This window comes from Taurulus bubalis (genome assembly GCF_910589615.1).
Source record: "Taurulus bubalis genome assembly, chromosome: 16".
Lineage (NCBI taxonomy): Eukaryota > Metazoa > Chordata > Actinopteri > Perciformes > Cottidae > Taurulus > Taurulus bubalis.
Genome location: NC_136604.1, coordinates 18422964 through 18567142, shown reverse-complemented (window position 1 = coordinate 18567142; position 144179 = coordinate 18422964). Strand labels below are relative to the sequence as shown.

The window sequence follows — 144179 nt, the reverse complement described above, 5'->3', positions numbered from 1 at the left end:
TAGATGGCAGTCCAACCATTTTCAGTTCAAAACAAGCCCTACATTTAAAGGCATCATTTCATTATCCATGTGCTATAGATATAGAACACATACAGTAGACACACTTGAATCGAGAGACTTTAAGCAGATAATTCACATCCTCTCTGATGTCACTTCACTGTCATGGCTGTTCTGTGCTCCTCCGGCTTCACATATAGGTAATTCTTCTTCTCACCTTCACCTCTGGCTGAAACCTCCCAACAAAGACAGGACGCACGTGGTTGGCAGGAATAATTTCCCGTCTTTCAAAGGAAAGATAGGAATCAAAGTTCAGCAGGAAGAGCAAATAATTCCCAATCATCTGTCATCAGGTATTAACTAAACCCATTCAGTTCAATGGAAATACACCCTTTGCCTTCAAATGGAGTAATTTACCCCCCAAAACATGCAAACAAAGTAAAATACCATTGCAGGTTTATACAGAGCATTTTGACTAACTGTGGTCCAGGAGGAAACTCAATCAGGACTTCAACACCCACCACTTCTTCTTTTCAACGTCGTCAAACTCAATTTATCACTGCGTAGGCCGGTCTGTATACTTGTGTGTTGATTTATGCCATTTATAAGACGTCTTGACGTCGCAGACACTTTGTCTGGCTTTTCCTGTGTCCCTCTCTCCCATAACATGTTTGTTTCCAGTTCTATATTTGTGCAGCCCGACTGCTCCCGGTGGGGGAAATCCTGTCTGACCTGATGAAAACTCTGGCCCGCGGTGACGTCCAGGAGACGGAGTGCTCATTTTCCTTCAAACCTTGTGTAAATCACAGCTCTTATCTGTGTTTGAACAGGTGAAACTTGATGCCTTGCAGAAGTGTAAGGGCCTGGCTTTGGAGCGGATGCCTTGGTGGCACTCTCAGACTCTCTTTACTGTAAGAGCACATGCACTCTGCATGCACGCAGAAGACGGATGCTGCATCACACTCGCGTGCACACACACAAAAACACACACAGATGGTTGCAGTTAGACTGTAATATTTTCACTGAAGCTGCTTGCACGTCTGGAAAATCTGAGTCATGCTTGTTTGACAGATCATCTCTGATCTAATGTAGGCTTTGTTTAATCACCCTTTGACGCATTAAAGCACGCTTGTAAGTGAAACAGATGCTCCAATGATTAACGCACACCGTCATCTGTGAGTGCACTTGCAGTATGATTAACTGTCCAGCAGCTATACCCACTCATTCTCTAACTATCTTTTACTTGAGTTTGTACAATCATTTACTCAGCGAAACATCTGTGGTTGATACTTTAACATGCTAATGTTTGTAGCTGGAGAATGCCTTTTCTCTATCCTACACATAGCATGTGCAATCACAACACGCACACACATGATCTGTGGAAGCTCGGGTGTGTGACTGGAAAGGTTCACTTGAAGCAATACACATGCTAACATAATGGCAAAGAGCTCTTTAAAGGTAACTTCATTCGCGGCTATATATATACTATATACCTATTAAAAAGGCTTATAGTCTTGCAAACTTATATAGGTACTATTCATATATACTACCAGTATTGCTGACACAGAGAAAATGAAGTATAAATGCATTTTTATGCTAATTTACAATTCAGACTGAAGCTCTACAGCAGCTGTCTCTTCTCATCAAATTGAAGGCTGTTGGGATTATTTGCCCCCCCTCTTCCTGCCCATCTTTGGTTAGGGAATTTCATTGGCTGTCCGAAACGCCTGTCATCTGACCTGGACGTGACAGACGTGAGCCACGTAAGAAAATAGAGGCTGAGCCTAAACTTCAACGTAGCTTCTGGTTGGGTAATGTAGCTTGTCAGTCAGGACATGAAGCTCCTATTGGTTCAAGTGGGGTCTCATTGGAACCGTTAGATTTCGGCGGACATTTTGATAGCGAGTTTGTAGCTGTGCTCCAATGCAAACATAACGTTCTGCTAAAAACAATACTACTTTCGTTCATAACTTTCAGCTGCAATGGAATGATGCAACGGCAGTTGGTGGATATTTATGAATGTAATCACGTGTTTTGGACTAAATCTTTTATGGGATATATTTTTATTGGACCTTTACGACGTAACAACGCCGTTTTTGTTGGAATATTATGGATTTATGGATCAATATGAGGCGTCATCGGTGAGTTGTCTTGATTTTCAAATCGCTTGTTTGTTTGTTGTTGTCTGACAAAAGTATTGATTGTAGCTGCTGTGGTGGTCTGATCTTGAAACGGAGTGGACAGCTGGAGTCACAAGAATCGTAGGTTTCCAGGAATGTACAATGGAATGTACAGTGTATAGTTGAAATGGACGCCCGCGGGACAGCAGAACGTTAAGAGGTTCCACAACCCTTGTGAGAAGATACATATGGTGTAAAACATAATTAAAGTAACTGTTAAGTTTAGGTATTTACGTATACTCCGCCGACTATACTGCTGCTCCGTCAGCTTGCCGCGGTGGCCGTAAGGTTTCACTAAATCCATGATAAATACCCTTTACAAAGTCGGATTTCCCTAACAAACACATCTCAGTAATCATACAGGCTTGTGGGAGTCTAACAAAGTAATCAAAATCCTTACAAACTCAATATTAGTACCTGTAAAATCACAAATCGGCCGGAGGTTTCTTTTTCTTCTTCTCTGTCTCACAAATCCGCTACCTGTGACTTACGTGTACCCTCCACATTTCTAGAAACACCTCACACAGCAAGGGGGAAGGCTTATGCAAATTTTAATACCCAGCAGCCTCTGGTGAGACAATGTATTGTCATAAAACAAGTAACCTTTCTATTTTTGAACCGAACGACACGTTTTTTTTTTACTAAAACACCTTCCCAATATATCAAAGCTTGGTTTTACAGTGGTTTTTGTTGCATATTCTGATTATTTAGGTCCTAAGCTTTCCAAAAAGGTGTCCTATTAGTATTGGATACAAGTATTTGGATGTTGGTAAGGGCCTGAACCATGGAGTTTGTAAAAGTTTGGCTACTTTTTTGGGGGGAAATCTAGCATAGATCATGCTGGACATTAATAGTTATGATCAAAATATGTTAAAAAAGTGTTTTTTTTTAAAATATACATTTTATTCACAAATAAATTCTGAAAAAAATGATATAAAATAATACAAGTAATATAACTCATTTGGGGTTCATACGACTACTTGAATAAAATAAAGACGTAAAAAAAGAACCATATACGAGCCTCAGGTTTCAAGAGGTTAAATAGATATATTTTGTATATGTTTGAATAGGATTAAGAGAGGAGAGAATAGAGAAGTGTTTTTGTCTTTACTTTACTGGGACTCCAGTGGGTATTTAATAGTGTTCCAGGGAGTCTTTAAGCTCAACGATCATCTACTTTTCGAGATTTCGTGCTGCAGGAAGCGAAGTTAAACAGCATTTTAACAAGCTTTGTAAAGATCCCCTGAACAATAACAATCAAAGGCAATTAAAAGTCTGATTAGTTCAGCATTTTGTCAACTTCCAGAGACTATATTGTGTATCTCTCAAATAAGGCATTTTTGTCAAGGGATCGAATGCAAAACAGGCTTCAGTGCGTGGGGCGGTTTAAATTACTATGTTTGATTGAGGAAAACATTTCTCTTGGTACTTAGTTAATCCCACAGTGTTGGTCTTTATGAGGAATCGGGACTTTTCGTTGTAGCTCTCTCTCCGTTTCGCACCATCCCACCTTGATTGCTACTTATCTAGGTCATCTCGGTGGGTTTTAATCACCGTTGGGTTGAGTGAGACCCAGTTAGGTGATGAAGCCCTCTTTTCTCTCATCAAAGGGGAAAATCAGATCAATTTTTTGAGCACATCGTCAGTCCTGCTGTAGTCATCATTGTTTAATTATTCAATATACAGAAGTAAACTGTTCCGTTACGCGTTGCGGAGGAGAAAAATACTTGTTTTTATATTTGGGTTGAGTAAACTAACCCTGACATTAACAATAACATCAACATTAACACTAACCCTAAACTGAATCGCTCTTAGTCTGGGCTCTCCCCCGAGATCTGTTTCCCTACCAGGGGCTCACATAGCTCCCAGGATCACTGAGCCACTCAAACTCCTCCACCACGTTAAGGTGGCGATTCGCAGAGGAGAAAAATACATGTTTTTATATTTGGGTTGAGTCCACCGGATTCAACCCTGGCTGACACGTGGAGAACATGTAAACTCCAAACCAGAGTCCCTCTCTGACTTGCACTAAACTGAACCGGCCCTTAGTCTGGGCTCTCCCCCGAGACCTGCTGATGCCCCGGAGAACATAGCTCCCAGGATCACTGAACCACTCAAACTCCAGGAAACCATTCATTTATTTAGTCATTTATTCACTCATTCAGTTATTAAAGTAAGCTTGGTCCACCAAGCTAACAACTTGATTAAAATGGGCAGTCCTCACATGGAAAGCCCCCCCACCTCTTTCGACAATCCGACGTCACTCACAAAACCGAAAATGTTGGCACTACCTCTGATCTTCTGGTCCATGTACTTTACGCACAGTAGAGAACCGCTCATGCAAAAGGTTACTAGCACCTTGTGGTTTATGCATGAGCCATGTGGGGAGGGATCTGCCATGGAAAAAACAAAAATGTTGCCACTCCCTCCGATCTTCTGGTCCATGTACTTTACGCACAGTAGAGAACCACTCATGCAAAAGGTTGCTAGCACCTTGTGGTTTATGCATGAGCCATGTGGGGATGGATCTCCCATGGGAAGCACCCCCACCTCTTTCTACAATCCAACGTCATTCACAAAACCGAAGATGTTGGTGCTCCCTCTGATCTTCTGGTCCATGTACTTTACGCACAGTAGAGAACCACTCATGCATAAGGTTGCTAGCACCTTGTGGTTGATGCATGAGCCATGTGGGGATGGATCTCCCATGGAAAAAAACAAAAATGTTGCCACTCCCTCCGATCTTCTGGTCCATGTACTTTACGCACAGTAGAGAACCACTCATGCAAAAGGTTGCTAGCACCTTGTGGTTGATGCATGAGCCATGTGGGGATGGATCTCCCATGGAAAAAACAAAAATGTTGCCACTCCCTCCCATCTTCTGGTCCATGTACTTTACGCACAGTAGAGAACCACTCATGCAAAAGGTTGCTAGCACCTTGTGGTTGATGCATGAGCCATGTGGGATGGATCTCCCATGGGAAGCACCCCCACCTCGTTCTACAATCCAACGTCACTCACAAAAATGAAAATGTTGGCGCTCCCTCTGATCTTCTGGTCCATGTACTTTACGCACAGTAGAGAACCACTCATGCAAAAGGTTGCTAGCACCTTGTGGTTGATGCATGAGCCATGTGGGGAGGGATCTGCCATGGAAAAAAAAAATGTTGCCACTCCCTCCGATCTTCTGGTCCATGTACTTTACGCACAGTAGAGAACCACTCATGCAAAAGGTTGCTAGCACCTTGTGGTTGATGCATGAGCCATGTGGGGATGGATCTCCCATGGGAAGCACCCCCACCTCTTTCTACAATCCAACGTCACTCACAAAACCGAAGATGTTGGTGCTCCCTCTGATCTTCTGGTCCATGTACTTTACGCACAGTAGAGAACCACTCATGCATAAGGTTGCTAGCACCTTGTGGTTGATGCATGAGCCATGTGGGGAGGGATCTCCCATGGAAAAAAACAAAAATGTTGCCACTCCCTCCGATCTTCTGGTCCATGTACTTTACGCACAGTAGAGAACCACTCATGCAAAAGGTTGCTAGCACCTTGTGGTTGATGCATGAGCCATGTGGGGATGGATCTCCCATGGAAAAAAAAATGTTGCCACTCCTCCGATCTTCTGGTCCATGTACTTTACGCACAGTAGAGAACCACTCATGCAAAAGGTTGCTAGCACCTTGTGGTTGATGCATGAGCCATGTGGGGATGGATCTCCCATGGAAAAAAAAATGTTGCCACTCCTGCGATCTTCTGGTCCATGTACTTTACGCACAGTAGAGAACCACTCATGCAAAAGGTTGCTAGCACCTTGTGGTTGATGCATGAGCCATGTGAGGATGGATCTCCCATGGAAAAAAAAAATGTTGCCACTCCTCCGATCTTCTGGTCCATGTACTTTACGCACAGTAGAGAACCACTCATGCATAAGGTTGCTAGCACCTTGTGGTTGATGCATGAGCCATGTGGGGAGGGATCTCCCATGGAAAAAAACAAAAATGTTGCCACTCCCTCCGATCTTCTGGTCCATGTACTTTACGCACAGTAGAGAACCACTCATGCAAAAGGTTGCTAGCACCTTGTGGTTGATGCATGAGCCATGTGGAGATGGATCTCCCATGGAAAAAAAAATGTTGCCACTCCTCCGATCTTCTGGTCCATGTACTTTACGCACAGTAGAGAACCACTCATGCAAAAGGTTGCTAGCACCTTGTGGTTGATGCATGAGCCATGTGGGGATGGATCTCCCATGGAAAAAAAAATGTTGCCACTCCTGCGATCTTCTGGTCCATGTACTTTACGCACAGTAGAGAACCACTCATGCAAAAGGTTGCTAGCACCTTGTGGTTGATGCATGAGCCATGTGGGGATGGATCTCCCATGGAAAAAAAAATGTTGCCACTCCTGCGATCTTCTGGTCCATGTACTTTACGCACAGTAGAGAACCACTCATGCATAAGGTTGCTAGCACCTTGTGGTTGATGCATGAGCCATGTGGGGAGGGATCTCCCATGGAAAAAAACAAAAATGTTGCCACTCCCTCCGATCTTCTGGTCCATGTACTTTACGCACAGTAGAGAACCACTCATGCAAAAGGTTGCTAGCACCTTGTGGTTGATGCATGAGCCATGTGGGGATGGATCTTCCATGGAAAAAAAAATGTTGCCACTCCTGCGATCTTCTGGTCCATGTACTTTACGCACAGTAGAGAACCACTCATGCAAAAGGTTGCTAGCACCTTGTGGTTGATGCATGAGCCATGTGGGGATGGATCTCCCATGGAAAAAAAAAATGTTGCCACTCCTCCGATCTTCTGGTCCATGTACTTTACGCACAGTAGAGAACCACTCATGCAAAAGGTTGCTAGCACCTTGTGGTTGATGCATGAGCCATGTGGGGATGGATCTCCCATGGAAAAAAAAAATGTTGCCACTCCCTCCGATCTTCTGGTCCATGTACTTTACGCACAGTAGAGAACCGCTCATGCAAAAGGTTGCTAGCACCTTGTAGTTGATACATGAGCCATGTGGGGATGGATCTCTCATGGGAAGCACCCCCACCTCTTTCTACAATCCAACGTCACTCACAAACCGAAAATGTTGGCGCTCCCTCTGATCTTCTGGTCCATGTACTTTACGCACAGTAGAGAACCACTCATGCATAAGGTTGCTAGCACCTTGTGGTTGATGCATGAGCCATGCGGGGAGGGATCTCCCATGGAAAAAAACAAAAATGTTGCCACTCCCTCCGATCTTCTGGTCCATGTACTTTACGCACAGTAGAGAACCACTCATGCATAAGGTTACTAGCACCTTGCAGTTGATGCATGAGCCATGTGGGGAGGGATCTCCCATGGACAAAACCAAACATATTGCCACTCCTCTGATCTTCTGGTCCATGTACTTTACGCACAGTAGAGAACCACTCATGCATAAGGTTACTAGCACCTTGTGGTTGATGCATGAGCTGTGTGGGTCACCCCAGGAGCAATGAGCAGGCCTGGGATTCCTCTTCTTATATAGGATCTGTGATGTCATCAGTGAGATCAAAGGCAATACGGTGTGGGGGAGGAGCTACATGTTTAGCGAAACTAAGCTATGCTACGCTGAGCATGCTAAGCTAAACTAACCCTAACAATAACACTAATCCTAAACTAACATTAACATTAACAAAACCAGTAACCCTTTTTTTACTGAACTGCTATTAGTCTGGGCTCTCCCTCACAAAACAAAAAATATTTCCACTCCCTCTGATCTTCTGGTCCATGTACTTTACGCACAGTAGAGAACCACTCATGCATAAGGTTGCTAGCACATTGTGTTTGATGCATGAGCCATGTGGGGAGGGATCTCCCATGGACAAAACCAAAAATATTGCCACTCCCTCTGATCTTCTGGTCCATGTACTTTACGCACAGTAGAGAACCACTCATGCATAAGGTTACTAGCACCTTGTGGTTGATGCATGAGCCGTGTGGGTCATCCCAGGAGCAATGAGCAGGCCTGGGCCTCCTCTTCTCATATAGGATCTGTGATGTCATCAGTGAGATCAAAGGCAATATGGTGTGGGGGAGGAGCTACATGTTTAGCTAAACTAACCTAAGCTAAGCTATGCTACGCTGAGCATGCTAAGCTAAACTAACCCTAACAATGACACTAATCCTAATTTAACATTAACATTAACAAAACCAGTAACCCTTTATTTACTGAACTGCTCTTAGTCTGGGCTCTCCCTCAAAAAACAAAAAATATTTCCACGCCCTCTGATCTTCTGGTCCATGTACTTTACGCACAGTAGAGAACCACTCATGCATAAGGTTGCTAGCACCTTGTGGTTGATGCATGAGCCATGTGGGGAGGGATCTCCTAAGGACAAAACCAAAAATATTGTTACTCCCTCTGATCTTCTGGTCCATGTACTTTACGCACAGTAGAGAACCACTCATGCATAAGGTTACTAGCACCTTGTAGTTGATGCATGAGCCGTGTGGGTCATCCCAGCAGCAATGAGCAGGCCTGGGCCTCCTCTTCTTATATAGGATCTGTGATGTCATCAGTGAGATCAAAGGCAATGCCGTGTGGGGGAGGAGCTACATGTTTAGCGAAACAAAGCTATGCTACGCTGAGCATGCTAAGCTAAACTAACCCTAACAATAACACTAATCCTAAACTAACATTAACATTAACAAAACCAGTAACCCTTTATTTACTGAACTGCTCTTAGCAATAGCCAATCAGAAAAACGTGTTGTATCTGGGTGAAATGTAATCCAGCAACCAATGAAAATAAAGCTAATAATAATATGGGGGGAAGGTGGGGCTGGTCTGTGGGCATACGGCATGGGCGGATGCGCGGCCGGGTGGGGGGGAGAGGATATGTCACTCTTCACTGTCTTAAAAACTTGAGAGCCCTGTATTAGCAACTTTTGCTGTCGAATGAAAAGATGATTTTATTACATTGTAGCCATTTAAAAATACAAATAAAAAAATCAGGGTGAAGTTAGGTTTCTTTTGGTGCAAAGATTTTATTTTGTTTTTCAAATAATGCTTATCTTATCCTACTTTGTTTTGCCTATAAGGGCAAGTTCTTTGGAAGGAAAAAATATTTGGATTTGTCCGATTGTCACATCCCTCAAAAGGGAACAATATTCAGATTTAATTACATTTTATATTTTATTACCAAGATGTAGTAAGTGTCTCCGCTGTTTGCCTGCAATGACAACTGGACCACAAGACTTTTCCATTCCGGGAAGTAGGCCGGCACAACCCCCCGTCAAACCCAAATGTGTCATTTTAACACTTCATTTTTTTGTTCGGATTAAACATGGAACATAAACATGTTATGCTTTAGAGCTGCTGGTAGGCGGATTTTGTTCGTAAATTAGTCTAGCTGCCGTTTCCAGTCGTGCGAAGCTAACATGCTACTAGCGATAGCTTCATAGGATGGTTTCTGAGTTTCTGAGATGTTGTGAGCCATGACGTCACATTCTGTCCTCTCAGAAATGTGGCATTCAAGGGTTGGCACTCTGCTACTCTGTGTGCGCGTCCCTTTTATAGCTCTAATGCTAACCCGAATAAACAGTGTGTTTGTTTGGGTGTAAACACTGTGCACAACATGATTTGTCGTGTTTTGTCTGTGTGTGACAAAAATAGAAGCAAAGTAAGTTATTTGTTGTTGGGACAAGCTGAAACAGGCCAGTGCTTAGTACACACATCCAGTGTTTTAAATAATAGCTTTTGTGAATGAATATTTGTGTGTGTGTGTGTGTGTGTGTGTGTGTGTGTGTGTGTGTGTGTGTCACGTTGCTGTGTCTGTCTGCGACCACTAATCCAGACTGCCAGGCAGTCCAAGGCCAGGCAGCAGGGGGCTTTGATGAGGCCGCTGCCTCCCGACTAACCACTTCCCATCATGCCGAGCAGTATGGCCACGTCTGTGTATGTGACTCAGCAAGCCCTTGATGGACGTTTTCATGTCGCTGCTTTGTAACAAAGAAAAGAAAGTAACACAATGCTCCTGTGTGTGTGTGTGTGTGTGTGTGTGTGTGTGTGTGTGCATGGAAGACGCCTGTCCTTCCCCACCAATCAGAGACCAGCTGTCTCTAATGGTTTCTAATGAAGACGATTATCGTCTTTCGTCTTCCTGCACTGGTGTATTTTTATGTGTAGCACCACCTGCATGCCATTCTCACGCTCACTCACAGAGATGCTGATGGAGTTGTTGTTTTTTAATTTCATGCATCATTCAGCCCCCCACCTTTAGGGCTAACTCCGTCCTTGATTAAAAAAAACCCCACAAAGAACAATGTGAGACATGAATGTAATTGTAGCGCAAAGTGGGAGGATACATCCCTCTCTGCCTCGTAAAACCTGACATAAAATAATTTATAAAGTGTTGCTGCTGGAAAATACAGTGAACTAAGCAGCGTCAGTGCAGGTCTTATATAACAGGCCGTATACAGAGCAAGTGGGCCCCAGCCCTTGTGAAGCTGTCATCTGCTTGAGTAGTAAAACAATGGGAGTGAAGGGTGAGAGATAACAGTGCACTGCCCCTGCTGTGATAATAACACTGTGCAATGGCTATATTTAGGGGCTCACTCTGAAAATTGCTTGGTGTATGCGTATGTGTGTGTAATTGGCAGTGTACACTGGGCTGCCCAGAGCTCAGAGCTATACAGCGCCACGAAAGCGCACAATTTCACTTTGGCACTAAAATCACTTTCAAATGCGGTCGGTTCCTTCTTCCCCTGCACAGAGATGTGCGACGTCAAATAAAAGGAAAGGTGGGTGATTTTATTTTACAGCAAGGAATTCATTTATTTTGTTCTCTTTTAAAACCATCCACACACTGTGATGTTTATGAAGAGTTGGCCTCACAACAACTCATTTGAAACTGGTGATGGTGACTGATTCCACACAGACACACATTTACTCACAGTTTCAAATTTGACCTTTTCCTAAAGGGATATTGTGGCCTTTCCCCCTAGATTCTCAGGCCAAAGCAGACCACTCATTAAACTGCCACCAGGGCTTTCGACGACGACCTTACCTCCAATAAAAACAGCTCAGGCCTGAACAGCAGAATCATGACTTTTCACTGGTGTTGGAGGCCAGCTGATGCATTTACAGGAGGGGCAAGAAGACTTCCCTGCTTTCCTCTCTTCGCTTGTGCTGCTCTGAAGTAACCCCCACTACTGTTGGCTGCGTTCACACCTTTAATCTCACAGTAGATGTTTCTTTAATCCCATTAGATCTATGATGGGAACATACCGAAATAGAGACTTAAAGGAGCAATATACGATATTCATTATTTTAGCAAGGATTGTCTATAGATAATATAGAAGAGTAATATCTGAGCAGAGAGAGAAGTTGCTCAGAGAGATATTACTGCTGTGAGCGCCCCACTGGTTAGCCTACTGGTTAGCTTAATGGTTAGCTCACTGGTTAGCCCACTGGTTAGCTCACTGGTTAGATCACTGGTTAGATCACTGGTTAGCCTACTGGTTAGCTCAATGGTTAGCTCACTGGTTAGCCCACTGGTTAGCTCACTGGTTAGCGTACTCGTTAGCCCACTGGTTAGCCTACTGGTTAGCCCACTGGTTAGCCCACTGGTTAGCTCAATGGGTAGCTCACTGGTTAGCCTACTGGTTAGTTCACTGGTTAGCTCACTGGTTAGCTCAATGGTTAGCTCAATGGTTAGCTCACTGGTTAGCCCACTGGTTAGCTCACTGGTTAGCCCACTGGTTAGCTCACTGGTTCGCTCACGGCCGCTGCTCTGCACCGCTCTCATACGGCGGTTACAGATGATAACACCTGTTAGCACTACGAGCTGGGTGCCGACGGCTCAGCCATCGCCATGTTGAGAGCCAATTGGAGGCGATTAGAAATTCTCCTGATCCAGTGTATAGCAGCTTTAAACATGCAACACATTTTAGTTTTTGGCCACTTGAGGGCAACATAAGCAAAGTGTGGCAGACCTTGACAGAGCATCACCTTTTGATTTGGCAACCTTCTTAGCAAACAGTTGCTTATTTACATCAATCGTTTAAGGAGCCACATTATCATGCATGTCTTTCTTTTGCTTTCACCAACCGAAGGGAAATATCTGACTCTAGCTGCTAAATGTTCCACAAGCTTCACCAGCTATAGTCGCTAACTTAATTATTGCTGAGCAGGTAGTGCACAGTGGGTTTTTGGAGCTTTCTTACAGCTGTCTGCTGCTGCCAAAAAGGCGCTATGAGACCGGCAACTAAATGAGCTCTGTAAATGATAATTCTTTGTAAGTTCATCATCGCTACGAGTGACCCCTTTAACACTGTCACATTGTTTTCACATTGTCATTTGGTACATTGTTTTGTTAAAACATCAAGCTGCTCAAAAAAAGGCTGAAGAATCCCGATTTATATTATATAAAACTTGACACTTAATTGATCTCCAGCGGGAAATAAACCTCTGTCATTTTAATATGCCACAGCAGGAAGAGCAACGGTGTAATTAATAGCATTAATGATGGGTGAAATCCATTCAGATGTGTACTTTTGTGTTGTCCGTGAAGGCTCACTGTCATGGCTTAGTGGGAAATTTAAAAGTTAATTAATGTTATTAGTTACACCTTTGCTTTTCCTGCTGTAACAAGTCAAAATGTCAGCTTTCTAGAGAATGTACTTGGATGCAAATCCTCTTCCTGTTGGTTTTTGTTCCATTCTGAGAAGAACATTGCGTGACTTTTTAAAGGGAATGTTCTGGACATTGTCAGCGGGCTTTGGTACCGGTCACAAAGTCACAGTCGGCTGGAACAAACTCAGTCTTTCGTGTTACGTCATGCTCTCCGGGTTTGCCCATGTTTGACCTTTTTTTTCTGCCACTTTGAACGGAAAGTCCCGCTGTGCTCTGACAAAGTTTTAATCTCTGAAATGACTCGTTCAGCTGCAGAGCGAAAACTTCCAACTGGAGTTGTGTTCACAACTAATTGCAACATGACTGAGTTTATCAATGCAGCTGAAATGATAAGATGTGCTAATTTTTCATGTCTGCTGAGGCCTGTGCACTAGATGTCACTATTTTACACAGAAATGCCCCTGATGAGCATTGACCCTCCAACTAACTATATTTATTTTAAAGTTATGAAACTCACCATAAACACAGTCTGCTCACACATTGCATGAAGAGTATTTTGATAATTAATTTGAAAGAGTCAATCAAACTTGAGTGAATAGTCATTTTACTGTTAACAAACAATGAAATTATAGAAAAATAGTACATATTTGATAAGCTATGGCCTCATTTGCACATTTAAACAGAACAATTTCAGAAAATATACAACAACTGTCTTATTTTAAGTAATCAACTGAGGGAGATACATGGAACCATCTAGTAAAAAGTAATAGTAAACATAATTTGTTAGCGTGAACTATTGATTTGCCGTTTACTAACAATGGTTATACTGTTACCTAAGTGTTGCACAAAATGATAAGTGTCTCATCTGAAGTGGTCGTGAGGGGATTAACTGGCTTTTGCCTCCTCGGTTTTACAGTTAATCTTCATGCTGCAAGGCGACGCTTGTCTGGCGCTCAGCAGCGAGACTCCAAGTTCCTGGCTGACGCCTGTCGGCTGCAGTGCATTCACCGCCACCAAGTTTAAATGATTAACCTCTTCAATCGACTTTTCCATCAGACGCAGTTAGAACATCGGATATCTGTTTAGTTTATCTCTCATTCCTTTTTCTTTTGCGCTGCCAGAGTCGTTTGAGTTTCTCTGTATTGTTTAATGGACGCTGAGCTCAGCCTTGACCTAAACAAATGTGGTTTAGATTCTGGGAGTGTTGCTATTAATATCCAGTCAGTCTTTTGGCAGCAGACAGCTGATACTTAAAGAGGGAGACAGGGCAGGATGGGAGGGAACTGCCTGCCTGCCTGCCTGGTGCACGGGGGAAAATCTGTTAATCTACTGAGTGTTTCACAGTCAGCAGCTTAATATATCAGGAATCTGCAATTACGCAGCAGCATTTCCAGCGGTACGGCATGCTTTTAGCCACAGTTGGAGTTGATAAGCACTGACAAGAGTGCAGTTCCTTCATATTGCTCTGGATACGCATTTTAAAGCGTTAAATGATTCAGCAGAGTCTTGCGTAAAATCTGAAAGTGTCATGATTATTTTGCAGATATGATTGCAATCTCGTTTGTAATCCAGCTAGATGTCCGTTGTCTGGGAATGTGAGCTCAAGATGAAGGATGCATATTTATGGTTTATCGCTCCTAAAATGTTGTTTACAATCCCCGCAGACTGTTTGTTGTATTTCGCTCAACAAGATGTTTCATGCCAGCCTCACACTCCGGGTTCGTCTTGAAAATCCCTGGTGACCGACTCCGTTTCTAAGGTGCAACGCAAACATTCCAAGTGATTTAGCCGAGGCAAAATTAATGAATTCATTTTTTTTCTTCTTCTGGTGCGCTCATAAAAGAAAAGACTTGCATGTGCAGGAAGAACATTCCTCGATCACGCTATCGTTATTGAGAGGGGAGTTGTGTTCCCTGCTTTCTCAGTACTCTATTCCTGTAGTCCGCGGAGCCCGAGCCAGATGGAAGGGTGGCGTTCCACCACACGCCGTTCCAACCCAAACATCTGCCTGGCAACGGCCGAGGCCTTCTCGCCGAGACAAAACACAGGCCCGCTCTGTGCAATACCATTACAAATGATTTCTCTGTTTGATTGGGAAGAGCTGCTGCGCACGGCTTCCGGGAGGAATGTTGTCCGGCAGGGAGATGTGAGGTTGGAAATATGTGGATCTCGGAGTGGTTGAAGAAGGTGGGTCCTCATCCGCAGGTTTGCTAAGGGACGTCTTGAACCTTCTCAAGTCGTGGGACTCGGACTTGAGTCAGACTCAAGTGATGATTCTGTTTACTTTGGACTGGACCAAATAAAGAAAGACTTGCTGCTTGGCTTTGACTTTTGATTTCACATGCACCGACCTGAAATACTTGATATCCTCGTATCAGATGATATCCGTCATGTTAAACACATCACTCGTAGTCATAAACCCACAGAGACTTATCACCCATCGCTGCCATTCCCCTCAGCTCGAGTGAGCTTTTTAGCCTCTTTTAGCTCATGGTTCAGTTTTTTTACGACCATCAGATTCTGCTTTCATCAACCTCTTCTCCAGCTGGCAGCTGTTTCCAGCAAACATGCTCTATAAACTTCACTGTACAACACCTGCTCAGCACCAAGCAGCAGACAGACAAAGTAACTGGGGAATACAGTGGAGCATTTAGCGACTAAAGAGCGAGACGTTGGTCTCAGGAATTGGAGGAAAGCAAAACAGAGCTAATCGGAGAGTGAATTTTGGACTAACATCTGCCAGGTGGCCAGAAACGTGATTTCAAGGGAATGCTAATGTTGCTTCGTAGCTGCTGGATGTGTAGATAAGCAACTGTTTGCTGATAAGTTTGACAACTTTAAAGGTGATAGTATGACAATGTTGTGTTTAAAGCTTGTTTAAGTGATCAACTTTAGTTGAAATGTTTTGAAGTTAATTTGAAAGCACACGCTTTTAAAAGGGCTGATTATTCCTGTACATTCCCTGTAATCACTGTAACTCTGCCTTTACAATTTTGAATGGCATCAAATGAATGACTTGTGTAGGAGTCGAAATACAAAATGTGGGACGTGGACTTGACTTGAGACTTGTTGGTTTTGGCTTTGAACCTAAATCAGGACGTCACACCCAAGACTTGAGACTCATTTGTGACTTGCAAAACAATTAATTCAACCATCATCTACCAACACCAGCCGCCATCTTTGTCACTTTGTGTATCCAGAAAGTAAAAATGTTCCCATGTGACGAGTGTGAGTGTGAAGGCCAGACCCGATAGTCAATCAATGGCCAGACCCGACAGTCAATCAAGCACAACACACTCCCAAACCTCAAACGAAATCTTCAAAACCTAATACGTCTAGCATTAGCTGCCAGGATGTTGGCTCCTAAGGATCTAACATCTTGTGGAAAACATTGATTGACTTCAAAGAACGTGTGGGTTTTCTTAGGGCTAGCGCAGTGCCCGTTCGGGAACCACTAAATCCTGGAAAATGAAGAAGAGTTTGGCTGTAACGCCACTCTATCCAGCATCCAGCCGAGAAAGTGAACTTCAGCCAATGAGCAGTGGCTCGTAAAAAGGCTCAGTCTGCAGGGCCCTGAAGCCCTCTTAGCCTGTTTTCATTTATTTCCATTTAAAGACAATGTCTAAAACTCAGGAGGTTCAATATTATAACGAGAAACTTAATATAGTTCTTTAAATCTGTTATGATCACAACATGGAGCTCCTCTTCTATCTGTGATAACATTTGATTTGAGCAACAGAGTATCTTTTAGCTTCATCATAATCATAGTAAACTTGGCACAGGTTGCACAAGCCTTTAGAGTTTAATATAACACTTAATTACCACTCTGTAAGTATAACAGAAGCGTCTCCACCATGTAGATGTTAAGTGATTTGTGGCTCTGAGGTCCATGTGTTGGTGTGACTGAGGTCTCGGTGGCGCTGACGTACCAGGCAGCCAGAATGAAAAGAATGTTCTGTTATTAGTGGAAAAGCTCCTGTTATGTGGATTAATCTACAGCTTCGACTTTGATCTCCTCATTCACTCTAAGCGACTTTGGAGGGCCAGCGTTGGGGCCATTTCCCACACACACACACACACACACACACACACACGCTGAGTGTATGCTTCAAATAACGTCCATCATGAGTCAGATAATCGAGGTTGAAAGCATAGTTAAGTCTTTCCAAGAAGTCAAAATAACTATACGGATTTTGTTCTTGCAGTGTGCAAATTGAATGTAGATTTACTGTCATTAAAGCAATTAAAATGTACTTGTCTGCATGTGTGTGTGTGTGTGTGTGTGTGTGTGTGTGTGTGTGTGTGTGTGTGTGTGTGTGTGTGTGTGTGCGTGTAGTTCAGGGCTTATTGCGACCAAAAGAAAAAAATCTCTGAATTCCAACAAAGTTTTCCAAGCTCTTGATAAGATTTAGGTTTGTAATGTAGATGCCTGATTATATCCCAATCCCATGTGGAGGCCAAAGACAGAACATATTATTTTGTTTCTAATTTAGATTTAATGATTAGCAGCAGATTAATGACGCTTTAAAAATATAACGACAACGACCATAGTTTTGAACCAGCAGTAAAGTCAGAGGACCTTGTCACACTGAACTGTAAATCATACAATTGTTGGCTAATTTGGGGAAAATATATCTTTTCAGAACAACATAAACAGTGAATGTCAGTGGCACAGAGAACGGATCAAATATAAACCGATTTTAAACATATTGCATTGGTGCTTTGACATAACCCCAACCCTCACAATGGTAGTGGAAGGTTAAGCAGAAGAATAGCCAAAATACAATTAAATACATATGAATCACCTTTATGATGACGCATAAGGAATGCATTATTAACAAGACTAAAGGTGCGTTCAGACAGAACATGAGGTAATTTGTAGCTGCGACGCAACTGCATGTCAGGTCAATGGAAAGACGCAAATACATGCAAACTAGCCCGGGGCGCCGTGAACGGAGGAGAAGAGGCATCCACAGGAGTTGAAAATGTTTTACCTGGTTATGAAACGGTCTCAATTTAACACTGATGCCTCTGTATGACCTACATAAGAACACATGACAGCAAGAAGATTGGTTATTTCTGTATAGTTATTCTCAAACTTTGGTGTTTTGAAACACAGCGGCTTTTGTTCATCGAGACTTCTAAAATAAACACAAAATAAAAGCTCCTCATAGCAGCTTTAGCTTGAGGAAATTCGTGGAAAAGGGAGAGAAACAAGGGGAGGGATAACAGAAACAGAAAGAACTGGAGTTAATGCTGAGTTTGCGGTTTTCCATCTCAACACACCTTGGAGTCTTCAGCCATACTGATGGCTCTGTGAGGGAGACATTTCATTCAAAACCCCAAATGACCTCATGTCAGTGCCAAAGTGACTATTCATCCTACTGGGGACCATGACAATCCATCTGTGAACATCAATACAAAACAGCAGGTTGTCAACAACAGCTCTGCAGACCACCCCAAACACGGACAAGTTGTCCACAAAGACACACCCAAAAACACAGATGATTCACCCACAAAACATATTGTGAGCACACTCGTTGTACCGTGAAGGAGATGACTCACACAACCAACACACTCACGGTGACCCGGAGTCTGCAAAGCTATCTGAGGTTTTTTTAAAAACCGTCACAACACACAGAGTTTGGGACCCGGCTGTTCGAGGCATTTTAATTGTCTCACATAAAAAACACAAACTCAGACAGTGCAGTGCTTTGATGTCACTCTCTAACCTGTTATGCATCCCACGTCTGCATACCCTACAGTGTATTTACAACTGCAGACAATTTAGCCCATGGTGGTGGTGGCGAGATTGGTGGTGTGTTGTTTATGTGTGTGTGTGTGTCTGAGTTGACCTCCCGTGACCTTGAGAGACCCAGATTCCACCACATCTGCGATGCCTAACTGTTTCCCGATTTAAAAAAAGGGGTTTGTGGAATTTGAACGCAACAGCCACGCTTCTCCTGTGTTTTCACAACGGCGTGCGTGTCCATGTGTTTGTGAGTCTGACCCATTTCTGTGGGAAGCATCAAGCTGTTTCTGTTGTCCATTGCGTAACTCTATTACACTAAACCTATGAATGCAAACAAACAGAGCAGTGGGACTCACCGGTCATCAGACCAAGTTAGGCCTCAGCCTTTAAAGTTTGTTGGCTTTCCGAGAAGGCACTGTGCTTTGAAGTGGTGGAGGTGCTTATCTCCTAAAAGCTCGTGCTCTGGTTTCTACCAGCACACAGGGTCTTATGTTGGAATCCATGAGCGTTCAAACAGACCTCAGATACTCCGAAAATATGCTCTAACTGAGCCTTGTTGTCAATGATTTATCCTTTGGTGCAAGTTGAAAAAGATGCCAGTTGGAGCCAGATAATGTAAATTGCTTCCAAACCAGCGTCGCTTGTTAAAAAAGTGGAATGATGGGACAATATTTTAGTTACGTACCGCATTCTGTCTCTTTTTTTTTAACATTTATTGAAACTGGTGATGCTGCAAATAGAGAGAGAGATAAACAATCCTTTAAGATAACCAGTTAGCCCAAAGTAAATATTTTAAGATGAAACTTCTGCAATTAGTTACCCAAACATATTCAAGATGGTCCAGTTGACTGCTTCTCCTCTACCAAAGAAGGTACAATATGTGTGTGTCTGTATATGTGGTCAGCATTTAATGTAATGCAGACTTTTGTCTATGATCGGAAGGGAAGTCCACGAGACGTGCTGTAAACGTTTTTCTCTGTTGTTGCTCTTCTTATGTCCTCTTTATTCATCTAAAAGAAAGAAGAATGACATTCCCTTCTTGCTGCCATTACATGTCACAGCTTCATACATGACATTTAAAGAAAATCCTCCACAAAATATATATTTCGACTATCAAACACTCCCCATTTAGACTTGAAAGGTAGTTGTAGCCGGCAATAAAGTCCCGTTGTAGCCGCAGCTATGAATTTAGCATTGTCCATAGAAAAACTCTCAAAACATTCCTGTGGCATAATTTACTTCACTGCTCTCCATCTGTATACTCAGTTTATTCCAAACTTGGGCTGATTACACAACTTTTGTGTCATCCTTTTGCCTTCCTTGGCGCTCTGCTGGATGCAGCGTATTCAGCGATGTAGAAACACAAAGACATTGGTTTTGAAAAGTATAAAATATCGGTATTATCTGAGGTGGCAACCATGGCCCTGAAAATGAAAGCCAAAATTGGCCTGATCGACCTATATGATTCTACTTGAATGTATGTAAAGAAATGGAGGATCCTCGATTTTCATGGACAGGATCTCAAAGCCAAGTCGCAGGGAGGAGAGCATTCGGTTTGGGGAATGGCGGTCATGCTCTTTGCTGATGATGTGGTTCTATTGGCTCCATCAGACCTGGACCTTCAGCGCATTGGGGAGGTTTGCGCTCCACGATGAGAGTGCCCCAAGCGAAGGATTTGCCCATACAAATCCCTGGTAGGTTTTTAGGAGGTGTGCTAAGGTGCTGGATAACTGGAACTGTACTAATAACAGTAAAGAATATTAGAACCCAAAAACTAATAATGCATGCATATTATACATGTATGCTATGTATATTGTCCTAGAAACTTCCAATCATTCAACAATCATCGTAACCTTAAGGGACTTCTCTTCACCGGTTCCTTTCAGACTTCCCTGGACTGGCTGGAGGTTGCTGATAGTCTTCCATTCGCTCCTGTGAGTGCAGATCTGTGCTGCAGCTGCTGTAAACATTGGGCTTCAGCAAGTGCAATCTGAGGCACGGACAGTTTATTTATGTAGCACATTGCCGCAACAAAGTAATTCATAAATGTCATTCACATAAAACATTTAAAGCATCGGGACAGAGTGCAAACGAACACCAGCCCAGAATCCTGGCAGGTCGTGAAAAAGTCACGAAATGCAATCTATTGGTTTTGAGTGGGGTTTTTTGTGTGTCGCTCAGGACAAAAACAATTAGGAACAACAAGTCAATTAGGATCCTTTTCAGTGTTGGATCCACAAATTGAACGCATCAATGTGACTAAGCAACGGTCACAGCTGGTGATCTAGTGTTAAATATGGAAAAAGACCGTTTATGGTGGTCAGGAGGGGAGGTCGACGGGTCCAATAAACACAGGACTTTTGACCACAATAGTGGTCGTTTGACACCATGTCTCCCAAGGTGTTGTTGTGTTTCCTAAATCTAACTGTGTTCCGTTTTTTTAAGCTCAACCACAATGTTTTTCCCAAACCTAACAAGAGGTTTTGTTGTCTAAATCTAGCTTTCATTTTGTAGCGTAATGTCAGCCCCAAAAAAAAGAAGCCCCGACACAAAAAATACAGACAATTCGTGTCCTTGTACACAAAACAATAGACTGCATTTTGAGCATATTTAATTAACTGGTGTGACACTGTGTTACACACATATAACACTTAAAATGGGACATTCAAATACAATTAAAAACTATTATTAAAGATCGAAAATAATTGAACATTTAAATACGGTAAAATGTATAAAGAATACAGAGTACAGTGCAGTGCAATAAATGAATATTTGATTTAATAAAAGGCAACAAAAAAGTCTTCTGCCTTGATTTAAAAGAAGTGAGAGTTGGAGGACCTGCACTATTCTGGAAGTTTATTCCAGATAAATGGTGCATAAAACCTGAAATCTGCTTCTCCATGTTTAGTTTTGACAGAAAGGAGACCTGTCCTAGACAACCTTAATTTAACCTAAAAAAAAACACTGATTTAAATGTTCAATCTGATATGTAATCGCAGTCAGTACTTTAATGGGCACAAAAGCTACAAAAGTGCCACAATCAGAGAAGCTCTGTAAGTGAGTGTAAACACTCCCATGTGATGGTCAGGGGGTTTGATACTCCCTCTATTTTCCTACTGTACCTCCTGGTGTTGGTTTTGTAAACAAAGGCCTACGTGGAGCACTGACTCTGGAAATAGCCTGTACCTTTGACCTATTTACAGAGCAGACTTTTTTTCCAGGGAGAAACTGGCGAAGCCTCCCATACATGCGGCCTTGGGCTCCTGTTGGGTGTTGGCAGGCTCACACATGTGTATACTCCGGCTGTCAAAGGCAGGGGTCTGCCGTTATATGAAAAGCTAGATTCAAGTAAAGTGTTGTCCTGACTGGAGCTTATCTGCTGTAACCCCCCAATATGTGTCCGCATACTGCAGGTCTGAAAGCAGATAAGGTGAAGGGTTGAGGTAACCTGTGAGAGTGGGAGAAACCGGAGTTTGTGAATGGCCGCTGGATGATGGATAGGTGAAAGAGGAGGAAGTGTTAAGATTAGCTAACACAGTACAAGCAATGTATGGCCTGTAAAAGTGTGTTAAGGCAGCGTGTGTACATAGCATTGCTGGGAGCTTTGACATGGTAGCTACAACTGATAAAGCTTTTCACGTTGGGATAATTCAAACTTGATAGTTCGTTAAATAATGACAGTGCAAAAAATGTATATCCAGTATGTGGCTGTAAGTGAGAACTATTTAATTATTTTATAGGGGGTCAAAAGCAGGGTTGTATAGCTGCCATTGACATTAATAACACTACCAATGCCTCATTGGTCGGTTGAACTTGTCTCAACCACACTCACTTTTTATGTTTTTGTTTTGTGGGCGGCCATTTTTGGTTCTGAAAAAAGTGAAGCCAATGCTCAAGTTCCTTAAACTAGCATTATTTCTACCGGCCATCAGGGGTCGACTCCTCCGGTTGCAAATATGTCAGATTTGAGAGAAGTCTATTAGAAAATGGCCGTACTTCTTCTTGATTTAATACCTCAGTAAACATTGTGAACATTAGTTTATGGTCTCAGTCACTAGTTTCAAGTCTTCTCCCATACGTCATGATGATGTGGCTGTAATATGCCTTGAGGGACTTCAGAGTTTGGCTGTTTTTTAGTCCGCTGGTGTAAATTAATGATGGTATTTGACAAATAGAACATATGCTGCAGCAACAGTGCGGTGCATACTGTAGATCTGCAGTGGTGACACCAGATGGATGGATGACTCCAAACGACTGAGTCACAGAGAGTAGCCCCCCCCCCTCCTCTTCTTCAAGCTAGTCAGGTGTTGAATACACTACAAAAAATGTCAACCTTCACAGTTATTTTTGAATCTAAGAAAAAGTTAAAGAAAGTAGTGAAAAATATGACAACTTCAGAAGATAGGTAGTGCAGTAAAGAAGAAGAAAAACTGTCTGAATCATTCTCTTCATTTTGAAATACAAAGTCATTATTTTGAGGTACAATTAGAAGTCAAAATGTTGAGAAAGTTTTTCATTATTGTGAGATACTATATCAATATTTTAAGATAGTAAGTCATTATTTTGAGATTCTTAGTCGTACTTATGTGATACTAAGTCATTTGTTGAGATACTTAGTATTAATTGTTTGATGCCAAGTCATTATTATGAGATACCAAGTCATTATTATGAGATACTAAGTCATTATTGTGAGATGCTAACCCATTATTTAAGTATTTTTTCATCACAGTGGCTGAAATAGACTTCCACAGTTTAGTGGACACTAAATTCCTATTCTCTTACTAGTTTTGCTGAACATGGTATTTGCAAAGTCACCAACAAACAGCTTTTCAGTAAAAAAAAGAAGAAAAAAAGGTTATTTTTTGCAGCGTGCTGCTGTGAACAGGGCGGGGCGGAGTTTCCTTCAGAGCGCGCGCGCGCGCGTGTGTGCATGTATACGTGTGCCGAGTGCGCGCGAGGAAGAGTCAGCTGCTCGAAAAAGTGCAGTTTGATAACAGTGCACGTGTGCGTGTGTTTTGGGCGTGTGCGTGTATGTGCGTGAACGTGTGCAAGGAAGGCACCTCGGGGTGGTGGGAGTGGGAGGGTGCAGACAACACAACAGCGGACGGAGTTTGTATTGGAGGACACAGTTTGTGTGGAGCTCCAGACGAGGACAGTGCTGCGTCCTGGACCCGGTTCCCGAGCTGCGGGCTGCCCCTTGATGACCGTAAGCACTCCGCGTATTTGTTTGGGAACTCGGTAGAGGTTTAACTCGGTGTCGGACGCTCTGGTCGTCATGCACAGGAATGCAGAGGAGGGGAGACGCGTACCGACTTACTTTACTGGCGTTTTGAAGCCGAGGCACGAGACACAAAGTCTCTGTAGATATGTTGAAGTCTGTCGGAGTCGGACCGCCTCGAGGCAATATAGCGCGTGAAGAGACATTTAAAGGATACGCAGCGTCCACCTCTGCAACAGAAGATTATGATTATGGCCAAGAGCACCAGCTGGAGTTATTTTCTAACGCTTCTTTCTATGACTGCATACATACCGAGACTATTGGTGTTGCTGGTGATGGTTAGTCGAGATGCACCACCAGTGTTAAAAAAGAAAAGAGAAGCCACTGCAGTGACTGTTTCATCTCCTCTCTGTAGCTGCACTTTGGTTTCTTCCACTAATAACTACTTTATAAAGGAGTTATGTGAAGCCACAGCACAATAACGGCTGCAACAAGGAGGATAAGCTGTGTGTGTGTGTGTGCGTGTGTGTTGATGGTCTGTCATAAAGCTCCATTAGCTGTGACCTAATGTAGGCTAATCTCTGCATGCTGCTAAACTTCCTGCTTCCTTCCTTCCTGGTGCATAAAGAAGACTTCGGATCTGTTTCGGATCAGGCTACATTAAGGCCCTTAAGTGGCCCTGAGTGGTAGAATTATTCTACTGTGTGTGTGTGTGTGTGTGTGTGTGTAAAGTACAGGTGCACAGGGATAGTATGTCATTAAAGGCTACTTGTATTCTTTGTTGTTGTTGTGGAGAAGATGCAATCGATCGGTACAACCTGCTACTAAAACGCACTCAATGTCAGCACCTGAGGCCATTTGTACTTAGAAAGATGTAAGGAGTGGTGTTTTATATCCAGACACACACACGCCTACACATACACACTCACAGGTGTGGCATTATTAAGTTGCTCCCTACTCCATTTAATACCCTCGATCTCCCCGTATGACCAGTAAAGCTGAATTACTCCTTTTCTCTGCAGGAGGAACCACAAATGTCAGCAAATGTCAAGCACTCTAAACGTTAGCTTTGCTTTCAGGCTTATTAGCCACACATACGATCAGCCCAGCTTGCCCTTTTGGCCAGCTGTTTGATTGGTGTGAACACCCACACATAAGCCCATGCAAGAACGTGTGAGATATACAAACCAGTCGCAGTAAAAAAAAAAAAAAAAAAAGTGTGCAATTATCAGCAGTGGAGAGGCTCTCTTTTGTGTGTGTGTGCGCAACTGTGCACACACACATTTAGACACAGATTCTCAGTCAGCGGAGCGACCTAAAGATAGCAGAGCCCCAGTGGAAATGGTAATTAGTGGGGTGCAAAGAGAGGGAGGGAGAAGAGCGGAGGATGAGGAGGAGGTAGAGATATTGTTCGACCCATCTGATATCTGTTTTATAATGACTTGTACAATGGAGACATGCTGGGAGAGAAAGTGAAGAGAAACCAGCAGAGTCAAAGAGTGAGAGGAGCTATTTAGTGATTGAGTTGAGCGACTGAGCTGGACATCTCTCAAATGTTATTGCAGCTTTTCAAGGAAATTGGGTGCCGATAGTAGTTTTTTTAAGGGAGCAGTCAATTGGAGTTTTATGGTGATCTGGGATTTCCAGCAACAGGCGAGGATAGAGGGTTTTCCTGCCAAAGCATTAGAACAAATGTGGACGGAAATCGGATTAAAAAACAACACCATGAAACGCCGAGGAACCCTCACATTTAAGTGGATGGTATACATTTTAGGGTGCAGCTGCGATTGGGAAAATTGCTGACAATTTGCATAAAAAAGGACCGCCTGTGCAACAATGCAGCAAACATACATTGATTTACATCGTCCAGGCAACACAAGACTCGATGCTAAACAGCTTGACTTATTGCAGTGTGTATCCTCTTTCCAAACACACACGTACGCACAACTTCCCCCTGCCTACTCGCGGCAGATGATGCCGGGCGATGCAGTGGAAATAGCCGACTCCTATTTCAAGTTACTTCAGAAAGACTCTTGCCTTCCCCTTTGCTCTGCAGGTGGTGAGTGGTCATGTGTTGCCAGCTTGGAGAGGGTTTCTTATTTAGTCTTAAGCCCCAGGCTTTGTTTGGACACGGACTTGTGTGTGTGTGTGTCGTACACAACGGCTGTGTTTACATTGGATTCGGTGTGCACACGTTCATCCATGCATGCACATTCATTTGCACACGCAGGCTGTGTTTTCTCTTTGGCAGAGAGAGGGATGTAAGGTTGCTTTTTTGTCTTTATGCGCACCTGATTGTTACAGAGTTGTTGCATTGACAGTCCCCTGGTGATGATTTATTATTCCTTTCTCATGTGATTCCTGTTTAGTGGTAGCTTCTTGAGCCTCTGTCTGACTCGGTCTGTTTTCTGTGCTGTGTCCATTCCTTCATGAGCAGGGTGCTGGCGAGACCAGAGGGTTTCATTCTCTCCAGAGGGAACACCATGGCCTTAGCGGGATGCCCTGACTACTTCCTACATCACTCAAACTACCAGGTGAATATTTCGTGGGTTGTTATGTATGTGCGCTTGTCAGTGGCGGCTGCCGGCATGTTAACCGAGAGCATGTTGTCAGTAAGTGACGCAGAAGCAGCACAGGTGTAACTTCTAACTTTAACGAGGGCTCCGTTTCATTTAGCTTTGCTACTCGTGAACCACACAAAACCGAAGATGGCATTTTAATTCAATATAATTAGTTGCACCTGCAGTTGACAAGTCAAAGGCTACGTTCCGATTTGTTTCTCAAATCAGATCTTTAAGATGGATCTTTAAGTCTCCACTTTTATTTGCATGTGATCAGATCTCATTTGCGTGTGCAGACCTCACCAATCTGCATAGGTTGCTGTAACTACGTAGCTACGCGGCTTTCCAACGCTCGAATTAATCGTGTTGTCACGTCCAGACATGTAGGTCCATCTGTGGGTCCTCAGTACTACAGGACACGCCCGTCGAGACGGTGGCAGTTCTGTTGGTTTTAGGCACCAAAACCACTTGGTTAGGTTTAGGAAAACCTCCTGGTTTGGGTTAAAGCAATGAATCCAATTGGAATCGCATTTCAAACGATCTCCAAATGTGGTTTGGAACCGATTTGCATTCTTTCTCTCCAGACTTTCTAAAAAACAATCTGGATGTGCCAAAATGGTGTCTTTTGGTCTTGTAAGGCAAGGCAAGTTTATTTGTATAGCACATTTCAACAACAAGGCGATTCAAAGTGCTTCACATAAAACCATTAAAAGCATCAAAACACAATGCAGAAGAAAACGGGATTTAAAAACAGTTAAGAACATACATTAAAACAGTCAAAAAGCTAAATTAAAAATTTAAAAAATTGAATAAAAGTTGCAGTGCAGTTTAAGAAATAAAATGCAGTAGTGAGATGCAGAAATTGATTAATATCCTTGAATCTGGTTCAATTAAAGGCAACAGCAAACAGAAAAGTCTTCAATCTGGACTAAAAGGAGCTGAGGGTCTCAGCAGACCTGCAGCTTTCAGGAACCTTGTTCCAGATATATGGAGCAGAAAAGCTGAACGCTGCTTCTCCAAGTTTAGTTCTGACTCTTGGAACAGAAAGTAGACTCGTCCCAGACGACCTGAGGGGCCGGGATGGGTTACAAGGTCGCAGCAGATAAAACGTATTTAGTCTGAGCAATTTATGGACGGTGCCTTTAGCCCACTAGCATTAGCTAGCTAAGATAGCATGTTGAAGTTTTCTCCTATTGGAGCAGCTGAGAACTGCACAGGTTCTGTCAAAAGTAACTTTACACACAAAGTAAAGGTAAAAGTAGAAACTTCTACACTTCTTAGGACATCTTGCATATCAGCAGTAATGCTGAGTTGGTGACTTTCTTCTCTGTCGGATCAATTGATCTATCAATTCTATCAATGGCTTAATTGCATGCATCGCTAATACAAGTCTCTGAATGACTCAGAATTTGTTGTAGTTAAATCAAGACTACATTTTGACACTTCTGTCCTTCAAGGAATACTGCCAAAGTTGGAGCGTTTCTCTGCCAGGCAGATACAGAAAAGGTAATGCATGCAATTGGTCAGATTCAGCTCATCCCGAACACAGCAGCACGTTGTCTGACGAAAACCTTATCTTATCCTGTTTTATTATTATAATTATTGCTATTATTATTTTAATTATTAACTTGTGTATCGTGGCTCTGGGAGTCTCCTCGCTTCACAGCGAATGACTCCTGGCCTAGTTAGGTAAAATATGGCATCTGTGCAGCACTTTCTCTGTTGAACTCCTGCAAAATGAGCCCTTTGTTCTCCCACTCTGATTTTCTCCAGTACAACCCGCCAGTAACCTAAAGAATTCGGGTAAAGAGCACCGTGGAGGTCTATAAATAGAGCGCTAAACAAACAACAATAACAAGCTGTGGGCTTTGTTGTGTGGCTATCCCGGGAGCCTGGGATTGATGGCATGACGTCCTACTGGGGCCGATGGGACGATGGAGGTGACGTAGCCTCAGCTGCCTTACTTCTCTTAGTGGAGGTGCAAAAATGCAGCTCCCTGCTAGCCCAAACCGTGGGACCGCTGAGCCCCTGTTGAGCTGACATGAAGTTGGATTGGTTCACGTTAGCTTCCAGGAAAGGGTTTTGCACCAGTAAGACTGCAGTGAATAGTGAATCGAATCCCCATAGAAAACAACATTCCTCCACCCTGCATCTAACGGAGAAAAAAACCCCCAGAGTTTTATAGTCAGAGGGAGCGAAGTGGGTTACAACATTGCTGTGTGTGTGTGTGTGTGTGTGTGTGTGTGTGCGTGTGTGTGTGTGTGTGTGTGTGTGTTATGTAAAGCCTGCCAGTTGACGTGACACAGCATGACACACACACACACACACACACACACACACACACACACACACACACACACACACACACCCCATGGAGTCCCTGTGTAGGCAGTCACTGTAGGTTTAGTGTGTGTGTAGATAAGGAGCGAATGTGCCCTCGTTTCTGCATACTTGCATAACGCTATACATAACACTGGGCATGTTTGGGAATCTGGGCAGCATTCCAGGCCTGTCTACAGAGTGTGTTTGTTTGTGTGTGTGTGTGTGTGTGTGTGTGTGCATCTTAGTGGGAACTTTGGATCGCTGCCAGAAATGTCTCAGAGGAAGCAGCCAGCAGATCTCTCTCCCTCCCACCTCCTCACATATTAGTGTGTATTTGTTCATGGGCATACACATGAAGTGCAGAGCATTAAGACGCCACCGTCCACAGACTTGAAGCTCCGCTGAGTTACGACTCTAACCGGTCAGAAGAGCAGAAAAAACTGATCCTGCACCCCCGATGGACAGTATATATGTGCCAACAGTCCCTGGACGTCCATGTTCTGCCTGAGAACATGGATTAGTTCTTTGTCTATTTACTTTCTGAGAGGTCAGAGGTCAGCGGCTGTATGCGGTGTTCGCCGTCTCAGTCTCGCACGTGTGCTTTCAAGGAAGCGTAGCCTTTGATTCTCTGAGAGAAGTTCTGTTGAAATGTCTCGATGTTAATGCTGTGGGCCATAGAGGGAAAGGGGAGACGTTTGCTCACAGCAAACATGTCAAGAGCTGTCAAGACTCTCCAGAGCAACTCGAATCTGTCAAGCTGATCGAAGCTGCAGGCCAAATATTTTCTCTGCAAGTTTTGCTGACTGCAAGAATCAAGACACTTGCCCATACAGAATTCTTTAAGACGAGAACTACCTCATTCTAATCCAAGGAGATGTAGCCATAGAAAATATTCTATTAGCTTTTCGCTCAAACTGGCACTATATCCTGACAGTTCTGTCTGAGACAGAGAATCTGTGAAAAAAACATCAATATTATGTCACTGCGTTGCCTGAACTTCTCTCCTCACATGTTTAGCTGTAAAAAGAGAAAGTTTATGACTCAACCGCAACATTAACATTCAAGCCAAAACCAAGCACCGCTCTCCTGCCGGAACAAACATTCTTTTTATTTTACGGCTAAACAAACAGTCCACAAAAATATTTTTCTGACAACATTTGAGACATTTAAGTCTTCATTCATATAAAGCGCTGCCTAGTTTGCCCTTTGATTGGAGTTCACGAGCTTCACGCGCATTAGCGGCTGCTTTATGGTGTTCACACCAAAACGTGCAGCAACGTACAGTCAAGTCAACGCAAATATTGTAGCGGCCTCCGGGCATCTACGATCGTACCTCATATTTGTATAAATGTGAAACAGAACGAAAATCAACGTGTATAAACCATAGACTGTCTATAGTACAAACAACTGAGTGTTGCTGGTGCAGCTACAATGTTAACCTAGTTTAGCACTGATCGACCCGAACTCCATTCAGAAAGCAAGCGTTTAAAAGTTATTTGCTTGTCGTCTTGCGGACAAAGTACAAATATAGACTTATTACAAAATGGAATTCTTATGGAGTAATTTCTGTCTCCTTTTTATCTGGTTATTGCAATTAAATCATCAGTTTATTTTGGTTCATGCCACAGTTACACACCAGCTGACGTTTAATTTTGGCAGGAAAGAATCGAAGCAAGCAGTCGTCTCAAGCCGTGGTCGGTGAACATCGTTCACATCAGTAACCTTAAACAAGATTCCTTCGCACTCTCTCCAACAATCGTTTTTAAGAGAAGGAACGGCTCAAAGGTGATTTTAGCACAGACTGTAGTCAATCCACCAGAATAATCCTAAAAAGTATGTTTAATGAGGCTATGTCTTTGCCAAGATCAGTTCCCGTCACTTCGGGACCTATTTGGCCATTAAGGTAGCATCGGTACACCATCTTTTCAGACTATGGAGTCAGTGAAAGTGGATTACTGGGAGTTCACAATGAGGTTTTTATGGGGAATGTAGCCGTTAAAGCTGAATCTTTCACTACACGAGTGCTGCAGAGGGTTGGGACTTGTAGCTATATATTAACACTGCCGGTACTGCTATCTGTTACTAGATCTAGGACACTGTACGGCCTTCAACTCCAAACCATGTACACAATCACACTTTCATGTCCTCGAGAAGGTAATCCCAAACCAGTGCTGAGATAAGAATGACCGACACAGCAGTGTAATGTTTACCAAAAACTAAATGTAACATCTTGACCTCCTGACTTGTTTTTGTACTTAGTAGTATTTTAGTTTTATTTAGAAACTCTTCATTCCAGCGATATGATTTATTTATTTATCAAGATCTTTGCATCGTGTAGCGTGACATAGCTGGTAGCCCAATGGAATCGTAAGGACAAGATCTTTTACTTGCATTGTCAAATTAGGCTAAAGCAGCAGCCGTTAGCTTAGCCTAAAGTTGCAGAAGAAAATCTTCACTAGAATTTAAAATACAGTTTTCTGGGTTTGTAGTGGAAGACACTAAGAGTGCAGGAGGTCAATGTGAGGTTTTCTCGTCTGTGCATTTAATGCTCATTTGCATTTTGTAGTAAGTATATCTGAGGGAGTTTTGTAGCTGGAGGAAGTTGTAGCTAACCGCTTTAGCTGAAGCCTGCAGACTTTCTTTTTCAGTACACTGGCCTTGCAGCCAAGTTGCCTTCCTTGGAAAGCTTTTGGTTGCTGCTTCTTAGAGCTATAAATCTCACTCTGGGCATTTATGGATGTTTTAGAGCACAGAGTGGAGCTGTGAGTGTATATTTGTGTGTGTGTGTGTGTGTGTGTGTGTGTGAATGTGTGTGTGTGCACAGCATGACCCCAGGCCACGAGCAGTTCCTGGAAGCAATGCTTCCTCGTTCTTCTTTTTCCTGGAAAAGGGAAGATTGAAAATTGGCTTGGCTTTCTTCCCTCCCCCGTCTCCACTGTGTGTGTGTGTGTGTGTGTGTGTGTGTGTGTGTGTGTGTGTGTGTGTGTGTGTGTGTGTGTGTGTGTGTGTGTGTGTGTGTGTGTGTGTGTCTCTGTGTGCTTGTCTCTGTGTGAGATTGTTTAAGTGGGCCTGAGCTGGCTGGTATGTTTTTGCTCTTAAAAGTGATTGATCTGTTGTTGTGTTTTTGAAACGCACAAATCAGTAGTTAGTGAAAGTGTGAGGTTCAGAAAGTCACAAGGTCAAAGTGTCACTGGCCTCTGAACTTGAGGCTTGATGTTCCTCGAGAGCAAAGGCATGACCACCACCCCTTTGTCTGAACTCTGAAAATATCACGTTGTCTCACTCTTCACTGAAATATCTGACATGTTAAACCACTACATGTTTTTGTCTTTGTCTTTTTTAATAAAAATTGTTCTTTTTCTGCCTTTTTTTGACAGGAAAGCATGGACCGCACTTCCTCTCGCCGGCCCGAGGAGCTGCTCGTTCCAGGATTTCAGCGCTCGGCCAATCAAGACTTGCCACATCACCATGGTAACTCTCCTCATCCAACTTATGTCAGAACTGTTCAGGGGATGAAAATATGAAACGACGAATTATGGTCGTTATCCCACAATGTGTTTTTTCTACTCTTAATGTCGTAAAATGTAACACAGTTCTTTCCACATTTTACTTGCTTCACATTCTTTTTTCATGCTTTTTCTTTATGGGATTTCTACTGCAAACACATCTGCTGTTCCTTCTTTCCTTCTCTATCTCCATATTGTCTCCCTTCATCACTGCAGGTCCCCGCCTCCATACACACACTCACACACTCTCACACACGTTCTCTTAATAAATTCCCAGAAATCCCTTCAGTCATTGTGGAAAATCATTTTGGAAATCCCTTTTGGAAAGTGGCCAACTTATGGAGAGGAGAGCGGTGTCTCTCTCCAACCTTTTTATTTTTTTTTCTCCCACTTGGCTTGCCGGTTTAGTGGATTGTCGGCTCTGCTGATGTGTGGTGGGCATTGCTTGTGTGAGAGTATTAAATACGGCTTCATGTGAAAGTGGTTCACAGGGAGAGATAGTAGAAGGTATGCAGGTCCATACTCGGCGACAGGCAGTGACACCGCAGACTAATATTACTGCCGCTCTTTTCATCTACACATAGAGATATTGACCGCAGCAATTTCATAACCATTTTGGGGAATCATGGGAAATGAAAAAGCACTAACTGCAGGAGAAGTTGAGGGAAAAGGAGACTACAATCTGTATCATACATAATTCATAGACTGCACTGCATTAGACCATGCATTGAGGATATTAACTGCACAAGAGCAGCTGAGGGTATTTATTGCATTAAAGTCATGGACACACAAATATTACAATCCCATGCAATAATAGTACCGGTTATTTCTGCAATTGTGCAACGTCAAGCGGTATTAATCTGCATGCAAGAGAATGATTAGAAAAAACCCTCCTTTTACTGAATAGTTCATGTTTAACAAAGAGCAGACACCTGTTAACCAATAAGATGAAGACCATCTGTATAAATGAATGAGATGTCAGTTTGACTGATCAGAATCTAAGATAAGCAGTAATATGTCAAATGTTTTCTTTTTGATACTTCATATTTTATTTAGGTATTTTTACAGTTTAACAAGAAATAAATCCTTCACAAGTAAGAAAGAATAAAATAAATTAACCATGCATCTGGCCAAGAAGGGTCATGAAGAAAAAAGAAAAAGCTTAAGTAAAAATAAGAAAAAATCAAAACAACCATGCAACACTTCAACAACATTATATTAAAAGTTTTTTTTTTACTTATATAAAAAAAACTTACTTTATATATATATATATATATATATATATATATATATATATAAAAAAACTTACTTTATATATATATATATATATATATATATATATATATATATATATATATATATATATATATATATATATATATATATATATATATATATATATATATGGGGTTGCATATGTCAAATGTTTTTATTGTTTTCCCTGATAATGTTTTGTAAGAGAAAAAAAAACTAATCGATGACTTCAGTGAAAAAGAAGAGTGAAAGACACACGGCTGCTGTTTCATTCTGACTTTGCACTCCAGAGAAACATTACATCAACCTCACTGACGGACGCGCTGTATATTTAGATCACGACAGGCTCAGGTTACGTCCCCTCAGTCTTTTTTATGATCTGGTGACATGTGTCTTGATGCATACCATGGTGTCGATTACATGTAAAAGCTAGCCAATTGAATTTAACAGGTTTATTGTTTTGTTCATAATTTAAGATTAAGAGGCCTCTTATTTGTTTTCAGTGCTTTCCTTCAGAGCTGCTTCACTTCAATAGCGTTGATTCTTTGTACCGCTCAGTATAAATATTAAGGTTCCTCACAGTGAAGCCAATGCGGAAGTGCCTTAAATGTTTTGCTAATGGCCAACAGGGGGCGACTTTAGTCTGGTTGTATAGAAGTCTATGAGAAAATGACTCATTGTATTACCTCAGTAAACATTTTAAACATGAGTTTATGGTCTCAGTCGCTAGTTTCAAAAGTCTTCTTCAATGCAGCATGATGTTTATTTAGTAAATTATGGTCCCACATACAGCAGAGTATGCTTTAGGGCGGGACTACCTTGTGGTTGTCAGGTTGCTACCAAGGCGTTGTCTGTGTTTTCGTCTTACAACTTTAACCCTCCTGTCGCTTCTGGTTGCAAAAAAACTATATGGCAACGACAACTTGCATTACAGTAAAGATTGTTTAGAGAAAAAAAGCGTTACTCACTCACTTTACCCACCAGCATTTACACATCATGTGTGGTGATGGAGCGAGACCTCACTTTCACTTCATTGTCCACAGTGAAAACATGTACAATGCAAAATATGATTACACAGACAACATATAAATACAATCTGATCTCAGTACAGAATACAAATTATTTGTTGACTACTTCTGCCAAATGTTCTGCAGTGCAGCTTTATGTAAAATATAACTGGAGTATTTTTATTGCATGTAAAGGACCTCGATTGCACTTTGCCCTCGAACGCCTCGCTCTCTTCTCTGACCTCTAGACTGCCGTCAGAGATCGCTGATTGCAGGTTGTCGTGGCCGGGGACAGAGAGCGCTCATTCAGCGTATTCTGGGATATTGCAGGAATGAATTGGCCGCGGTTGGATGGTAGGTTTTGTTGTCGGTTGCTAACCAAAGTGCTGCAGCAGTTAATCTTCATTCAAAGTTGCAGCTGGTAGAAAAGAGATATTTTCATGCTATATGTCCTCTGGCTTCCCAGACTGAAGCCAGCAGGACAGCGTGGGCCATGCCAGACATGGGAAGAGGGAGAGGAATGCCAATGATGCCATCGTTATCCTCTTAAAGCTGCACTGGGCTACATTTTTATGTAAAACTGCAGCCGGTTTATCAGCCTTAAACACAAAGTGGTGCTTCAACAGAGTAGAGCTGCAAGAGAGAAAACCTTCCACTTCCCAGATTAAGATGATGGAGGTGGATATTTTGCTTTGATGAAATGGTTTAAGTGTAAACACTTGTTTGCGCATAGAAAGTGACAAATTGGAAACGTGCGGTCAGTCCACACAGCTAGACTTCCCAATGACAACTGAAACTATGATTATCCACTACCTCCTCATTCACGACTGCTGCACTTTAGTAGTTATCAACCTCTTCCAAAAAGTAGTCAATAGCAATGCTAACCCAATAACATTGAATTCTCGTCAAAAAGGTCTCCAATACAGCAGTACAGGGTTGATTAATGTAGGTGGGACCCAACTAGGCTATGAGAGGCTGTTAGCAAATGAGCTGTGATCTGATTGGACCAAACCCAGCACACTTGTGTGAGCTGGAGATACTGTTTGACTGCAGCAACAAACAATGCGATTTGCTTTCCGCTGCTTTATTTTGCAGCAATACTAGAAAGCATTTCCACTTCTTTAATGCTGCACATGACATTTTGAGTGTCAAACACTTAATTGCTTGCACCAATGTATGATGCAATCTTTTACATTTTATGTTATTGACCGTTGGCGCGCCACCGGCACCATCTCAAACTGAATAGCTGTTTCCAATCACAAAAAGAATGACGTTTAGCACGTTAGCATGCTAACATTTGATTTGAGTCATCAGGATTCATCCTCTGGGAACCTCAAATCTGTATAAAATGTCTGAGAGATCTTTCCAGTAGCCTTTGAGATATTTGAGTTTGGACCAAAGCTAGCATGGCTATAATGCATTTTTATTTTTCATAAATGTCACATCAGAGGATTTCTGGATACTGTAGGCCTGAAAATCGAATTTATGGCACCTGCTGGTGCATAAATTCAATGTGTAATAGGCGTCTTTTTCATGGAAGACATTTTGACATGCACAGGTGTAAATAATAAAATGAATTTATCCTGAATTTCCTTTACCTGTCTCGGGTTCCTGGTATGCTAGCAGATTCACACCTGTGCTTTGAATCGCCTAAATGTCTGCTGTGCAAAAGGCCTACATATCACGGCTTTACATAATAATCACCTCTGACTGTCCTCATGTACTCTCTTGTTCTTTTCCAACTGTGTGTGTGTGTGTGTGTGTGTGTGTGTGTGTGTGTGTGTGTGTGTGTGTGTGTGTGTGTGTGTGTGTGTGTGTGTGTGTGTGTGTGTGTGTGTGTCAAACCCTCCTCCCAACCCATGTCCCACTCATGAACCCCAGCATCACATGACCTTGTGTCCCAGACTGTCCTTTCTGTGTGCGTATGTGTGTCATGCAAACACCCCTTTGTGATCTGAGATCAGACGGGCCGACTCCTGCTGAGCAGCGGCTTCTTTTCCACTCAGCGTGCATGTTCACTGTGTTTGTGTGTACACGGTACAATGTGTGCTTTCTGCTTTTCATTCTCCTGTATAATTACATGCACATGATCATCAACGCTGCACAGTGTACATGATGTCCTAGGCTCTTCTGTTCTGTGTGCGGGTGTGCACGCATGTGTTTTGGTGCTCTACTTTGTCCTGATCATTTGGCCACCATATGCCATGCAAGGGCTGTAGAAGTGCTGTAATTTATTCTTCCAGGAATGTCAGGAATTCTGAGTGTGGTGTCGGGCTGGGACACACAGGACCAACGGGCTTTGGACACACATGAAGAAACACATTGAGACGTTCTATGTCTTGCACTTAAAGGAGCACTCTCCTCCCTACAACATTAGCATTTATGTATTTTTCTGGCATGCAAGGATACAAAATTGGAGAAAAGTCTTGATGAATTGAAGTAATTGGGTGCTGCGTTTAACAACAGCGGAACTGTATCAAAACATCCGTTTACAAACTCTCACGCAACTCGTGCAGAATACATTTTATCCAGTCGTATGCGCACTACTTCCCAAACGCATGCATCTTCAATAAAATGTCACACAATGATGCAGAAGTGTTTTTAATAGTAAGGTATCAGCAAAGATGCATGTGTTTTATGAGTAGTGAGCATGCAACCGGATAAATGAGACTTTGATTATACTGCACGAGTTGTGGGAGAGTTTATAAACGGATGTTTTTATATAGTTCCGCTGTTGTTGAACCTAATTACTTCAATTCATCTTTTTTTTCTCTCTCGGTTCTCAGGTTCTTTGTTTACCTTTTAGGCATGTGAGCAAAACAAAGTTCTCTTGACAAATTCAAAGTAGGTATATTTTATATATATATATATATATATATATATATATATATATATATATATATATATATATATATATATATATATATGGTCAGCAAAGTATTCCTTTCACCTAAAACTGGCTTTATTAGAGATATTTCTATACCCCGCTAGGACACTTTTCACCACTAGATAGCAGTGCACATTCGCTTGTATTGCAGTCTGGAGATTCTACTCCATTTGTTCCTGAAGGGTAATTGATTAAGTATCAATCCTGGACTGACTTCAGTTAATTAGTAACAGGTCAGGTGAAAGGACCAGCCCGGACTGGAAACTGCCTTATTGACAGGATCCTTTCACTCTGGTTTGGATGGGGACTCAGTCTGCGGGGGACTGTTGGTTCCAACTTCCTGTACTTGATAAACTTCTCGGCAATGACGAGCTATTGAGTTGGTGCACTACGCAGCCATTGGAAGAATGGAGAGCAGTGAAACTTCAAAACAAGGCTGTGTGTTCTCTCTGGTCTGGGGATTTGATGGTTCAGGACTTCTTCTGGCAATATTTTGCCTGTTGACAGTGTTAAATTACAACTAATTAAAGGTGCTTGCCAGAATGCGACGGCCTTGCCTCAGTATGTGGAAGTGGGACAAAAGGTCAAAATGCTGAGCTGTCTGTTCAAAGAGGTAACGCTTTATGGACCATGAAGTACACTTTTCACCCCAACAGGATCCCTTTGATAACAATTTCTGACAAATTGGCTCCCATAGTGTTGACTCCTCTCTCTTTAAATCATCCATGCAACCCAAGACATCACTAGGAATGTCGTCATTTTCACAACCAGACTCCTTATTTTACCTTTTTATTAAGCCGTTCCTGTAAACTACTGAGAGAAAACGTAAACAACTGTAATCATTCTGATTCTCCTGTAGCTCTGTCGCTGACTTTCTTCTTCCTTCCCTTCTCCACCTCTCCCGTCAGAGGACGATGTGGACCTGGAGCAGCTGGTGAATGACATGAACTCCTCCATGGAGAGTGTTTACTCTACGCAGGAGGACACGGCGCTGCTCCTGAACAACGGCCACGTGAGCGCTGCTCACCACCACCACATGCACCCTGCCTACCCGGGACACGGCCAGGCCCACCGCCGCCACACCCCGCCTCTTTCCTCCCCCTCCAGGGAGAGGCTGCGGCACTCCCAGCCCATGCACATCCAGGCCGTCAGGTAAACACATAACCTGCCCCCTGAATCAATTTCTCTGTTTTATATTAAGATAAAGAGAGATGGAAGCATAAAAGTGAAAATATGTTTTAAAAAATGCATTGCCTAAAGAAGAACTGTCCTTTTTCTCTGTGTGCCTTTGCTGGTTTGTTTGCATCACAAGCTTAATATTTAATTTTTTTGCACCCAAGCTGCTTTCATCTATCGCTCTCCTCACCAACATATAAGATGGGGGCAAAGATTGCACACACTGATTGATTGAAATCCAGCTGGAAAATGCTGGAAAATCATCATCATCATCATTGATTTAAAATGTGGGATTAATTGGCCTCTAAAAATGTTACTGTTTTGATTTTTAATATTCAGGGCCTGTGATGTCACAGGCTAATCAGTTACAGCCTTTACTCACTTCTCTTAATTCGGGAATACTTGAGATAATTTTAAATAGTAGCAGCAGCAAAAATATTTTACTATAAATTGTTAACTAGGTCACTACGACTTTACTTTATTAATCAAAGACTCGAAATATCATGTTAAACAAAGGTCAGAGATCAAATTGACTTTTTAGTCTAATATACCTGTTCCATACCTTTTCTATACCCAAATGATGCCGGTCATTGTGTGTATACAGTATTGTCAGTCTTTCATTGGTCACCCAGCCATGACATTAGTGTGTGTGTCTCCCTCTGCAGGTGTCTGCAGGAAGAGCATCTGCTGCGTCCGGCCTCCCTGCCTGCCATCCCCAACCCTTTCCCTGAGCTCTGCAGCCCGGCAGGCTCCCCCGTTCTCAGCCCCCTTCAGACCTCCGACAACCACGTAAGCACAGCAAAGAAAACACCTTTCCTGCAACTTTTTGGTATGTTTTTTGTTACTGGTTACCACTATGGTTGTGATGTATTTTGGACTCCTCGATGTACGTGATGTCCTTTACTTGACCACTATCACAAGAGAGGGTGTGTGTGTTTTTTGAAACCAGCTGACTGGCCTGTTATGTTCAGGTCAGAGCAGCATGTGTTGACTTTGGCTGCGGACAGCCTTATCCTTCCATTACACAACAGCTCACCCTGGGTTATCTGACTGTGTGTGTGTATGTGTGTTATTGTGGAAGCGTCATTATCAATCACACGCACACACACGCACACACACGCACACACACACAGAGTGACGGACATGTTTTGCCGTGAACGGAGGTGAGCGACGTCTCCAGGATGCTGCAGACAGAGTGCAGACTTCCGTAGCGGAGCTGGGAACTCGGCTGGGAACGTCTGCAGGTCGGCTCTTTCTGAACCTTCTGAATCCGTCTGCGGAATGACAGACGCCCATTTCCGGTTCACACGCTTTAACCTTGGCTCCTAACGTCACTGTGTATATGCGTGTGTGCATGTCTGTGTCTGTGTCTGTGTGTGTGTGTGTGTGTGTGTGTGTGTGTGTGTGTGTGTGTGTGTGTGTGTGTGTGTGTGTCATAGCCTTGCCCTTCCTTTCCCCGGGCAAAGCCTTCTGTCCCAGGAATGTTCCATCCCTCTCAAAGATGTTTTCAGGATGCCCACCCTGAACAATAAAAGTTATTTTAGATGCTTACCCTTTCTTGTGACACACAGACACACAGACACGTGATAAGGCCAAGCATTATTTATGCCTTTCGTTAATATCATCTCACAAGGTCTGGAGTCGGAGAGCAAGTTTGCAGTTTGCACAAAGGAACTTTTGTGTAACCAGATGTTGCATCATGTCTCTTTCACAGAACGTCTCTATTTCGTTGAATTTTGCTTTTTTAACTCTTGTCTTGTGAATCTAAAGAGGCAAATAATCGCCGGGTGCTTGTTATGGAGAAGAAATATATGTTTATTTTGTGATAACTAGTGTGTTTGGATCATTTAAAATGCAGTTTGGTGTTGTCTTTAAGCTGCTTTACGTATGCTTATATCTGACATTGATGACTCATGCCAGCATTTAGTTTCTTCTTTATTGCATTTTTCATGGCATGTCACCAGATTGGAGCAGGCAAGACTGCTTCATGGCACAAAAACAAGAAGATTGTTGTATTCTCCCAGCACTAACCGCGATAAAGCTTGTGCTGGAAGGAGTAAAAAGCACATGGAAAAACCACTTCCAACATTCCATCATGTTTATCATTGTCGGCAAAAGAGAAAAACCTTTTGGCTGAACAAGCAGAGGAGGCTGGCAGACTGATAAATGTGTGGCTGGAGGTGAAGGGGATCATGGGAAACAAAAAACACCAGTGAAAAAAAACCTGGTTCACAATCAATAATTGATCCGACAATGATACATTGATGTGTAACTTCTTGTATTATTCAAACTGCCCACTATTTTCCTATGTTTCTGTGTCTAGCTGGCTAATAGGAACCACGCTAACGCGGCAGACGGCAGCTGTTAAATGGGCTACAAAGTAATCGTATCGGGGCAATTTGTTACAGTAATTTACGCCCCAATAAAAATGCCTGTTTTTGCCACTGACGGGCTCTGATTTTTATTAGAGGTGTCTTCACAACATTATGGAAAGAGTGCTCTGAAATTTGACCAGGTGACATGTTGCCGCAAGACAATGGTGGAAACGTGACTACAGACAGCAAAGCTTATCTAAAATATTTTCAATGTCATGTTTAAATATTTAGATGATTTCGACAATGTGGATGAGGTCTTTGAATTTGATGGCTGGCTCGCATAAATATGGGTGGAGTAGAGGGTCAACGGGCAGAGGAGGGTGAACAAAATTCGTTTTCAACACAAAACATGGAAAAATAGAGTCCAGGTTGAAAAATACAGAAGTCACCTTTTTAATGCTTAAAATGCTAAATGGAAAAGTGGTATGGTTCGAGGGATGGCAATGTCGGTCCAGTAATGAATAATACCAACTATTAGATGGATTGCCTTGGAATTTACAGAAACTAATGGTTCCCAGACGATGTATCTTAATGTCTTTGGTGAATCTTTTTACTTTTCATGGCATCATCAGTTTCCAACCTACAAAACTAATATCTTTAACATCACCCTCAGCTCGACATTGTGTTTTGTGCTAATTAGTGTAGTAGTGCACGATAACTAGCAGGATAACGTTAAACTAAAATGGTGAAAAGGGCTTTGTTCAACAAAAGACGCTCTTAGTCGACTATTCGATGAGTTGACTTAATCAACAGATCTGTAAAACTCAAAAGCACCACTTTAAACCTTGTGTTTACCAGAGATGCGCACATAAGTTTCCTGGAAATAAGTTGTTCAACATGTAAAAAAACAACAACTATTAGACTAAATAAATCTTAGTCGACTGAGGGGGGAAACAGTTGTGGTGAACATCACCTGTTAAGCATCGCCATGTGAGCGGTTGTGATTGCGCTGATGTTAGCATTCAGCGCAAAGCCCCGCTTTGCCTTCGCCTCACAGAGCTGCTAGCATGCTGATGTTAGCATTCAGCGCAAAGCCCCGCTTTGCCTTCGCCTCACAGAGCTGCTAGCATGCTGATGTTAGCATTCAGCTCAAAGCCCCGCTTGGCCTTCGCCTCACAGAGCTGCTAGCATGGCTGTTGACTTTTAGTCTTGTATAGCAATGTTATGATTGTGTAAAATCTTCCTCAAGCAGCCCCTGTATGAAATGGCCTCCTTTGGTGTATGTGCGTGAAGCCTTCATGTACTTTAATCCTTTTCAAATACCACGGCTAGTTTTCGGCTGATTGAATTAAACCTTCACTGATCAAATCACTAAAGTTTAAGCAAGACTAGCGTCATACTGGCCAGACGTCTGTGCCTCTGTTGGCGTGCTACAGTATGTTATGTAATGTAATATGCCTGCTAACGGAAAGGCTATAGGCTAGTGACAGGTTGTGGAGATGTTTGAGTTCCTGTATGCGTGGATGTGTGCAGAGCAGTTCAGTTTTGTTGAGGACCTCTGAGGAGGGCTTACACAACAGTGCAGACGAGACTCTCGGGCGTCTACAGACATAGCTGCATTGTATTTGCATTGGCTTGGTTTTATCAGAGGATCTCTCTCCCTCCAGCTGTCGAGTTGGAATCTGAGCATTCTTCACTAAGCTTCAGTCTTTTCTCAAAGGGATACACATAAAACCTTGTATGTGCGTGACACGACAGGTTTATGGCCTGCATTGTGTTTGATGGTTAAAAGGATTTGTCCTCAGGGTGTCATGAACATGCTACTGTGAACGGATAACATGACTCCGCATCTCCATCAGATGTTAGAGGCACATGTCGAGGAAAACACTTTACGCGGTGTCTAGTAGTTGCTAATGTCCAAAGCTTATTCTGTAGTCTGATTGTAGACAATGCTGAACGCCGGTTCCCACGCAGGTTGTGGCAATATTACACCACGCAGTTCAGTCATGTTACCCCAGCTTTCACAAGAATTTGGTCAGATCCTGTCTGTTATCATGGGCGCATGGGTTTGCTTTGGCATCATGACGGCGGCTGTAACGCAACCCCTGCTTTTATTTGTGGCCAGAGACGCGGCATTACGAACATCAGGGACGGCAGGGAGGCCCAGTGGTTAAAGAGACCATTGATCAAGCAAAGAACTAAGGTTCAAGCCCCTTGTGTTGGCAAGCATCCATTCTGCTGAAGTAGCTTTGAGCAAGACACTGAATGTCTTCCAGCTCAGGGTTCAGTGCTCAGAAAATGACCCTGACCTCTGACCTCTCTGTGGAAAAGAAAAGACGGATTCAATGGGGAAAAATGGAGATGTTTAAGAGTCAGTTTCTCATGGTTTGTTATTCAGTCTGATTATTTAAATAGTTGGTGGTTGCGAAATAAAATAAAAAGATTGCAGTCTGATCGATTGGGCGTTTTTCTTTTTCTTTTTTAGCCTTGCCAGCAGTGTCTAGGGGCGGAAATGTTGGTCGATTTGGTCGGCCGCTTTGATCCAGACTGAAATGCCTGGACACTGCCATGACATTTTGCAAAGGCATTCAGAGTCCCCAGAGGAGGAATCCTAAGGACTTTAGTGATCCCTTTCCCTCTAGTGCCAGCATGTATTTAAGCGAAATGTCTCACCAACTATTGGATGGGTTGCCATAATTTGGTTGCCACATTTTGGAGACTTTTTGTCTAGCCCCATCATCAGGTCAAAATGTATATTTCTCCAGTACAGATTAATGTCAAAATACCTGCATAACTAGTGACATTTCCCTCAGCTTCAGCTGTACTTGATGGCGAACATTATAGCTGCTAAACATGAACATTACATACCATTGTGCTTAGTAGCATGTTGGCCTACTGGACCTCAAAGCACTGCTGTGTCTTACAGTAATTACAGCTTCTCAGAGCTGCTAACCTGATGGTAGATTCTCATTTTCAGATTCTTTCATATCTAATACATGTCTGGAGTTGATGTTGTGATGGAATTGTCAAACTTTCTGTTTTCCATCCTCCTGGCTTGAAACTACTCAATGTTTTTTTTCAATAATAATTCAGCTGCGTTGTTGAACCATTGTGAAACACAACTTTTTTTTGTGTCGATAATATACTGCACACGTTATATTATTAAATACTTTCAAAATACTTATCTAATCTATGGATACAGTTTATATATGTCATCGTGTCATAAAAAGTAATTCAAGACCAAAGCTCTGAGTCACACACTCTCTGTTTAGGACTCATACCTCCCCCTCTGTCTATGGTCAGCTGATGAACTTCTGCACGCAATGGTCTGCTGACCCACTGCAATCAGATCAGGTGCATGTACACGTGTGCGTGTGTGTGTGTGTGTGTGTGTTATGAAGACTTACAGGATTTTTGAGATTCTGCCTTGCAGTAAATGTGTTGCACGTTGTGGCAATGTGATGACGCAATATTGTAATTTCCCAGCAAACATACGCTTCTTCGACACACACGAATACACAAACACTCAAACATATGCTTGCGTGCGCTGTCTGACTGAGTCATTACTGTCCAACTAGAACTTGATCTACATTCACTTGGAAACCATAAGAATGCAACCAGATAATGACGAGAGCTGATTGTTGTTCCTCAGTTGTTCATATCCAGATGAACTCTTGTTTGAGGTCATTTCTCCAAGTTAGGGCGCCAGGAATTGCATGTGATTTCAACACTGGTGAAACGATTTTGAATTCTTGCAGAGAGTTTCACTTGTTTCTTGGAATTTGAACAATTAAGACCAATGATGTACCGCACAATGACCTAACTATTGTTTCACCACTGTTTATTTATGTCATTTTGATATCTGCTACACCAAAATGGGATTCATATTTTGTTTTATTGGCTCGACCGACACTCTCATAGTAGACGTCTATCAGTCATTAGAGAATGTGTGTGTGTGTGTGTGTGTGTGTGTGTGTGTGTTAGAGACAGTGTTGGGTCGTAGGGAGGTGGGGAGGTGAGCCATTCACTGAGACTTTGTGGTGGCGCTCCAATGAGGTGAAATTGAGTTTGCCCTGTCTGCAGAGCTAATCAGCTATGTCTGGCTTGAAACCCGAACACTCACAGACATGAAAGACAGCTGACACTGTAATAGACCAGAGTGGGAAGTCTCCACCAACCAGCATTGAGATGCTGACATTAGTGGAAGCCTCCAGCAGACAGACGGCTTTGGAGGTTTGTAGCTGCTGGTATGATCATTTCTCACAGGACACTAAGAATTGGCTGTTAATTTAATGATATTAGTCATTTAACACCAAAAGTTACATCTCTTGGTCTGTAAGTCAGAATTGGGTTTATTGCCAAGTAGCTTATTCACATAAGAGTGGTGGATACAACAAACAATAATAATGATATAAACATATGAAGGAAATACAAATACAGGCAAAGTGCTGCAAAAGTCAACATGAATATTGAATGGAAAAACAATGGGTTTTGTTATCACCTTTTTGAAAACAGACCGTATTATTATGTGCTTTTCTACATTTTAGTTTTGCTGTGGTACAATACAACGTGGCATCTGCATGAACATTCAATTACCAAACTGAATTAATGCCTCAAACGTCACATCTTTAGATGGTTTAATGCATTATTGTCTTGTTAGGAGGCCTCAACATTTTCATACATATTTATTTTTGAAGCAGCCAGCAATAGCGAGCAGCTCGCCTTTGAAGAGCGGAGCGATAATGCTGCGTTAACATTGGAGGCGTGACTCTTCACTGGCCTCTGGATTCAATTACGATTCACATAAATTCATTTAAAAAGATTTTAAATACCTCAGCACATAAACATAGTTACAAAAATCCCAAATTTCAAATGTGTGATCTACAACAATGTGGTTTTCACAGATAGGCTCTCAGCCCGGGCGCTGAAGGCTTTTGACATGTTCCACTGCATAAATTAGCCTCGCAGACTTTAGTTAGCTAGTGACTGAGTTCTCGTTGCTCAGCGCTCTTCTGCTCTTACTTTGGTCAAACACTGCATCTCCTGACGGAGCTCCTCGGTTGAATGTCCCGCCCAACATTGTTGAAACCAGCCAATATCGATAGTGAGACCAACAAGTTATTTTAACTTTGGACAGCGGTGCCGTTTACCGTTATTGTTGACGGTATTCTCCGCCTGCCTCATTTAATTTTACCGTCCTTTTTCTATTCCACTAAAATAATATCCCGCTTACCGTCTGCTTCATTCCATATACTTTTCTTTTCCCGTTTTTCTTCCAGGTCAAAACACAATAGTGAAAGAAATAATCGAACATCCCAGAATGCATCAGTTGTACATTATAACAAAAGGATAGTGGCCGTCACTACGCCTGCCCCCTCCACTCTGACCGAATCAAGATTGCTTTTACAATCAGCGGGTCGTATTACTGTGGAATAGATCTGCTCTGGCTTAAAACAACGTGTGTGTGTGTGTGTGTGTGTGTGTGTGTGTGTGTGTGTGTGTGTGTGTGTGTGTGTGTGTGTGTGTGTGTGTGTGTGTGTGTGTGTGTGTGTGTGTGTGTGTGTGTGTGTGTGTGTTAGCTTGTATGAGTGTGTGCATTCGTTGTGTGTTTGCGTACAGCCTGATAGGTTTAGGGGCCCATAAACCTCTTGGTCAAGTGGGCCTGACCCTGGCACAGATTATTGTGTTTGACCTCTGACCCCGTTCATACTGTGCGTGTGTGTGTGTGTGTGTGTGTGTGTGTGTGTACGTCTTTGTTTATAGGCATGCAGGTGTCTGCCCATGACCCTTCAATCCAATATACCGTGGCTGCAAGCCCGCTTTGTGTGTGTGTGTGTGTGTGTGTGAGTGTGTGTGTGTGTTATAAGCAGCGCAGGAGACCAATAACCCTGTACATAACCCCCCTCACACGCCTCTGGTGGAGAGAAAAAGACGGATGTGGGGGAGGGTAAAACAGAAGAGGGAGGAACAAGCCAAGGTTAGTTAACTTTCATCATGTAAAGATAAAACCTGATTAAAAAGAATAAGGACGAAGGCCGAGGATTTGAAGGACTTTGCAGGTAGAACAGTTGTTTGAAAGTTAAAGACCAAGAACACAAACTATGGAATCAGAAGAAATTAGAAAGAAACGGGAGAACTGAGAGAAGGAAAGCGAGCTTGTTATCGCCCCCTATGTCCATTCTCATTTCTCATCGCATACATGAACATCATTATCCTCACACACGTGAACATGCACTCATAAGCTCCCCAGATGGCTGCAAAACTTTAGTGTGAGATGGGAGGAAAAAAGTGGAGCAGTAAAGAAAAAAATCTGCCTGAGCTGGTTGTCATAGTTTACATTTTGTGTATGTGTGTGTGTGTGTGTGTGTGTGTGTGTGTGTGTGTGTGTGTGTGTGTGTGTGTGTATGTGTGTGTGTGTGTGTGTGTGTCATAGTTCTCATGCACACTGTATTAGGGGCCAGCTGGGTTTGGCCTGCGCTACACATGAGCCTTATTATGACTCAGTATTGCATTACTGACATTCCTCCATAGCTCTTTCTCTATTCCTCTCTCTCCCTCCCTCCCTTCATTTTCTTTATCTCCCAATCTCTCTCTCTCTCTCTTTCTCTCTCTTTCTCTCTCTTTCTCTCTCTCTCTCTCTCTCTCTCTCTCTCTCTCTCTCTCCCTCTCTCTGGGTAGATTTGCTGAGCAACCATCTCTACTGCTCCAGATCGAATCGCCATACCGTTTTCTTTCAACTGCCTTCATTGCAGACCTCAAAGCCGCCAGTGTGCGTTACACATGTTGCTCTGGTCCCAACACTCTCGCATAGTATTTCACATACAGCTGAGGAGGAGGAGGAGGAGGAAGAGGATAAGCGGGAGGGGGTAGAAATTAAAAACCGTCAGGCAGCTCTGATGAAATGTCAGAGGATGCATAAGAATAAGGGATGTGTGAGTGTTCAGTGATTGGCTAAGTAGTTTGAGCTTGTTTCCCTCTATCCATGTGCGTGTGTGTGTGTGTGTGTGTGTGTGTGTGTGTGTTCAGGGGGAGTTGTGGGTGTGTTTTAGGCAGAGAGACTGGTTCTTTTGGTGCGGCGCCATTGGTAAGAGGAGCTGACGGGGATCTTTTTTGGAAGGGGATGAGGGGATTTGAACGCAGCCTTGAGCACAAGAGTGTAGAGTACGTGACAGGTAGCAGCTCACCGTTTGAAAAATCCCACACTGGGTTAATCCAGTGTGAGGAGGGGAGGGGGGGGGAGGAGGGAGTGGAGGAGAGGAGCAGTGGCTCATACCACTCCTCGCAGCTCAGCCTTTATGCTGCCCAGCACGAGAAGAAGGGGCCGGCTGTCTCTCTTTCGCTCTTTCTCTCTCGTCCTTCCTCTGTCACTTCCTCCCTCCTCCCCCTTCTTCCCTCTTACCTCTCTCGCATTCTCCTCGCCAATCTGTCCCTCCCTCCCTCCCTCTCTTCCCGACTTCCTTCCCTCCTCCTCCTCCCCCTCTCTCCCTCTGTCTCTCTGTGTCACTGGAGAGCGTCTCAGTGTGAAAATGCCATCCTGCTCTCCAGACTGTTGCCTCTTTCAGGCTGTGGAGGTAAGAGACTCGTGTGCGAGCGTTCCTGTCTTTTCTGGATGTCCGTCGGCAGCTCTGTGTGTGTGTGTGTGTGTGTGTGTGTGTGTGTGCGTGGTTGTCATTTTTGCAGCGATGGGGACCGTTGGCATTTTTTCCCCCCTCTCAATGCTCAAAACTTTTCTCAAACAAAACTCCTGCGTCATGAAATCACTTTTTTTTTTTTCATACGGCGGCGTGAGGGGAGAGAGGGAGTCTTCTGGCTTTGCAGGGGCAGAGAGCGCTGTGACGTTGTTTCTGATTGCATTCGGAGTCTCTCTTCGCGACGCCTTGCTGGTGTTTTGTGTCATTTCTAGGCCACCGTTGCTGTTTATCGCTGTTTTGTGTTGTTCCACTTTGCAGTTCCATTGTTCGACTTAATTTTCCGTGCCCACCGCCCCCCTAGCCCTCCGGCCCTCGCCTATCACTAGCTTTGTGTCTTGTTTCATGTCATTTTCAACAGTTGTTCCCCGTTGGATTTGTGTGACGTGCAGGGCAATGTGAACAGAAGATGTATGTGGGTGTGTGTGAGGATACACACACACACACAAACATACCCACCCACGCGATTTCCTCAGATATCTGGCAGATAATCGGAGTAGTCTTTACGGTTTGCAGCCACTTTCCCATGTTCATTTGCTCATACTGTGAGTGTGTGTTGGGATGCATGTGGGAGCGAATTCTCTGTGGCGCGTGTGTGAATCTGCTCGTACAGTGGTGTGAAGCAGCTGGTCTGTGGTTATCTGAGCAGCAACACTCAGAGAAGACAAAATTACACTGGTTTAAATGTCATTTGGGCACTTGGTTGAAATGGTTCAAAATGGCGCAACAATGCGAGGTATACTGCGGCTTTGACCTGCACTCATTTGCTGCTCCCAGCGGTCACATTTTCAACAACAAAACACAAAGTTTAATTTCTCTCTCCAAGCTTGAATATGTGTTTTTTTTTTCTACTTTTCTAATTCTGGATATATTTGCATGTGACGTAAAAAGGTTTCATTGTGGTTTGTGCGCGAGCAGATTGTGTGTGTATTTGTGAATGTGCGTATGAGTGAGTTTGGTTGGTGTACAAAAGGGTTGAACTGAGAGCACATGGGCTGGCCGACCTTTCCTGGATGTCATCCTTCTTTTTTTTTTCTCCTTTTTTTTTTTTTTCAAAGCAGTTCTCATGTTGGAGTGATAGAATAATGTGAACAGGACTTTTTAAGAGTGGACTTGACAAAGCATCTGCTTATGGAGGTAAATGTAGTCTCTGATTTGTTCATTTCTCCCTCTTTTTGTTCTCTGCGGATCCAAATTCCCAGACTCAGGACGCGTCTCGTCTTCTGAGTGTTATTAGACTTTCTACAACCTGACCTTTACTGCTCTTTTTTAAATGTTGTATACATATTCTCATAATTATCCCCATGTGTTTGCAGATAGTGAAGGTGTGGAGCGAGGATGGGGCCGGAAAAGTGGTGGAGATCCCAGCAGACATGACGGCCAGAGATGTGTGTCAGCTCCTAGTCTACAAGAGCCACTGTGTGGACGACAACTCCTGGACACTGGTGGAGCACCACCCCATCCTTGGCCTTGGTAAGGATGTGTGTGTATGTATATATGGTGTGTGTGTGCACCGAAGCATAGATTTGGCACACTCATATCTGTATGCAGCTCATGAAAAGGTGATAAAACCGCAGTTCCACAGCGAACCACCACTAATTTGAGACTAGCGGTTATATTTTTTCCGGAGAATTAACTTTTTCTCTTTTTCGGTTAAAGGCCATGTCTTTCTTTCAGTAGATAAGTTTGATAACGTGAATCGGCCACATGGAAGTGTAAAAAAGCCAAATTGAAAGTGAAAAGACGGTTCAAATTAATTATGGAGGGTAGATCTTCCACTACATTCCTGTTTGTTTGTCGCGAGTGGGTTTTTAATAGAATATGTCTTTTCTGCTGGTGCGTGTTCAGTCTGGTATATGTGTGTGTGTGTGTGTGTGTGTGTGTGTGTGTGTGTGTGTGTGTGTGTGTGTGTGTGTGTGTGTGTGTGTGTGAACCCCTCTTGTGTGTATCCTCAGTGTGTATGTTCACTTGAGCATGGCACGAGTGCTTGTATGCCTTCTATACGGCTCGAGGAGAGAGGTGTGGAGGTCGTAGGATAAAGCATTTTCCATGTTCTGCTCACATGCCTGTTCCCTCCCAATAATTTGCTGAGGGGGGGGGGGGGGGAGGAGAAGAAAAAAAAAAAAAACACAAGACTCATGCTTTGCTTCTTCAGTTTCGCTGTGTCTCAGTTTGAAGCTTTATTTATGTCTTTATTCTTTTTTTTTTCTTCTCCGGGTCTGTCTTTGTCCTCGGTGAGGCTTTCCTACTCCAGAGTCGTATTTATAGAGTCAAAGGATCCCTTTGTGCTTTTGCTGCTTGATCTGCATTTCTGGAAAAAAGTGCACTGGAGAGATGGAATGTGAGGTGAGGAGAGCGAGCGAGAGGGAGGGAAAGAAAGAGAGAGATGAAGGGAGAGAGAATAAGAGAGGGAGAGGTCGAGTGGGGGGGGCCGGACTAAAGCGTCATACCAGAGATGCAAGGAACCAATCGCGCCTCTCCGTTGGACGAGCCCCTAGCCTTTCTAGCCAATCAATCGCTCCTTAACCCTCCACAGGAAATTCCGCCGCTTGCAGCCAGCGCACACACGCAGACACGCACCAACACATACTCTCTCAAAAAGATATCCGACAGTCCCACCTCTAGACTGCAGCCAGGATACTTTATCAGCAAGAAAAGTGTCTAAAGTTTTACCAAAACACATGAATGAATGAGTGTGTGTGTGTGTGTGTGTGTGTGTGTGTGTGTGTGTGTGTGTGTGTGTGTGTGTGTGTGTGTGTGTGTGTTAATGAAACGAGGCTTTGTAAATTAATCTGGACAGGCTAAATCCTGGTTGCTATCATTTCCATTTCATGCGTGTGTGTGTGTGTGTGTGTGTGTGTGTGTGTGTCCATGCAGAACTAGAACATCCTGTCACTATCTATTTCTAAGCAGCCTATCTCTGAGATCATATGCCCTCAACTTCAAGAAAGAGGAGAACACACACACACACACACACACACACACACACACACACACACACACACACACACGTAGAGAAAGTAATTGTGCCTCTGCGGTGCACAGTGAGCAGGTTAGGCCTATGTGAGCGCTTAATGTTCGGTTGTGTGTTTGTCTGTGGCTTGTACTTTGCTTATGGCTTCGCTGCTCTCAGCAATCAGCCTAAATACATGACATCATCTTCCTGCAATGCCCCCCCCCATCTCCATCTCACTCCTCTCCACCTTCACCTCCTCCCCGCCTCACACTGCTTCTGCTTTTCACTGGCCCTCCTCATTTAACCTCTTACTCCCTCGCTCGTCTCCTAGTAACAGACGATTTTTTTCTTTTTTTCTTGCTGTGTCATTGTATACAATAACGGTATAACTGGTGATGTGTTTTTGCCTAATTTCTATTATCATAAGACATGCAGTTTACAAAGAGAGCACTGTTAACTATACAAATAATGTGAATTCTCATCATGGCGATTTATGAGTCTTAGAAAAGGTGGTAAACTATATTTTCTCTCTGTGAAAAGGAATAATTATTTCCAGTTTATACCATCTTCCACTTTTAAATAAGGATAAAAGAAACCGATTTTCAATTGTTTGAGCACTTCAAAGGGTTGTTGTGTTTTCCTGCTGCTAGAGGACACTGTTCAGAAACAGTTTACAGTAAACAAGGTCCTCTGGTGACAAGGACATCGCAGAATATGCTTTCAATGTTACAAAGAGAAGATAAACATGAAGAGAGACAGGAAATGAATGCAAAAGAGCTGCTTGTTATGCTGCAGATCATCCCCGAAAGAAGGAAAGAACTATGAACAGTGAAAGACTGTTACAATGGCAATACAATGTGTTTTTTGTTTGTTTATTGAATTCATTATTTATTTGTGTACCATGTGTTTAAGCTCTAAAGCAGAGGACAACATATCCCAGTTGAAAGGTCTAACTCGTCCGTGTCCTCTTACAGAGAGATGTCTGGAGGACCACGAGCCGGTGGTTCAGGTTCAAGCCTCCATGAGCAGCGACAGTAAATTCCTCTTCAGGAAGAACTATGCCAAATATGAATTCTTCAGGAACCCCCTGGTGAGTCTCTTCCATCCCGAAAAAAGTGCTTTCTAGTTCTGTCCTTGACTAAAAAAAGATTTTAGTCCACTAACACTAACCGGTCGATTGAATCGTCAGATCTGTAAAACTGAGTTTCTCCACAAAGAATCGTGCAAAAGAAAAGCACAGCTTTAAATCTTTTGTTTACCAGAGATGTGCTCAGTAGTTTTGCAGAAATGAGTTATTTAGCATGAAAAATGTGCAAAGACTGATTAATAAAATAACTGATCTTAGTAGACAAAGACAAAAACGACCGATTAGTTGACTAATCGACCAGTTAACCACCCACACAGCTGGGGTTCACACCATTTTCACGCCTTGATAATTTTGGATTAGAGCTGAAGATGCATGTCATAAATGATGACGCTAAAACTGCTTTTTATTAGCTGTTTACCATCTTAGATCAGTGTGTTGGCAGGGTAACATTTGTAAGCCCTAAACACTGAGGTTGGTGGCTTTTAGTTTGGTAAGTAATTAGTCATACATTTATTATATTTATTTTTTGCACAAACACGCCACTATTCTTTCTCTAATAGGCTGCTTTGTCCTTCAAAGCCAAACAACCGCACGTAATCCATTTAAAGGAAGTAAAGGACATCTTGTTCATTGCGAGGTGCAGTAATAATTTGTGGAAGGCAAGCGGACAAAACGGAGACAAACAAAGATCCTCTGGAAGCGAGCAAATTGCGTAACACTCTCGGGCTAGCTAGCAGCTAGCTTGTTTGTCAGGAGCCAAACTGGCAGGATTTCCACACCGCAGCACTTTGTTTTATTTTGTATATGTAATCCTGGAGGTCAAGAACATTGAAACTTCATGCTGCGTCACGCCGCCTTCAACTGAGTACGTGCTCACAAAGACGATGCTAACATGCTGATGCTAACATGCTGATGCTAACATGCTGACGTTTAGCAGGCGTGACGTTTAGCAGGCGTGATTTTAACCGTGTTCGACATCTGCGTTTGGTGTGTTAGCACGCTAACATTTAGCAATTAGCACAAAACACAACGTTTTGCAACTAATCAGGGAATTTAAAAACTACAAATACATTATCTGATGACGGGCTGAACAAAAATTAACAGAGAGAAACATGATTTATTTTTTGACTATATATTTGTGTAGGATACAGTATTTGTGTAGTATGCTGCTCAATTCTACAATGAAATCAAAACAATTCATCCCTTATCCCAAATCAGTCAAACTTAGTACACAATGCTTTTCTTTGTGTCGTCTCCAAGTGAATTCATGTTGGCTGACGTCGAAGCCGAAGCTCATTCCACTTCTGCACTCATTCGAAGTCTGTTTGCATAACAGCGCGGGTTAAAATATAATGTATAAAAAAAAACATAAATATATGTAAAGCAGTCCATCATTCTGACATCTTGGCATCGTGGCATCTTTTGCTGATGTGGACTCAGCATGGGGCTCTGCTGTTGCGTGCTTGCCGGGTGTACGGTGACATTATTGCCGTGGTGATTTAGTTGAGTGTCAGAGCCAGCAGGTGACCTCAGCTCTGTGGTAATGAGCACAGTAAAACACCAGAGTGCTGTCCGCGGCCTGTCAATCACGCTAAGAGTAGCGCTGCTGGCTAAAGGGGATTACATCAGCGGGTGAGATCATACTGCATCTACTCTCTCTCCCTTTATCTACCTCTCTCGCCCCCACCACTTTGAGTCCTTGCGCTACACACACACACACACACACACACACACACACACAGAGAAAGAAAGAGAGACGTATTCTGCATAGAGAAACACTACCCCACTCTGAGCTTGCATATGCACTAAGTGGTTTCTAGTGTCTCTCTCTCTCTCTCTCTCTCTCTCTCTCTCTCTCTCTCTCTTTCTCTCTCTCTCTCATATTCTCATTGTCTGCCTCTGTGTGTTTTTCCATCCAGAACTTTTTTCCAGAGCAGATGGTGGCTTGGTGTCAGGAGTCTGATGGCTCAATCCCTCAGTCACAGCTCTTACAGGTGAGGGGCGCATGCACACACACACACGCACACACACACACGCACACACACGCACACACGTCTTGAATGGCACACGTGTCAGGACTTGATTCATTACATAACGCTGAACTTAAAACTCAAAATGAATCCTAAATCTAATTATAATTCATGGAAAAGCAGGAAAATGCTCTCAGTAAAGTGCATCTTTGTCTTTGTGAGGACACCTGGTCGTCAGAAACACACACACACACACACACACACACACACACACACACACACACACACACACACTTCCTGAAATCTGCTAATTGCGTTCATCCAGTGTCGAATATAGAAAAAAAAACACTGCGATCTCTAAACACAATCATGTCAGAACATGCAGTTTCCAGCATGAAACACAAACATGTGTGTTGTGTACATTCAGTTCCCTTGCAGCAATGTTCCCAATAGATGCTGCTTGTGTGTTTTGGCAGAACTTCCTGAACTCCAGCAGCTGTCCAGAGATTCAGGGCTATCTGTACGTGAAGGAGCCCGGACGCAGGTCCTGGAAGAAACTCTACACGTTCCTGCGACGCTCCGGGCTCTACTACTCTACTAAAGGAACATCCAAGGTGATCCATTACTGCTGTGTGGATTCTGTATGAAGCAGACATTGGTGATCATCTGAAGCAAAATAAACAAAAGAAATGCAGGTTTAAAGCGGTTTATAATTCTGTATAATTGCTCTACATTCTCTCAATGTTGTTGTTGTTGACGTCCCTTTCCGTCTGCCTCCCCACAAACAAACAGGAGCCCCGTCACCTGCAGCTGCTGTCGGATCTGGACGACAGCAACATCTTCACCATCATCGCGGGCAGAAAACTCCACAACGCTCCAACCGATTACCAGTTCTGCATCAAGGTAACCCACAAGAAAATGCTGCAACCTGAGAAACGTATTTAATCCATCCGAGACTGTCATTCATCTGCCAGGTTGGATGTGATGATTACACCGTTTCCATCAAAAATGAGATTTTAGTAAATTGAGATTCCCTCAAGAAGCCCAATAGAAGAAGAGTGTTTCTCAAAGTAAAATTGAACGACTATCAGGATGCATAATTCCTAAAATAATTATATTATATACAATAAACCTTCATAAACCTCTTTTTTTAACCAAAACAAGCGCACGCTCACCAGTCGGTTGGTTCAATTATATTTTGCGTTGGTCAGGCGGTACTTTTTACTTCAACACTGACATTGTCCTTTTATCAGGGGAGGAAGACTGGTTGTTACATGATCCTTCGTAAAACCGCTTCTTAACAGATGCACCTGCTTCCCGTGTGTGTGTGTGTGTGTGTGTGTGTGTGTGTGTGTGTGTGTGTGTGTGTGTGTGTGTGTCAGAGGACACAAGGGTTAAAACCCCCCAGCGGGGGTTCAAACACACACTCCCACTCCAAGAGTAATCTGTGGTGGGTCACCTGCTGATCTGGGATAAGCCCACTGGGATAAGCCAGGATGGTACAGGGAATCTGGCCCGCCTAACCCCGTCCACACACACACACACACACACACACACACACACACACACACACCCCCACACACACCCCCACCCACACACACACACACACACACACACACACACCCACCCACCAGACACCCGGTGTGTCAGATGCTGTCAGCGGGGGTGACAGTGCAGGATTGGGTAAGGGATTTTACTTGGCTGCCGGGGGTTGCTGCATTGTTGCTATGGTGACATGAATTAATTTATCGGTAGGGGTTTCGTCGAAGGAGCAGAGTGTCTAACGTCCTCGTTACTGGTGGAGGGGAAAAGAGAGAGTCTGCGCTTTTAATACCATGTGTTGCTTTAAGCATAGATTAAATGCTCGAGTGCTCAACAAAATGTAATTTGTTGAGCGTTACTTTTAAAAGTTGTAATGCTAAAAGCTTGACATTACACTTCTTGCACATTTTATAGAGTAGAAATAACACATTCTTTCTTTTACAAATGAAAAGTTGAGTTCATAAGAGATAGAATGCACCCTGTTACTGTCGTACTCTAATGCAGCGCTACTGTTTTATCTTTTGCTATTACTCCATAGTTGTTACTTGTGACTATTGTCAGACAACATCCCATAATCTGGTTTTAAATGGGATCATATAATGAAACGATACTGGCTAATTGTGTGTTATCAGCCTGCTGTATTATAGTTGTTGTGCATATAATCTACCACTGATTTAATACAAATTACTTCCCCAGTATAAACCACAAAAGAGGCCTTTTTGTCGTTCGTGTTCAGGATGAGCGTCTCGTTCATTCACGTCCCACTTTGTCCACTTTGTTTGGTTTGCAGCCCAGCAAAGTGAGGAGTGACTGCAAGGAGCTCAAGATGCTGTGTGCCGAGGACGAGCAGAGCCGGACCTGCTGGATGACGGCCTTCCGACTGCTCAAAGTACTTCCTTTACTTTCACGTGTTGTCATTGCGGTTCAATCCCAGGCTGTGGGTCGTAGAACTGTCCAGATCAGAGAGCGTTGACAAACTGGAACCCGAACCTAGTACTTACTTAAAAACCAACCTATTTTCTCGAAAATTGCATACCCAAACTAAAAACAGTATATCTCTGCAACCACTAATAATACCGAATAACTTTGGTGTTATAATAAAAGAGTATAATGTGAGATTTTGTTCAGACGTTACTGCAAGGAACTTTTGTGTTGATTTTGGCGGCCCCTGTGGACAGAAATGGTAGTGAATCCGAGCGCCAGAGTCCCTTCCGAAAACGTCTCATTTTACTGCAGCGGGATCTGACGGTGTGCTCCAGTCCCACCCGGTCGCACCGATCACGAGCTTTAAGAATATCTGCAGTGTATATAAATAGACAATCTTCTCGCCGATGGGCTCGTTTACTTATGTAGGTCATATAGAGGCATCAGTGTTTCATCACCAGTTATTTTCCTTTCCTTTTATTTTTCCTAACATGAATTGATTTGTCAGCTTCTTGGAAACACGAGTTGATGCCGTCTCTTCTCTTGTGTCCTCGCAGTATGGGATACTTCTGTACCAGAGCTACAACGTTCCCCAGCAGAGGAAGTCCAACCTCTCGCCTTTCTCCGCCCCCGTGGTGAGTATCTGCTCTCTGACATCACCGTCGTTCAACCTCAGACCCCAACCCGCCCGAGACGGATCCAGACTGCTGAAATTATTTTTTTACCCTCACAATCATTGCTGCTGTGACAATAACGTAGTGAACGGCTTATAGTCCAGATTCAGTTCAGACTGCTCAGTCAAGCAAACAGCAGTCTATATTATACAGTACATCCGACACATAGCATCTTATCCCAGAGTTATTTAAAAGAGTGAACGTTTACATTATACTCAGACATGTGTGCTCTATTTCGTCCTTCCTGATCCAGGATTCATAGAACCGTAGTTACCTTCGTAACTCTCGTTTTTGCACACAGCCAACAGAAGCCTGCGTACTTGTATGCCGTTACACTGAAGCTGATCACCTCAGCAGCTGTTTAACATCCTGTTGTTTGGGTCTGCAACCCATAAATAAATCACAAAGGTGTAAAATAAGTTTATACTGGAACTTTTTAAACATAATTCTGTGTTTCTAAACCATGCAAATTATGATAATTATTGCCTAGAATTAAGCATGGTTGTTTAAATGACTGTTTTCAGACTAGAGATAAACTTTAGTAGCTAATTAGAGGAACATCTGAATAATTTGAGCAGGAGAGGCTTGAGCTTTTTGCAGATTGACTGAAGTGGGTCTGTGTAGACTGTGTCTGTGTGCAGACAGGATTTGTCATGCCCCAGTGAGTGTGTGTCTGGCTTGTTTGACCTCTGACCCTTGTCTCCCCTCCTCACCGTGCCCCGTTTGTACCCCCTCCCCCTCACTCCTCAACCCGCCACGTCACCTCACAGCGGAGTGTATCTGAGAACTCTCTGGTCGCGATGGACTTCTCTGGGCGGACCGGCCGCGTCATCGACAACCCCGTCGAGGCCCAGAGCGCCGCCCTGGAGGAGGGGCAGACCTGGAGGGTGAGAAGGGGGATAAAGCTCGGGGGAGAAAAAGAAAAGCCGAAGCCAAACATGAACTGACCTGAGCTCCGGTTGATTGACGTGAATAATACGAAAGACTAGTTTCTTACTGTTAAAAAGGCCATTTTATCATTAACTCTCTCTTTTAGCTGGTATTGCAAGTTCTTTCTTTCTTTCACCAATATGGTTGTGCAGAATGAATTGTTCTTCCTCCTGCATCACTTTTCCAAGTAAATTGTGCAGCAGCTTCAGTTATTTGTTACTGATATCACAGCTCTGACGAGGCGAAAGCAGCTGCTAACTCTTTTTTTTCTTCGTTGTGGACCGTAAAGAATCAAATTATTTGTGTTTTGGTTGAAATGACAGGTTCAGCATTTTTCAGTGTCGTGATTTGAAGGAATTTAGTTTTATTTGTTAACTTGTTGCCCTTTCCTGCACACAGAAACGGAGCCAGCGTATGAATGTCCTGGGCAGTTCCAGCCCCCTGCACCCGTCCTCTCTGAGCACAGGTACTCTCACTTCAGACCTCTAACAGATGTAACATTAATCACCAGAAAGTTTCATACCCTTTCCTCAACAAAATGAATAGATGCAGTTTTTTTAAACGTGGGAAATAGGTCCTTCTGCTCCGCTCTCCTGAACGTGATATCTCAGTGACGCTTGAAAGGGAATTTCTTAAAATATTAGCACAGACGTCCATTCTAGGGAAACATCAGGAACGCTTTCAGTGAATTTCTTTACATTTGCCGCACAACTTGGACTCCCGTTTGCATCACAGCCGAGCGGATGAATACCTCGGATTACTCTGGAGGAATAAAAGCCGATCATAACCTTTCCCGCTGAAGACAAACGCCAGATGTTCGTGGTGGTTTGTCCAGTGGGAAAGTGTTTATTTGGGCTGGTAAATAAACTGATGTTCAGTGATTAAGTGAAAGATGTCTTTCTTTTTAGTGATCCACAGGACACAGATATGGTTCCATGGTCGAATCATGAGAGAGGACGCCCACAAAATGATCATTCAGCAAGGCCAAGTAGACGGGTAAGAACAAAGTTACGTTTTAAGTTGAGCTGTGTCAGTGTGAAAAGGTCTGGAACTGTGGTTTGATGTGATACATGTTGCTCATGTAAAATGCAGTAGAAAGTCCTGGGAAATGAATAAATAATGTACAAAAAAAAATATAAAGACATCCCCGCTGCCAAGAAAAGCTTAGATCTTAGAGGTTTGTGTGTAAAAACAGCTTTTGGGTGGATTAAGGTTCTCAAGAGTCACAACTTCCTCAGCTCATTTGAAATGTAATATTATAAAAACCCATCAAAGTTAAAGTCTTGATATATAATTCATGTCGCTGTTTGATCATTTTTTTCTCTCTACTGCTCTGTGTGTCAGATTATTCCTGTTGCGGGACAGTCAGAGTAATCCCAAAGCGTTCGTGCTCACCTTGTGCCACCACCAGAAGATCAAGCACTTCCAGATCCTACCGGTCAGTCACATAACACGACACGATCACTGCAGGAAATACGTCGAGCTCTACTTGTAAAATCCACGGAAATACGGCACAGAGAGACAGATCAATGCTTTACAAGTCAGAATTGTGCTGACAAGTAAAACTACCAGTTTCAATTAGTAAAAGTGCAATCACAGTAGCATGGCAGGTCCACCTAAATGCTCTGAGATGCAGCTTAATCTTAAAGTATAAAGAAGCATCTGTCCTGCTCCACGGACTTAAAGTCAGCAACAACCTTGTTTATTTTTTTCTCCAAAGCATACCGTGCCTTTTTAAGATTTTAAAACGAGGCTTTCCTTCTTCCCAGGCAGCTATCTGTTTGAATTTATTTTGTTACAGTACAGAAATCAACTTGAAATGGCTTAAAGGGCCAGTTCACCCAAATTACAATGGAGACATTGTTTTGCTAGAGGTGAGGCGCATGCAGGAGGTTTGTGCCTGCTGGAAGTCAGGGGATCACCAAAGTCAGGTGATCGTGAACGTCTGGACAATATTTCAATAGTTGTTGAGATATTTAAGCAGAACAGCACGCAGTGTAAGACTAAACACCTGTTGACAAGAATGTTTCCATGCATTTCTACGTAGTTCGTTGACATAAAAGTGCACATCTCTCTCTCATTGTCGTCCTCTCTCCTCCGCCTGAAGTGTGAAGAGGACGGTCAGGTGTTCTTCAGCCTCGACGACGGCGCCACCAAGTTCACCGATTTGATCCACCTGGTGGAGTTTTACCAGCTCAACAGAGGAGTGCTGCCCTGCAAGCTCAAACACCCGTGCACCGCTGTGGCCTTGTGACACTCCACGCCCCCCGACGCCTCCGACACCCTTTTTTTTTTGCACACCTCTCACCCTGAGATCCCGCCCCGCCCATCTGCCCCTCCCTCACCGACGCAATGAGGTCGAGGAGATAGAGAGAAGTTAAGTCAAGTTTTGAGGGATGTGAACAACTGGGCAGGGAGCCTGCGATGGTGGTTCGATCCCCCCCCCAATGCGCCAGTGCTTTTCTCCGCCTTACCGCTGTTTTGGATGTTGGAATAGGAACCACAGACTGTGGCTCAGTGTTGGCGAGAGAGACTCGCATGTCGTGAAAACGCAAGACGGCTGCGGTCTGTCCAGCAGGAGGGCTGCGGGCCTCTCGGATTGGATCCCTCCCTCAAGAGTCCCTCAACCTTCAAACCCCTCCTCCTCCAGGCCCGATAAGCTGTGGTGGCCGCCCAACACCACCCTCTGACTTCCTCGTCGATCATCAGGGATGGACGGGAAGCTCCCTGGGTCTTATCAAACCCGACCCAGGAGCTTTTCTCAACCTGCGCAGTCCAGTCTGGATAAGCTGACACCCCGCCCCGCCGCGACACCCGAGCGGACTTGATGCTTCCTCTCCGCCGTGTCCTGCCTCCTAGCCCCCCCCCCCCCCCCCCCTCCCGATGCAACCCCCGATCCGGCCTCTTGTCCTCCACCGGAGCTCGGGAGAGAAGAAGAGAAGTAGCTCAAGGCAAGATGAGCAGTGGCGAGGGTTTGCTGAAAGGACAGAGGAATGTTCACCAGGGAGGCCGTAACAAGCCTCTCCTGTAGAGTTGATTACTTGATGTCATTTTAATGCTGTTTTTATTACTGTTGATTCAATGCAGAACTAGTTTTGCACTCCCCGGCGGACAGGCAGACGGCTATCTCTAGCTAAACGAAGCTGCCTGCTTTCCGTTCGTCCTCCTCCTCCTCCCCTTCTGAAAAGCATGCGTGTGAATTTCCACCCGTTGTGATTGGATTACAGTGGCGTGGGAGCAGAGAGAGTCGGGGCTGCTTACGCAGCGCCTTCCAGGAAGGTCTGGGGACGTATTTGACCTCCGTGCGGCTTGAACCAACACGCCCGTGCTTTGGTTAGAAAAACAAACTTGTGTGCGTCTGAAGACAATGAGGAAGAGGAGGAAGACTGAAATAGACTCCTGAAAAGTGTGTCCATCCCCCAAAGCTTCTACCTTTTTTTTTCTTTAATTGAAAGGGTTAAATCTGTTGGTGAATTTGTCTTTGAATGTCATTTTCTTTTCCTAAGTCTGTTCTGAGCTCACTGCTTGCACATTTTAATTATTGATTTGACATTGATGGGTTGGAGCCGTCATGTTCGGATCCTGACCACTGTTCCCTCTCCAGAAAAAAAGACAAATCAACAAAAGCACTCCCATAACGTTTTTTTTATTTTATTTTTTTATTTTTGTTTGTGTTTAATGTAGAAATGATCAAATTACTTGAAACGTGAACTCAGTTGATTGTGCGTCAACCCACAGTGGAATGAGATTCACTCGCCTTAAGTGAAAATTGTGAGCCTTGTGTATGAAATCGAAGCTATACTATAATGCACATACAGTAACACATTTCAGATTGAAAGAAGATGGAGTAACATCAGTAGTGTCAAAGGTTATGTTCAATGAACGGTTTCACATGTTTGCGAATATTCTTTCTCTCTTTCTTGTGGAGAGTGAGATGGGAAGATCGATACCACTCTTAGCTTAACTTCCTAAATTAAGCTAACCGCAATGGAAATGCTTTTTTTTTTATGTATGTAACTTGGGGTCCTTTCTCTCATTGTGTCAGAAACACTAAAGAAACTGGTATCCATCCACTCATCGAAATCTTCACAAGAAAGCGAATAAGTATATTTACCAGCATGTCAAAACGATTCATAAAAACAGCTACTGGTAATGCTAACTGGCATTTCTGGCCCTATCTTCTTGTCGGGTGCTGCATTTATCGTATTTACAGCACCTGCATGGGAGCGTGCTAGCATCAGGGTGACCATCAGGTTGTGGGGTCGGTCCCCGTAATCGCACAGTAAGGACGTCTTTCATTAAATGCCATTTCGCAATAATGGAACGAAGCAGACATTCATGACAGTGGAGGCAGAGGAAGCCGTTTCCTCGCCAGCAGTAGACCAGAATGCCTTGTAGCCATCAGGCATGTTGTCAGCGAGGTGCTAATCAATTCATTAAGTACTTTAGAGCTGAAGTGATTCATTGATTAGCCAACAGCAAATTAATTGGCAACTATCTGCATAATCGCTAATTTGTTTTTAAGCCAAAATGCAAAAAGAAAAGACGATTTTATCTTCTCAGATGTGAGCTTTTGAGCGTTTCCTCGTCCTGCGTTTTAGTAAACTGAATATCTTACGGACTGTGGGTCAGACATAAGAATTTGAAGACATCACTTTGGTATCGAGGAAATTGAAATGGACATTTTTCTTTTATAATTTTCTGACGTTTTTTGTTATATATCGCAAACAAAAAACAATTACTGGCAGCCTTTTTACAATTCCGCTAGCTAGCTCAATGTCTGTGGCTACATTTCATTGAAGACTGTTTCTGGTGGCTGTAGAAAAGCATTCTGGGAGATTAAGCGAAAAGGAGACGAGGCGAAGTGGGTCCGTTTTAAAAAAAAAAAAAAATAAAATAAAAATAAAAATTGAATGTGACACTTAATCACTATACAACTCTACCGTAACGCCGTTATTTGTATGATTCTAAATGACGAATACTAAGTGGCTTTAACGTGTCATCTGAGGTTTTGTTCTTCTAGACTAAATGTAATCATGGACTAGATCTGGGCACAGAAAGGATCGAGTGCCGGTGTTATTTGACGGGAGAAGTTTTGATACTAGTTATTGGGATATTTCAGTGGAATCTTCATCCCCGGCCCTAGACCGTATTTCTAGGCCCTCTCCTGATGTCATGTGACCAGCGGACATGTGACAAACTGTCTGCTTGGCCTCACCTGCACCTCCTCTCCACCCTGTGCCAGACTCTCAGTCATCAGACTAACCGAGCTCTCCAAGTACTGTCACTGACTCCCGATTCCACTGCCGCCATCAGTCGACCAATCACATGACTTGAATGACTCATCAGCTCTGCGCTCCACCAATCAGGCCTTCTTAGTCAGCCAGGGCAGACTCGCTCCAGGGATTGGATATGCTTGAATCCCCAGCTCCCCTTTCCCACCTGTGTCCAGCCTGTAAGCTATGGCCCTGTGGTGAATATGTGTGTGGATGTGTGTGTGTGTGTGTGGATGTGTGTGTGTGTGGGTGGCCAGACTGTTATATTCATTATTCAGGATTGCTTAGTCTGCTGGTTATCATAACTTGCCTTTTTTTTTAGAGACGGTAAGAGGATGGTTGCTTGTCGGTTGGGTAAAGTCAAGCTAAGCCGAGGATTCAGAGGAGACGGGAGGTCGGCTGGAGGTCTCCCAGCGTTCCCAGTGTTCCCAGTCTTCAGTTGAGGTTCTTTCCTGTCCGCCAGAAAGGGGCCGCAAAGCCACATGGCTATGGGTCGCCGTCCACTCCTCCTCCTCCCTCCATTTTTAATCACTGTGCTACAATGCAATCCCATACACAAGCCCAAGTATATGAATATACCAGTATACAGTATCATTTGTTTTCTAAGTATGTGAAACTATGGAAGACGTAGATCTAACACTGTACCTAGGTCACAGATCACTATGTATGGGGTGTTATGTTTTTGCTCATAACTCCGTGTAAAATGAAGAATGATTTATTTAGTCCTTTTTTTTTCCTCCATTATTTGATTGTGTGTATATTGACTTTTTTTGTGTATTTTCTTTGGTTTGCCACAAAATGACCTTTTATATAAATATAAAAAAAGAATATACCACAGTATATACAGTATTAAATTAAGCTTTTTTTTTTTTTTAAGAGATCAAACTGGATTTTTGGCTTGTGTCAAATTTCTGAACATCAGTTGTGTGTAAGCTGACGGCTGTTCTGATGCCATTTTGTTTTAAAACCACATCTTTTAAATATCCCCTTTCTGTCTGTCACGTCTAAAAGCAAATATTTGGATATTAACCTTACACACACACGCACACACACACACGCACCACTGTTTTTTCACCAAACACACACACACACACACACACACACACACACACACACACACACACACACACACACCCTTGGGGATATTCTTAGCAGCTTTTGTACACCTTTCACCACAAGTAGTGCAATTATACTCCTTAGCTCAAGAGGGCAGTGCATTTCATTGTTACCATTTACTCTGATTTTTAAGGTGCATAACAAAGTTTTTTTAAATTGTAATAATTTTTCTTAACTAAGCCTATTCTTGCACCGGGTGCCTCTTGTTTGTGAGCAGTATCAAGTCCATTAGTCGACATCCGTCCTGTGAAACCTCCTGGAAGTAAATCCTAATATCAGGTCAACATCGCACACAAGTGACTCACAGTGGAGCTGCAAGTGAAACTGACCATGTGTTGGATGTGTTTTTATTGTTGGGTTGAGATCAATATGGGCTGAAGTCAAATAGACATTTCAGGGAAAGAATTAAAGAGCAAATAAACCGTTATAATTTTTTGTTTTTTTCCAGAAAGCCCCACTGTGCTTTGCTTCATTCTGTCTGTACGGCTCCTGGATCTACATTGTATCCTGTTCAGGTATTTTTGTACAAATAAGGGACTGATATATTCTCTGTTTATTGGAAATTAGAATAAAAGACAACATTGCTATAAACCAAAAATGCTGTCGTGGTTCTGTGTTCCTCACTGATGATGTTCTCGTCTGGAGGACTTGGTGTTCTGCCGGGACCGTCTTCGGTTAACCAACTCCATTAGTTTCTACTGGAGTGAAGCCGGTGGGCTCATTGACTGTCATGCTTTAAGACAGGGGTTCAGTGATGTACCCTCTGTGAAATATGTGTTCAGCAGAGTAACTCCTAACCGGTGGAAAATCATTTTTAGGTTGAAAAAACAATGTAATACACAGCACTGTGCCATCAGTATCTGATTTTATGTAGAATATATACAATTCAGTTTAAGACCTTACACTAATATTATTGAATATTTATTAAATAACTTTTTATGACTTTATGCTAATTTTAAATATATCTTTTTTTAAATCTCAAGTATCGCTCTGGGGTACTATTCAGTTTATTTTATATAGCCCAACATCACAAATACAAATGTGCCTCGGAGGGCTTTACAATCTGTACACATAACATCCCTGTCCCGGGACCTCACATCGGATCAGGAAGAAACCTGAGGGAGAGCAACAGAGGAGGATCCCTCTCCCCGGATGGACAGAAGCTATAGATGTCATGTGACCAGAATGAATAATGTAACAGAGTTACAGCACAGTCAATGAATATGACAGAAATTATTCATATAATGAGTAGTAGGCATGGTCCACGATCCAGATATCCATGAAGCAGAAGGAGGTAGAGAGGAGGGGGCATCAGCAGGGTCGCCATGGCAGGAGGTAGGAGGCAGGAGGTAGGAGGCAGGAGACAGGAGGCAGGACCAGTTCCAGACAGCCACAGTCCATGGAAACTTGAGGCGAGGAAGCACAGAGGCTTACGGAAAAAAGTAGAGTTAGTAATGTGCATTGAAGAGTCAGCCTGAGTCAGCCCTAACTATAAGCCTGAGTCAACCCTAACTATAAGCCTGAGTCAACCCTAACTATAAGCCTGAGTCAACCCTAACTATAAGCCTGAGTCAACCCTAACTATAAGCCTGAGTCAGCCCTAACTATAAGCGCTATCAAAGAGGAAAGTTTTAAGTCTAGTCTTAAATGAGGTGACCGTGTCTTTCACGTGGGAGTCAAAGGACAGGTCCTGGTAAAAAATAACTCAGAGATTCCTTACGGTGGTGGTGGATGCCAAAGCAATGCCATCCAGAGAAACCATATCATCAGATACTAGATTTCTGAGGTGTTCTGGGCCAAGTAAAATAACTTCAGTCAACTTCAGTCTTCAGAGTTCAGCAGCAGGAAGTTGCAGGTCATCCAGGTTCTTTAAGACACGCTTGAAGTTTAGCGACCTGGTGGATTTCATCTGGCTTGATCGACAGATATAGTTGAGTACCATCGGCATAGCAGTGAAAGTTTATGGAGTGTTTTCTGATAATATTGCCTAAAGGAAGCATTTATAAGGTGAATAAAATTGGTCCAAGCACAGAACCTTGTGGAACTCCATGACGAACGGCGGTGGTCATCGAGGCCTCATCGTTTACAAATACAAACTGAGATCGATCTGATAAATACGACTTAAACCAGCTTAGTGCTGTACCTTTAATACCAATCGACTGGTCTAGTCTCTGTAATAAGATGTCATGGTCAATGGTGTCAAATGCTGCACTAATGTCTAACAACAAAAGTATTTGATGTTGATGCAACTAGAAGGTCATTAGTAATTGTCACTAGTGCTGTCTCTGTGCTATGATGCTTTCTAAATCCTGACTGAAACTCCTCAAATAAACTATTGTTATGTAAAAAGTGGTTTGCGACTACCTTCTCCAGTATCTTAGAGAGGAAGGGAAGGTTAGAGATAGGTCAGCCAACACCTTTGGATCGAGAGTGGGCTTCTTAAGAAGAGGTTTAATTACAGCCACTTTGAAAGACTGTGGTACATGACCCATTAGTAAAGACCCATTGATAATTAAGCAATAAGGTACGAGAGGCAGTACTGTATCGTGCAATAATGTACTGTTCAAGGGTGTTGTTAGGGTGCAAACCCTTGTAAGGTTGCATTGCAGACCCTCTGAGTGTCTCATTAAAAAAAGTATTCAAGAATACCTACAAAACATAAAAAAAACGTATATAAATTTTTTTTTGACATACTATACTATGACTTTAATTGCTTTTTTTCAACTTTCCACTCAACTATAGAATAACTTTTTATGATTTTTTTTGTTACATTCTTTAATTACAAATGTAAGGAATCTTTATCAAGCATGTTTGAGTTTGTCTAAAAATAAATAGCCATATTTTAATATTTAAACTTATGATAAATATTGGCCAAAAGAATCCAGCATTGGGTGCCATGGTCGATGTGCAGAGTACCTGCCAGAAAAATCATGAAACATCAAATGAATGTTTATGCAATAATTCCATTTTAGTTGCCATTAAATCTGTATAAAATGTAGTTCAAATAAAACAAAAATCAAACATTCACTACTTAAATAAAATGTCAAGCAGGATACATGTGTTCATTATGTTTAATTTTCAAATAACTGATGGTAAAATGAGAATATTTACAAGAAAAATGTATATGATCTGTACAAAGAAATATACATGCAAAGATAAAAAACATAAAAACATGTCATTTATGAAACAAATGAAACTGGACACAAACATAAAAGACAGACAATGAGAACAAAAGACCCTAAACTGAGGCATCCAGTCCAAGCGTCCTTGTTTAATGGCCTGTGCACACCTTTAAAATAAATAAAAAGGTAACAGGACTGATCTCTGTTCCTGGTAGAATAAGTTTACCGTGACACCATATTGGATATCGATGTGTAGTAAAGTGGTTATACCAACGCAACGTCTTGTTTTAATGTCCACGGGGAAAAAATATTGTTTAGTCGCCATTTTAGGGTAGTTTTTTTCTTTTTGTTTAAATAAGGAAAAGGATTTCTGAAAAATATCTTGGCAACAAGTACATAAAGTTAGAACACCATTTAGTAAAATGATGTACAACAATGTCCCATTCAACTCTTCAAATAAAAACGGCAACGCTCCAGTAGAAGTATAAATCTCTTTTTTTAAACTTCCTGCCTTTTTAAGAAAAGGTTAAATTAACCAAATGTGTTTAACTCGAGTAAACAATCATTCCACATGAAACAGTCCCAATAAAACATTATTTATTAAGTACTATAAAGCTAAAGCAACTTTGGTGTCCCAATACTACAGAGGCAAACGGCTCAAAACGTGTTAAATAATTTGATTAAACCGTAATGATTGTAGCTCGTTGACCTTTAACGTGGCCTGGAGGTCGTAACACTCGAGAGATCAAATGAACACAAACTACCAGCAGTGCTTGCAGTACCAAGTACATGCTTTTCTCTAGATTTATTACAGATACAACAGATGTCTTCATAAATAGTTGCATAAAATGTTAAAGCCGCAACATTGCACATGATAAATCAAACATAACATACAATGAGTGCATTTACAGTAATTCGTCCTCTTCTGCCTCCACATTCGCTCCCGTCTGATTGGCAAATCACCGTTTTGCCGCGGAGGGTCTCCCGACAGTCTCGCCTCCCGCCGTCCGAAAAGCAGGAGTCCGCTGTGAATGTGAGGGGGAAGAAGGCCAACGTCTATATATACAAGGTAAGGCTTAAACATCTCATTCTGCGCAGCACAAGTTTGTTCTAGGAAAAGCAAAAACGATGGACGTCTATCGTTTCCTTCTCAGATTGGACCGTGCAGCATTGCTATCCGCGACATGGTCATCATGGTATCTTAGATTAGGTACATTATATAAGCGCAGCCATCAAAAAGCTCTGATCGGACGTACAAATGTCTGAAGAAAGTCGAGAAATCTCCGTCACCGTCTCGTCGACAGAGTCCAAAAGAAGCAACTTTTCAACTGATGAGCAATTTCTATAATTCTTTTTTTTTTCTTTCTTGGAAACGTCGACAGTACTTTTCCTTTGTGTACATTATTTATGTAAGAAAAGGGGGCTGCTTCTCAAAAGTCGTTGAGTTACAGTTTTAGTGTAAAAGAGCAACAACAACAACACGACGTCTGAGGGCAGTTTGCTCCATGCGGCCATCAGCTCGATCGATCGGCTCTTCTGAAAAGCTTTAACTCTCGCGAAAGGAAAATAAATTACTTCATCATGTTTTTTTCTTCTGTTTTTTTCTCTCTTCTCTTTAGCTTAACTACAAAATTCGTTTAGAGGTGAAACCAGCAAGCAGCAGTAGACAAGGGCATCCATTAATTTACGTGATTGGTGTGAACTCTGTTCTCTCGGTCTCCGATTGGCTGAAGACCTCGACGGGTCTCACTTTTATTGGTGAAAGGACTGCAGGACTTTAGTAAAAAAAAAAAAAATCAACATTCTGTGAAAGAGGATAAGATCAGCATTCATTATTTCTCCTTCCGTTTACATCTAGATGCTCAATTCCAGAGGAACCTGCGGCCCCGACAGTATCACAGGGATCAGACTTGTGCATCCTTTCCTTTTTAGACTTGGGGCTGCAGGCGGCTTTGGATGAAGCTCCTGACTCCTCCGATGGCCCGAGCGTCAGTCTGATGTTTCCTGCGGTCTATAAAGGAGATGAGGCGGGACGTGTCCAGGCAGCCCTCGGCTCTGGCCGGACCGGCCTGCAGCCACGGCTCCTGGAGGCAGAGCCCGGCTGGAGGCCTCCGGACCGGGTCGGTCCTCAGGAGCAGGCAGATGAAATCCCGGGCCGCTTGGCTGACGCCCTGGAAGTAATCCCTGGGGAAGCTGAAGTCTAGCCGGCAGATGTTCAGGCAGGTCTCCTCGGCGCTCTCGTCGAGGAAGGGGGAGGCGCCGCTCAGCAGCACGTAGGTCACCACGCCCAGGCTCCACAGGTCAGAGGTCAGCGACACCGGCTCTCCGAGGACCAACTCCGGCGAGGCGAACTCGGGGCTGCCCAGCAGAGGGTGAACATACTGGAGACTGTTGAGCTGGACGGCGTCGCCAAAGTCTGTGAGCTTGACCGTCGGCTGGCCGCTGGCGCTGTTGGCCACCAGCAGGTTCTCAGGCTGGGGAGAGAAGAGAGATTGCAATGTCACCATTAGTCTACTAATGAACTTTTCCAGATTAATTTGTTGTTGTAAGAGAAACATCATGCAGCGTCTGGTTGAAGGTCAGTATTTAAATGAAAAGTTTCCATCTCAGGATGGAAGTACACTTTGAGCTTTAACTACAATGACGAACAACTCAAGAGCCAATAGGTGCTCAAGGTGTATTTTGAGGAACGATCTCGATACATCATGACGTTAAAAACGTACGATTCAGATCATTGAAACACTCGACTATAAAAGGCGCTGGAGTGGGTAAATGTGTTCTGAGAACATGTGAGTCTCCACAACCAACAGGTAATTATTATATAAAGCAAACTAAATCCAGCACTTCTAAAGATCACTAATTAACACCGAATTCTTGTTGAAAACCTCAATTTGTGGTTTTATCTGGGATTATGTGAGTCTAGCCGGCCGCTTGCAATATTTTCATATTAATCGCGATCTTCTCATCTAATGTTCTGCAGGAAAACAATAAGCGCGTTTCACAAAACTCTGTCTGTACTGAAATCAATGTGCAATAGTTATGGCCCAGGGTGCATGTGACGGCAGTGGGCCCTGATGCTGTTCGCCTCCCAGCCTGGTGGGGGTGCTGTTTTGTTTCTTTTGCCGTGCTTGTGCTTCGTTTCATTGCAGGTGGTGATATTTAAGAGGGAACCTGTGGAGGCCGGCACTCTCGCCCGTCTCTCCAGCTTCCAACCTGGCCACGCTGCACAACACGGATTCTTGGGTGGTGAGGTTAGCGAGGGTGTCGGTAGCGGTGAGAAGCCTTTTTGTTTAACCATGTTTTCTCCTGTTTTTGGTTGGGGCGATAGCTAAGATACCTGTACTTTGCTTTGTTTCTTTGTGTGGTCTAGGGAAGTTAGGTTACTTGCACAGATTGTTTTGTTTGTTATTTTGGGCCAGGCTCACCCTGAAGATGATGTAAGATGCGTAGTTCAAAATAAATAAGCAATTGTGTTGCGATGTGGCCCTGTGCTGCTCATATGTACAGCATGGAGGTAAAACGACTTACTTTTACGTCCAAATGCACGATCCTGCAGTTGTGCAGATAATGTAAAGCTTCTAAAACATCGTTCAGGTAGCAGGCCACCTTCTCCTCCGTCAGACTCCCCCAGCTAACGATGTAGTCCAGCAGACGACCTTGGTCGGCCCTGAAACACAAAAAGTTGTCCGTCAGGCAAAGCTGAAAAAAAAAACTTGCTGTGATTTTGTTCATTTAATTTGCTTCGGTCTGCGCTCACATCTCCAGGACGAGCGCGTAGCTGCTGGGGGTTTCGTACGTGTCGATCAGGCCGACTATGTGCGGGTGCTGCAGCCTCTGGAGCAGATTGAGTTCCTGAGTCACCCGGTCCCTCCTCATCAGCTTCTTGTTCACCTGTTTGACCGCCACCAGGCGCTTGGTGCCCTGCTGGTCGCAGCGCTTGACGACAGAGAAGCGACCCCTGGCGAGAAGAAAGAGGAACGTTCGGAGGTCGGTGAGTCGACGCTAGACTAGTGCGCTATAATTTAGACATTTAACAAGTTCATTCACATCAATCAACGCTGAATGTCAGATGTGTAAACGGCGATGTATTACCTGCCCAGTTCAACCACCTCCGTGTAGTGAGACTCAAAGTTGTCCTTCCAGCTCACTCTGATTCCACCAGTGGACACAGCTGAGACACAGAACACGGACAGTAAATTCATGTCCACACTCGCGTCTCCAGTAATAATCTCCGTGACTGTATTTAGTTTGCTCTCACCCAACACTCTGAGGCTAGCGGACGACGTGACGCTGCCCAGCTCGTTCGCGGCGACGCAGGTGTAAACGCCGTCGTCCTCAGAAGTGACGCCGATTATCCGCAGCGTCGCTTCACCGGTATCACTGAAATGATATACATATACATTTAATTTAAACTTCTTCGTCATCGAGTGAAGATTTCCCTGTTCAAATATATGGTGGCTGAGACGCAGGCTGCAGCGGCCCCAAACATTCCCGTTAAGAGAAACTCATGGCACTTCAGAAACGCGTACGGAAAAAACAAATGCAACAAAAAAATTGATAAAATAGAGTGAAATCAAACACACAAATCCCTAAAAGAAAATGCAAATATACGGTACTTATTTATTACATTTGGCCTTCGTCTTTTAAGATAGCTACGTGAATCAGTTGATCTTATATAATAATGTAAAATATATCTAGTGCCTTTTCATTCCACTTTTCTTCCTGCTTCTAAAAGCACTCGTCAGGTCTCTGCAGCTTTTCTCTGTTTTTTGACTTTGCATTGTTTCTATATTAGCTTTTCATTGTTGTATTTGTTTTGGAGTCGTGTTTTTGATTCAACATTGTTTCTGAAGCTCCAGCACGTTTGTCCTATTGCCTTACAACTTGAAGATACAAATGAACACACAAGATAAAATATATAAACCCTGTTGCTAAATGTCATACAATACATCTAAACTCTAGTCTGACAGAGCTTCAGCTAAACTAATACGGAAACCGTCTTGTGCGGTGACCGTTTTCTTACCTGTAGGCGACGCTGAAGTGTCCGTTGTTGGCGAGGTTGCTCTGGTCGGGGCCCTTCCAGGTCACAGAGGCCCGGGGTCGACCGCAGGCCTTACACCTGAGGGTGACGCTCTCTCCGTTGTCACACGTGACGTCACTCAGAGGTACAAGGAACTCCGGGGGAACTGGAGGAGGAAAAACAATTATGATTAAATGCTGAGATGATCTTTAAAGTAGTTAAACTGTGATTTGTTTCGTTAATCTTTAAATAAACACAATTCCATAAAGTCACACTTACCATCATAGATGTAGTTTGGATTTAGAAGCTGAAAAGCAAAACAAACCACATTCAGAGTGAGAAAAGCAGCGTGGAGCAGAAGCATCAACCGTCTCCTGAGACGTACTGACGAACAAACCTTTACAGAAACTTTATTGGCGAGGCCTTCTCTGGACTTCCTGTAACCGTTTTCCAGCTTGGTGTCTTTCTTCGCCTCCTCCTTCTTCTTCTCAGACTTTTTGCGGATGCGCAGGGTGTGCCAGGACGAAGGCTTCCTACTGGGACGACAACACAGAATCAAATCAAATAGCTTCTCTAAACCGTGGGGCATGAACACTCTTCTTCCCCCAAAGTGGGGCGTGACAGAAAAAGTTTGAGAACCACTGGTTTAGTTCAAACTAATGGTCCACGCTGAATTTTTATTGAAACCACTTTTGGTGACTCCTCCATCGGTGCTTTTTCAAATAATAGAATAAAGAAAATTTAAATCACTTTCAAGTAAACCAGATTGCTCCAGACAAAAACTAATAACATGTGCAATCACTTTGTTAGAAAAATGAAAATAAAGTTCTATCTGTGCAAAGAATTACTAATATTTGGCAAAATAATTGCCTATGGTGGCTGCAAACAACCTGTTTTGCACTGAATATAAGATCATAACAATAACGTTCAAAATGAGTGCAGATATGTGTGAGGATGCGTCAAATGCAGAGAATAATTCCCCCACTCTGGGATTAATAAAGGATTATAAAAATAATATTTGTAATACCTCCGCGCCCCACTAGAGGGTCGCGCCCCACAGTTTGAGAACCACTGCTCTAACCAAGCAGGAGAGAGCACTGGAGTTCCTTATCCAACTTACTAAGAATTTATATTGGTTTGCCTTCAATTTAAAAAAAATCATGCTTTTCATCAGTAAAACATGACCCTTGTATAATTTGTCCAGAGCTCTTACTTCATGGATCCCTCGGGGCAATCGGGGACGATGGCCGAGGTGTGTCCCAGCACAAACCCGGGGATCCAGCCCTCGGCGGCGGGGCCCTGCTCCGTAGCCGCCCTGAACACCAGGAACATGTTTTGCTGGTTGCTGGCCAAGATCTGGACCACCTCGCCCTGACTGACGCTGATCTCATCCTCCTTCACGGCCATGTAGTCCTGGGTCACCAACATGGTGGATACGCTACTGCTGCTGCTACTTTCACTCTGCAGCACAGGGAGGAAACACCGGCATGAGGGGAAACGGCAAGTATAAACTCACACGGGTCACTGGAGTAAAATGCGAAAACTTAAATTACGACTTCAGCTTTTATATTATAGGTTGACTCATTCAGATTGAACTGTTGCCATGAAGACATCTAAACCGATTACTTCTTGTCAAGAAAAGTGAGAGAAGAAAAGAGGACAAACACTGGAAAGAGGTGTGATTCATTTCCACTTGAGACAAAGTCTTCTGAAAGGATTAGAGTGAAGAGCAAGAAAGTGAAAACAGTGATTCGTTATATTTTCTTCTTGGGGGAAGAAACAAAGAACTGGGTGAAGAAAGGCAGGAGGAAGATGAAGAGTTCCGTCTTTGCTCTGCATCTCCAGACAAAGAAGAGAGGAGCAACGTTAGGCTGAATGAGAGGAGCTCTGCGGAGGACGTTTGTAGGCCAACCACAAATGCCGGGAGGTTAGTTGAAGGAAGAGAACATTTCAGTAACACACCATGAAGACAGGGAGGCGAAGGACGGCCAAGAGGAAGTCAGGTGTTAGTACAAGCTTTGTTAGAGTTAAGAGCTTTGAAAGGGAATCACCGAAGAGCTGATTGATCCACTAGAGGAAACATGTGGACAGTGGAAACTTTAGCTAGAGATTTTCTTCAGAGAAAGCTAGAGAGGATGATGTTGAAGAGCAGTGTTTGTCAGATGGGGACAGATTAGTAGCGCTGGCTGCAGCAGGAGACAGACAGGACAGACCAGGCCTCCCTCTGGGTGTTAGTTGGCGCAGCACTGAGCAGCAGGTAGTAGTCTTACCCCATTACTCTGGGTGGACTGGATGGACTGCTCGCTGGCCGATGAGCACGTACTCATGCGGTCGGCTTCCTTGCTGTGTGTGGAGTGTCTGTGGGTTTGGCTCCCAGAGCCAGTCTGGATCTGGTTCGAGTTCTGACGGACCGGAGTCTCCCCTGCCTCTCCCGGGAAGGTGAACGAGCCAGGCCGGCTGGCTGGAGAGCCCGGCATGGAGCTCCAGAATCCAGATCCGGACTTCTGGCCCGGGCTGGGAGGGGGAGGCGGGAGGGCGTCCTTCCCGAAGGCGGGAGTGGCCTGGGGAGGGGCCATAGGGGACACGGCACCCGGTCGTGGTTTGGAAGTGGGTGTGGAGGGCAAGGGCCCGACCGTGGCGCGGGGGATAGGGGCTACAGCACTGGCAGGAGTGGGGGTCTGTGCTGGGTCCTCTGGGGTCTGGATGGGGCGCTTGCCCTGCGGGCTACCGCCTGGAGGGAGCAGGGTAGTGGGGGCAGGACAAGGGGACGAACCTGGAGCATAGGTGCGCAAAACTCACACCTCAGTCAAATCTTTCATTATGCCGCACGAAACAAATTTCACGAGTAAAGACGCTGCGTACCTGACGTCTTGTTCGGGCCGTCGGGGTCGGCACCGGGGTGGTGGCGTTGAGGCTGGGGCAGGCGGGAGGGCTGGGGGATCCTGGATGGCCGACGAGAGCCACCCTGGGGCGCTAAGGGGATGGGGCTACCCTGGGGGCTTCCATCTTCGACCCCAACGGCCACACTGGACCCGCTGCTGCCTCCACCCGGGGCTCCCGGGCTGGAAACACCGCTCGGCCCTACATGGTTTCTCTGATACTCTATTGGGGAGGTTAGAGCTGTGGTCAATTACAAAGGAAACAACGGGGGCTGTGTAGCAAAAGGTTCCTTTATATAAAGTGTGTGTGTGCGTCAGCCTACCATTGAGGAAGTTGCGTTGGCTGTCGAGTATCTGGCTGATCTGAAGGGTCCAGACCTCACGCACCCCCGGGTGGGAGGAGTGAAGCACGAAGGACTCCACGGTGCCGTTGGTCGACCGAGAAGTGAGGATGAACTTGCAGTCGTCACTTTCCATATTCTCCTCCATCCCCAAACAGCTTACCTAGAGCGAGAGGGAGATGCATCGTTGTACATGTGTATATATCCAGGTCAGCTTAAAGTAAATAGTGAGCTTTAATTGTTGAGTATATTATTGTCTTTCAAGTACATTTCCTTTCCTCAATTCACTTAATCTTCCAAATTTATTCCATAGTATACATTTGATATTACAAACTACAAAAAAAGTGTCTTATTAACCAGATGGCTTTTCAAAACAAAAGCTCCCATAAACAACAATGGAGATTCAGCCCATGTTGCACAGAATATTCTTCTCAAAAAGAAAATGTCTGAAATTACCCAACCAAGCAAATTTGAGCAGTATATCTACATTTTTAGATGAAAAGCACCACCAGAGGGAGCTGCAGCCCTTTAACTGATGTAAATCCTTAAATCCACTGGCTTTCACTGATCGTGTAGTCGTGCGTATCCTTGTCCCTCATATCTGTCGGTTACCTTGATGCTGTTCTTGTAGAGGAAGCCTGGCAAGGTGAAGCCTTTCTTCTTATCGAGGAGCTCGCTAAAGATGACCACCTGCTCAAAGAGGAAGACCCTCCTCTCCTTCATCCGGCCGAGCGAGCTGCCCTCCGGGTCAGACACCATGAACGTGTCCTGCAGCAGCAGGCGGCCCTGAGCCACGATCTTCCCCTGGAGAGGGCGATGACAGAGATGGGAATGGAAAGATCGGAGGAGAAGAGAGGCAAGGTGAGTGTTTTTGGTGACAAGGCAACACGCTGTGAGGAATGTGTTGTCGACGACGTCGTCGCATTGCTTTCATTTATAATCGGTGTGATTTCTTACATCAAATCCCTGAAGCCTGCCGACATTCATCATGTCGTTACACCTTTTTGGCACGATGCACATGACCTCCACCGCTTTCTGAAAGAGTCACAAATGATGGAATTGTAGAACAAGTTTGGCTTGATTTTAATTGAATAAGAAGCACTATTTCATTATCTTACCTCAAGCTCCATAGACTCCAGCCCCGCCTTTTTAGAGTGTTCCAGGAAAGCCTAAAACAGAAGGAAAAAGAGAAAATGTAAATCGAACAATTCAACTTTTAAATATCAGGGTAGATAATAAATAGCAGTGATGTACATTTTTAGACGGTGGATGATAGTGACACACTGTATTACTGCAAAACTGAAATGAATAATGCTTTTATTTGCTTCAATCACTGAAGTCAACCGGCGTATATTTGGGACAGCTCTTAAATTCCTTTCGCACAAAACTCCCACATACCGACGCAGCGCCTCTCTTTCTCCTATTAAAACCCAGCTGCCTGCTAGCAACGGGTCTATCTGGCATACAGCAAAGGAAAAGTTGTGAAACTAAAAACAGAAAAGTGGGAACATCTCGTTTTGTAGCCGGCGAGGAAACGCAATCAAGAACCAACAACACAGTTCTGGAACAAGAGGAAATATCATTGAGCAATGGACTTCACATGCCATGATTCTTGGACCCTTATGGATTTAAGGAATATAAATAATTGAGGAAGGGACACATATTAGGACTTTGTGACCGCTTCAAATGTCGGGAGTCACGACTTGTTTTTCTCTTGTTCACCAAGACGGTAAATCTGACTGAACTAAACTTTGATGCTCATGGTTTCACTCAAATTAACTGAATTGTGGAAAATCTAAATGATCTAAAGGCATGTAAAATAACACCATATTGGCATAAGTTATCTGGCTTCTAATTGAGTCTTAATTTGTCTGTCAAAAAGTGGCAAGTAAAAGGGACCCAGCATTTACTGGAGACTCTTCTTTTAATTGAAGTTTTTGCGGTACACGGTTACAAGTTAATGACGAGATAAAGGAGAGCTCTGTTGTACTGCAACACACCAACCTTAAGCAGCAGATGGTACTTCATGATCCTCGAGACCGGCCTGATGAGCAGCTCTGTGATCTGCAGCCGGTGTCCCAGCCGCTGCTTCAAGTCCTGCACAGTCGAAAGTCAGAAGTCAGAGGCTGATAGCTTGACGCATATTTGCAATGTCTGATGATAAAATCTTCAAATTAAGGGACTCGTACCTCAAAGTAGGTGTCAATGTACTCTGAGACGATGTGCTCCGACTTGGGCTTGTTTTGACAGTACACTACATACATGTTCAGTCTCCGTTCCTGGATACAAAAAGCACATGGATGATCACATGTATAAAAGCCTGTACAAATAAAGCAGAAGTTGGAAATCCACTGCGGACGAACCTGTTTGAGAAAGAGCGGTCCAAGTCTGTCAGGGTCCTCCAAACATTTCTCCAACTCTCCAAGAAAGAAACTAAACAAGACAGGAGAGGGGGACGTAAGCTACTGAGCTAGCTGAACAGGGAAAGCTCTGTATCCTCCGTGTGTGTGTGTGTGTGTGTGTGTGTGTGTGTGTGTGTGTGTGTGTTTCACATACTCTTTGTGCCAGTCGTAGATCTGGTGGATGTTGCCAAACACGATTTTGTCTTTTCCCTTCATATCATCAGGGACACCCTCCTCCTTCATCCGATTCATGTAGCCCTTATGATGGAGACACACAGAGACAGTGAGGCACATTTACAACAGCCAGTCTGGAAAACTAATTAATTTCTTTAGTTACAATTGAAAAGTAAGCTGTGCTACTAATGGGGAACCCACTCTAGAAAACAAGCACACCGTCATATTTTCAGACAGTGTCTCATGTACAGCTGATGAAGCATCAACTCACCTCCACCACCAGGCCGAGGTCCCGCACATAATCTCTCTCCGTCTCCACCAACTCCAGCACAATGTAACTACAGGAAAAAATAAATTGAATGATGGATTCTACTTCAAAATTCAAGAAATAAGCAGAGCACCTCGGAGTGCGTTTGTGAAACGGAGGACGCGAGCATACTGTCTTTTCTTGAGGCTGCTGGTCCTGCGCTCATCCATCTCTTCGATGGGGGAGGAAGAGGAGAGGAGGGAGTTGTCAGAGGGGTTGAAGGAGGGCGAGCTGCTGTCTCCCTGTTCTACTGACAGGGAGCTGGGTCTGTCCTCCAACGCCTGCAGCAGAGGAAAAACACAGCGTGAACGACGAGAGTGTGACGCAGAGCACACACGACTCGAAATGACTTATAATTTTGCCACTAATTGCCATTTAAGTCAGATCATCACTCGACGTCAAGCGCTTGTTTTCCTCCATCATCCTACCATCTTGCTTTTCACCAGCTCCTCGATGGCGCTCACCAACTCGGCAGCACTGGGCGTCTCCGAACTGGAAGGACGGACCGACAGACGAGAAGAGGTCTGGGTAAAAAAATTGAGAGATGAGTAGAGAGGAGGAGAAAAACGAAGATTAGAGCTTGACAAGACTGATGGCTCGTGTCAACACAACTCTTCCTACAGACAACATTGTGGCGTTTAAAGAAACCAGACTTTACTTTACAACTCATACAAGCTTTACTTGGCATTTTTAAAAGATGTAGTAATTAAAAACAGAAAATGATAAATCTCTTAAACAGACAATGAATGCATAATCTGCTTTATGTGAACACTTCAAGGCTTACTGAACCCATGAGTGAGATTCTTCATGCACTTGTAAGTTGGAGGAGTCCATAAATGAAGATCAAAAGCTTCCATAGCTTCATATTATTTGATGTATGACGTAATTCCTAAGTTCTGGTTAAAGGCACAATGAGTAGGATTTGTCGGTTGCGATTTGTAAACACAATCAGCTCCTCTTGCTGCTCAATAGTTGTTTTTTTGTCCAACATTTAGTTTCGTCTTTGACGCCCAGAAACGAACACAGCAAAGTAAGAAATAAAAGATACAGACACCGCAAACACACTTCTAGAAAATCCTACTCATTCTGCCTTTAAGATTAATTTCAGCTTTCTTCATTAGTTTTATGAAAAAGTGAATGTTTTATTTTGGTTATTTGAGCAAACGATGACTCAGTGAAAATGTCTGTTAAATGTTCAATGCTGTCGTCTGGAGAGAAAGACCCAAAAAGATGTTTCCACACGTGAATTGTATCTGAAGGTTCAAACAAAGTAAAAGTATATGAAAGAAAATAAAAAAAGTAAAAATATGAGGCTGAAATTGCCAAAAATCAAGATCAAATCAAGATATGGGGAGAAAAAAAAGTTAAATGTCAGAAAACGGTGATGGGGAGAAGGTCGGAGGGAAAAAAGTGATGTCTGAATGGAGGATGTTTCTGTTGCTTTCGCGGGTGAACAGCTTTTAAAACAAAAAGAAAGGATTCCAACAGGCCGAGAATGAAAGAGGAATATGTATGCATGTATATATATAAATATATATAGTTCAGGAGACTCTCACCCTTGCTGTGCTGTGCTTCAAGACTTTCCCCAATTAGGTTTTCTGGGTGAGCCTGTGTGCCCTTCTGGCCTCGCCAGCGTTTAGAGATGCCAATTACTCGCATGGGTAATGAGGTTAACGCACAGAGGGTAAAAGGGAGATGAGGACGAGCGAGCAGGGCAGGTGAGGGAGGGGATCGTGAAGGGTTGGAGGATGATGGGAACAAGGGGGGGGAGGGGGCTTTTTGAATTTTCACCTCAGTGTGGGGTCTAAATTTGGATTATTGTCCACAGAAGCTACCTGCTCACCTGACGGAGACGCCGACTTTCCTCCTTTTGTATTTATATTCTCATCTACTTTCTTTTCAGCCGCCAACATTTCCCCAACGATACGAGTGATAAACATGCAGAAAAAGCTGCAGTCCAGTGTTACCGTAACAGACTCAAGCCGGCATTATAAAATTAAAAATGTCCTTGGAATTTATAGATGCGAATAAGGCATTAAAGCCTTCTGATCTGTACTGAAACTCCACATCGTCATTCATATAGATTTAAGAGCTACACGCATCTTCTCTTTATTTACATTTTCCCCTAGTGGCCTTGCTCATCTGCCGGGCGACTCTACAGTGGTGTGTTGTAGAAACAGGGCAGAAAGTACAAGTCAAAATCATTGAAACTAAAAAAAACGATGGAAGGAAACAATTCTCCACTAAAGAAATTCAGGAAAATACAAAAGTTAGGAAGAGTGACTTTAAGGGGATAGAGAAAGGTATATTTTAAAAAGAAAATTATATTTCCTTTTAATCCAGAAACTGTTGTAGAAATCAAAGAATAATGCTTTAGCGAGTAGCATTTAAAGCTGAAGAGTGGGGGGGAAAAAAGGAGAGATTTAAAGATTTGACCGAGGGAAGAAACAGGGGGAATAGCAGGGCATTTCAGATGGAGAGGTATGGAAACTGAGACAAAGCAAAGACAGGACATAAATCAAGGTAATGCTACAGTGTGGCAAACAACAAACGATACAACCAGGAAACAAAACAAAAGAGAAACAGAAATTAGTGTCAGAGGAGCCGTCGCTTTAGTCGAGGAGACTTAGAGAGCCTGAAACGTTTCATTGCTTTCTGCTTCAGAAGAGACGAGAGAATATGATGCAACATGCCAGGATAAAACGTTATGCATAACAAAATCTAAGGAGTCACTTAAAACTGTCAGGAAGCAGGCTGAAAGGGGCGAAAAATGTAACCATAATAGCAATAAAAAGAAAGAGGACCTGTATAAAATGTGAATCATTTGCCTTTAAGAACTTAAGTTGCTAGCCTGTCCCTAAATCTACAGGATGTATGATTGAAAGGGAATTAACCCTTCCAGTATCATCAGCCCTCAACTTAATGTGATATAGAAGCTGTCTCTCCTGTTGACTGTTTCTTGTACAAAGCACAACTGTTCTGCTGCTTTTAATGTCTGCCTCCCACAGTAAAACCCAAAAGGGAAAATCCCAAATTGATGTCGCAAAAATCCCTGATAGTATCTAGGCTCACATCACTATACATAGATTCTCCCAGGCCTCATTCCAAAAGGAACAAAATAACTTTGACCTAAAATTGAAAGAACTCTGTGAACCAACTTTGTAGCGCCGAGAACGTAGAAAGTCAAAAAGGTGAATACGGTTTGTGTCCCAGCCCCAAATCCTAATCTCTCCTCTGCGTCTCCCGCTCGTCGCCTGTCCCTTTCTCTCCGACCCGTCTCTTCTCCCCCCGTGGCGTCCTCCCCTCTCCTCACCTTGTCGTCCTGTGAGTCCGGCTGCAGCAGGCTGTGCTGCTGGATGGCCATCGGCGGCGGCAGAGGCACCGAGTCGGCGCCCTCCTCGCCCTCCTCCTCCCCGCAGCTCTGCATGCCCGAAGAACTGGACTTGGACAACGTGCCGCTCGACAAGCCCTCGTTACGAACCCTCTGCAGCACCCACGGGTGACAAAGTGGGGATTACATCACAATGCTTCACACGGCCGCTTACACGACATCGAGAGTGTCGCGTATCTACGTCTCCACCCACCTCCTCCACCGTCTCGTCCTGAGGCGTCGCGGCACTGTCGTCCGAGTCTTTCTGGGAGCCCATCGTCATCTCCCCGCTCTTCCGCACGTCGCGGCTCTTCTTGTGCTTGTGCGCCAGCTTCTTCACGTGGCCGTCTGCCTTGCCGCTGCTTAGCCGGCGCACGGGGCTGGTGAGCCACTTCCGCAGAGTGTTACCTTGGAAATAAACCCAATGCACCCAACTCAGTTTGCTGCCCTATGGAGGACTAAAGCCGCACAACAGATTAACAGAGAGGAGGGGGTGGGGGGACCTTTTATCTGAAAGATCTGCATAGCATTCAACAGTTAAAGGGCCACCCCTCAAAAAAGAAAGAAATATTTTCACTGAAGGTATATCCAGCTATGCTCTCGCCAAAACCACCAGACACCATGAGGAAAAAATATATATTTTTACCTCGCAAAACAAAAGAGATGCTGGTCTACCACTGCTTCCATCTTAGTCTGAGTTATTGCGAGACTTTAGTGTTTTCGTTCAGATTCATCAAGTCACACAAAAAGAAAAACACATTTACAGATCGAGGCAGCGGTAGAGCAGCAACTCCTGTTTTCTTGTGGCTTTGGCGAGAGCATAGAAAAACAGCATCAGCTCCTCCTCTGACTGAAAGCTGTCTGACGGTGAGGTAAACCAGTGAAAACATTCTAAATAAAGCGTACACTGAAACAGATATTGATTTCTTTTGAAGGGTTTTTCTTTTAGGTGACTAAAATATGTTTTGCTGTGCTGAAGAGTATTTGTGAAACTGGACACAATTCTGATGTAACTTGCTAAAACTGTTGAGTTGACTTGGTTGCGAGACTTTTTCTGGGATTTCAGATGAGTAGACAACAGGTAGTGTGGCACAGGTGACCATACCTGGTCGTTTCGGCCCTGGTGAGGTGTGAGAGCCGATGCCATGACCGGGCTGGAGCGTAGCCGACGACCCTGGCATGATGGAGTCATTGCTGCACACTGACAGAGTGTCTGTGGAACACAGAGTGGTGTTATGGTTTAAAATGTACGATATGGCGCAGGCACACACACACACATTCAAATTGGACCATTCACGCCCACATTCTCCACCTTTGTGGTTGTAAATGCCCTCCATCTCCATGGAGGACCGGGAATGGGCGATGCAGAGCATGGAGCAGGGCACCAGGCCCTCCATGGCCGGGGAGCGGTCCGTGGTCCTGACCAGGCACCAGTCTGGCTTGTCGTGGCAGCGCTCCAGAACCTCCACCGTCTGGCCGCGCCGCACCGTCAGCTCGTTGCTGTTGCTGGCCATGAAGTCGTGTATCACCACGGTCAGCTCGCAGCCACCGGAGAGCTGCGGGAGAAAGGATGAGCATAATAAATACGTTGGTCAGTGTGAACTATGTGTGTGTGTGTGTGTGTGTGTATGGGGGGGGGGGGGTGTCTCACCTTGTCGCTGTCCAGTGTGTTCTGTGAAGTGCGGGATGCCAGAGAGATGGTGTCTGGTTGGCTGCTGCCTTCACCCTGACTGTCCAGGTCCTCTCCATCCCTAATAGACACACACACACACACACACACACACACACACACACACACACAGACACACACACACACACACACACACAGATCAGTGAAAGCTGTACGTGATTGATTCGATTCCCTCAGAACGTTTTAAAGTGTAGGTGTCACGCATTTACCTTCCCCTTCCCTTGTGGTGCTTGGCGGTCGTTGTTTTGGGAATATGAATGGGCTCCTTGAGCGCTCCTCTCAGGTGAATGGTGCGCTCCTGAATCACCTCCCGGATGTGCTTGATCCAGTCCTGCTTGTTCTCGATGCTCGACGACTGTCGTTTGGGAAATAACGGAAATAACGAGTTCAAGAAGTCAGAGGGTTAGAGTTGTCGAGGAATTAACTCTCTTTGGAATTCTTGTTTCACACAAGTCTGAATTCACCGCTCGTCATCTCTTATCAACTGAAGGCAAATCTTATCTTCCATCATCCCCTCCAGGCGTAAACAGTGGTTCCCAACCCTGTCCAATTAACTGCCCCCACACCCTTTTTTTGCCCATCTAGTGTGTTCTTAAAGGAATACTTCCACTATGTAATATTACCATTTATATAATAATATATATTTTTTTCTCGCATGCCTTCACAGTAAACAAAGAATCAAAAAACTGAAAAATATGTTTTAGTGTGATGAGGAAGTAGTGAGCCTACAACTGGACAAATGAGATAATACTGCATGAGTGTGAGAGTTTGTAAACAGATGTTTTAATATCGTTTTGCTTCAATTCATCAAGACTTTTCTCCATCTTTGGAGTCTCCGTTCATCCTTGCAGGCATGCGAGAAAAATCTAAGTTTTCCTCGAGAATTAGAGTAAACAGAGTGAGTGATTGACACTCAAAAGGCCATTTTGAGGGTGAAGTATTCTTTTAAGCCATCGTTCAAGAAGAAGGGCGAGGATAAGAGGTGCTAAGACTTTGTGTTTGTGGGATAGTTTGTACTCACCATGGCTCCGTGTTTGGATCCTTGACTTAGCTTTGAAAATAAAATAAAATAGAGAATTTCACTGGTTTGGTTTAAGAAGATCAACATGAACATGATAGAAACGCACAACACTGATCATTTGCCTTGACAGAAAACTGTAGGCCAATTAAATGTGTAGCACATTGCAATGGATTGTGTGTGTGTGAGAGAGAGAGAATATGTGTAGTTAGTAATGAGACACACTTCATTGAGTGGCTAGTTCGGTGGTCAACATGTAATAAAGAGTTGTAACGCGCAGAATTAAAGTGTTAGGATTTTGGCGTCATGCTATTCCAACAGCTGACACGCTTTGTAATCCATCTGTGACAATATGAGACAGGAAAACACACAGAAGATGTTTGAAAAACGGGGGGCCTCGAAAAATTCACACACGGCATAAAATAAAGCGATGCCATATCTTACTTCTACAATAGAGTTGAAATGATTAAAAGGCGTGTTTTTCTGGTGGAGAAAGGCGAATACTCGTCACTTTGACAAAATGGCACACAGCCAGGACGGGAGATTGTGGGCGATCAGGGGTTGAACTCAGTGTCAGCAGCGTTGGCGGAAGCATGTCGGCCCACAGAGAGAATTAGAGATACAAACATCCACAGAAAACACAGCCCCAGGTATGCAGATGTGAGTTTGTTAACAGATGGAACAGAGCAGAATCTAACCGGAGGACAGAAAGAAGACAGAAAAGGAGTTTGTGACTACAGGAAGCTTCTCATGCGGTCAAACGAGACGTCAGAGAATACACGAAGGATTAGAACACAAGAAGAAAGTAGGAGGGGGGTGACATCCAACACACTGATGTGGAAAACCAGTGGTGGAAGAAGTATTTAGATGCCTTACTGAAGTAAAAGTACAAGGAAAATGTACTTAAAATATCTAAAGTAAAAGTATTGATTGTGCAGGAAAATGTTTTACGATTACTAATGATGTTTTTGGATTAATGTTACTACTGCATTAATGTGTATGTTGCATATTACTGCTGTAGATGTTTCAGGCTGTGGTAATTGTAACTCCTTTATATACTGTTGGGTAGTTTAAACTACAGAAATGCTACATATTCTATAAATGGATTATATGTTAGTAGCAATGCTGTTCTCTGAGAACCACAGGGCCCAAGAGGGTTTTAAAATAGTTTATTCAGCTTAAGAAGTAGGATCATTTCCATAAAAGGAATACTTCATGCTTCAGTTTATCATAACATTCAAAATCAACACATCTGGAGATGGACTGGACAGAAAAGGGACAAAAAACTGTAAACTGACGAAAGCTGTTAGACAAATAAGTAGTGCAGTAAAAAGAGCAATATCAACCTCTGAGATGCAGTGAAGTAGAAGTATACAAGTAGCATGTGCTCAGATAAAGTACAAGTACCTATAATATGTACTGAAATACAATACTTGAGTAAATGTACTTAGTCAGATTGAGTTATAAATCTATAGTACATTTTTTTTTAAATCATTTTCAATGTTAATTTCTTTGGTTTCAAGACTTTTCGGTCGAGCCCTTCAGAAGGTTTTAGAAGGAATAGGAGAGAGGAAGTGCGTTTTACCTTGAGCACAATCTTGTTGTCAGAAGTCGGCGTACGTCCCACCCATAAAGCAAACTTGCAGGGGTCTCCTTCAACATGCTCCGTCACCCCCAACTCTGACGTCTGAGAAGAGAGAAGGACAATATGAGAAGACGTCAGCAGTAAACCAGCTATTTGAAATGATCTCTCCATATAAACAGCTCATTCTAAGCTAACGAACACAACAAACGTCCTTTTATTATATTCCATTTCTGCCAATAGATCCCCATTATATTCCATTTCTACCAATAGATCCCCATAAATGCAAACACACTGTCCCTTTCAAGCAGTGAAGCAAAGAGAACCCTTTTATCCAAACTCCCGTCACTACGTACAGTTCACTATCACTTACAAAGAGTTTGCTCTTGTAGATGTATTTGCTCCTGCCGTTCGAGTCCTTGACCTCCTTGCTGAAGATGAGCGACATCTCGAACAGGAAGAGGTGGCGTTCTCGACCCTTACGGATCAGAGTCTTTGGATCCCAGACCTGGAACGAGTCCTGGAGAATGAGCTCTCCCTGGGATTCCAGGTTTTCATCAAAACCTGTGAGAAGCAGGGGATGTTAGCGTGAAAGAAGAAAACAAAACCCACGATGCCTGAGTTATGAAGAGCTGTTATGTAATAGAAATACAACCGACAGTAAAACAATAAAACATCCGAGCAACATAAACAACAAGGAGCGTGTGTTAATCACCTTCCAGCATAGAGAGGTGCATTGCATCGTTGGCTTTCTTGGGAACACTGAGCATCACCTCCAGGCCATCTTTGATCTCTCCTTTGCCTTCTTCACAGCAAGTCAGCAGCTCCTAAACACACGCACAGAAACCATGACAACAAGCAACTACGGAGGCGGCCACAACAGCAGTGAGATCCGGGTTGGTTGGTTACCTTCAACAGGAGCTGATATTTGGTGATTCTCTGCACGGGTTTGATCAGATAGGACGAGATGGAGTTGGCCAGTCGGTGCCGCTGTTGAATTTCCTGCATGGAGAAGAGCGGTAATGTGATCTCACGGAGCCGACGAGGACCGGTTCAATTCATCAAGCATAGGCGATACTCACATCAAAGTAGTTCCCAGCATGCTCTAGGATGAGCTGCGTGGAGTCGGGTTTGTTCTTACAGTAGTTCACATACATCTGGAACTTATCAGCCTAGACGACGAGAGAAAGACGTAACGATTATTACGATAATAAAGAAGCAATCGATCACATTTACAACAGACTAAACCACAATATTAATCCATCTGCCGTATTATGAACTTTATGTCTGTGGGAACATGAATGCAGAATCAAGTTAACCTAACATTCCTCTTGCTGCGTCTTCACATTAAAAGCATCCAACTGGCGAAACACAAGTTGACTGTTATGATGAAGTAGTCACAGAAAATGCTGTGCGTTTGAATCATTTTCTGGATTTTTCTGACAACGGATTAGTTTGAAATATTGCAGCGAGTCGTGGAAGAAGAAGCAGCAGCCGCAGTGAGACGAAGAGCTGAAGGCAAACTACTTTTACCTTTGCCGTTTTGCAGACTAATGCAGAGTGCAGCATGAAATCAGATCACGGTGGCGCACAGAATGTAAAAAAAAATATTGCATGACTTCTGAATTAAAAAGATATTTTTTTCTGAAGGATCACCACTTTGAGTGTTCCGCTGGTGCAGCACAACATGTTATCGAATGGCAGCTTTGAGCACACTGAACAAACGATACATACCCATGTGACAAAGCAATGCCCGACATCCTCTGGCAGCTGCTCGTATTTCTCCAACTCTTTGAGGAAGATGCTGACAAAATGTGAGAACAACAAATTTTCAAAATGAAAAACAAGACATTAAGGGGAGTCGAGCAGGTCTAGTTTAAACATTATATGTTTAAGTCATAAAAGGTGTTTCTTACTTATGGTGAAATTCATAAAGGTCCTGCATGTTTCCAAAGATGATGTGCTCCTTGTTGATGATTCCAGGAGGAATCTCCTCGACTCCGCTGGTCATCTCCCACAGGTAAGTCTGCATAGAGAAGAAGAAGATGCAAAATTTAAAACTCAACAGGGTTTCTGATATATATTTCCAAATGTTGTGCGAAAAGTTGTTGCACAACTCTGACAAGAATCAGTTCAACAGTCGTGGGTTGTGAAATGGAACTCACATCCATGCACTCCCTCAGGTCTCGCACGTAGGCCTTTTCCGTCTGAATCAGCTCTGCCATGATGAACCTAGCGAGAGAGACAGAGACACACACACAATTAGCAATTGTCATACGATCGTCATCTACAGAGTGATAGATCGTCATGCCAACAGCTCTCTTTCGGCTTCAACTATCTATACTAATGAATAATGGAAGAGTTTCGGGCCATAAAACCTACACGGCCATAAACCAGCCACAAGTGACCGCTCATGATTTGTGCTGCTCAGACACACACACACAAAATGACGCAGTCTCCTTTTCCTGTGTACTACATTGTATACTCATTTGTTCTCTCGTGGCGCTCCACTGTTGTGTCTGCACTTCTTGTGCTGGCACAGCAAAGAGAAGGCTGATGTCTGGAGGAGGAGGTTTTTAATCACGCAAAATCCATTATGTGCGCACATTTAGAATGAACCTCTTACAACTATGGAGTAAGTAGGGGTTCAGTGTTGACAAGGACACTGACGGGCGCTCTGCTGCATATTTTGGGCACTGAGCCAATAATTTAATGACACGTCCTCGGAGCAATAAAACCTATTTCCAACAGGAGGGAAAATACTGTGAAAATGCTGACTTGCTACCATTTGTTTAGTTTGTAGGCAGGACACTTACTGTTCAGAAGTGGCGCTTAGCTGTGCGGGCTAAATGCTAAACAGTTTTAGAAGGCACAACCTTCTCCAGCTCTTGCAAAATTATTCTGAAGTAGCAATCCTATAACTTTTTTTATGCGTTACGTGGAAAATGCTAGGTAATTTTTCTGATGAAGTATGACATAAACAGGAAGTGGTGACATACTCCTTTCTGCGCGCCGACTTGCGCTTCTCCTCATTTAGCTCGTGAGCGGCATCCCGCAGCTTGACCTCTGACCCCGGAGCCGTGGCTGGGATGATGTCCAACTGGAGATCCTTACTCTGAGGCAGACAAAGTGAAATATTAAGGCCATTTCAAGAGACGGACAGAATGTGAATTAGCTGATTTTCTACGCCTCTAATCCACCAAAACGCACGACCACGTACTGCCTTGTTAGAGTCCGAGGAGATGCCCAGGGCTTTCTCCAGGCTGCAGCGGTACTTGTCCATGCGCAGAGAGAAGTCTCTGTAGCGCTTGTCCACAGCCGTCACCCATTTCTTGATCTCCCCGGCGTGACTGTGGCCTTTCTCGCAGAAGCCGTCAGCCAGCTGGATCAGCAGCTTCACACGCTCCTTGGTTTGCTGGAGGAGAGGGGGAAGAGAGTGTTATATATATATATGCACATGCACACACTGTGACATGGTTGTGTGTGTGTGTGTGTGTGTGTTTGCGAGGCCAACCTTGGCTGTGATGTGGAAGTCCTCGTGCTCCTTCAGCAGCTCCTGTGTGTGGTGGATACTCGAGCCGGTGGAAGTGTGTGTGGACAGGTAAAACTCCCCGGTGTCGTGAATCCACTCCAGAGCCTGAAAACACACCGAATGCCGGCATCGTCAGATCGCATGACGACAGAGAGCAGTGCGAGTGTGTCGCTGTGTTACTGCAGCTACACAAGTGTCAGTAAAATTTGTATTTTCTTAACTTTTGGTAACGTTTGTTATTACCTGTTTGGCACTGCGTTCAAACACCACATATTGCTGACACTGGTCCAGCCGCCGCTTCCTCATGGTCCAGAAGTGGAGAACCCGGTTCTCTCTCTGTAGCAGCTCATTCAGGATGTCTTAACACAGCGGAAACGCACAAAATTCAGGCATTCAGCCAATAACCACCCAGTGTAACGCAACGTATTAAATCAGGTCAAAACAGGAATCCAAATTTGTTCAGGAGCTTTTCTACCGTTGGACATGTTGGCTATTGCGGTACTCTCATCACTGAATAGACCAATCTATTTTTAGGGAGATTCAAGAGTCCCTTCTTTGACACATGTTAAATGTGTAAACTCGATATTTTACATATTGTATTAGTTATTTAAAAAAAAAAAAAACATTACTACAATAACTGTCCGTGTTGGTTTGGTCAACTTTGCATCTGTACATCTACCACTCGAAGAGACAGAAGCTGCTCTTTTACCCATTACTATCCATTTCAGTTATCCATTACTTGTAGCTATTTTTCAACCACTTAACCAGAGCGGTTTTCTGACACTTACTTTTAACCTGCTGTTCTGGTGCTTTGACGTGGCTCAGCATCCCGGGCATGTTGACGCTGTTCCTGTGCATGTACTTGAGGAAGACGTCTGCGTTTCTTCTTGCCAGAGTGCACGCCTGATAGAAATATAATTAAAACACCCACACTGAGATCAGAGATGTAACTTGATACTACATTCAGGGTTTGCTTTGATTTCGTTGTATGCTAACCTTGAGGAAGGCCTCCTTCTGCTCCAGGTGTTTACTGATCATGGGGCTGACATGGTCCGTTTCACAGTTGGGTCCCAGTTTGTCGGCTCCTCCGCACCAGTCCTCCTCCCTCTTATATTCCTGCTCCAGGCTCTCCAACACACTGCAGACCTGTAGGGACCGCTGCACTTAGTCTCGGGAAAACACTGATGTTTCTTATGTCGAGTCCAAATGAATGCTGGACCCTTCGTGGGGTCTCCTACCTGTTCAGAGGTCTTGTAAAAGGCCACCGAGGCATTGACCAGCTTCAGTCGGTCCTCCATTTTCAGCATGAGCTGCTGCCAGTGGGAGGCCACGCTCTCTGCACAGTCTCTGATCAGGTCCATGTCATAGTGGTTTGCCTGGAGCAGAGCCTCTGCCTTCTGCTGAACCTGCAGGGCACTCTGGTGAGTTTTCTGCAGAGACGGAAGAGGTGGAGAAAGTATGGGGTTAGAATGACCTAAAACAATGAGCAAATCTACCTTCAGAGTGTGGACAGATTACATAATTAAGAGGAACATGATGGGATAAACAAACTCGGTCTCACCTCAATGGCGTGTTGAAACTGTTCGTGCTCCCTCTGCAGTTGCTCAGCTTCCTGTAGGGAGCTGGCTGTTATTAAGCCAGCGTTCAGCATCGACTCGCCGTTGCGAATCCAACCCAGAACCTGAAAAAACAGGGACGCTGTGATCAATTATCGCCAGTCCAACACTCCCGAGATTGTGTAGGTATCAGGAGCGTCCTGTAGATGCAGACTCTTGGCCTGCAGGTGGTGCCCTGTCGCACTTTCAAGATCAAGTGTACCTGTTTGACTTCAGCCTGCAGGTGTCTCAGCTGGACGCACTGCTCCAGGTGCCTGCGGTGCTGCTCGGCTGCCAGGTCGAGTTCTTGCTGCTTCTCGTGGAGAAACTCCAGCAGATCCTGGACCCGTGTCGCCATGTCGACGTCCCGGTCGCACAGCAGCTCCACGCCTAAAAGGCAAGTCACGCTTTAGCGATTGGATAGATCGCAACAGACCTGAAGGACCTGCAGCTCTGCCTGCGATTGTAATCAACTTGAAATACTCTTGACAGTCATACATATTACTCACATTTGCATTTGTCTTAAAAAGCAACGTCTTATCAGTATGTGTCAATAATACACGTGACATGATGTAACCATTCTTTGTGCGGTTTTAGAGAGCACCTATTAGCATGTGAGATCACAGGTGAGTTATTATGGTGAGTGAGTGGGTGCCTCTCATCACAAACGCTGACCGAATCTGAACCGAGACACCTACACAGTATCAATATTAAACTAATGTAGCCAACACAGAAATCTGTGCAGCAACAGTAAACAGGAGCTCCGTCCTACTTTAACCAGCTGAATGATGACTGATGTGGCAATCGGGTGACAGTCAAACATCTCATCACTTCTACTTTACAGCATTTGAGATTTAATAGCTTATAATGGCAGCATCGGGTGGCCAGATTCAGTAAAGTTCGCAGAAGACTTTTAAAGACCTTTTTAATGCCTGAAAACAATTCCAAGAAAAGAGAAACTTTATTTCCAACTGGACTGAAAGAAAGATAATCAAACTGCAACATGAAGGAATAAACTCAAGGAAGGTGATTGTTGACGATAATGTTTTTGGTTCTTTCAAAGATGCCATGGTGCTATATATACAGTACAGGCTGTGTGTTCTCACCAGAGGCCTGGACTTCGTTGACGTACTGCAGCAGCTCCTGGCCCTGGTGGATGACATCGAAGGTGAGGTTGTTCATGGTCAGGGCTTTGTCGGCGTGGTGCTGCAGCCTTTGCTCCGCCAGCGTCAGGTCCTCTGTGTCAAACTCAGTCACCTGACCCGTCAGCTCCTCGTTCCACGACTCCAGGTCGGAGATGATCTGAGGAGGGGCAACAGGATTCTACTTTTAAGAAGAGGCCACAAACACCATGAGATTGTTTTAACAATGCGGAAAGGCTAATGACTGAGACTGTAGCACAAATAAATATTACAGTATTGTATTTAATGGTATTCTTAACATGTCTTTGTTTTACTCAAACAACCTCTCCTCCCACGCAGACTCACGTCAATGGCGTCCCTCTCGAAGATGCGAAGCTGGAGGAAGAGCTCCAGTTTGATCTTCCTCTCCTGGAAGAGCTCCTCCATCTGGGCCTGGGCCTCGTCCAGCTGCTGCAAGACGCTCTCAATGTGGTTGATGGAGCTGTTGTGCGGCGTCTTGTTGCTGGAGATGGCAGAGTCCCTGGAACAGACACAAAAATTAAGCAATAAGCTTTGAGAGGCAAAAAATACCAAATCTATAAAGCGTTGGGCACAGCGCCAAGTGAACCTAGCTGCTCTAACAGCACAGCCTGCAGCAGCTTATTCAGCTGTAATACGGCAAAGCAGCGGAAAAGTTTAAAAGTCAAAAGTTAAATTAAATTGTGGAAAGTTTTGCCTGAAGAAAGCGAACACAATTTTACTTTTTGAAACATAATTTTCAAGGCTGAATGTTGTGGACTGACTCTTTATGTTCCATTTCTTCTTATACAGTATCTCTTTGTTCCCCTTTTTATATTTATATCTTTTTTTTATATAACAAACAATCCTAGACTCAAGTCCCCCACATTGTTTAACATTCCGATGTCTTGAATATATAAATAACACCAAATGCATCAAATAAAAAAGACAGCGGAGGTCAGACGGAGTGGCTTCAGGTTGATTATTCAGCGTGAAAGATACACTCCCACACTCAAATGCATGTCCATGAACGCACATGTGCGCACAGACAGCACAGAGTCGCACAGTGATACACGCACACGCACACAAAAGGTGCATAGAGTTACAGTTGCCTCCCGGGGAGACTGCCACAAAATTAGACGCGCTTATAAAGCAGACTTATGTAAGAATTCCCTGTGGAGCCGATACACCAGAGGGAGAGGTAGAGAAGGTAGATAGAGATAGAGAGAGAGAGAGGTAGATAAGGTAGAGAGAGAGAAGGCGGCGGATGAAGAGGAACTGCAACATCCTCTGTGTAAAAATAGAGTTGGAGAAGGAGGGTCAACTGCATCCACCTCTCCAACACCTCCTCCAATCGTCTCAGCTTTCTTTTTTTGGTTTTCTTGCATCTTAATACTGTCTTTTTAAAATGACACTGCCTATTTTTTGTGCATCTCATTTACATATTCACACACATTTCAATTCCAAATGTCTAAACTACGCTGCCAAGCTCTATTGAGCAAGACGATTATGTAAGAAGACCTAAAAACGTTTTTGCACCGTTTATTTTTTACATTTCTATCGTCCTTTATAGACCTCGTTGACTGCCAGATCCATATCTCTTTTTGTGGGGCATATCCAGATTGTATCCAGGATGATTTTAGAAAGTCTGGACAGCAAAAAAAAGATAGGATTTCTCCAGATGCGGCTCCATCTGGGCGCTCTGGCCTGTTCGTCTGGTGCGACGGCGTTGTGACTCGACAGCGTTTCTGCTCCGAGGGCGAACGCTTCCTCGTTGGAAAGCCGCATAACGAGCGCAGCGACGTAACGGCGCCTCCGTCGTTACCACAGCAACCCATGCAGATAGGTCGGTGATGTCTGGACACGTCCGATCTGAACACTTGCAAATAAAAAAAGTGCGCCAGTCTGCGTGTTAAAGAATTGATTTGAGAAACGAATCTGTCTCGAGGTCTGCCCAGACGGTTACTGTTATGCTGTTGTTCGTTCTCTCTCTTGATATATTAATGGTTTAAAGGATTGGTCGGGGTCAGTTTATCAGTTTTACTCTCTCGTTGCCTGATTCTACTAATTTGTAGGTTTTTATTTAGTTACACTTCTAGTTTCAGAACAGTCTGTTATTGTACAGAGAACACACATGTCCTCTGTTACAACAATAAATAAGTCATACAGCACCAAATAGCTGAAGAGTTATCTCAGGAGATTCATGAAAAACTTAAAAAATAAGCAGACGCGGCACTGAATCACATCTCAACTTCTTCGATGCAACACATTTCCCTTCTCGTCGGGTCCGGTAATCTCTACCTGAGCTGCTGGATGAGGTCCTCTCCCTCCTTGATGACGTTGACGGTGACCTGCAGCGTGGTCTGCTGCTGCTGGCCGAAGCGTTTGATCAGATCCTGGACGGCCTCCACCGACTCGGCGTAAACGTCGTCCAGCAGCTCCTTCTGGAGCTCCTCCAGCCACGTCCACAGCTACAGGAGGACACGCGTTGGTATGGTGCATATTGTTTTACAGCACAACACTGTTCTTCGACACATTGTTATAGCAAATATTGAGGTAGACTTATGCAAACACACATCGTTTGATGGACTTATCTCACACTGGTCTGCACCTCCTAAAATCCTCACTCTGGTCACAGAATACACTCACTGTGATCACACACTCGCATGCAAACAATCAGCAACACAAAGTTGCCGTCGCTTTTGCAATCACGAAAGCTGTTTAACGACACTCACGGAGGACGGCTCAGTGGCTGTCGTCACTTCTGAATCCCTTGTCTCCCTCAAGCCTCATCTCAATATTCACCTTCACCTAACTCGATGCCATTTCCAACCTTTTCCCCAAACTATTCTTGTTTACAAGGTGAGGCTGGCGAAATGTCCACCTCATTGTGACTAACTGTTTAAAAGCAAAAACACACACACACATATTCCATTTAAAGCTGATAATTACTTCCCTCTTGCTCAAAGAGCACTGTAAAAGCTCTCATCCACACAAACACACAGCCCACCATCCACTCCAGCATCGCGTCATCCTCCCTGCCTACCTCTTTGACGTGTGTGTGGAAGGCGACAGACATGTCCAGCAGGACTTTGCGCTGCTCCACGCGACGAACAAAGTCTTGGATTCTGTCCTCGAGTTGGTGGGCGGCCTGGTAGATCTCCTCCGGGTCGCACTCTCCCGTCTGGGCCAGCTGCTCGGCCGCCTCCAGCAGCTTGTCTGCATTGGTGTACGTATTCTACACCGAGAGAGAGAGAGAGGAAGAGAGAGAGAGAGAGAGAGAGAGAGAGAGAGCTAATCACACCCTCTAAAATGTGTTAGGAATAATAAAATAACACATCATCGAGACCGTAATGTCAAACTAAAACTCAGGAGGTCTGATGGGCATTTACAGGAACTTTAGTGAGAACAGCTGCACTAAGTGTTAAAGCCAGACTATCGCAGCCAGATGTGATATTTGGGGATAATGCTTTACGCTAAAACCTACTGTAAAGTAGCATAAATGAATAAGAGTCAATGTATTGTCTGTTATTCAGAAATATCTATGTTACGTTTGCTGACATAAACAAGCTTTCTAGCGAATAAGCGCTAGCTAATTAATTTACCGACCAAAAGCTCCTCATACCAAAGCCAAAGCCCGGGGTGTATTGAATTCAGCAACTTTTAATTTATACACAAAGAATATATAATTTATTCTTTAAAAAGTTTTTACAAAGACTCACTTTGAAATTAAATTGCCTGAAAACATTAAACAACACTTTAAGAAGTACATAAAATGAGGAAAACACTATTTCATTGCAGATGTTAGTTTACTTTCCTGCAGCTGTGATTTAAAAGAAATTTCCCCTCGATGGTAACTATGTGCTATTTTACCATGGAGGGAATTATCTGTGTCAACGCAGTGATAATGGCTCAAACCTGGAGGAGGAGGAGAGTTACAGAAACAGAAACAGGCAGTGTGTTTTACCTGTGCCACTTCCTCAAAGTCTTCGTGCCGTTTCTGTAGCGCTCGGGCTCGATGGAGGGACTTTCCGACACCTGTGTGTTTGCTGAGGAACGCCTCGCCGTGGTTTTCTATCCAGTCCAGCACCTGTGCACAGAGAGAGAGAGAGAGAGAGAGAGAGAGAGAGAGAGAGAAAAAGACCACGCGACCATGAAGTGAAGCAGGCATTTGGAAATAGGCAACCACGAGGGGGCGCTCTAAGGTGGTCGATAACACCAGACAAGTGTGGCTCGTAATCAAAAGAGTGTGTAAGAGAAGAGCAATAACAGAAATAGTGATTAGTGCTGTGCGAGGCTCTGCACCGAGCCTTTTTCCTTTTTCACATTCTTCCTCGCCCTTCACTCTGTCCTTCGTAGCGTTAATGGATGAACACAGCATCTGCATGGACATATGACCCAATTCAGTTGCCATAGCAACAGTTGCCATGTCAACACACTCAGGAATGCCCGTGATGTGATTTTTCTTTTTTTTTTGGGTACAGAATGCAACTGTATTATCATATTGGACTATTTGATGATGGCAGGCTCACTGCACTCCTTTTCAAGCCTTTATTCTGCAGAGAACACTTACATTTCAGCCACTTATTTATTTTTCCCTTTCCACTGAACCACATGATGAGTGAAGACACAACGTTCCACTTTTTCAAGGACATTATGATCGGAAACATGGCTGCAGCCGGGATCAAACCCTCTATTAAGAGCAGAATGCTTCTAACCAGTCGGCTACCCTGCTATTTTCAAAATACTGTCTCACCCTCTCAATGTTACACTGAAAAAACTGGCAATTACGTTTGGTCCTGGAATTACCACGTTGAGTGACCATTTGTGTGCATGCATATAAACACAAACATATATATATATATATATATATATATATATTATATATTATATATATACACATACACACATATATGTGTGTGTGTTTACCTGTTGGACGTCCTGTTGAAAGACACACAGCTGCAGACGTTGGTGCAGCCGCACTTTGCGGTGTTGCCAGATGTTTTCCAGCTGTCTCTGGTGATGCAGCACCTCGTGGATGATGTCCAGGACGTGGTGCACAGCCTTGGAGTAGTTTGCTGATGCTGTCAGTGAATCAGCACTGCCCGGGGTCAGAGGTCGCTGCAGCTTGTCCAACAAGGCTTTGCCATCTTGGCTCACCTGAGGAGAGAGTTAGAAAATAAAGTTGTTGTTTTTTGTAGCTACAACTACTATGCACAACTATTAAAGAAAGAGAAATGCATTAACAATGAGAATACAAGTCCAAAAGTATACTTGTGTAAATAGTAGTAATATAAACATCTAAATACAAACAGCCAGAAAACTATGTGAACAATTGCCTGAGAAAGTACACTCTTTTGATGTTACAATTAGAAACGTAAAAAAGGAAATGATAAATGAAAGAGCCACAAAGGAGGAATTAGTGAGAAACAGTGAAAAAATATTTTTCCGCACTGTACAGTTGCAATTCCTTTAATATTGTTAGCGTGGTCACTCACCAGGGAGGCAAATGAGGGTTGACTACAATGAAACTAACAATTGTTGACAATCATTAGTGTGTGTGTGTGTGTGCGTACACATTTAGGTCTTGTGTACATATGTGTTAAGGTATAGTCTATGTGAATATGAATGTTTCTATATTATGTGCATGCTAGATACTGTTATGTACATGCACAACATACCATGAATCAAAAGATTTTCAAACTGTCCATGTGTTTGTGTTTATGTTCTTTTCTTTCAACTTGAACTCATAAAAAGTAGTTCACGCACAAGCAGTCAATTATTCCAAATTACATTCGAAGTACAGTGTAGTACTGTGTAGACTTTTGCTGGAAAAAGCTATAATTTTGACATCACCCTACAAAATGTAATTGTACCCAAGACAATACGAGAGCTGCATTTTCCAAAGTTTGTGAGAGTGAACTTAATTTCAAAGTGTTATTTTCAAACAGAGAAACCCTACAACGGTTATTGTACGTGACTTGTGTTCTGATAACACAATACATCTATTTGTGACTCTTGTTCACTGAAAAAAAACAAGGATTATTGCTGCTAATGATACAGCCCAATTTCTTTTACATTTTCTTTGACAAACCGTGCCGTTACCTCAGAGTAGGCAGCCGTGATGTGTTCATACAGGCCTTGGTGGTGGTGGATGGCGTCTTCAAGGTCTTGCAGCTCAGAGGGCAAATCGACTTCGCCGCACGCCTTACACCACGAGTCCACGTTGCCCATGTACTGCAGGGGAAGAAGCGCACACTTACATTTACACAAACCGCCAGTCAGATGAGAAGCGTTTGAAACAGTGAAGGTGTTAACGTCCTTGTGCTCGTCACTTGAGTCACATGTAAGTCAGCCATACCCGAGTGTACAAGAAAAATCGCCTGAAGAGCCTTGTTGATGCAATTACAGAGCTTAAGGATGCAGAGATGTCCTTATGTATGAGCTCTCTTGAAGCTTTTTTTTTTTTTTTTTAGAAGAATTATAGATGGCTGAGTGTGCTGATCCCAGAAGTTTCAGTACTCCCCAGTGGGAGTGGAGAAAAACAAAACAATCAACAAGGCTGGCCTCAAAGACATATCACACGTTGAAGGGATATAATTATTCCCTATTAAACATCTCTCCCGCGATAATTAGAAAAAGGTACACGAGTAGAACAAAGATTTAAAAATGAGCCTCTCAGTATGCGTGGAGGAGAAAAGGTTGGGGGTGAAACCTCTGGAAAAACAAAAAGCAGTTTCTATTTCAGCGCGCAAGCTTGAAAGGCTGGTCTGATGACGGCAATATTCCAGGTCGGAAAAGTCGTACCACCCATGTTCCCTAGTTGGGATTCTGCTCGTGTGCTTTTTCAGGCCATGAATCATTCCATAGTGGCTCGACTAATGAGCACCGACAGAAATAACAGCCCAAAACAAATGCTGTACTTACGTTCTGCATTAGTGCATGTAAATATATGTTAATGTAATGCATATGTTATGCTTTATAGATTTAATGAAGCCAAATGAGAATTCTACATCCCAGAAGGTGTGTGCATAGGTGTCCATGAGAATCCATTGAGATATTGAAGGTTAACAACTCGTCTGGTCCCAAAGGTACATTACTGTGAGTTTTACTGAATTCAGTTCCTCCACTGTACGCGACTGGATGGAATAGTTCAAGCATTTGGGAGTTATGTTTATCTGCCTTCTTAGATGAGAAGATCAATATCATTTTAATAGTAAATGTGAAGCTACACTAAGCTAAGCTTCGTCTTACTCATTAGCAGTCCTGCTTTCAACGTAAACACTGATTTTTCTAAGAATGAAACAAACAGCATAATGATAATTAATGAGCTTAAGACTGGTAAGGGCTTCTCAAGGTCTGGACATTCTTGATTCATTTCTATATTCTTGCAAACCTGGAGACACTGGGGACCAAACATCTACGTCAAGCTAAAGTAAGCAACCAATATATCGACTCAAAAAACAAACCAGTAACCATTTTGATTTGAATTCAAGTAATTTTTTAAAGGGAAAGAAAAAACTGGTGTGATAAAAGGGTTGAATTTATTTCAGATTAGAAAGGTTATTCACACAAAACAAGCTATTTAAAAATATCACCTTGGGCTCTGGAATATTTTGAGGACTAATCAAGTCATTGACTAATAATTCACCTGATGAATTAGTAATTAAAATAAACCCTGCATCTGTCATTTGCTCAATTTGCAACTCGCCTGGTCACATTTCTGGTGGAAGCTGGCCGACATCTCCAACAGCGTGCTGCGCTCATCCAGCGCCGCGGCGAAAGCCTTCCACTCCTGCTCCAGCTGACCCGAGATCTGCTTGATCTGCTGCGAGGCGTAGTGACCCGACTCCAGCAGCCGGTTGCCCACCGACATGATGCGGTTGATGTTCACGTACACGTTCTGCACAGAGAGAGGGAGAGAGGCGGTTAAAACAGAGGGTTGAGGGTAAAGTAAGCGCCTGACATTAAGAAAAAGGGGAGCAGAGAGATTGAATTGCCACCATCATTTCTCACACATGGCGGCTAGATTGATTCCTCCTCTCAATGGTTTCATAATGGTTACGTAAGGCCGACTGTGGATAACGAATAGGATTGCTTAATACCTGGCTGTGCTGCAGCCGACACGCAGAAGCTGTGCGAGTGCACACAAGCGGCGGCTGCTCCAGTCAAACGCAGTATGAGAGGCTGAGTTCAATAAATATATGATTATGGAGTACAGGGCGAGGACTCGATAGTCCAAGTGGGCGGAAAAGCATTACCTCCTGCTGCAAATTAGTGTGTGTACGTGTGTGTGCGTGCATTTGTGTGTCTTACCATGCAGTTCATAGCGAAGTGGTTGTGCTGGGTTTGCAGCTCTACAGCATGGGGGTGGTTGTTGCCAATCTCCGTGTAGCCTGCCAGGAACAAACCCTTGTTGTGCATGATCCAGTCAAACATCTGAAGCACGGGGAATGACAGAACAGACACACGTTGAGAGAAAAAAAATGATGTTAGCCAAATGAAAACATACAAACATACACACACGCACGGTACGGGTTCACCATTGACTTTCACAGATCGTTGCAAAAGCAGGTAAAAAACAAACAGCTGGCACTTAGCCGTGTGGGTAGACCTGAGTGTGTTTGTGTTCTGCTGCAGTGTGCGGATAGTTGTCATCTTTCCAGGCCAGAATACAGAGAAATGGACTGCCTCTATTAAGAGTATCCTCTCAGGCTCTCCTCGAGAACAAACTTGTGGCCTATGGTGTCCTAGCAACAAGCTCCTACGACTGCAGCGTATCCAAGACTGCAGCTCTCTCTGTTGCTGCAACCTGCTATCTTATTCCACTCACTCAAACGTGGTTCTCTTGAATTTCTCCTCCTGTCTCGTTCTATTTTGTGCTGCAGCTGTCATCACCTGAGCCGCCTGGGTGGCAGCCAGAGCAGGTGGCTTTGTACCTGCACAAGCTCTCCTCCATCTTCCAGTCTCTCATCCTGAGATGTGGTGCAGGGCAAAGCCATGTTTTTACCGGCGTTTTATTTGTGTGTGTGGGGGGGGAGGAGAAGTTTTAAACCACTGTTTAAGGGGCAAAACAAAACTAAAGGACATGGTATCATGTGGTCTGCACACGCAGAATAAATCAATGCCTCTCTGTCAGTGCAATTTAGATTTTGTATCTATTGGCAGTTGTCTGCCCTACAGTGATCGCCAACTGTGGTTATAGATTACCGCTACATCACTGCTCATGCTGAATGACGCCCCGACTCCCAACATCCACCGACCTTCTCTGCGTCCTGTTCGAACAGGCGGAGCTGGAAGCACTGATCCAGCTGGAGCTTGCGGACGTGCCAGGCCTGGTGGAGGTGCTGCCGGGTGGAGTGCAGTTTGTCCAGCAGCTGGGTGACCCGTGGCACCAGGCCCTGGGTGTCCGCGTTACACATCCCGCCGCTGCTACTGCTGCTGCCGCCGCTGCCACCGCTGCTGCCGTTGCGATTGGAGAAGGACTCGCTGCTCTGGATTCTCTGGAGCAACCTGGAGATGCATTAGAAATAAATTAGCACAGATAATATTTCACAACAGAAGTACGATAACATAAACAACCAGCGATTATATTATTGTAAACAAAACAATGCTGCTGTTATATTTAGATTCTAGCATGATAGGAAGTGTATCAAATGTTATAATACAGTAACGTTATAATATGGGGATCAGGAACAAGCAGATAGGAAAACATTTGGAAGGTGATGCTTTCCAGCTTTTGGCTGCTGTTCAGTCGTAAGTCAAGCAAAAAAAGAAAGAAAAGCCCCACCGTTAGCATTTCTGTGCGCTTACCTCTGTCCCTCGGTGTCCAGCTCCTCTATCGGGGCTTTTATGACTTTCTTCTTCAGCGTGGCGTGTTCTTCTATCATCCGCCTGGCACCTTCCAGATCTTGAGGAAAGTCTTTCCTCGACACGGTTTCTTGCATCTCCTCTAGTCGAGACAACATCTGGGTGGCGTGACCAGAGAACTCCTCAAACGCCACGCGCACCTTGATTAAAAAAAACAAAGCAAAAGAACTGTGAGGGACTGTAAGCTTATGAATTTGAATAGAACATAACTCAGTTTAAACAACAAACTACTGGATTTGAATGCCGTTGGGGCTTTTAGGGATTTCAAGATAGATTTATGGCTCAGACAGACAGGATGGTGTCTCACCTCGATCCACTCTTCATGGTTGTATTCCAGGCTGCCGTCGAAGTCGGCCGTCAGCTGGGAGGGGTCGACGACCTTCGTCAGGCCCTCGAGCGACACCATGGTGGTCTAGAAAGCAGCGGTGGAGGAAAAGGAGTCCAGACAGAGAGAGAGAGAGAGAGAAAGAGAGAGGGATTGAAAGGGGTTTAGGTAGATTTAGGTTAATTTCAGTAAATTGAGTGCAAAACGCTTCTAATCTCCCCGCTCTTCTCAATACATTTTTTTTAATGCCTTCTTGTATTGAAGATTCTTTCATTTAAGCCCCTCTCCGAGTGGAGAAAACCCCCCACTAAAACCCACTAACATCTGGCTTTTCTATCGAGTGTGAGAGGTTACAATCGAAATTCATTCCCGGGACAAATGACTCTGCAGCAGTGACGGGTTTTTATCGGCTCCAGCTCTAATCGGCAGTGACGGAAACAATGACACCGCGGTGGACGCGCTAATTTTCGTCCCTTTTCCTGCGCGATGCTATGTGACACAATACATTAATATATAATAAATCAAATAAAACCGGGATTTGGACAATTATGAGTTATTAATGTACAAAAATTCAATTAATATGCTCTCTGCTAAGCTAAGACAGTAATTATATAAGTATATATACACACACACACATATTTTCTAGCAGGTTTCCTCGTGTTTAAAAAAAAAAAACTAATTTAGGTGGAAAAGGATATTAGTGAAGACATGACCAGCTCCTAGTTCTCAACACAGCATGTGTTACTGACAGCAGAGCTGCAGGGATGTGATTTTTAGCCATGTAATTGATAACTTAATACATCAATGGCATGACTTACACACAGTTTATCCTCCTCCTCCTGCCATTCAGCACACTGCAGCTTTACGACACCGTAGAACATTATCAAATTGAGCCGCAAAAAAAAGAAACCTTGTTTATAGCATCACAGACCAAAAAAAAGCTTTCAGCACACAAGGCATGTTGTCTTTTGTGACTTCAGAGTGAGACTCAAACCAGACTTCAGAGACTCAAACCACCTCGTCACACTGTGGCCGTCCTTCATTTTAGAGCGACGTGAAATTCAAATCCCCTCGGCCCAACAACTGCATACTACAATATCAGTTTCAGAGATACAGTACGGAAATGTCTCCCCGTTTGGTTTCTGTGTTTCTGCTCAGCCACCTCCGCACAACACCCCCACACACATGGCCAGAGATGGATGGTGACAGAACGACAGCGAGATAGCTTTGTGTGAGCCAAACAATGCAGAGACACGCTGCTGTCCTTGGGTGGAAAAGCACAGTGGCTCTTGACAGGGGGAAAATCCAGATATGGCTCCGTTCCCGATTGTTGTTCAAGTTAATCGATTTGTTCTCTGAATGGCGAGAGGTAGAATCGGTCAGGGCCTTTGGGTGCCCTTTTTCTCCCACAGATCCACGGAGCAATTTATCAACAATCACAATCGAGCTTGCGGTCTTGCGCTTCGGCTTGATGCGTCCTTTCCTCCCCGTCTCAACTCAACGACAGAAAAGGGGGCGAGAGAGGACTTGGAGGAAAAAGGTCCTACCTCCGGTTTTCATTTCACACACACACACGCACGCACGCACGCACACACACACACACACACACACACACACACACACACACACACACACACACACGTTAATGTGCGCGCTCTGAGACGATCGGTGGCATGAATGCTGGATGTTTTTTTCCCTTTAGAAATCTTCAAAAACAAAAGTAGAGTATGCGATCCGGTTGTGAAACACAAATGTGTCACACAGATACAAATGCAGCGTGTCCAATCAATGCCTGTGTGGCATGGCATGGCAGCATGTGGATAACTAACCTGCCCTTCGGCTATAATTCCTCTCACACAATCAATTTGGTGTCATCGAACAACAGAGGACGTGTGTGTGTGTGTGTGTGTGTGTGTGTGTGTGTGTGTGTGTGTGTGTGTGTGTGTGTGTGTGTGTGTGTGTGTGTGGGCATGTGAAAAATCAAGAGCTATTTCCACACAAGTGCATCCACTCAACTGAAATAGTCAGAGGCTAAAGGCAACGTGTCAGAAACACACCGAGCACATATTGTACAGAGAAACAGAGCTCCGTCTGCATTACTGCATATAGGTTATTTTGAATTTACCAACACGCGTCGTACTGCTTTGAAAGAGAAGCTAATCATTAGCATACTAAGCAAACTTCTTAAACGATAGATCAAACAGAAGGACCAGAAATCTGCCGGCATTTACCAAACAGGCGGAGGCATCTTCGCAACTTCAAACGCAGAGCGTCGATTGGCTCGTGCGGCGGTACGTTCGGCGCCGTACCGGCATTTGTAAGAGCACATGCGTATCTCGGTGTCGGGTTTCGACTATGAAAGGTCAGAGCATAAAAATAAGCCTGTTCTTGTGAAGGTGCCGTTGAATTAGCTGTGAAGAAAATGTGTTTGCGGCGTCACAAACACTTGTGATCTTGCTGCCGTGTGCCGTTTTGGGGTTGAATGTGATGATATTCCTTCTCCGGCAGACAGCTGATGGCGATGAGCACAGGGGAGACGAGCATAATGAAATGTGCTGACAATGAGCAGCTCAGCTGGTTGCAGCGGTCGTTATGACAACTCGGCTGACAGCAAATTAAAGGAGGATTTTTCCTACATTTATACCTCATTGCCTGAAAATGGCAAATATAGAATTGTGGCACTTGATTTCCGTAATATCTGGGTGCTTCCAAAAGTCATTACAGCATACTATTGCCAAGTCTATCCCCGCCATAGCGGCATGTAATTACATAATAAAAGTATCGTAGTCATGTAGCAAGTGACTAGATGGCCTGGATCGAAAACCTTAATATCGATATTGCGACCATATTGTTGACCGACCCCGACCCAGTGCTTATTAGTACAAGACATTTACACAATGAGAATCAATACATAATCCTCCGCAATGTGGATATGATGAAATAATAAAACAACTAGAACAATCGGGTAAGAAGATGACATCACTTCACTGTAAAGCAGCCACTGAAACCAGGAAAAGTCATATGATGAAATCCAAAATCTATGACGATATCTATTCGCATGGAACGGAAACAATATAAAAATCAATAAATTGCCCAGCTCATACATAGACGTGCGTGTTAACATCTATTTCTGTATGCATCGGCGTATGCAGCCTCATATGAAGGCAGTTCACTAAGCGAGCAGCCAGAGAGCAGAGCTGACGGTTATGGCGAAGAATCCATCCTACCTCAAACTCGAACTTGGAGCTGCCGAAGTTGGTCCTCTGCTTCTGCCAGAAGTTGTCTGGTTTGATGATGAGGGCGAGGTGGATGCAGGACGGGAACGACTCCTGCAGGATCTTCAGCAGAGGCTTGATGCTGTCCCACTTGGAGCCGCGCATATCAACGATGACCGTAAAGCCATGTTTACACACCTCCTCGCTGGGAGGTCGGCGAGAGTGGGAGGAATTAAAGAGAGAGAGAGAGAGAGGGAGCGTGCGAGGGAGGGGCAGTGTGAGGATAGGAGGGAGTATAATCCAGAGAGAGAGAGAGAGAGTGAGAGAGTGAGAGGGAGGAGACAGATGACAGGCGTGGGAAAGGATGAGAGAGGGATGGAGAGAAAAGAGATGGGATGGAAAAAGGGAAAGAGGGGAGGGAAAAAAAGAGAAAAGAAATGAGAACAAAAACAAACAGCCAGATGACGCATTTTCTATACTGTGAGAAGCCTACGCAGCAAACGCACATCCCACACACCCATCCACGCACACACATACACACACACACACACACACACACACACACCCACACACAGAAACCCACGACGAATGAGTCACTAATGTGTGCAGAAATATAGAAATACAAATCAGCACATTTGTACATCAGCAACCTCATCTCCCTGTGACGCTCTGTTCTGGCCAATGTCATAATCACATAACCCACACACACACACACACACACACACAACATCTACACACCTGGAACCATAATCTTACAAAACAAATTTTAAGCTTTTCTGCAATGTGCATCGTACTAATACTACTTATTATATTTAGCTTATCCTTATGATCATTTTGTGCTTTTAGACAACATCTCTTCCTTCGCTTCTTTAGACTTCCAGAACAAAAATCTGTTTTTATGCAATGCATCTGTATATTGATGCATCTGTATATTCCTCCATCCTTCTCCAAACCGCTCCCTTTCCCTCTGTAACAGCCTGTCAGTAGAAAACTAGTGAGCAGCAGTGTGCAGATGTTGCCTTTCCCAAAATAGAACACCTTTGCTCACCAAAAAAAACAACAACAAACACAGTTGAGAGAGCTCACAAAAATATGCAAAACATGACATGATGATGATGATGATGATGAGGTTACGAATGCCGGAAGGACATCAAACATATTAATACAAAACAGTGAATATAGTTGCCTTTTAAAACCACACAGAGATAACGTGGCGACTGAAATTGAGATGAGACGGGGAGAGGATGGATGGATGAAGGAGGGAGGAGAGGAGTTGCAGATGAAAGAGAATGAGAAGTAAACAGAGAGCTGGAGAGGAGAGATGTTTTACCTGCGCGGTGAGGAGCTTCTCGTCCACAGTAACTACTGCTGCTGCTGCTGCACTGCCTCGGCTACTGCGACACTTTGTTTTGCTTTCTCTCACACACACACACACACACACACACGCACACACACGCTCGCTCGCTCGCACACACCTCCTCACACATGCGCTCTCCGTCGCTGTCATTTTTTAATCCCTCTCTCCCCCTCCCTCCCTCTCAACAGCTCTCTCTCTGATGATCACTCCTTCCTTCCATCATTTGTTTTCTGTTATACATCCCCCTCTTAACTCCGGCTTTCCCTCTCAGCATCTCACTAGGTCTCAAGAACTCTGATTTTTTTTTTTGCAGCGAAGAAGCCGCAGCAAGCGAACTGCTCTTGAATTATTTCCCTCTCCACTCCTCCCTCACGAGCTCATCTCGGCGCTCTCACGTGTTCGCTTCCAGAGCCTCTTCCACTTGCTCCGGGTGTTGCTTCTCACACACACACACACACACACACGCTCTCACACACACTCTGTACTCACGCGCCACAGAACAAATGTAATAAATGTGTAACCTGGGGATGCCGGCTAGGTAGGCGATCAGTCTCCGCAGGTCGTCCGTTCGTATTCTGTCGTGGTTGCTGCGTGATGGAAACGTTAACACCGGACCACCGCGTCTGTCTCTGCCACCTGAGAGGACACACACACACACAGGGGGTTAGATTATAGTGTATATAGTATGTAGAAGACAGAAAATATACTAAAGGTGTTATTGGCATTGTTGCTTCACATTAAAAGTTGCTGACATTCCACTATTCACCTAAGAAAACTACTTTGAAAGGCTGAACGTGCATCATTCTGTGCCTATGATGTGCCATTCTGGAGCTAATTCCCCACATTCACATGGCGGCCATGTTGCTCATGTTGATCTCGTCTTGAAGAGGGTCTCTGGCGGAGAATTCGCATTGAATCCTCCCATTGACCTTTATAACTGTGGTCCCCTCTGGTTTGATTAGTTTTAAACAGCGCTAAGTAGAAATGATCACCAACTTCTGTGTTGCGACATTTTGCCACCTCTATTCCAACTCATTTTTTATTTTTGGTCAATAAATCTCATTTGGACAACAGGAAGGTTAAAACGATTTTATCACAGATTTGAATGTCTTCAGCTTCTCAACTAAGCCTGATACCAGGTGATTCGTGTTAAAATAATAATTAAAACAATTAGCTGAGTGTTAGGTTTTTGCTGATTTAGTTCCACAAATATGACTGTAGTAAAATAGGCGTCAAAAGTTAGCGACTCCATTGAATGAGTGAAAGGCTCGATATCTAGGAGATGCTGAGCCGGCTTAATTAAAACGCCGTTGGAAACAGATTTACAATTGATGTGAATTACTACTCGCTCTGCCGGAAACTTTAAACTAATGAAAGACACTGAGAAAACCGTAACACAGAAAATGGTGCGCCGGTTGAAGTCCCCACAATAACATCCAAATTATCCAATTACACAGAGAAAAAACTCTACTTTACTTCAAACGCAACCTACATCAAGAGCTTCACTGCATGTTGTTTCCTCTCCTACATGTTATTTTCATTCTCCCCATCAGGATCATTTATCCTGATGGGGACATGAATATGTACTAAATCGCATGGTAAACAATGCAAAAGTTGAGATATTTCACTCATAACCAGAAATGTCAACCTCATGGTGGCTCTAGAGGAAGAGTTATGGTCTCCAAAGCCAGAAGGAGACATCTTCTGGGGACCATGAATGACTTTACACCATTTTGTCTCAATACATCAAGTAGATGTTGAGATAAGTGAAACCTTTGACCTGTTGGTGCTAGATGGAAGATCACAGGATCACTTAAGTTTGTCTAAAGTGTCGTGGCATGTTGACTGAAGGACCAACCGTCTGACTGCAAATATTTAGAGCTAAAATGTATACATATAAACAAACCCATGGAGGCTAAATGCATGGTTTCTATATTTTATGCAGTACACAGTTGTGTGTGTTTACAGTATTTCTGCCTTCAACAGCTTCCTGGCCTGAATCCCACCTTTTGAATATAATTGTGTCACTTTAATTGGTAGTTTTGTAACACTTGCTGTTTAAAGCACGGAGTCGTGGGACTGAATTATGAATTGACTGGCACAATAATAATTATATTCGGCTTCTAGTTCCTGACCAGTTGCAGAAGCAGAGAGCCGCTCCGCTCACGTGGGAACGTGTGAACACGGGCCGACTGCGCTCGGCCCGCAAATGAGTGAGTTCAGTCGGCTCGACCCGGCTGCTCGTGGGAGAAAACCAAACACTCACGTGGAAAACAGACAAACATAATAACATGGCCGAATTATTAGGGAGCCAGATTCGGGATAATAGGCTTAGCTCATTTACCCTCCTTTTCCCTAGCGGCCCCTCCTTTGCCTCCCTCTCTCTCTCCCCCCCCTCGATTCAAAGCCAATTACTCCGCTAGCGACTACTATGAGATGCGGTAGCTGGGAGTAAGTCGTCTCCATGGCAACGCCGCCCTTTTTCTCCCTCTCTCAATTTCTGTATGTTTGTCTGAGTCATTGTCCTCATCATCGGGTTTCTGCTTGTGACCTTCGCTGCACACACACACACACACACACACACACACACACACACACACACACACACACACACACACACACACACACACACACACACGTTAATGTGCGCGCTCTGAGACGATCGGTGGCATGAATGCTGGATGTTTTTTTCCCTTTAGAAATCTTCAAAAACAAAAGTAGAGTATGTGTAAGTGGACCAAAGAGAAGTGTGCACATGAGAGACACACACTAGCTCACACACATTTACATTTGATACTGCTGAGAGTTTTCCCATTAGCATGCACACAGATCCATGTGAGAATAATATGCATAACGACACACACACACACGCACTGAATAATGTTTTTGTGCGTTGTACAAATAATCCTGCTGGATGTTCTTGGCAGTCCATATCTCCTGCTTGGCCTCCTGTGAGTTTTCCCTGGCATGACTCAAGTGTGTGTGTGTGTGTGTGTGTGTGTGTGTGTGTGTGTATGTGTGTGTGTCAGACATGGCTGAGCTTCCCTTAGAGGGGTCAAAGACACAGCTGTAGCTTACTATTCTGTAGTTCCGCTGATACTGCCTAAACAATGGATGTATGTGTGTGTGTGTGTGTGTGTGTGTGTAGTCTGAGTGTGAAGTAGGGTCAAGGGTTAAGTGTCTGGGCCTCGGTCTGACCCCGAGAGTTTTTACAGGCACAGTTTGTTATCATGAGAGAGATGAGAGCAAGCTAGAGGAAGAAGCAGTGGGAGAATATGTACAGTAGACCTGCAAACAGTGCAAACAAGTTGGTAGACTTGAGAGACCACACACACACACACACACACACACACACACACACACACACACACACACACACACTCTTACCTGACAAAAAGGCAACTTTTTCTTTGAGGATGGGCAGCACCTCCATTGCTCTCATCTCCTCATATCTCTTGAAACCTGCAAGGAAAGGAACAGTGAGACAATGGGGTTAGAATGGAAGATTAAAAAATTGAAAAAAGCAAGTAATTTCTCCCTGTCAATCAGCTGCGACTGTTTGTTTTCCTTGAGGGCAGATTATTTGGGACAGAGCAGATTTTGTCCACTTGTAATCTGGAGATCTGCAGCTTTCAAACACAAGGGATTGAGTCTAATTTCAGGAAAAAGTCAGTAAGTCACACACTCACACACGCACACGCACACACACACACACACACACACACACAGTGGGCAGAGAAACAGTAGTGGTGAGACAAAGTGAAGCCAAACTGGGGGACGTTCAGGGGGAACAAAGAGCTGTTGTAGATCTTGCTGTAAAAGGTGAATTGAGGTGAAGAAACATTATATAGCCATATAGACCACTTCAGTTCCCATCAACTAGCGTCAAAACATAACCAGGGTTCAATGTTGATGTTGTATTAACTTGCCCGCTGGGGCAACAAAGCCAGAAATATACTTGCCCAAAGTGCATGTTTACCTGCCTCCATACGAATACTTATAATAATAACAAACACGTAAGTAAATTGTGCTATTTTAGCCGCCGTGCTCTCAAACTCGCAGCAAACTGCAATACAAAGGCGGACCCTTCCACAGCTGATTATGATCCTCTAACGTCACCCAAGCAACACAAGTTGACAATAGTAAAACAAAAAGACGATAACAACAACAAAAAAAGCTACTTCCATTATCAGCTCCCTTTAATTGCCGGACGTTGCATTTTATTTGCCCCGGGCAGGCGGGCAAGTCTTATCGCTGAATATGATAGAATATTGGCCAAGCGTCAGCAAGAAAAAAAACTAAGGATTTGCCCCCCCAAAAAACTATTAAGTATGTATGTTTTTGGAAGAAAAAGAATATCCGATACAGTCGGAGAGTTGTATAAAAACAACAGGAAACCCCATCTCTGATGTAATATTCATGAGAAATAATCTGTTGAAAATTCATCAAGATTGCTTCTTTTACCAAACTTTCCGGCCATTATTGCGTTCTTAATTGTGCAGTTTATCAGTTATTCTGTAATTGTTGTACATTTAATATAAACTCCATAAAATACGTTACTCAGTCTGGGGTCGTCAGTTTGCTCGATGATAGAAAAGAGGTTCTCTTGAGGAAAAAGGTTGGGAACATAAATGTCTGTACAAAATGTCACGGCAATCCATCTACTACTTGTTGAGATACCAACCGACCCAATCAGGCTGTGTCGCAAGCATGGCTACAAATTATTACCCAATTTGACAATTTCTATTTCACAAACCCTATAAATGGGCACCGTTAACTGCGTGAATGTTTTCTATTTAGAAATTGAGACATCTCCACTTTCTGTGGAAACCGCAGTCTGGAGGTTTTCTTAATGTCACTATTAGAGCGACCCAAAGCTGAATTAAATGAATATAAATATAGTTACTTTACACACTTCAACTGTGTTTTTTTCTTCTTTTAAACTACAAATTGACCTTTTCCTATAAATCAGTGTCTGCCACTAGTAACTCGCATTCAGTGATGAATCACACGATAGTGTCTGAGCCTTGACTTGCTTCATAAAAGCTTCAACATTTTCTCAACACTGGTTCTCTAATAACTGGAGCTCCTTCTTGGAAAAAAATAAAAAAAATTCCTCTGGCACTGCACACAAGGACTGATGTGTTTTACATACTGGTTTGTCTGGAATAAACGGGAGGCAGAGCTGAAAATTTAGCATGGGAATTAAAGCAGAAAAAAAACCACAGCAATAAACTGAACTATTAATTGTCCACCGTATAAATGTCAGGCTGAATCTCATGGGCGTGATGATGGCAGTGATCTCTCGGCTGCACCGCTAATATTCTGTCACAAGAGAATGAATGGCTGTCGGGAGATGTTCAATTCAAAAGTGAAAAGCTGTTTCAAAAACAACTCCTATGTATAGACACACAATTCCCTTAAGTGATTAAACTCACATCTCAACTTTAATACACACAGGTGGACAGAACGTGGCCCGGATTTTGTCCTTCAGACTGAGCGGAGGTCTGGTCTGTGTGACTGATGACCCAGACAAGTCATATTACTCTTTTTAAAAAGGACATTTTAAGTATCTCCTTTTCCTTCATTCTGTCTGTTTTTGACATTTTGCGTCCTTCTGACTTTCTCCTCTTCCTCATCAACCTTAAAGCAAGATACTCTGTTTTCTTTCACAAGTGACTTTTTAACAGTAAATAAAATGAAATGACCTCTCTGAGGTTATAGTGCGTCAATATGTCACAAACACACACAAACGAATGAATTTGTGTGCTTGAAACTAGGCAGACAAAATCTTCAGAAACAGGAAGAAATAATGGAAAAGAGAGCGAGAGAAAGAAAAGACGACGTCATTCTCGTCTCTCACTGAGGTAGACTACACACACACTTCTTTTCTTTTGCCAGTAGATGAGTATGCCGCCGTTTATTTTATTTATTCTGGTGTTCAACGTCGTAAAAATGCCAAACAACATGGTCATTAAGCTCTTAAAATGTTACGGTGCTTACTTCTTTCTTTTATTATCTCTTAAAAACGTTCAAACCAACGTGGAAAAATTGCTGTTTTTGTCAATGGAGTCTTGTAGTTTTGTAAAAGCAGCAGTTGCAACAGTGGAAGGACCACTGAGTTGTATTTTGTAAAACGGTTTGAGGAGAGAGGATATTCATTGTTCATTTTGTACGTTAATATATCATAAGAATTGTCTGAATAGTGTGGTGGTTGGTGCACGATAAGACGCTCGCACACAAATTGTTCAAATGTATCACAAAATGAGTACAACGTAAAGGGAAGCAGTGATCTCCCTGTTGGCCTTCCCCAATTAGTGTGACGCACACACACACTCCAGTCTCTGCTCTCAGCATGTCGTCATGTTTATAACTGTATGCTAAAGAGATGCTAATTCTTTTCCGCCACCGGAGGAGATGGATGAGACTCAGGACTTGTCTCTATTTTTACATCTCTTTCCTCCCCTCATCATTTGTCTCCCGACTTCCCTTAGGGTGCTACAAAAAACAAATTACCACGTCCAACTACATTTCCCACAGCGCTCTTGCAGAGATTGAGCTTGTAGTTCTTTATAGATGATGCATGAGAGGAGGCTGGTGCAGCCCGAGCACCCTCGGCTACACATGGACCAGACATCGCTCTCGACGGAGAGTCAACTGAGGCTGCAACTAACATTTAGTTTTATTATAGGAGAGCGCGTCAATTACTTTTTGCATAATAATTAGTTGATAAAATGTAAATAAATTCCGAACAAAACCCCAAAGATAGTAAATGTGTAGTGAGGTAAAAAAAAAAAAAAAAAGAGAGATATTGAGCAAATACTCACATTTGAGAAGCCGTAACTAGTAAATCAGTTTTGCTTGACAAATTATTTTAACAGTTAATTGATAATCAGTGTTATGGTTTTCAAACAAATGCTATAAAGCAGATGTTCTAAATTGGTTCTCAGCCAAGGACTCCTTATGTACAAGATGGTGCCATGTCATTTTTCTCACAGCTCATTATTCCAAAACCAGTCAGGAAGCCCATTTATCCAACAGCCCAAAAAGAAAACGAAGAAAGAAAGAAAACAGGAAATGAGCTCCCCATGCAGCGAGCATAAACAACAGGGCTAATTATGATGCAAAACGGCGTGTTTTTTTCCACCATGGAAAAGCCCTAACCCGCTCTGATCTCCCTTTGGTTGGCTTACGATGATATTCTTACCCTAAACCTCACTGATCTCACTCCTCGTGCCTCAACCTAACCAAATCAAAACGAGGGAAACAATAAGAGGCAGAGTGGCGGCTCACGCCTTCACCGGTAAGATTCGATGATGTCATTCTGCATAATAATTAGTAATGTGCTTCTATTTGTTGAGTGTATTTTCAGAACAATGGCCGTTTGTTTTTGGGATCCCAGACAAATGGGCATTTCATCCATGGGGAAATGTTTTTGACTTCAAGACAGAGGATATAGCCGGGTGATTAATCAATTCTTTAAAGGAGATGGAAAATGTACTATTTTAGAGATTAACTGTTGAAGTTCTTTCTTCTCAGTCTTATTAAAATGAAAACCTTTGGGTTTTGGGCCGGGTGTTTTTCCCCCCATTTTATAGACTAAATAAAATTTAAAAAAAGAGAAAATAAGCAGATTTATTGCTAATAAAAATGATCATTACTTAGTCACATGTTCCCAGAGACCAAGATGACTCCTTCAAATGACAAAAGTGTTATCCACCACCACATGAAACTGAGAAGAGCAGTCAATCCAGACATGTAAGAAGCTTGAACCAGAGACAGTTTTATCGATTACTAAAATTGCAGATTATATTTCTGGTAATAGACTAATAAATTCATCTTTAAACTTTTAATATTTCCTATTCTTTTATAAACAGACTGGTATATGTATATCGACTGCGCTACATGTTTTGTATCTTGTTTGCAGCCGTTGTCTTGTTTTTGTACCTTGCACCTTATGAGCAGTCCGAATGTTCGCTCCACCACCGCTGTTTATTGCATCACTCATTCTTTTTGTTCCGCACCAAGAGAAACACAACCGTGTTACTCGATGCTGACAGATGACAATAAAGTCGCGTATCTTGTTTTATCTAAATAGTTGCAGCTCTACAAAATATTACCGGGGTCCAAACATTTGGCCAAAACCACATTTGTGGGAGCTGCTGACAAAACTTTGCAATATTAGCACGTGTCATTCACAGTAGTAATAAGTACGTTTTTAATCTTCTAAAGCAAAGACAATCTTTGATATGTCCCACAAACGTGTTGTCTGATTGGCTGGATGCCAACAGGCAGCAAGATAATCAAAGGTCAATGAAAACCAAAAGTGATGTTGACATGATGACAAGCAGAAAACTACTGTGTGTGTGTGTGTGTGTGTGTGTGTGTGTGTGTGTGTGTGTGTGTGTGTGTGTGTGTGTGTGTGTGTGTGTGTGTGTGTGTGTGTGTGTTTAGATGGAGAGAGAGCACACGGTGAGCACTTCATAGCTTTGTGGCAATTCACTACAGTAAAACTTAATGGTCACAAGATTATGGACACTTTAAACCCACAAAACCGTTCCCGTCCTCCCAAACACCTTTTTTTCCTCCTCTTCTATGGACTAAAACCGCAATGTTCCTTCGTCAACTTCTACTTCAGTTAGTGATCTCCTTCATCTTAAAAAAAAAAAAGAAGTCTTTCGACAAGCTCTAAAAAGTGCGGCGACAGTTGGTGCATTCAACAAAAACGCATCCTGGACTGCTGGAGGCGAGTCAGTGCCTCTTTTATGGGGACGACTTCATCCTGTGCGATTGACTGATGCATAATCGCTCCACTTGCTACAATCACCTGATGATTACATGGCTCATTGACTAGATCCCTGAAACATTTTTCTGCTTCGAATGGCAGTGGATCTGGATATGTCCAAAATATTGTCACACCGATGCGTCAAATAACAGTAAGGCTTCAAACTACAGACTCTCTTCAAACACCTCTAACGTCAGTTGTGCACCCATTAGTGACAGCGTGTTAAAATAATATGCTCATGTATTTATGACCGAGCTGCATTACAAACGGGTTGAAATATCTAAACATACTTCTATGAATAGCCGGGAAATGAACGTGCACAGTACACCCTCCTGTAACTGTGTTAAAGTGTTTTTTTAAACCACGCAGACGCATCTCTTCGCTGCGCTTTTTAGCAGTGCTCCGGGACTGGAAGCTAAATATAGAGCGACCGGGGTCACAAACGCTGCGTTTTATGTGAGAACGATGAGCAAAAAAAGGAAAAGAAGCAGACAAGGAAAAGTGAAACTACAAAAATGTGAGATAATTAGTCGAGTCATCCTGTTCAAGAGTGAGGAAAACAAAGTTAGCGGGGGATCGGGAGGGAAAAGACAGAGATGGTAATGACACTCATCTCTTTCCTTCCCTTTATTCTGGTTTTATTTTTTTCTGGATTTTTTGTTGGAAATAAAGAGATTAAATCAATCTTGAAATGGATTGTTAGCCACAGGCGCCCATAACCAAGGAGACGCCTTCAAATTACTCGTTTTGTGTAATAGTTCAAAGCCTTAAACTATTTAAATAATCATATAAAACAGAAGAAATCCAACTTTTAGAAATGGGTGCCAGGTTGGCAATCAGGCATTTGTATTTGTTTACCGAAACTGAAAATATGGTTTCCATTCTTAGTCAACTTGTATTGTGACTAATCAGGATACAATGGAGTTATACATGTTGAGAAATGAAAATAGACACGTGTCCATGTTATGTGTATGTTGCAGCCGGGAGACTTCGCTTCACAAAACGTTTTCAATCAGGTTCATCTGGTTTGTTGCCAGTTGAATCAATTTGTCGTTTGTGATGTTGACTTCTTTGAACTCCATTTGATTCCCCATTGTCTCTCAAACAGATGCCGGTCTACACTTGTCAAAAGCAGCATTGTCAGGTTTTTAATTATCACCAATACATGTTAAATGTACATGTTAAAAAGTAGACGCCGAGCCCCACATGTAAGACACTGGAACCAGAGGGTGGGGATGGGGAGGAAGGGCATAAAGATGAGAGGAGGGTGATGACATCATGATAGATCTACGAGCTTCTCCTACTCACACACCCACCACTCGCAGCATTGTACCTGTCAACTGGATGAGGGCGGAGCCTGTCTGGGCGTACCGCCACTTGTGATTGGTTGCCCAGCAAGCCATGCCTGATGATTCTTCCACAAATCTTCACAAACAATCCATAAATTGCTGCGGATTCGGCTTGGCTCGCTGACGGGGAGACATATTCCTCCCGCTACCGTCAGCTAATGATAGACTGACGGGCCGACGTGCTGAAGGGAACCCGGCCCTCTGTGGGCAGGGTGGCAGCGGCCGAGGCTAATCCAGAGATTCCTGAGGGCAGATATTCCGATCCAGCAGACGACCAAAACCGCCCATTCTGGTGTTGTCTATGCGTCCACACGGAAAAGCTGGCGCAAACATTTCCGGTGTTAGAGCACAGCTCTAGAGCGGTGTCAGAGCACAGCGGCGCACTGTGCGGGTGCAGAGTCGGCGTGAACCCCGTGCGGCATTAGGCGAGCCGCTAATCTGCAAGTCTTTTAGAAAGGCAGGTTCCTGGAGGTAATCCTGGATGTGGAGGAGGCGCAGTCATTATAATATGCCTGCGCTGCATTTGTGCACCCTGGGAAGCTGCTTAGCGTCAGGTGGGAGACTGGAGATTGATGGGGAGAACCCTTTAGGTGCAGGAGAGGCTTACGCACAACGTCAAACACACATCACAGCCTCTCCTCGTCCTGCTGTCGCTCCAGTGGAGCCAGTCGGTGACCACCAGAAGTAGATGGTGGTTGTACTGGGCAGCGGACACATCTGTGTGGGTCTATGCAGAGCGATGATTCGCAGTTCACCCCAGAATACATCATGAAGGTTAAAAGTGCAACTTGCGTGAATATAGACTATAGCTGCTCACAATGTTTTCAGCCCATGACCTAGAAGTCACAGCTGTATTTACTTATTGTCTTCCAGTTTTTTTATAATGTCATTATAAAGAGATAATAAGTAGTTTTAACAATTTCTGATGTTATGAAAAGATATGATTATAGCTGAGAATTAGTATTATTTTAAGATGGTTGACACAAGACATCTGAAGACATGGTTATTCAGACAGGGATTATTGTTATTTATCATTAGAAGGTTATCATTACCTTATCCATGACGTCTTAATTCAGGGATTCAGAGAAACTAGTGTCCTAAATGTACTCTTTTCCAGGAAGTTCCTCTATCCCAAACAACAAAAACGCACCATTAACCAGATCAACCTTTCTTAAGCGACCGTCAGTCCCAATATACCCGGGGTCACTGGTCCGGTGTGGAGTGGGTGGTGATTGTGGTTGTGGTCAACGCTGTCATGGCTACGCCCCTCAGTCAGAAAGGGTGAAATGCCAGAAATGTCCATCATCCTCCTCAGCATGGAAACTACTACAACACGGTCAGGCCATCATTTAGGTCAGGACTGTAACCGACTCTCGTGTGTGTGTGTGTGTGTGTGTGTGTGTGTGTGTGTGTGTGTGTGTCAGAATATGTCAACACTCAGCGCACACCTCAGAGGCTTGAGACTTGTCGGGGGGCCTTTCGGTAGGTCAACGGGCCGTTAGGCTGGCTCATACAACAAAGCAGTTTACTCAACAACACCACTACAAAACTGCCCCAGAGACACTGTGACAAATACCTCGGGGAGGGGTTGGAGTGTGTGTGCGTGTGTGTGTTTAAAAAAAGAAAAAAACGGACAGAATGCAACAGCTGCCTGGAACCAGGACAGATGGGACGGGTGGTACGGTCAGTCAGCGCCAGCGGAGGGAGGGGGAAAAGTTGCCGACATACCACAAAAAGAGTGCCCTCGCAGCATCTTGCCCGACTGATTTAAGAGCAGCTACATGCAGGCGTAATCTCATAATGGCTCCGCAGCAGCTGACTTGGACGCGCCGGTTCTAAACCAGCTGTTACGGGTCAAGAGAAACCCACACCGGACACATGTGTGAGCATCCCTGCATAATTGTGGAACTTCCCACATTCACAGCGGGCCAGAAATTCCTTGCTGAGGGATGTGGGGTGGGATACCTTAAAGCTGAGGGAGGGGACAGGAATTGGGGTGTCCACGACCTGGACTTCTAACTTAAATCCTGATCACAGACGCGCTTGGTTATACAAAATAAATAGATGATGCTAGCCAGTCTGGTTTCGTTTGATTGCATACACTGAGAAATGCTTAAATGTAATTAATTAGATTTTTATATTGATTTCACTCAAGTATGCATGATATATATATATATATATATATATAAAAAACATATTCACCGTCATGCTCTCAGAGATAAGATTCATGAGGTGAAAATCTCCTGAGCTTAGTTTCTGATGTACTCCCATCAGGCTTTCTTTCTTTCTTTTGCTTGCTTTAAAAAAATAACAATTGCCACTAGCAGATTTAATCAGTGGTTGCTAGCTAGCTAACATTAGCTTCATGAAGTGGTTAAAACCGCGACCTCTGTCCGACCTTTTACTGTTCCCAGCCGACTGGTTTTAAAATAGGAACCCTGTACAGCGGTCTGAATATGCATGTTGTGGCCACATAGACAACATGATATTATGCTAAAAGAAGTGTAATAAATAAACATTTAAGACCAGACTGTTGATTCATTCTAACTATGTTTAACTTTTTAGCTCACGTACTTGGATCAGCCAAACAGATGTTAAATTGATGGTCTTTTCAACATGAGGACTAACATAATGCCCTCTTGGATAATGAGTTCATCTGGGGAATACACTTCCCAAAATCAAAAAGGGATTTATCTGCTAACGCCACTACCCCACAAAATATAACAAAATGCTCCTTGGACTTGAAGTAATAAGTCAGTAAACTGGACAAGCTCAATGTTGTGGCTTATGAGAGAGCAGATAGACATACTGCTTCTCCTATTTCCTACTCTTTTACTCTTGGAAAGAGAAAAAGATTAAACCATCTAAATTCTTTGAAAGCTGAGAATGGCTCTTCCCACAGCTTTAGCTATAGTTACTCCGCCGTGATTGGGCAATCACAGCCCAGGGGAGGCATCTAGCAAACTGTCAATTACTGCTAAACTGGATGTATTTTACAAGATCCAAAGAGACGCAGTACGACTGTCTGCAAATGTGTCTGGGAGTAGATGTTGAGCACATTCATTTTCCAGTCATTACAGACAGTAAAGCCAGCCAAATAAAACGTTGACAGATAAATGTGTGTATGTGACTCAGGTGTCACTCTTCCTGTGTCTGAATCGGAGGCTCACTTTTGTTTGTCCGTCTTTGACGACACAAACCCTCAGTCTTCCCCCTCCCCTCTTTTCTCTCCATTCCTCCGGCCAGCAGTCTGGTCCGATCCAAGAGAGGCAGCGTGGACTAGAGGGGGCACTTTTTTTAGGAGAGATATTTGTGAAGTACAGATTTCCTGCTGCATTGAAAATCCGTCCGCGTCTCTGAAAGCGGGGCATCATTATCTAGAAACACAGCGTGAGCGATTCAACAGCACAGCCTGGGTGTTTGTTTCCAGTCCACTGAGACTCCCCCATCCCCCCCCCCACCCCATTTTGTCCCCAAATCTGAGTTTTGGCCTGGGCAACAAAAAAACACTCGCGCACCATCTTTCCTTTACCTCCGCCTCTTTCGCTTCTCTCCATCCGTGCAGACCTCTAATAGCAGGGTAAGCTAACCGAGCGAGAAACAGGCCAGGGTTACCCCAGCGACCCGGACACGGCCGGGGGAGGAGCGGAGGAAAAGAGGGAGGAAAGAAATACAGAGTGAGAGAAGAAAAAGAGAGAAAGGACGGCTTGTTATTGGAGCCAAGAGTTCATTTGTTCGGGTCTTTTAATGCCACATGATGTCATTATGACAAACTGGGACGAGACAGAGAAACACTAAGGTTTATATATAAAAAATATGATATTCCTATGATAGAAATAGGAAAACAGCCACTGTATTATTTTTTGTGTTTTTTCTGTAACGCACAGTATGTTAGACACTAGTGTTTTCAGCTGTTGACTCCTGCTGCAGCAAGCAACAGCAAGCCTTTTTCTGCTTCAGCTATCCCCAATATGCACGGGCACTCCATCTGGAGGAGACTACGGAATGAAATTTCAGCTCGTAGAATGAAATTGATTACTGAAGATTCACACAAAAATCGATTCAATAGCAGTTCTACATTTGGACCGAACCGCCAGGGAGACATGAAATGCACAAGTCCTCCTGGCAAAGCACTCTTCGGCACATCAGTCGAGGTCCAAAGGCATTAAGTGTATTACATAACCGCACAGCTCCCACCCTCCCCTTGAAACCCACTTGTCAGCCGCCCAGTCTGACCAGTGGCTGAGGAGGCCAGGCCAACAGATGGATGGGCGTCATCCCCCTTTCTAAACCAGGAAGTGATCACTGGCAAGTACAAGGAAGCCTAAGAAACACACTGCCCTGACAGCGTTGTGCAAACAGGCCAAACAGTAGCGATGAAGCCAAGTATTGTCTCAATGTAATTGCATTCATGTTGTTTTCATCGCCTTTTTCTGCAGGCGTTAGAGTCGTCTCCATCAGGGCCTCTGGGCACCGGAGCAACCCGCCAACTCACTGCCCTCCTTTATATCTAGGGTTTCAGGGTTTTGGTTTTTCTAAGCCCGACGCTGCTGAGGGTTTTTAGACGAAAAAGCAACTGAAAGTCAATAAATTGCGTGTCTCCTTTTCAGACTAGAAAGTCTAGTCCGTAAAATATTAAAACTTCCCACTGGCGCATAGAGAGTAATAATCTGAAATATGAAAGGGGCCATGTCTCCTCAAAATGTCACATCAGAGGCAAAACACAGTGAGTAGCAGTTATTGTCCTACTTATACGCGGGAACAAACCATCATAGCATCCTTTTTTTGACTTTGTCTACATACGGAAACACAACAGGAAGATCAAGTGTGACCGAGAAGAAAGGTACATTTAGGATGAGGGATTAATCATTAATGGAGGAGACAGCCGAAGCAACTGGAGGTATCAAATCTTTAACCAAGAACAAGAACAAGCTACAGACGTCGTCCATCTCAACTCGTCATTTAGAGCCTGCTGAAGCGACGTAGTGACAGAGGTGCTAGACACAGGTAACCAATCACGGGCCTGGAAACAAGGTATGTGACGGCAGTGGGGGAGAGGGAGGAGATGGAGACGGGGAGGGAGTCAGGGAGATGTGAGAAATTACAGTGACAATGAGCCATCTTTGTCACTGGGAACACTGAAATATTAATTGTGTGTGTGTGTGTGTGTGTGTGTGTGTGTGTGTGTGTGTGTGTGTGTGTGTGTGTGTGTGTGTGTGTGTGTGTGTGTGTGTGTGTGTGTGTGTGTGGAGAGCACACGGTGAGCGCTTCGTAGCTGTGTGTGTCTCTCTACATATTTCCTCTATAATAAAAAAAAACCTCCTTATCCACACTCACTAACAGTGGTGAGGATGAAAAATCAACTGCAAAATGTTGAATAACTGTGTTTGGGTTTGTGCATGTTTGCTTTACCTGCGATCTGACTCGATACATCTCCTTTTGGCTCTTTAGGGAGGGAGCCATCTGTAGGAAAACACACAAAAAATGTTTTTATTACCAACATTGAAAAAGAGCAGACTGATTTTGCAAAAATCAACAATGGAGAGGAGTATTAATTAGAAGGATAAACCAATGACAGGTTTTTTCAACAGGCTTGAAATAGCTTTTGTTACGATCCTTTACACTTTAAAGGATCATTCAGCCAAAAAAATAAGTATTTTCTATCTAAATTACTCAACACTAGTCCCACTACTTTGCTGACACATCAAATCCAAAGCAAACCTCCTAAAATGGTCATAATGCCATGACAACAGCAAACCAGGAGAAAACATGGCGACATGGCCATGCTGCACTGTGCTTTGAGCTAAATGCTAATATGTTATCGTTAAGCAGGCATCCATGTTTCGTTTTTGGCAAAAAAATAACACATGCCTGAAATACTTTGGCAACAACACAGATTTATGTCAGTGATAGGGTCAAAGGTGAACGCTTGGTTTCCCTGTTGATAGCTGATGCTGTGCGTTTCGAGTTGAGGTGTGTTTAGGTGCATTGGAAAGTTCAGAATTTCTAGTTTTCAATGATACCAAGCATGTTATTGTAGCGTGATGTGAACTAGTTCCCGGATCTTTTGACCACAACTTGCATGTATATACAGTAAGGTTGAATTTTGACAACTTTATTGTTAAAATACTTAAAAAAGACACTATAACATGCATGTTTTCTAAAAAATAGAACATCTTCAATCATGAATTTTGTAACTAGCACACATGGATCGGCCCGGTACTGAGCCTGTCTTGCATGACGGGTTAACAATCTAACAATTGTTGATAAACAAGTAGAGCTGTGGCCAATGGGAAGATCATTAGTTTTTCTGATCATAAACCAAAGTATTTGAAAAATCTAAATTGTGGTCCGCTTATGGTTTGAGATAAAAAGTCAGAGGATCATCAAAGTCGTTATTGTTCATCCTGAGGGGGACATAAATGTCTGTACCAAATTGCATGGCAATCCCTTCAATTGTTGTTGAAGCATTTCACTCCAAACCACAAACAAACACACACTGTCAAGTTGACATTGCCATCAGTGCTATTGTGGCTAAATAAAAACAAAAAGTCTGTACAGTCTGCCAGAAATCTGCTGCATTGCTTTACAGCAACACAAAAAAGGGAAGCTGGTACTGTTTGAGCTGGACAAATAGGACCTTCATTAGGTTTTTGCATTGTATAAAAAGGCTGATGGAAAGCTTGTTCAGTAAAGCAAAAAGCCAAAGTATCAACATCTTCTTAGTCACGGGGAAACACTGAGGAGTTATATCTTCATTTTCAGAAATATCAGCGTATTCAAAGTGTTATTCAATGCCACTGGTGTGAGAAAAAGAAGCGGCCGCTCATCTCCATCTATAATTATGAGACCAACCGACCACCAATCTGTTCATAACATGTTCTGCCAACACCGGACCGGTGCGTGCAGAAGTCATCTTCTCATCCCCCTACACCTCATGACCGAGGCCCGCTAGTTCCTCGGCCGACACAACAATCGGCCCATTGATGCAGCCTATAGCTGGATGTGTGAGAGGAGCTGCTGCTGTGACTGAGGGGAAGATATGGTCAGTGTCATGTGCTGTAAACATGTAAACAATGCTCAGCTGGCTGACTCAGTGACACATGCGCCCTCTGTTCTGACTCAGGCTTGACTCCTTACCGTTTAGCCTCACAGGCGGCTGCTTTAAGGCGGAGAGAAGCTGGTGGTTGCGTTGGACATAGGATCTCCACCGTCAAGTATTTAACAGTACGGTGACCTATACTAAATGTGGTTTACGGTATGTGCAGTGTATGAGTGATACACTAAACTGTACAGTCATTTTGATCTTGTGATAAGGGAGTACGCGTTCACTTTGGGGAAACTCACTCAAAAACTGATTTCAGCAGTTTGCTTCCTCTACATACAAAAAAGTAAAATGCTAAATTTCCCACACTAACTAACACAGTTGCATCCTCTCATGCATGCAAAATCAACAGTGCTACCGCACACTTGTCTGAGTGCAATCGTCTGGACGTGCCCTGTTATTACAGTCCCTATTAATACTGAACCATGATAATTTGCCAGTAATTGTTGGAGGATTGTTGCAATTGAATAATTACTTGAGTCACACCAACACATTTTAATTAAGGCAACATTGAAACCTGTTCCTTAGCTTTCAGTTGACAGTTGTGTCTCGCTCACAGGCTTGCACTTGCAAGCAGACGGGACGGTGATCCAGCGTACGCCATGTTCATGTCATGTTAGATTTATCGATGGGAAAGTTTCCCACTCAAGACTTCTGATGTGGCGACAGAGTGTGTTGTATGAGGGTTAAAATTATGTTGATTTCTTTATTTTTATGTTTAAATAGCACCATATCCATCCCCCGCCATGCGTCCCCTCGCTTGAAGATAAGCGGTTGTGATCGGTCTGTCCAGAATCCAGGACATGCCAGCAGCGTAGGTTTGTTAGGGACTGTTTTTGCACAACAACTTGCATTTAGAAATCCCCAAACCAAGTAGACCAATACCTCCGATTGTGTGGTATCGCTAGTGAACGACATGAGGTGCAGAACGTTACATACAAAGTGGGAAACCTCGAATTCAAGTTACTCCGATATGACATAAACACGACAATGTGGCTGCTGCACGCTAGAGATAGAGGGACGGATAACCAGAGGGTCCAAGTTAAGACCGTTACCAGTATCTGCCATGCTAAAAACATAACTCTAGCTTCTTATGAAACAGGCCATAACCTCTGCCCTTCTTCTTCAGAGAGAAAAAGAGTTTCCCTGCGAGGACCAATATCCCTCTATCTATCGATAAAATCACCAAAATCCATCTTTATGATATAAAAGTTCTTTCTTTGACAACTGTTCCCCTTTCTCAGTGGCTGCGAAAGTAAACTCTCTTAAGAGACCGCCATGTTTTAGCAATATTTTGCTGGTGGCAGTTTCCATTAATGAACATATAGCAGATAACACATAAAACTACACATGAACAATCTTGCTGACAACAACGCCACAGGGGGCTCGTGTTCATAAGCAAAAGCGCTCGCACACATAAACACGGCATGGGAAGAGACGCACAACGATCTCAGAGGAATTTTCTCTCAAGCTGTGTACCTGGGACAACTTAACAGAGAATGAATGGGATGAAGGAGACAAGAAGGGGGAAAAGGAAGGCAAGAAGAGAAAGACCAAAACACCCACATACTTCACATATTTGCAATGCCAAAGATGTCCACTTAAGCCGCAGTGTGCAACAATGTAATACCAGACTACAGTAGTGGTGGCCCACATCACAATCTAAACAAAAAGGAGTTGTAGCTGAGCCAGAAGTCAAACACGTCTGGACAAAAAGGATATAACACACATCGTATGTGCGTGCATAAAAAGACAAATTGACACGCAGCCACGAGCGGAGGTTTTCCCTCTGAGATGTGGCCCGTTGAAGCAGTGTTAATCCAACACACACACACACACACACACACACACACACACACACACACACACACACACAGTTAAGCCAACCGCCAAAACGTCAGGCAAGCTATTTGGACAAAGTTAAACAGATCAGACACGCGTCTAACGGCCGTTGAGGAAACGACGAAGCAAATGAACGCAACGGTTCCAAACCCATAAAAACATCCAAACTCCCGTCTCTCCAAAGCATGTAAACGCTCTCAGATACAGTAAACTCACCTAGACCTTGGCTCTGTTGAACACTGGCTGGACTGTATCCTGAACTGAGCTCCGCAGACGGCTCCCTCTCGTCCCGACACACACTGCTTCTGTCTCCGAGCCCACACCAACACAAGACCACCCTCTCCGTGGGCCCCTGCCTTTCTCCTTCTCGGCAGCAGGCACACTCATCGTTTGACTCATACACAAATAGGAAAGACCCTCTTTCATTTAAGACATACCTATTGTCTGGCTCACGAGGACGTAGATGGGGCAACAATGAGCAATACCCTGTTGTCAAATGCGTCTCGGAGAGTGCAGCGGTAGATGGTGCCGGAGGGGTTTAGCCAACATTTAAATGTCAAGGGCCATGGACAACACATTTAACAATATATTACCTAAGAGACAACTTAGAGGATTCTTGTTGCCTGGCGCCGAGCTGCAGGTGGTGAGATACCGATGCAGAGAGTGAAACTTGTAAGAGATAGATAGATAGATAGATAGATAGATAGATAGATAGATAGATAGATAGATAGATAGATAGATAGATAGATACATACAGTCCACTTATGGAGAGGATGATCAAAATAGTGAGGTATAGTAGGTGACCATATTTTCAAACCCCAAAAACAAGGACCGTAAGTGTACCGAGGTTCATGCACGCAAACACGTATGCGCTTATACATCGATCATTAAGAGGTAGTGCTTTACACACACCCTGGCAGCGAGAACAAAAAGTGTGGCTACAGTTTACTCGAGTAGGTGCTCATAACTCTCGCTGTGACAAATGCAATAAAACCCTTAAAAGTGAAAAGAGGTATTAAGAGCAATTGATCAAAACGTTTGGCGAACAAGTGCAACGTTTGGCGAGCAGCCAAATTATATATGCTATTGTATAACGCTATGGCCGTCTTAATGTGATCTTTTATATGGGCATGTCCACCGTGCGTGACCAAAAATGCAAACGTAGCATCTTCGTTTCCTGTTACTTACCGAAAGGAGGCGTGAACTCCGAGTGATCTCCTGGAGCTAAACGTCAGACTTTCACTTCCGCATGACAACTAACCGTTAGTGAGCTGACCGTTTCTGTCAGAAAGAGCCTGCACGCGTCACAGCAACAGCGTTGCCGTCGCCACATTGCTTGATTGACACACATACGGGCATATCAGGTTTTTTTCCAGATATGTGTCCGGACTCGGGACACCCAGCTGAGGTCAAACCCGGGGGAATCCCAAATATACTAAACGTCAGATGATAATGAAAGGGTTTCGTGTTTTTGTTATCTTGGTCTCTGTTCATTGCCGTGGTATTTCTGCACTTCCCAGACATAACCTCGTATTTAAACCAAGTGATCGGTACCGTGACGTCTCTCTGTAGCTCCTTCCTTTGCCTGTTCAGCCTTGATGGTCAGCAGTGCTCTGCCAAATATGCAGGTTTTTTTATTTGTTTTTTTTTTTATCAAAAAAGGTCCAGGTAGAATGAGAATCTGAAATGGACTCTTAACGGTCTCTAACATTAGGAGAGAACTCCACCAATGTGGCATTGCACTGTATAACATTGCAACAATGTGTAAAACCTGTGGGGTTCCCTTTTAACCACATCTAAGGGCCGTGACGTACTTGCTTTTTAACCAAATGTTTGTGTAGACAAGCAACAGTGGTTGTATTGTCCACATATTTGCTCGGGATGCACCAACCTGATATGCTGGATCCTGATACTCATCCGGTATCAGATCCACATTAAATACAGTTAGTTACAAAATGTGTCCAGCTAGTTACAGTCAGTTAGACATTATCCATCTTAACCTTGAAAACCAGCGTCCTGTTTGGTTCGACGGCCACAGCGCCTGTACGTGTGACCCTGAAGGGATTCATTATTGTTATCTAGCTCGCTAGTCCTTCTTCTTTCCCATAAATACATCACTACCCGTGCACCCAAGCTAGCTGAATCCCAACCACGTCTACGATAGATAATACATTATAATCGTTTATTTCTTTAGATCAGTACTCTTAAGGCATGTTTCCATTCAACCATGTTGTTATTTGCTCTCACCTGGGATCCCAGGAGCAAGAGGGTCACTATTGGATTCTGTAGCAGTGATGACAAAAAGCACGGCTCCGCCCTCCAGGTGAGGACTGGAGGATACTGCTTTTAAAACCTCTCTCAAGAACCTCAGCCCTTTGCTTTAAAAAGACACAAAAGGCCACCGACTGTGACGTTTACAGTGGATCAATTTTCTCTCGGTTACCGGCCCTGAGCGGGGGAGAAACGGGGTGAAAAGCAGTCGGATGAAGCGAGCAAAAGAGAAAGTGAGCGTGATGGGGAGGGCAACAGTGAGATAGCAGTTTTGAATGCACTGGAGACACAAAGAAAAAAGAAGAACAGAAAAGGAGTACAATGGTCTTTCAGGACTTGTCCTAGTTTGGCTCTCTCTCTCTCCCTGTCGCTTTCTACTCTCAAAATCAGAGCACAGACCAGTCTTCCAGATCTTTCACACTGCTCCTAATCAATTGCAAGCAGATTCAATTCTTCACTGAACTCTTTTATTAGCCAGCAGAAACTGTTCACACAGCTTGGCACACATCTACACTTCTCCTCTCTTCATTATCTTTCTCTCACTTTATCTGTCTCTCACTTTCTCTCTCCCTCTCTCTCCACCTGCGCTGAATAGACTTCCTTATTTCCCTCCGAGAGGACAATAAAATCATTCACTCACTCCAGGGTTTATTGTTTATGCTCCTCGAACAAGAATGCGTAAAGAAAATGGTTATCTGCGCACGTGATTTCTCGGCCACCTGCGCAACCTACCTCCTTTCTTCTCCTCTTCTTCCTCCTTTCCCCCTCGACTCTGTTCCCTCTCTCGTTCCAGCTTGTTTCAAGGAGACCGCGGCAACAAACAAAAAAATCCGAGCTCACGGCAATTAGTTATCACGCCGGAGAAATTACCGAACGAGTGCATGAGAGATGAGGGAAAAGTGGGACAAGCTCCTTTTTATAAATACACAGAGGGGAGAGGTTTGAGCGTGCGTGCATGTGTGTGTGTCCATGCATGCGTGCGTCATGTGTTTCAGTGAGCCAAAAACTCTCATTTACACATCTGACACCCTGATGCTTATTGTTCCTGGTTAATTGAAGAATTACACAATTAATTTTAATAACTCTTGTGCAACATCACAAAATAGTAGCCAAATGCCACTGTCACCTCTCTTTACCTACTTTGACTGTAAATACCTTGCCGTGCCTTTGCAGTTTTATTCTGGTTGATGTAAAACTTAGTTATTTTTAATGCCTCCCCAGATGCAGCATGTGATCCACCCTTCAACTCAACGGCCCACAACAAGACAGCAGAAACAGATCGTCCCTATTGGCTCTTATCAGCTGACCTTTGGTCTTATCTTGTCCGTATCAGGGCGGCAACCCGTGCGTCTGTTTGCTTTAGTGGTAAAGCCTCACTGATAGCACAGGCCTCTGCCGACCTGGTTTACATAGAGGCTAGCTGAGCCCCCTTTCCCACTGGAAAAAAAAAAAATCTAACATCTGGCTTTTGTCTTCAGTGAGAAAAGGTTACGATCATTCGGAGCAACATCATGTGACGCGAGTTGACGCAAATAAATAACAAATAAAATCAGCAGGGATTTCGACAATTGTATTTTATGCATGTACACAAAACACAATTTCTTTCAACTGGTCAAACTATCCCAAACTGTTGTTTGAAATATATATACACACACAAGAGGTTTTGTAGAAAAAACTGTTTATATTCCGTAAAGCAAAATATCAATAAAACATTTCGTTGCTGCTAAATGGTACAAAGCTCAGCAGCGTGTGTGTGTGTGTGTGTGTGTCCGTCCATATGCACCGACCCACCACAATCCCACCCTCTCCGCCTCAACGCTTACATATAAAAAAACACACACAGACAGTAATCCCAGGGAATAAACACCAAATCAGATTAGGTCAGCATGTGTAATCCAATGAACTCTCACTTCTAACCTGCCCTGATGTCGTTAAGAGCCGACAACACCACACCATCACTCTCGCTCACACGGGGCCGGGGCCGGGGACGTGTGTGTGTACGTGTGTGTGTGTGTGTGTGTGTGTGTGTGTGTGTGTGTGTGTGTGTGTGTGTGTGTGTGTGTGTGTGTGTGTGTGTGTGTGTGTGTGTGTGTGTGTGTGTGTGTGTGTGTGTGTGTGTGTGTGTGTGTGTGTGTGTGTGTGTGTGTGTGTGTGTGTGTGTGTGTGTGTGTGTGTGTGTGTGTGTGTGTGTGTGTGTGTGCTGCTGCTGCTGCTGCTGCTGCTGCTGCTGCCAAACATTTGTATTCCCGTTTAAACTGGCAGTTTTGTTGTTAAAACTGCTTTCGACCAGTCTGGGGATCTGCAATCTGATCCCCGAGATTATTAATAATAACGTACTGACTTTCTGGTATCTTTACCAACATTTAGATCTTTAGCAATCTCACTAAATCCATTTCCGTTATGGCTTCATTGCAGCAAAACTAGACATAATTCATCACCCTTTTCAAACCTGCCCCATCTCATGGGTAAGATGTTACCATGTACAGAAAGAGAACTTGTTTACAAGCATCCGACCATCAGGGAAGTGAATGTCATCCTCTCTGAAATACAATCGGGTGCTTTTTGTTCTGGTTGAGGGTTGTGTTACTGTGGTACGCCTCAAGAGCTCACGCTGACATCATACACGCTTTGGGCTGCAAACAACTCCGGCGCTGCCGTTTGTTTTACTTCATGGCTTTTGATGGAGTCGCTCACCGTGTTCGGATTGAATAATTGCAGCGTTTAGTCTACCCAGACGTCTGCAGGGCCGGGTTTTCCAACCACTTCTTCCGTGGACCCCAAACCGTGATCGTCCGTTACCAAGGCAGTCCCCACAAACTTGAATTTCTCACCTTGCATCGTTAACTGTAAATATTACTGTCCGATTGCTTCCTGGTCTGCGTCCGGTCTGTGTCCGGGGTTAGTTTATCATATTTAAAGATCCCATTTCCTCATTAAATCTCCATCTGATTGGTTCCAACCATAACCAGTGTGGCTCAGGACACCGTTACTGCCCGTCTGCCACTATGAGAAACGCACCTCTTGGCTCACCTCACCACATTAATTCAACAGCACATAAAAGAATATCATAAAACTATGCAGACAAGCCCATACTTTTCACGCAGTAATACACACCGTCATGCCAAAGTAAACCTGACCCAGATGACCGGTCCTTACAAGCCTGCGAAATGATACACAGATCAGCAACAAAGGCTTTGAGCAAAAATCATGTATTGTGCAAACTAGCCGCCGGGTTTACCACAGAAGTAGTCTCACTGAATATTTTCCACGGGAAGTCAACTGAACACCGATGACCTTTCTGAGCACCACATGGCTCAACATTTAAAAGTGTTATAATCAATATTTTTTTAATTTGAACAGTGGATTGCAAGTCCTTGTACGTGAGTAGGATCACGTGTAACGTTAAATCCACAGAACTATCACCAGTTCTCCTCAGCTCCACGGAGCATTTTAGCATCTTTAAACATGATGTTAAGCTCCGTGTTTTGTTGCTCTCGCTCAACTCTCATAGCATTTTTTTTTTTTAACTGCAGCAGGCAGCTGTTTTCAGTGGAAAACCTCTAAAGACCCGCTGTACACTTCCTGCTCAGCACCAACAGACACAGTGGAGCATCAGCAGCTAAAGCGCTAGCTTAGGGGTCAACCAAGACCAAAAACACAGCCAACAGACAGTGAATATGACTTAACATTTGCTCATGATGCCACTGATCTGTTGGGTGTGTTAAACAGTCAATTATTAAAATAGGTGCTGCTCAAGCAGCTGCTTCATTTCACTTTCCCCGGTCTGCGATCAGCTTTTAGCACGTCTGTGCTGTGGCTGCAGCGTCTGAAAGCAGGACGGGTTCCAAAAACGGCGCTAAGCTTTACGAATGGGCAGTTTCTGTCATGTTGAATCAAGCGCGTCACGCAGGCTTCGTGCACTAATCCTGATCTGCCATGCCATTCCTCCCATTGAACCGAGAGACTGGAAAACTCAAACGCGTTTGAATGCTAATGATTAACAACAACTTTGATCACACTGCCATGGCCTTCAGCAGATAATAATTCAAACAAGAGAGAAGAAGAAAAAACTAAAAAGATCACAATCCTCCCACTCACACTGACCTCACAGCAAATGTTTGTTTTGGAGAGTGAGGGGGGGAGTTTATTCGGCTAGCTGTAATCTGCCTTTAAAATGTAATGTACTTGCACCTGTTATTACGGATGAGAAAGATTATGTGTTTACACAACTACTCAGGGGAAAATGAGAGCAGTTTGAATTATTTACTCTTCACAAACCAGCTGATGTTTCCTGCATATTTCTGCCAAAGAATGAGTGTAACAGAAAGACGGTGTTGTGGACATGCTGGTTTGGGCCACTTACGGATGAGTCTGTATTGCTCATATTGCTACCATGTGTGAGGATGAATGCCTCTCCAACTAAAACATCACATTTTGAATGCCACAATAAAAAAAAGGGAGCAGTTCAAGTAGAGTGTTTTTCATTCTCGTGTTTTAGCTTAATCTCCGGCCCTTTTTTGAAAAGCTTTTTTTATACTCAGCCATCCATTTGCTCTTGATTGAAGCTGCCTGGCCAATTAAAAACGGTAAAATGTCATTTATTATGTTCACTCCTCTCTTTTGCACCAAAGTACAGTCACTTCGAGGTGAGCAAGCCTGCAGAAGAACATGTGTGTAGAATTAGAAATGGCCCTCGCTGTGGGTGTAAATGTAGTACGCTGTGACCTTAACGATACAAAGACAGTGAGAAGACGAGATGGGGGAGACAGTGGGAACGGCAAATCAGAGAGAGCGCTTTGTGAGGGTGAGTAAAGGTGAAAAACATTTCAGACGGAACAGCGGCTGCCCATCACGAAGCTACTCGTACGGCAAACCACATGATGCCTGAGTGTCAAAAAGAGTTACCCCTGATTACTAAGCCTGAGCTTCTTAAAATGTGTCTTTTTTAGATGCACTGATTTCTGTGCTTTGAAACCTTTTTGCAGCTGAAGTCTGCTTGTTTGTTACTTAAGAATGATAATTCAACTGGAAACTGTATTTAATGTGGTTTTCCTGCGACAAGGCCGATTACCCAATGCAGCAAATACCGATTTGGCGTAATGGATCGATGAGTTCTCATATATCCAACACTTAAATTTTTGGACAATGTTAACAATCACAAGCAGAACTTATTCATGGCTCTATTAGATTATTACATCAGTGCAATAAAGTAATTGGATTTATCAGGTTGGCCAAAAATACATTCTTCAATTTCTCAGAATTCCGAGAAAATGGACATCACAATACATACCACATGCAGTGGTATTTAGTATCATATAGTGGTTTTAGTAGCCAGGTCATTCAATCCCATAAAATTGTCTCAGGTACAAGGCAGTTACAACGTCTGGGGTTTAAGAGATTACATGTGGTAAGGCCACTCCACTGTTCAGCTAGCGAAAGCGGTTATCTTCTGTGAATCTGAAGAGATTTCTGAAGTCAGATAAAAAAAAATAGGACCTGATGGGACCGTGGGAAATGTAGATTTTGGGGGTGTGGCTCATGCTAAGGGCTAAAAGTCAGGATATGGAACCAGCTGTTTCTTCATCACAACAGGTCCTGCACAACCTGTCAAGTAAATCAGTAAAAACTAAATCTGAAAAGTGACAACACACCGACCCTTCAATTGCACGTATGCATTAATTTTTGATGCACCGATTCTGTATTTACTTCCAGCCCATGAACATTGGATGATGAAAGAAATCTGCTTCGTACAGCATTCGGCTTTAGCCTCTGCTCTGTGTCTGACTTGGCAGCTTAAAGCCTGGAGGAAACCTTAAATGATGGAGCTCAATCAGTCTCCATCTCCTGGATCAATATCCATTAGTCTCAGAGTATGTGTGTGCGTGTGTGTGTGCGTGTGTGTCACATCCTGGGTGAATGGGCCTGAGTCATAAATGTGAGCTCTGGATCAGATTTCTCTCTCCCTCCTGCTCGTCTGTTTCACGAGTCTTTCTTGCACAAACACACGTATACACCGATGCTCATTCAAACATACAGACAGACCAACCTTGTGAACAGCATTTTGCAGCCTCTAAACGTTCATTCATGAAGGCTGGGCAGTGTTTTTTTCGTCCCCCCCACCGTGAATAATAGCCTACAGTACCAACATGTAATAACTGTATGAAATCAACACTAAATCAGCCTCTTAGTCACCAGTGTAGCCAAAGATGTGTTTAGTGTGGAACAACCTGATGATTGACAACATGCCACAACAAAACTCCCCGTCTCAGAGCTCTGAGACCTCGGTATTAATTCCAGTCTGGAAGACAGGGGAGAGAGACAGGGGGGAAGCTCTTTTTTTTATTAGATGTCATTTTACATTAGGAGAGTGAGACCCAACACGATGCAACAAGAATGAAAGAGGGAGGAAAACATGAAACAGACATTGGCGACTGAACACTCTGACAGCAGGCAGTCAGACAGAGAGTAGGGAAGAAAGCAAAGAGGGAGGACATGGGAAAGACAACGAGACCAAATGCCTAAGGATGGAAAAAAAGAGATGAGAATGGAGCTGGAGATGGGGATGATGAGGGGGGGGGGTGGTGCGGGGAGTCATTGCCTCTGGCGAGACACTCAAACCTGTGCATGTCAAAACAAGATTCCCAGATCTATAAGGAGGAAGTTCCTGAGCAAAACAAAGAGGTGGGGAGCTCCAACGTGACACTCAAGCCCTCCAACCGGCTTGTGGTACAGAGCCATCGGGAGGACCATCTACTCGCAGGCCAATAGTGGTTTCACTGCTGAGATGACTGATTCTGAGAGCATCCGCAAGAATGCTCCACTTAGAAGTGTTTTTGAGCCAATACCCATACACATGTATTCAGTGCCAGCTTACTTGGAATGTGTAAAAAAAACAACCAACCATAGTGCTCAGAAATAAAAGTGTTACTCGAGGCATGAACGTTTGGAAAAAGAAGATGGGCATGACTTTGAAACAAAAATCTCATCACCGTTGGCCAAATCAGATCTCCCGTTTACAGTAAATATCTGTCCACAGTTATCATTGTCTCATATAGTAGGTGGTCTTGTCAATCGCTGTCCTAATGCACTCAGTGACATAAGCACAGCCCTGATGGTGCCAGGCTCTCGCAGGGGAGTATAACAACGCTGGAGCCATATCTTACAAAAAGGACAAATCCGCAATTCAACCTGTAAAAAAGAAGTCAGGTTTAAAGGAAGGAACACATACCTCATAATCTGTGTTAAGTGTAGCTTCAGAGGTCTGTTCAACAAGGTGAGGCATTTGTGAGAAACAAAAACAACATATATGCCCCTAGAGGATCTCCATATAAGATAAGTCGACTGAGAAAGCAGCTTATGTGTTTAACGGTTAATAATTGTAGTTGCGTGCCAGTGAGCCATGTTTTGTCCTAAAATACCCCAACATGTGATCTCAAACAGACACATTGGGTTAGGTAACTGTCTTGTTTAAATTAGGCCCTCGGTTGACATCAGAGATTAGGACCTCCCTCTCTGCCCATTACTGTGGCGGCAGAGAGGATACTTTTCGACGCTCGTTTGACAATCGTTGTTAAAATATTCATGTGATTTTCATGCCGCCGGCAGATAGTAGCATGAAATGTTCATTCATGATCCTTCAAGTGTGCTTTCGTTTAAAACAGATACAGATTTTGTGTTCAGATTTTGTTTTCACAACTTCTTTTATTAATTCAGCAGCAGCCCCACTACTGCAAAAGAAATCCAAGGGCAACAAAAACTGATTATTTGTGCCATTGCTTCCCTCAAACTAACAAATACAATTAATATATGACTTTAGTGTACTATTGGTAAATAAAGAGCTTCTTTTTTAAACTGCAATCCAAGACTGAAGCAGATGGCCTTGTGGTAATAAGGCAGCATATCTAAACATTTTAATTATGCAAGAAACTAGCAACAGATTTGATTTACAATGGCTGCAGCTGTGCACCATCAACAAAACATACAAAGTGTGGTTGCGAGTGAGTTACAGGATGCCTCTCTCTCCCTAAAAAGGAAGCTATAAGATCAGCTCAATATGGATACTGAACTTCCCTCTGTGGCGTATTATCTCGCTAAACACAAAACCACAGGAGCCAGAGGCTGGATGTCAATACTCTGCCTTCTCCTCCTTGTTTACGCCCCTCCAACTGAACTTCAAAATATCACTTCGACCACAAAAGGTCCTCCACGTGACAACAGAAAAGACAGTGATTTTCCATATGAACAGTACACACAGTGCATTACTATCTTGTCTTTAATTTTCTCTTGTATGCCACAGTTTCCTATTTGAGTATTTCAAGATGAACTACCACGACACAAGCAGCTATCGATTCATGAATACACTTTTCTTTAAATACATATAAACAGTCAAAGCTAGTGCTACCAAAGCGAGTGGAGTTAGACGATGACACTGGCAGAAATGACATCAGGGACTTGATCTAATTTACTACTAGCAGTCACTGAACATAGCTAGAGGGTTATCTGGCATATTCAAGTGCAGCCCACAAGCCCATGAACGGGGCATTCGCCCATAGATCTCTATTACATTCAGTTGAATCCCAGGAAACTTAAATTACAATATATGCTGTCAATCTTTTGCACAGACTGTATCAATTTATATACTTAATAGAGGGGTGAAACGAATAGAAAATATGACATCCTTACACATGGTTTCCCCGATGCAAAGTCAGCTGGGTGAAATCAAACTTTACTATACATTTCTAGGACCCCTCTAATCTCTGCTAGACCCCCTGGAAGTCACATTTTATGAGCCATTGTTGCAGCCCATGAAATCACTGGAGGCCTGTGTCAGGAACTCAAGTCACAGTCCTCACTGATTAATTAGCCTACTTAGCTAATGTCAGCAATCTGTGCATGCTAGTGGGCGACACACGTCCAAAAAGCAACATATCGTGTGTGAATCAGTGTCAGTCCCAGTCTGCGGTGTCATCACAACCGACAGACCGCGTTTATTGATTAAAAAAGGCAGCCTTTTTGTTTGGCCTTGGTAGCTATGCTGCACAAGCTAGCTTCCCCCTGCACAGTGCAACACCCAGGCTATATGTGCCACGCCATGTATTGTTTACATAGCTTCCACAGCCGTGCAGGGTTGTGTTTTTTGACAGCGCAGAAAACAAAAACAACAACACCAAAAAAACGACGAGTTAACGCAGTGGTGGATTTAAAGACACTCGTCTGTGTTGGGACTTCACGCCCAACAATGAGCCGTTAAGACGGACGCGAGCTTTGTCAACTCACTGGCAAGCTAGCGACCATTTGTTAGCTAGCCCGGCAGACAGGATCCACCAGACCCGATTCAGGATCCACGAGCTCGCGTTGGAAGTAGTTATTAAGACACCAGCTCATTATCGGACAGACCTGACTTACTTCTTCAAAGCAAAGGCCACGCTCTCCTCCCTGGATTTAGACATCTATACAAATCTTTAAACGCCCATGTTCCCATGTTGTCCTTTTATCCACACGGGTTGACGTTACTGGGTCAAACTTAACTAGCTTCCACGTCTTCCTACCGGCCAGGAGTTGTGTTAGGGTTTTGATAGCAACGTGGAAAAGAAGGGGGAAACATAGAATAATGTGTGTTTTGGTAAAGAATAAATAAAAGTACACGGAAAGCTCGTGTGACAAGTAGAGACGAGGGTGTCCGAAGATGGAACTCGGGATGTTAGCGATCCGGCTAACGTCGCCTGGCTGATAGTTGGGAGGATTTTGTATGCGATAAACCCCCATTTTTCTAGAGATTTCCAAAGACCGTTTTAGTCTTTGTCATTTGTTATTTGTTGTACACGTTGTTTACAACATCAGCTGTGAAATTCAAGAGTTGAACGCGTCCCTATCCTTCACTGTAAGCGCCCCAAAACACAGCCCACACAGCCGGGGAACAATGTCCCTCGCATCGCGGGACCAAACGGGAATAAGCTAGTCCGACCTCCCGTGCTCCTCTTCGGGCTTACCGGTTTTGTAGAGCGCCACTACATCGCCAGCGTCCTTCGTCGTCTCCTCCGCTCCTTCCCCGGAGCTCATGGCTGCCGACGACCCCGAACCTGGAGCTCAGTTACTCCCAAGTAGAGCGCCCCCCCATCCTCAAAAAAAATAAAATAAAAACCGACAAAAAAGATGGCCCGAAATCACTCTCGGTCCCGACAAAAAACGTCGTTAAAGACACGCGGACGGTTGCGGCGACTCGTAGACGCTAGCGGTGCCATCTGCGGACCTCCATCTTGGGGGGTTGAGGGGGAGCGTAATTGGAAACGATCAGCCCGGGGGGGGAGAGGGGCACCGGGTTCCTCCTCGGAGTGGAGCCGAGGGGAGAGGAGACGCAGGCGGGAGGGGCCGGGTCGCCGCTCGGTGAATCTCCGTGAGCTTCCAGAAATGAGCAGACGGCGGGTCATCAAGGAACGACGGCGGCCGCCATGTGTGCGCGCGCGCGTCTACCGTTGGTCATGTAAGAAAAAAATACACAAAACTACTCATGGACAAGAAGGAGGGATGAACAGGATTAGTTATGATAATTATGTGAATGACAGTCAATGTGTAACTCGAGCCCAATTCTGCGAGAGGGGGGGGGGGGACAAGTTTGGGGATTTTGATTTCAAAAGGCTGTGATTCATGTTCAATGTTTATGTGAATTCTCTATAAAAAACTTTTCTTTTTTTAAAAAGTGGGTTAATGTTATGTCACTCATACATAAAGGGAGGAGTACAGTGGCTGGTTAATCCTCCCGGATACAATCCGAACAGAAAAGGTCAGCTGTTTCTGTCATGGCACTCTTTTCTCTTATCCTTTGTCATCTGAGCTGTATTGCTGGCGCCATCTGCTGGTTCATGCTGGAACTGATGCATCTGCTCAGAGTCTCTTTCCTGTGACACTATGAAAATAAGAAACTGGTGTTTATATCATATAAATACTTTATAACTTAAGTTTATAGTGCCACAATCCAGCTTTCTGAGGTGCTTATACAAGCGAGTCACAATCAGTGAAATAAATATGTTCAAGTATTACATTAAAAAAGCAGTACATGAAAAATCTAATGATAAATACAAACACATTAACAAAATGATAACAAAACAATTGTGAAACAATAAAAAAAGGTTTGTAAGTCAGATAACATTTTATTTAATCTTTCTTTTTAAAATAAGTTATAAAACGGACAAAATGTCATGTTGTTGATAAACCACTTGATTAGTTGATGCTACATCGCAGTAAACCATGCATTTTAATGAGATAGATAGATAGATAGATAGATAGATAGATAGATAGATAGATAGATAGATAGATAGATATTTTATTAATCCCCAAGGGGAAATTTGTTGTCGTAGTAGCGCCTTATAACTTGAAGATACAAATAAACACACCAGATAAAATATATAAAGAAGCAACAGGGATGAAAGATATATACAAAATAAAATTAAAATAAAGTTTTATATATATATATATATATATATATATATATATATATATATATATATATATATATATAAATATACAAAATAAAATAGAATACAAATAACTGGAATGAAATATATGTACAGCTGCAGAGTGTATTCATTAATTAAGCAAATTACATGTAAACAATAGATAGTGCAAAATGCAAAGTATGTATGTGAAGTGTAATAAGCATACACGTGTACAGTGATAATAAATCCACAGAGGATCTAGCAAGCGGTGACTTGTTGTGAAGTCGTATTGCCGTAGGCAGGAATGTTCTCCTGTAACGGTCCTTGTTGCAGCAGAGCGTGAGGAATCTCTTGGAGAAAGTGCTTTTGTGGCGTCCTCTATGTGTCTCAGCCATAATAACACTGATGCTCATAATTAATAACATGTATAGCTGAAGCTCAAGGCTAGAATCAGATGCAAAAGAACAGAGAATTACACTTATCAGAAACAAATAAAGACAATTTGACAAGAAATCATCAAATTAGTTCAAATATAGTCAGAATTATTATTATACGTGAACAGTATTTTTGACTGCTTGCAGGATTTCAAAGAATGCAACTTTTTCCTGCGCAATCTCAAGAGTAATACACCTAGTGGTCCATGTAAAGCCACCTCTTGAAAAATGTGTGTGTGTTGGGGTTATATCCTGCTACCCTTGTCAGGAACAATATTATTATTATGTGGTTCAATATGTTTTTCTAATGTGTTAATAAATACATACATTTTTCTCCTGTATTGTATTTTCTTTACCTCTGCTATATACTTTTGATGTAAGGTTTTTTTCTGTCCTATTTTCTAACTATATGTTGCTTAAAGAGAGTAAACATACTGTTTAAAAGAAAATCCTGATTCAAAGTGACTTGTGCCTGTGTAATAATGTGTAGTTATTCAACATTTGCAAGTTATTACTGTTCCAGAAAGAAGTAGGATACAACTGTAGTACTTTTTAGAAGCTAGTGTCAAGTCTTATGAGTCGATACACACAACGCAAAGATGAACTTTAAAGCAAGACGCAACGTCATGACTGTCACAGTGGACAAGTATAGATTATAACAGGAGCACAACTGTGGATTCGTTGAATTAGCAAACTCAATTTCTAATGCAACACAACAATATATCTCTAAAAATTGGCTAACATTATCATAGTAAGCTTCACATGCAGCAAAACCTTTAAGTATATTCAATTTGAGCAATGCTGCGTTTGACTGCTTATCAATTCAGCTACTCATTTGTAAAAGGAAGAATACGTCATTTCTTATTCTTGATTTAAAGCTCCTGCACAGAGTTAGTGGCGTGGTAGAATTGATATCTTATATCTATATCTCATGTACGATTCTCCGTACTGTGTGAAGCATTTGGAGTCGAGGCTTTTCACGCAGAGATGCAAGCTGTGCTCACATACTGTGCCGCTGCTGGCATGCAGAAGCTGTCCCAATTAAAATAAGGCTTCCAAGTATTTGCTAGTTTATCTTCAGCATGAAGAATTGACATTTACTATAATTAGTTGTATTGCTTCGACGGTGTTGGTGTTTTGTTTCTAGTGTGATATCTGGTGTGCTACTTGTCATGTCCAGCAGGGGGCGACTGATACTAGTGATGGTGACTGGCTTTCCTCCTCAGAGGGATATTACAGTAATGTTTGGGAGTGAAAGAAAGAGATGAATCTTTCCTGCACATGGGAGACGTTTGCCTTCAGGATTCTCCTGTCCTCTTCTCTCAATGTATTAGTTTTAAAACAAAAATGATTATATAACAACACCTGTGTTTCGAACAAGACAACAACAAGTAAACTGCAAGAAGCTGGTTGACAAAATGCATATTCAGGGCCTTTCATGACCCTGATGAAGTTTAGAGGTCAACATGTGTTGCTATTTGCAATAATGTTGCATTTTCTCTCTCTCCAGGAACATGGACACCTTCTGAGAGGTTATTATTTTTGATTTAGCATTTTCTGAATCATTTGTAGTCTCTGGGTTAGTTTGATTAGACGTGACCTTTATCATTCACTGATCTTTGAACAGGCAATCTTCATTACATGGGTTTTGTATATTTGTTTCATAATTCCCCTTGTAATGTTTCTGTGTCTGTGACCTGCCTTTATAGGGAATACAGATGTAAATTAGCATTCGTGCTAACGTCGGCATGTTTGCATCTTGTGTTTTTGTAGTGATGTTCATACGCATGCCCTGTCCGATAAAATAAACAAGTAGCGGAAGCTGTCTGGCTTCATACTGATGAGAACTTCCTGCTCGTAAAAAGTTCAGCGCTCCTTTGAATGATATAGAGAAAAAATGTAATTCCATAACAATAAAACATCATCTGAGGCAACGTAAAAAGAAATATACAGATGAGAACAAGGCTCAGTAACACTGGTACCGTCCCTTTAATAACTCCGGACCATAGAATGACTGAACCCTGCCTTCAGGTGGTTTCATTACCACAGTGATTCCTGCCAAATAGCAATATATCCCTCTGAAATGTCAGCAGTAATTACTCCTGTGCTCTGAGACAACCTCTAAAATGAATGAAAGCAGGTGGGGATCCACGTCTCCCTCACTTTGTCTGTCCCTGTCTCTTTTCCACATAAACCTTCTGTCCTCATACGTCATTGTTGTTGGAAACCTCTTGAACTACTGCGGCAGTTTTATGTAAATCTGTGCTCTTTTGCATTTGGGCTTTGTGGTTCTCTCTCTATCTCTCTGTCTGTGTGTGTGTGTGTGTGTGTGTGTGTGTGTGTGTGTGTGTGTGTGTGTGTGTGTGTGTGTGTGTGTGTGTGTGTGTGTGTGTGTATTGGCGCAGTGAGTGGGTCCTCTCATTGGTCACCTCCTGCTGCTCGGTCATAATTACGTGGAAGGACAACAAAACAGCAGGTGGGACTGGCTGACACACACACACACACACACACACACACACATACATACAAATAAGTGTGCTTGGCTATTTAATTCGTTCAAAAACCAACGTATAAAAACCTTAACGACTATTTTCTGGCCAGGAAACGCCTGCACCCAGTCAAGAAAAAGTTCTACACATAACTTCCAATAAAACAAACTTTCAGACTGGTAAGCTGTCAATTCTTTATGCTCAGCTCCTTTAACTATATTCTGCCTGTCGCATCATATTTAACATATATAAAAGTGGTGTTGAACCACCCATCTAACTCTTAGGAAGAAAGTGAATGCGAGCATTTGCCAAAATGTCAAACTGTAAAATTGAAGGATGCGTACAATATTATGGATTGAAACTTCTGGTTTTACAGAAGTTGTTTAGATACTTTCCCTGTCTCCCCATTGGACTCAATTTGCCAGGATTAACTTGAGGTGCACCATCTGTATCTTTCCATAACGCTGAGGGACTGGGAGGTCAGCCTATTTATAGTTTATCCAAAGCCCCAGCAATTGGACTTTTCTTGTCGCCCATAACTGAACCACATATTTCACACTCTGCTTGAGGCGTAGTCT

The 144179-nt window shown here is 43.5% G+C and overlaps 2 protein-coding genes across 2 annotated transcripts; one reads left to right on the top strand and one right to left on the bottom strand.

Moving 5' to 3' along the window:
• Positions 1–26248: 26248 nt before the first annotated feature.
• On the top strand, positions 26249–60818 carry LOC306748344 (growth factor receptor-bound protein 10-like; the record flags this gene model as incomplete). The annotated part of the gene is made up of 16 exons (XM_079231503.1): positions 26249–26299; positions 32026–32119; positions 38211–38454; positions 39144–39267; positions 49798–49954; positions 52412–52527; positions 54444–54518; positions 54971–55108; positions 55287–55397; positions 56827–56925; positions 57518–57595; positions 58405–58521; positions 58964–59030; positions 59473–59560; positions 59909–60002; positions 60672–60818. The coding sequence occupies 16 exons, from the start codon at positions 26249–26251 to the stop codon at positions 60816–60818; spliced, it is 1800 nt and encodes a 599-aa protein (XP_079087629.1).
• Positions 60819–68039: 7221 nt separating this feature from the next.
• LOC306748408 (triple functional domain protein) lies at positions 68040–139305 on the bottom strand (the record flags this gene model as incomplete). The annotated part of the gene is made up of 62 exons (XM_079231573.1): positions 68040–70552; positions 71607–71745; positions 71836–72036; positions 72171–72249; positions 72337–72458; positions 73102–73264; positions 73378–73405; positions 73496–73634; positions 74312–74559; positions 75369–75871; positions 75961–76218; positions 76301–76481; positions 76931–77122; positions 77276–77353; positions 77437–77487; positions 78323–78415; positions 78508–78597; positions 78682–78751; positions 78875–78978; positions 79166–79232; positions 79334–79482; positions 79630–79725; positions 82515–82685; positions 82786–82979; positions 83677–83784; positions 83884–84127; positions 84223–84322; positions 84471–84616; positions 86865–86966; positions 87235–87425; positions 87577–87688; positions 87771–87863; positions 87944–88033; positions 88596–88665; positions 88778–88887; positions 89027–89093; positions 89861–89976; positions 90091–90276; positions 90376–90498; positions 90637–90752; positions 91182–91296; positions 91390–91539; positions 91632–91823; positions 91955–92074; positions 92212–92378; positions 93095–93290; positions 93476–93650; positions 95429–95598; positions 96174–96365; positions 97095–97217; positions 98057–98287; positions 99233–99364; positions 100839–101030; positions 101444–101566; positions 102391–102640; positions 102941–103137; positions 103305–103409; positions 106550–106742; positions 108416–108530; positions 111282–111356; positions 123441–123491; positions 139236–139305. The coding sequence occupies 62 exons, from the start codon at positions 139303–139305 to the stop codon at positions 70007–70009; spliced, it is 9270 nt and encodes a 3089-aa protein (XP_079087699.1). The 3' UTR covers positions 68040–70006.
• Between the last annotated feature and the right edge of the window lie 4874 nt (positions 139306–144179).